The 136,424-nt window shown below is 49.8% G+C and overlaps 9 protein-coding genes and 1 long non-coding RNA gene across 29 annotated transcripts; 5 read left to right on the forward strand and 5 right to left on the reverse strand.

Moving 5' to 3' along the window:
* Positions 1-12,586: 12,586 nt before the first annotated feature.
* ZNF3 (zinc finger protein 3) lies at positions 12,587-23,349 on the reverse strand. 3 transcript variants are annotated; one of them, XM_047779608.1, is made up of 7 exons: positions 23,234-23,349; positions 21,888-22,015; positions 21,062-21,276; positions 18,823-18,938; positions 17,639-17,730; positions 17,239-17,365; positions 12,587-14,803 (listed from the first exon to the last, which is right to left on the reverse strand). In XM_047779608.1, exons 4-7 carry the CDS (start codon positions 18,875-18,877, stop codon positions 13,734-13,736), a joined length of 1,344 nt encoding a protein of 447 aa, XP_047635564.1. In that variant the 5' UTR covers positions 18,878-18,938; positions 21,062-21,276; positions 21,888-22,015; positions 23,234-23,349; the 3' UTR covers positions 12,587-13,733. The 3 variants fall into 3 exon arrangements, with proteins under 3 accessions (XP_047635564.1, XP_047635563.1, XP_047635562.1); XM_047779607.1 differs by lacking the exon at positions 21,062-21,276; XM_047779606.1 differs by lacking the exons at positions 18,823-18,938; positions 21,062-21,276; positions 21,888-22,015; positions 23,234-23,349 and adding an exon at positions 17,872-18,815.
* A 136-nt stretch (positions 23,350-23,485) lies between these two features.
* LOC125127090 (uncharacterized) lies at positions 23,486-40,483 on the forward strand. The gene is made up of 3 exons (XR_007134859.1): positions 23,486-24,012; positions 29,827-30,010; positions 40,032-40,483. It is a non-coding gene; the product is annotated as an uncharacterized LOC125127090 (long non-coding RNA).
* Positions 40,484-43,266: 2,783 nt separating this feature from the next.
* Positions 43,267-46,214, forward strand: COPS6 (COP9 signalosome subunit 6). Its single transcript, XM_047779649.1, has 10 exons — positions 43,267-43,380; positions 43,593-43,718; positions 43,931-44,062; positions 44,675-44,763; positions 44,861-44,923; positions 45,233-45,280; positions 45,355-45,469; positions 45,558-45,650; positions 45,748-45,848; positions 45,956-46,214. The coding sequence occupies exons 1-10, from the start codon at positions 43,317-43,319 to the stop codon at positions 46,094-46,096; spliced, it is 972 nt and encodes a 323-aa protein (XP_047635605.1). The 5' UTR covers positions 43,267-43,316; the 3' UTR covers positions 46,097-46,214.
* Positions 46,215-46,450: 236 nt separating this feature from the next.
* Positions 46,451-54,050, reverse strand: MCM7 (minichromosome maintenance complex component 7). Of its 5 annotated transcripts, none has more exons than XM_047779639.1 (15): positions 53,899-54,050; positions 52,654-52,733; positions 52,186-52,350; positions 51,774-51,898; positions 51,519-51,699; positions 51,119-51,256; positions 50,676-50,825; positions 50,360-50,474; positions 50,140-50,271; positions 49,877-49,960; positions 49,220-49,613; positions 48,848-48,931; positions 47,884-48,052; positions 47,017-47,126; positions 46,451-46,826 (listed from the first exon to the last, which is right to left on the reverse strand). In XM_047779639.1, exons 1-15 carry the CDS (start codon positions 53,927-53,929, stop codon positions 46,625-46,627), a joined length of 2,160 nt encoding a protein of 719 aa, XP_047635595.1. In that variant the 5' UTR covers positions 53,930-54,050; the 3' UTR covers positions 46,451-46,624. The 5 variants fall into 5 exon arrangements, with proteins under 5 accessions (XP_047635595.1, XP_047635599.1, XP_047635597.1 ...); XM_047779643.1 differs by lacking the exon at positions 53,899-54,050 and adding an exon at positions 53,349-53,367; XM_047779641.1 differs by lacking the exon at positions 53,899-54,050 and adding an exon at positions 53,188-53,317.
* Positions 54,051-54,181: 131 nt separating this feature from the next.
* On the forward strand, positions 54,182-58,207 carry AP4M1 (adaptor related protein complex 4 subunit mu 1). Its single transcript, XM_047779648.1, has 15 exons — positions 54,182-54,404; positions 54,504-54,592; positions 54,998-55,104; positions 55,184-55,280; positions 55,413-55,523; positions 55,612-55,692; positions 55,899-55,961; positions 56,061-56,127; positions 56,232-56,285; positions 56,411-56,517; positions 56,619-56,713; positions 57,017-57,061; positions 57,282-57,332; positions 57,488-57,599; positions 57,770-58,207. Exons 1-15 carry the CDS (start codon positions 54,347-54,349, stop codon positions 57,989-57,991), a joined length of 1,359 nt encoding a protein of 452 aa, XP_047635604.1. The 5' UTR covers positions 54,182-54,346; the 3' UTR covers positions 57,992-58,207.
* Positions 58,181-67,808, reverse strand: TAF6 (TATA-box binding protein associated factor 6). Of its 4 annotated transcripts, none has more exons than XM_047779644.1 (15): positions 67,738-67,808; positions 62,829-63,048; positions 62,640-62,726; positions 62,362-62,515; positions 62,137-62,193; positions 61,932-62,051; positions 61,553-61,698; positions 61,386-61,463; positions 61,181-61,282; positions 60,892-61,074; positions 60,555-60,629; positions 60,303-60,428; positions 59,513-59,686; positions 58,853-59,050; positions 58,181-58,719 (listed from the first exon to the last, which is right to left on the reverse strand). In XM_047779644.1, the coding sequence occupies exons 1-15, from the start codon at positions 67,752-67,754 to the stop codon at positions 58,339-58,341; spliced, it is 2,118 nt and encodes a 705-aa protein (XP_047635600.1). In that variant the 5' UTR covers positions 67,755-67,808; the 3' UTR covers positions 58,181-58,338. The 4 variants fall into 4 exon arrangements, with proteins under 4 accessions (XP_047635600.1, XP_047635602.1, XP_047635603.1 ...); XM_047779646.1 differs by having other exon boundaries at positions 67,717-67,798; XM_047779647.1 differs by lacking the exon at positions 67,738-67,808 and adding an exon at positions 67,612-67,697.
* A 208-nt stretch (positions 67,809-68,016) lies between these two features.
* CNPY4 (canopy FGF signaling regulator 4) lies at positions 68,017-72,350 on the forward strand. 2 transcript variants are annotated; one of them, XM_047779651.1, is made up of 6 exons: positions 68,017-68,271; positions 70,241-70,367; positions 70,466-70,562; positions 70,803-70,925; positions 71,401-71,518; positions 71,611-72,350. In XM_047779651.1, the coding sequence occupies exons 1-6, from the start codon at positions 68,157-68,159 to the stop codon at positions 71,754-71,756; spliced, it is 726 nt and encodes a 241-aa protein (XP_047635607.1). In that variant the 5' UTR covers positions 68,017-68,156; the 3' UTR covers positions 71,757-72,350. The 2 variants fall into 2 exon arrangements, with proteins under 2 accessions (XP_047635607.1, XP_047635606.1); XM_047779650.1 differs by lacking the exon at positions 68,017-68,271 and having other exon boundaries at positions 68,839-70,367.
* An 82-nt stretch (positions 72,351-72,432) lies between these two features.
* Positions 72,433-74,500, forward strand: MBLAC1 (metallo-beta-lactamase domain containing 1). The gene is made up of 2 exons (XM_047779664.1): positions 72,433-73,044; positions 73,362-74,500. The coding sequence occupies exon 2, from the start codon at positions 73,379-73,381 to the stop codon at positions 74,192-74,194; it is 816 nt and encodes a 271-aa protein (XP_047635620.1). The 5' UTR covers positions 72,433-73,044; positions 73,362-73,378; the 3' UTR covers positions 74,195-74,500.
* Positions 74,501-86,917: 12,417 nt separating this feature from the next.
* On the reverse strand, positions 86,918-97,017 carry LOC125127097 (paired immunoglobulin-like type 2 receptor alpha). Of its 7 annotated transcripts, none has more exons than XM_047779657.1 (7): positions 96,785-97,008; positions 96,087-96,470; positions 93,154-93,360; positions 88,521-88,551; positions 87,645-87,694; positions 87,359-87,439; positions 86,918-87,237 (listed from the first exon to the last, which is right to left on the reverse strand). In XM_047779657.1, the coding sequence occupies exons 1-6, from the start codon at positions 96,852-96,854 to the stop codon at positions 87,384-87,386; spliced, it is 798 nt and encodes a 265-aa protein (XP_047635613.1). In that variant the 5' UTR covers positions 96,855-97,008; the 3' UTR covers positions 86,918-87,237; positions 87,359-87,383. The 7 variants fall into 7 exon arrangements, with proteins under 7 accessions (XP_047635613.1, XP_047635615.1, XP_047635610.1 ...); XM_047779658.1 differs by having other exon boundaries at positions 87,114-87,237; positions 87,374-87,439; XM_047779659.1 differs by lacking the exon at positions 87,359-87,439 and having other exon boundaries at positions 96,785-97,017.
* A 27,641-nt stretch (positions 97,018-124,658) lies between these two features.
* Positions 124,659-134,857, reverse strand: LOC125127098 (paired immunoglobulin-like type 2 receptor alpha). Of its 4 annotated transcripts, XM_047779661.1 has the most exons (7): positions 134,632-134,849; positions 133,934-134,317; positions 130,999-131,205; positions 126,365-126,395; positions 125,451-125,500; positions 125,165-125,245; positions 124,922-125,043 (listed from the first exon to the last, which is right to left on the reverse strand). In XM_047779661.1, the coding sequence occupies exons 1-6, from the start codon at positions 134,693-134,695 to the stop codon at positions 125,190-125,192; spliced, it is 792 nt and encodes a 263-aa protein (XP_047635617.1). In that variant the 5' UTR covers positions 134,696-134,849; the 3' UTR covers positions 124,922-125,043; positions 125,165-125,189. The 4 variants fall into 4 exon arrangements, with proteins under 4 accessions (XP_047635619.1, XP_047635616.1, XP_047635618.1 ...); XM_047779663.1 differs by lacking the exon at positions 126,365-126,395 and having other exon boundaries at positions 124,659-125,043; positions 134,632-134,857; XM_047779660.1 differs by having other exon boundaries at positions 124,917-125,245.
* Positions 134,858-136,424: the final 1,567 nt, after the last annotated feature.

The raw sequence follows: 136,424 nt of genomic DNA on the forward strand, positions 1-136,424 counted from the left end.
AACACAGTTTTGTCATCGTTGGGAACATTCTGTCAGCCTCATGTGCTTTTTGGTTGTGTGTACTCTGTCTCCACCCAAGTCTGTGAAAATCGGACTCTCCTGAGAAGCTTCCTTCTAAATTCTGGAAGCCATTACACACAATACAGTTACCTTCAATCCATCCTGTCTTTTCCCTCTCACTGCACACTCTGATTTAAGATACTTCTGTCTTACAGTGGTGTTTGGCCAGTTGGTCCTGTGTTACCTGGAAATGAAAAAACTTGGTTGTTTTCTCCCATCATCTGCTTACCTCTTTTTTTTTTTCTGTCTTTTTGCAATTTCTTGGGCCGCTCCCGCAGCACATGGAGGTTCCCAGGCTAGGGGTCAAATCGGAGCTGTAGCGGCCGGCCTACACCAGAGCCACAGCAATGTGGGATCTGAGCCGCATGTGCGAACTACACCACAGCTTACAGCAACGCCGGGTCCCTAACCCTCTGAGCAAGGCCAGGGATCGAACCCGCAACCTCAGGGTTCCTAGTCGAATTCATTAACCACTGAGCCATGACAGGAACTCCGCTTATCTCTTATTGTGAGTTTTCTGCCTCTTACTAGTCGTCACCAAAATATCTCTTTGTCTGCTGCTGCAGCGGTGGTGATCAGGCAAACTGTGCTGATGTGCCAGGATTGGGGACAGCAAGGAAATGTCATGTCTAGTGCCAGTTCTGATTGCTAGAAACTGCCTTGTATGCTGTCTTGTGATCATATTAAACTACAGATAATGAGTCTGCACTGGCCAAATAGACTTGGTCAGGGGAGGTGGGGGTGGTCATTACTGAAAAGCAATCAACAGTGCTTAGAACCTAAAATGTTCTTTTTTTTTTGTCTTTTTTTGAGCCGCTCCCACGGCACATGGAGGTTCCCAGGCTAGGGGTCTAATCGGAGCCGTAGCCTCCAGCCTACGCCAGAGCCTCAGCAACGTGGGATCCAACCCAAGTCTGCGACTCACACCACAGCTCACGGCAACACCAGATCCTTAACCCACTGAGCAAGGCCAGGGATCAAACCCACAACCTCATGGTTCCTCGTCAGATTCGTTAACCACTGCGCCACGACGGGAACTCCAGAACCCAAAACATTCTTTCTGTTCAGGTAGCTGCTGACAACCTGGCGGTCTTCTCCGGCACCTGAGACTGCATTTCATGTGAGCTGTCGTCTTTGTATGTTAACCGTTAGGATTTAGTGATCAGGCCACAGCTGGTCGTCTGTAGGACCTGCTGGAGCTGCGCCTAATGAGGGTAGGAGCCTGCTAAGCCCTTGGGCCTGCCCCGTCCCCCTCCTCTGGTGAGAAGGGAGTGGGGCCCGGGTCTGCACTTCCCCTAACACATGGAGCTGCTTCTGATGGGCGATGGGCGTTTCCCTGAGACACAGATCCACGCGCTTCATTTCAGCTCCCAGCAGACCTTCCTGAGCTCAAGTCCCTCACATCTTCCTGTCTCCAGACTTTCAGCCTTATTTGTGCAGACCCCTTGTCTGGACAAGTTGTTTGCCACAGCCCCGGAGGCCACTTCTCCCACAGGCATGAACAGAGGAAGAGGCATCGGTTCAGCAAAGGTAGGAGACAAGGGGGTCTGAGCCTCCTGTTTACACACCCTGTGACCTCTGGATGGCTCCGGTTGCTTGAATGACCAAATTCGTATTTGATACAAATCACAGTGGTGCAGTGTATGTATCGGGGAAGGTGGGGACAGATTTTGAGCATGAGCGTTATCTTGAGAGGCACCTGCCTCGGGTGAGATCTTGGCATGGTCTCCAGGCAAAAAGAGGCTCCTGCATCAACCAGGAGGGAGATACTTTTGTGAGGCCAGAGGGCTCTGGAGAATTGAGGGTTCCAGGCACACCCACACAAATGTCACATATCAGGATCTCAGTCATTCCCAATCAGGGCCCCAAATTTTGGCCTAAATGACAAGGCTTTTCATTCAGCCACGTGTACGGTCCCGCCACCTTTACGATGAAATCCTGCTCCTGATCCTCAGGCCAGTCACCTCGCACAGAAGGTGAGGTTCTGTTGAGACACTGCCCTGGAGGACTTCCGGCTTTCAGAGCGTGCCCTGAATTGATAGTTAGCTGACTTGGGCCTATCATTTTCTTTCTTCTGACCTTGAGAGAGAGAAACTCTGCAGCCCTTAGAATTGCCACCATCCCAGCAGCGTTCAGGTTATAAACCTGCTGCATAAGCTACTGCTTCCCCTACGCCTGCACATCACGTCTTGCCATGGGGTGGATGCCGGGGCTCATCACCACCCTGCCCTTATCACCAGGCACCTGGGTTTTGGGTTGTTGTTTGTTTTTTTGTTTGTTTGTTTGTAACCGCCTGTTCCAGAATCCCAACCTGAGGGCTTGATTTCTAGAGCCACTTCCAGTACCGACTGTCATTGTGTGTATTTTCCCTGAAGCAGAGCCTGGGACAAGGTCGTGGAGGCAGATCGTTTATTTGGGGGGGGGGGGCGTGTCTAAAGGGAGCAGGGGTGAGGAAGCAGGGAGAGGAGAGAGGAGGAAAAGCCGTAACAGATGCATTATTGAGCAGGTTCCTTAGGCAACTAGTGCTCAGTTCTGCTGGGAACCCTCAGACATCAGGGACAACTAGGGAAGCTGGTACACCTGAGCTCTGCTCTGCCCACCTTATGTGGTTAGGAGGCCAGTGCCTCCAAGAGAGTGGTTGAGGACCCCTGATGACTGGGAAGGACACTGTCCCCAAAGGGCTTTGAGGCTGGCTTGATCTGAAGACACTTGCGTCACTTTATGTATAACACACACACTTATACACACATACTACATACACATGTACACTGGACCCCTGGCTAGGGCTGCCAGATTTAGCAAATAAAAGCACATTTGGGGAGTTCCCATTGTGGGGCAGGGGAAATGAATCTGACTATTACCCATGAGGATGCAGGTTCGATCCCTGGCCTCACTCAATGGGTCGCGGATCCAGCGTTGCTGTGAGCTGTGGTGTAGGTCACAGATGCAGCTTGGATCCCACGTTGCTGTGGCTGTGGTGTAGGCTGGCAGCTACAACTCCAATTTGTTTTTTTGTTTTTTGTTTTTTTTTTTTGTCTTTTGTCTTTTGTCTGTTGTTGTTGCTATTTCTTGGGCCGCTCCCACGGCATATGGAGATTCCCAGGCTAGGGGTCAAATCGGAGCTGTAGCCACCGGCCTACGCCAGAGCCACAGCAACGCTGGATCCGAGCCGCGTCTGCAACCTACACCACAGCTCACGGCAACGCCGGATCGTTAACCCACTGAACAAGGGCAGGGACCGAACCCGCAACCTCATGGTTCCTAGTCAGATTTGTTAACCACTGCGCCACGATGGGAAGTCCTACAACTCCAATTTGAACCCTAGCCTGGGAACTTACATGCCTCAGGTCCAGCCCTAAAAAGCAAATAAATAAATAAATAAATAAATAAATAAATAAATAAATAAAATTTGAAAAGCACATTTGGATTCCAAGTATACTATATATTTGGAACACATTTCTTATACTTAAAAAATTACTCAATGTTTATCTGAAGTTCAGCTGTAACTGGGCGTCTTATCTGGCAATCCTACCCCCAGTGTGTGTGAGGAAGCCGTGCCTCCACCTCTCTGTCTAACCGAATACAGGTGCCAAAAGTATAAAGAACTAAAGGAAAACTAGATAAATGACATCATCAGAGTGCTGCAAAGGACGCCATCAAGAAAGTGAAAAGACAACCCACAGAATGGTAGAAAATTTTTGCAAATCATGTATATAGGAAACGGCAATTTTATACTGAATATATTTTACAACTGAGTAATAAAAAGAAAACCAATTAAAAGATAGCCAAAGGATCTGAATAGACATTTCTCCAAAAAAAGATATACAAATGGGAGTTCCCTTCATGGCGCAGCAGAAATGGATCCGACTAGGAACCATGAGGTTTCGGGTTTGATCCCTGGCCTTGCACAGTGGGTTAAGGATCTGGCGTTGCCGTGAGCTGTGGTGTAGGTCGCAAGCTCAGCTTGGATCCCGCGTTGCTGTGGCTGTGGTGTAGGCTGGCAACTACAGCTCCCATTTGAACCTCCATATGCCGAGGATGTGGTCCTAAAAAGACAAAAGACAAAAAGAGAGAGAATAGTGTTCAGCCATAAAAGAGGAGGGATATAGTACAGATTTATATTACAACATACATAGATGAGACGTGACATCATTGCACTAAGTGGAAGAAGGCAGACACAAGAGGCCACATATTGTATGATTATGGTTCCAGTTATGTGAAATGTCTGGAATAGGCAAATCTATGGAGACAGAAAGCAGACTTGTCGTTGTCTAGGGCTGGGGCGTGGGCGCAGCACGGGCAGGATGGGGAGTGACTGCCCAAGGCTATGGGGGTACTTTTTAAGGTGATGAAATGTTCTCTAGTTGTGATGGTTGTTTACACAACTGTGGATGCTGAAATCCACTGGATCACCCCCTAAGTAAGTGAATCGCATGGTGTATGAATTAAATCTTAGTAAAGTTGTTTTTAAAAAAACACACCCACACTGAAGCAAACAAATACTTGGGGAGCACAAGGCACTCAGAGCCTCTGCCAAGGAGGGGGTTCATGCTGAGGACACCCCATGGGTGCCCACAGGCCACTCCTTAGTAGGAGAAGCTGCAATGGGAGTCCGATGTGGCCCAACGTAAGAACATTCATACTAGCGGTGACCCTTGCATGTAGCAAGTGTAGGGAAACTTCCCATCAGAGTTTCAACAGGATTGACAGTGGAGGATTCTGGGTGAGAAAAGCCCTCCCATCTGATGCGCTGACTACGAACGCAGCCCTCCCTAGACGGCGGTGCCTCGTTCTTCCCAGAATGTGGCAAACACAGCCCTCTCCAGAGCCCTGTGCAGCTGCTCTTCCTTCTGCTTGGAATGCTCTTTCCCTGATGGGGACAGACTAGGGTTTTAGCAACCAGAGGAAGGAGGGGAGGGCACTGCAAACAGAGGGAACAGCATGAGCGTAGGCAGGGCGTTGAGAGTAAGTGGCAGCTCATGAGAGATGCTGGTGGGTGCTCGGAAGGCTGGTGAGCCGAGGGGCTTTTAATGGCAGGTCGTGGAGGAGGGGATGGACATCTGTGACAGGGCCATGTGACAGTTCCTGAACAGTGTGTGACATGGAAAAAATGGGGCAGGGGGCTAGCTGGGGGGAACCATGTGCAGCTGCTGGGATGTGGGGTTTCTATGATGTAACCAGAGCAGATAAGTTTTACTAAGAAATTATATGTTTAATTCAGCATACAAGACAGGTAATGCAAACAGCTTTAAAAGCAAATGTTTTGTCATTTGCTACTCTTTATGATTCTAATGGTGCCTCAGCTCCTTCCTAGAGAAGAGACGATGTAAACTTTGTTTTCGTGGGAACTTCTCATCTGGTGTCTGCAGTGTGCTGGAGCAGACAGGGAGGGAGGGGCGATAGCCTTAGTGTTTCATGTCACAGGACAGCTTTGTCTTGACGAGGCCGGCCTGCCCCCTCCTCAAGTATCATACCACACAGAATGACACGCAGCCCACAAGATCCTGTGTGGGGGTGGAGGTGGCACTGGCTGTAATGTCGAGATCATCTGGGGCAGGATCAAGGGAATGTGTTGGAGTCTTGAGGGGAAGAGAAGTCACACACATGTGATTAAAAGGAATGGCTGGGAGTTCCCTGGTGGCACAGTGGGTTAAGGGTCCAGCGTTGTCACTACTGTGGCTCAGGGTTCGATCCCTGGCCCGGGAACTTCCACATGCTGTGGGCGAGGCCAAAGAATAAATAAAGAGGAATGGTTGGTTGTATTTTACGATCTGTGTTCTCAATTCAGCCTTAATGCCATTTCCTCACTGAAGCCTTTTGTGACCACCACGCCCAGGCAGAACACAAGCTAGCTTTCTTTTTTTTCTTGGCAAGAAAACTTTTATTTTTTTAAATGATTTTTATTTTTTCCATTATACGTGGTTTACAGTGTTCTGTCGATTTTCTACTGTACAGCATGGTGACCCAGTCACACATACGTGTACAGATTCTTTTTCTCACCTTCTCATGGTCCATCATAAGTGACTAGGTATAGTTCCCAGTGCTGGATCTACAAGCCAGCTTTCTGCGACTTCTCCTATTTCATTTGTAGAGAGATGGTGCAGGGGTGTGATGATGAGCCCAAGCTCTCGAGCCAGACCACTTGGGTTTGAGCCACTGCTGTAACTCTGTGTCACGGTTTTCTCGTCTCTACAAAGAGGGATGTGAATAGGCCTAAGAGCCCACATGACTGTGTGAAGACAAGCTAATCTGTGTTGTGAAGGTAACACTGACTGTACGGAAGCCTGACCCTGCTGGTGTGAGCAGTCAGTAAAGGCCAACCACGGGGAGTTCCCTGGTGGTCTAGTGGTTAGGACTCAGTACTTTCACGGCTGCAGGCCCGGTTCAGTCCCTGGGCTGGGAAATGAGACCCTGCATCAAGCCGCTGCATGCTGCAGCCAAAAAATTAAAAGTAATAAAGGCCAGCTAGCCTTATGGTTATGTGCATGCCCCACAGCACCCACTGAGCTGCTGGCCAAGAGCTTAAGAGGATCAGGGAGAGGAAGAGGCTGGACGAGGGGCTGGGGTCCCCCTGGTGCGTGGGGAGAGCGTGATGCGGGAGGTCACCCCAGCCCCGGCTCTGCGCTCCGCTGCCTGAGTCTCACGGCACCACTTATGGCGCCTGGAGATTTCCCCTCATCCTCCCTTTCCTCACTTCTTTCCGAAGAAAAGGGAAGAAAAGTGGGGACGATGACAGTACCTACCTCCCAGAATGGTTCCGAGGATTACAAGAGTTAACAGATAAAGCGATCGTGACAGTGCCTGACACATGGGAAGTGCTCCAGGGGTGTTATTTCTACTACGCTTCTCTTTGTCTTGATATATTTTTTTCTGGTTATGAATGCAAGACTTATTTGTGGTTGAAAATGCAGGAAAATGCCCCACCACCGTGAGGGAGTCAGAGGTGTGAATAAATAAAAGATGGAGGTGGGAGGAGATAAGCACAGGAAAGGAAGTGTGTCCAAGATCAGAAGCGGTTCAAGGAAATGAACGTGCTGGGGTGGAAGGTGGCATCCACCCCGCCCTGGGAAGGCTCCACAGAAAAGGAGAGGCTTGTGTGCAAAGAGGTTTTCAAGGATGAACAGGAGTTTGTTAGGTGGATGCAGAGGGGAGGCAATGAGCAGCATTTGCGCTGCTGGGACCGTGGTTCAGCGTCGGCCGGTGTGATGGACGTGGGAGGGGAGGAGGAGAGGCGTTGGGGTGAGAGGGGTGCTAGAAGGTGGGACAGAGCGGGCGGGGCAGGAAGTAAAAAGCCCTGTGTCATGAGGAAGAATCTGGACTCTGACCTAGGGGATAAGAGGCCACTGGGAGCCTTGCAGGTGCTCCCACCTAGTTAGCATTTAGGAGCGAGTGCTCAGGTGTCAGCGTGATGAAAGGAGCGGAGGAGACCTGGAGCGAAGAGGCCTTCTGGAAGGCTGGTGCTGGAGCTGGGGAGCGAGTAGGCCAGTGCGGGAGTCCCAGGAATGGGCCAGGTAGGATGGGCTAGGAGACGGAGCGGAACAGTGCAGCTAGAACAACGCTCAGGTTTCAGGCTTGGCTGCCTGGGAAGCTGATGATGTCAGCAACCAAACTGGGAGATACACAAGGGACACCCTGCCTGCAGGGGAGGTTGGCAAGGATCCTGGGTCGTTCTCAGAGGAACCACTCTGGAGACCATATTTATCTGTGTGGATAATAGTCCATGGGAATTTTGATTCATTTAAAAAAATCTGTTCTTCATTGTTGGTTTGTTTGTTTGTTTATTTATTTATTTATTGTCTTTTTGTCTTTTCTAGGGCCGCTCCTGCGGCATATGGAGGTTCCCAGGCTAGGGGTCAAATCAGAGCTGTAGCCGCCGGCCTACACCACAGCCACAGCAACGCAGGATCCGAGCCGCATCTATGATCTACACCACAGCTCACTGCAAGGCCAGATCCTTAACCAACTGAGCAAGGCCAGGGATCGAACCCTGGACCTCATGGTTCCTAGTCAGATTCGTTAACCACTGAGCCACAACGGGAGCTCCCATTGTTGTTATTTTAAAATAATGCGCTTGACTAGGCTTTATTTTTTGAAGTGGAAAAAACCTTCCACTCTACAACTTATGAAAAAGAAAAAAGAAACTATCTTTGGGAGCTTTTAAAAATAATCTTTTAATTAAAAAGAAACTACTTAAGATGCTCTTCCACGGAGGGGGCTCACATTTCTGTCAGCTGAAATGTTCCAGTAAAACCAGGCTTTTCCTTTACTTGGAAACATATCCCATGATATGTGAATTAGGTGAGTTGGAGCTCAAAGAACAGGCATGGCTTGATGGGCAGGAGGCATCAGGGATTAAGCTGCTTTTGCTAGAACTGAGGGTGTCCTTGGAAACGGTTGTACCGGTGAGAAGGCAGAAGCTCACAAGGAGGCCGAATTCATCTCAACCTCATTTCCAGGAATCAGGATGCTCAGCACTGGAATCACCTGCTTTTGCCCAGGGCAACACGGCCCCTGGCGCCTGAAGATACCGCCACGGGAACTGCTGAGGTGCTTGCGCTGAGCAGGAGGTTGAAGATGGACCTTCTGGGACTGATTTTCCTTGGCTGGAGGTAAGGAGCTGGAGCAGGATGTGGGAACACTGTGCGAACACTGGCCGGCAAGAGGCAGGGTATCTGGGGCCTCGTTATCATCTTGCTATTTGATGTCACAAAGATTCTTCTCTCAAGCAAACCTTATGCAGGCTCCCAAACCTTTTCTTAGGCCCATCTCTGCGCTTCTTTGTAAAACCTAGTTTTATTTATTTTTTTGGCCAGACCTGTGGCATGCTGAAGTTTGAGGGCCGGGGACTGAACCACAGCCGTGACAATGCCAGATCCTTAACTCACTTTGCCACCAGGGAACGCCTGTAAAATCTAGTTTCAGAAAGTGTCCCCCATCCTTCCTATCCAGTCCCCCTCAATATCTCATCAGAAACTTCACCCTGAAGCTCCCATTGTGGTGCAACGGGACCATCAGCATCTTCGAGTGCTGGCACACGGGTTCGATCCCCAGCCCGGCACAGTGGGTTAAGGATCCGGGGTTGCCGCTGCGACTCAGATCCGATCCCTGGAGCTCCATGTGCCAAAGGGCAGCCACACACACACAAAAAATACTCATCCTGCACTGTCTCCCCATGATGACCTCTGATCACCTGAAGCCGTGGCTTCAGCAAGAATCCTGCCAAGTCAGCTTAGCCAAAACCCCTTACCCCTGATGCTTCCCCTTGGGAAATTTCTATCCACTGACCCCCATCCTGCTCCCTAGCAATAAGTTCCCATGAGACTGTGCTTGTATTCAAAACTGAACCCAGTTCTCTACTAGGGTCTCTCTTTCCCTATCACAGTAGTTCTGAATAAAACGTTTTTACCCCTCTATCAGCCCTCGCTGGTTTTTCAAACATTTGGTTTTCAAATGTGAAGAGCAGTAAGGGAAAAGGCAATACAGATTTTACGTAGAGACCAGCTCAAGAACAGCCCTGACTGTAATAGCAAAGGAGTTTGAATTTTATCCTTTAAGAAAGGAGAAGCCACTGAAAACTTTTTGATAAAGCAGTGACAAAGATGGGTGTATTGCAGAGTTCCCACTGTGGCTCAGCAAGTTACAAATCCAACTAGTAACCATGAGGTTGTGGGTTTGATCCCTGGCCTTGCTCAGTGGGCTAAGGATCTGGTGTTCCTGTGAGCTGTGGTGTAGGTCACAGACATGGCTCAGATCCTGAGTTGCTGTGGCTGTGGTGTAGGCCAGCAGCTGCAGCTCTGATTCAACCCCAAGCCTGGGAACTTCCATATGCCATGGGTGTGGCCCTAAAAAGCAAAAAAAAAAGTAAATAAATAAAGTAAAAATATAAGATGGGTGTATTGCTTTGGAGAGATTGAGAGAAAATAAAGACACTCATTCATCAGTAGAATACATAAGCCGGGGAGAAGTGGAAGGACCTGAACTCTGGGCTTTGCAGCAACGGAAACGAAGAGGAGGAACTAGGAAGGATGGTAGACTCGTAATTGGCAGGACAATTGCCTGGATGAGGTTTACTCTTCACACCTGCCTCCTCACCTCCCGTCCAAGACATCTAGTGGTCCTGCCTCCCAGCAGCCCAGGGGTCTTCCATGCTCTGACGGCAGCGTCATAGCTCACTGGGCAAGAGCAATTGTTTCTCACCTTAAGATGGGCTTATACTGACACCTGCCTCACACACAGGCTGCTGTGAGGAGTGAATGATTTCATGTATGAAACCACTTGGGAAAGAGCCACGAAGAGGATGTGCCATGTGCCAAGTGCTGCCGTCACCCTCACTTGAAAATCCCACCTCCTCCATGACCTCAGCTCTGAAACCTTCTCTTCTGACGAAAGTCTCTCTACCCCACGCTTACTGAACCTGCCCAGGACCTGACCCTGCTTAGATGCAGAATTAAAGATAATTGAGGGAGTTTCCTGGTTGCCCAGTGGTTAGAATTTGGTGCTTTCACTGCCGTGATCCGGGTTCAACCCCTGGTCTTGGAACTGAGATCTCAGAACTGAGAAACCCATATCAAGTTACTGCATGCCCTGTGGCCAAAAAGAAAAAAAAGAAAAAGAAAACTTAGAAGTTCCCATCGTGGCTCAGTGGCAATGAAGCGGACTAGTACCCATGAGGATGAGGGTTTGCTCCTTGCCCCCGCTCAGTGTGTTAAGGATCTGGCATTGCTGTGAGTTGTGTGTAGGATACAGGTGCGCTTGGATCCCGCGTTGCTATGGCTGTGGTGTAGGCCAGCAGCTATAGCTCTGATTGGACCCCTAGTCTGGGAAGCTCCATATGCGGCAGGTGCAGCCCTAAGGAAAAAAAAAAAAAAAAGTATTTGGTTTGAGAGAAACCATTTGAAACTTCCACAGGGTCAAGTGTAAATGCCCCACAGTCGGCCAGAGGCCAGAGACTGGAGCTTGGGAGAGATCAGTACACATGCAAGGTTTGAAACTTCCTTGAACAGAGGTAAACAGTTGAGGCCATGGAGTAAACGGGGTCCGGGGATAATGGCATAGAGACGCACTGATACCATGACCGAACATTTAGCCTCAGGTAGGAACTGAGAAGAATCACTGAGAAAAAGGAACAGATAATCGGGAGAATTGAATGTTACGAAATGTATTTTTTATGCAATAGCCTCACTCCATCTCAGGTCCCCCTGAGATCCTCTGAGGAGTTAACAGTCATGGTCCAACCTGTTTCTGGGGTCAGGGGTCTTTCCCAGAGCTTCACAACTGAACCTGCACACCTGAGTAGCCAGGCTCAGGCCTGCCCCAAACTGCCCTGCCTGGAACCCCCTCAACTTCAGCACATAGAATCTGTCTTCAAGTTTATCTCCTCCTAGTATTGTCTCTATTTCATTACTGTCCTTTCTTCTCAGGGTCAGTGTTTAGGCCCTACCCTCAGAAAATACTTTATAGGTCTGACTTGGGGCTCAGACACCTGCATTACTAACCAGCTGCTTAGCAGCCCTGCTATGGATAGTTCATGGGCTACCCTGGAAGAAACAAAGTCAATCTGCAAGCCTGTGGTGGGCCTCAAAGAGCCAAAATGAGCTTCATTATAGTTTTAAAAAATTAAAAACATACTAGGGAGGAGTTCCGGTCGTGGCTCAGTGGTTAACGAACCCAACTAGATTCCATGACGAATTGGGTTTGATCCCTGACCTCGCTCAGGGGGTTAAAGATCTGGCATTTCTGTGAGGTGTGGTGTAGGTCGAAGACGAGGCTCAGATCCCGCATTGCTGTGGTTGTGATGTAGGCCAGTGTCTACAGCTCCAATTTGGCCCCAAGCCTGGGAACCTCTGTATGCTGCCGGTGTGGCCCCAAAAAAAAAAAAAATACTAGGGAGTTCCCTGGCAGACTAGCAGTTAAGGAACTGGTGGTGTCACTGCCATGGCTTGGGTCACTCCTGGGCGCAGGTTCAATCCTTGGCCCCAGAACTTCTGCATGCTCTAAGGTGCAGCCAAAAACCAAAACAGTAACATATCAGGGTGGTCATCACAATATATGATCCAAAATTTCTGAGAGGCCAGATTACAGATGTTTTCTCATCTCCTCCATCAGGCTTTCATCTCAACCTCCTCCATGAGAATAACCTCGAACACCAAAGCAAGAAAACTCTAAATGTGCCTGTTGGGTCTCAACATACACGTCTGCTCTGGTCATGGACCCCATACTCAGAGAGCACCTGTGAGCTGCTGGTATCAAGTCTGGCGCCAGAGAGAAAGACGTGCAGCACATGAGATCCTGAAGGTGGGTACGAACTTGGGAGCAACTGTGTGACTGAGACAGTCAGTGGCTGTGTGCAGAGGAAATGATGGAGTTGAGGGACAGAGGTTCCCTGTTGGAAAGAGAATCTTCAAACAGGGCCGGCTATAGAAAGTTTTAAAGATTAATTTTTAAAGATTCTGTTCACAGCCACTGATGTTGTTTGTTTGAACTAAAATAAATTTGGCCCCTGCACAAAAACACACTCAATCTGTCCTTCTGGAAAACTATTCTGTTTAATAGTGTACTTCATGGATGCTACAGGATGAGCACGGTTGGGAATATGTCGTGAGAGGTCATCTCTTCAGATGGGAAAACTCGGGGTGCTCCATCTCAGCCCAGCAAGGAGCCCTGAGCTTCCTCCTCTGGGCTCTGCTCTCTGCATTCATACTTGGCTGCCGAAGTCAGAGGTGGGGTCAAGAGAGGCCTGGCTGCGGGGCAGATGCCATAGGTTACAGTATCAGAGGGCAGGGCAAGCTGGCTGTGCGAGCTCTGTAACAGCATCCTTAGTAACTAGGGCTTTAGAAGAAATCACCTTCCATCACAGGAGTCAGAGGAGGGAGAAGGAAAGAGGACAAAGGAACCAGAGGCCAGTGCTGAAAGCTTTTGATCTTTTCCCCCATGTCGGACTCACTGATCAGCTGGATTTCCCAATTAGTCCTATCAAATCAGGAAAGAGTGAGTTCACCCAACTCGTCGGACTGCTCTTGGAAACTTGGTCTCGCTGCTCCAAGAGCCCTGAAGGGTACAGTCACCAAGAAAACCTCTCTTAGGGTCTTTCCCCACGCCCAACAAAATAACAAATGCCTCGGCAGCCAATATCCGTAATTAATGGAGTCATGAAACAAAATAGCACATTCCTTATCAAACTTTATAGCTGGATTGGAAGCAGTGGCTTTGAAATGCAGCTTCCATTTCCCCTTCCTAGCAAAAACATGACCCAGAACATTCTTTCCACTTTCTTCTGTGCTGACTATACTGACTCCAACTAGAGGAATCCTTGGAATTTTATTCCTACTGTGCTTCCATCTCCACCTTGGAAAGAAAGGCTCCTCTGGTGTGAGAAAAAATGGTCTAGTGCAAACTGCCTTCCAAAGCGGAAGGAGACTGGTCCCCGAGCTCCCCACTACTCCCGGCAGTTAATCCGCCGCCTGCATCCTAATCTCTCAAGGCTGGTGTCATTGCTGGGGAAACTGACTAGGTTACTAATCACTGCACCAAGATGATCTGCCCAATCTGCCCCATTCTCTAAGGTCAAAGGTCTGAGTCGGAAGGGACACGCCTGAAGTTGTCCGTCCTATTATGGTAAGGCAGGAGCTCTTGAGACTCAGAGGAAGTGAGGAAGACAGATGTGTGGCTCTCTTTCAGGTAGACTCGCCGACATTTAATTCAGCAGTAACTCTGAGCGAACTTTTGCTCACTCCCATTACATTCAAAGGCTTCTCTCCAGTGTGAATTCGCTGGTGGCGAACAAGAGCTGAGCTGTACCTAAAGGCTTTCCCACACTCGCTACATTCATAGGGGTTCTCCCCTGTGTGGATTCTTTGATGCTGAATAAGGCCTGAACTATAGGTAAACTTCCCTCCGCATTCCATACATTCATAGGGCTTCTCTCCAGTGTGGATCCTCTGGTGCTGATAGAGGTGTGAGCTCTGGCTGAAGGCCTTCCCACACTCGTTACATTCATAGGGCTTCTCTCCAGTGTGGATCCTCTGGTGATGAATGAGGGTGGAGCTCCTGCTGAAGGCCTTCCCACATTCATTACAAGCATACGGTTTCTCTCCAGTGTGGATTCTCTGGTGATGAGTAAGGGTGGAGCTCCAGCTGAAGGTTTTCCCACACTCGTTACATTCATAGGGTTTCTCCCCGGTGTGGATCCTCCGATGGAGGATGAGAGCAGAGCTGCAGCTGAAGGTCTTCCCACAGTCATTACACTCGTAGGGCTTCTCTCCAGTGTGGATTCTCTGATGCTGAATAAGATGCGAGCTCTGGCTGAAGGCCTTCCCACACTCACTGCATTCGTAGGGCTTCTCCCCGGTGTGGATTCTCTGATGCTGAATTAAGTCTGAAGTTCGATTAAAGCTCTTGCTACATTCATCACACTTATGGGGTCTGTCTCCCCCAGGAAGTCTCTGATGGGAAACAAGAGTGGGACTCACAGTGAAGCTGCTCCCCAAGTCACTGCATTTCTCACTTCTCCCTCCCATGGGAGTCCGCTTTTCCTCAACGGTCACTTGACCAAAATCCTGTATCTTCCTATTCAGTCTCTCTCCAGAGGAGCTCCCTAGCTGCCTCTTCAGACGGACTTCTTGTTCATAGGCTTCTTCAAACTTAAGACCCTGAGAAATATCCTTTTGGAATCTTCCCAATAGCACCCCATGTGGTCCTGAATCTTCAGAGATTTCTGGATCATGCTCAGTTCTGGTTTCACCATCTGGCACAATACAAGACACAAATGTCACCTGCTCCTTGTGGGAGAACGAATCAAAACCAGAGGCAAGATAACCACATAATGTTTACAGGCTGAGCACAGGCCTCTTGTCCATGTGCAAAGAGGGCTGCCCAGGCTGCATGTAGCTAAGGCAGAAGAAGAGAACCAGGCCAAGGAAACAGGGAAGGAGGAAGGCAGGCAGGAAAATCGAGAAAAGAGCTGGAAGTGTGGGAAGGTTGGATTTGTTAAGGAGAGGACGGAGCAGGCAGAGGCAGGGAACCAAAAACTAAAGAGGCAGGACGTGCTGTTGAATGAAGTGACAAAGGTCCTACAAGTTGGACTGAAGATGAAATCGGGGATGGCAAGAGAATGAGGGGAGAGCAGGTACAAGAGACTAAACAGATGGGTGTGGGGAGAAGCGGGAAGGGGATGAGACGCGGTAGCAGAGCAGGAAGGAGCGACAAGGGTAAGAGAACCATCATGCCTGTGGTCGTGTCACGTGTGCCACGTCCATGAACAGGGAGAAAGAGGTCAGTGCCCCTAGGCCTGGGCAGCTACACTAATACACAGGATACGTCAGCAATTCCTGTGTCTGACTTTGCTATTTCCGCCGCTCTGGGGTTTCTAAAGGGAACTTCAGGCACAGAGGACAAGTGGAGAGGGTCTAGACTGTGGGCATTTCTAGTCTGTTAATGTTTGAAGGAGTAAAGGGGAGTGAGCGGTAGGGACAGAAAGAGCTGCTGCTCCCTCATCTGAACAGGTACCTCTCAAGACCTCTCTCTTCTCAGTTCCCTTCAAACCCAGAACCCTTAGCTCTTCCTCTCACTCCGGCCCAGAGATTATGTCATAATTCAGAAATGGGAGACCTGGAGTTCCCACTGTCCCGCAGTGGAAACAAATCCTACTAGTGGAGTTCCCGTTGTGGTGCAGTGGTTAATGAATCCGACTAGGAACCACGAGGTTGCGGGTTTGGTCCCTGGCCTTGCTCAGTGGGTTAAGGATCCAGCATTGCTGTGAGCTGTGGTGTAGGCTGCAGACGCAATTCGGATCCCGAGTTGCTGTGGCTCTGGTGTAGGCAGGTGGCTACAGCTCTAATTCGACCCCTAGCCTGGGAAACTCCATATGGTGCAGGAGTGACCCAAGAAATGGCAAAAAGAGAAAAAGAAAAATCCTACTAGTATCCATGAGGTTGCGGTTCCATCCCTGGCCTTGTTCAATGGGTTAAGGAACCCACGTTGCCGTAAGCTGCGGTGTAGGTCACAGACGAGGCTCGGATTTGGTGTGGCCGTGGCTGTGGCATAGGCTGGCAGCTGTAGCTCCAATTCAACCCCTAGGCCTGGGAACCTCCATATACCATGAGTGTGACCCTAAAAAAGCAAAGCAAAACAAAACAAAACCTATGAATCCTGCTGATGAAAAGACGGGGGATGAGGTTTATCCTATTCATACCCAACAGTCCCGGAGCTCAATCCCTAACCCGGATCTGCAGAGCACAGAGCGGGGAGGAGGTACGGGGAGGCCTCAAATGGGAGTCAGGAAGACACCCTGGCCTTGCTCAGAAAAAGTCCTCACTGAAAGTGGGTGAGGGTAGAGGGATGACTGGTCCGCTAACCGCTGCTTAACACAAGCTGAAATTTCCACAAGAACAGCAGTTATACTTGGTTTTCCACAAAGCAACAGGTCTCTAGAGAAAGTGCAACAGAGAAGGGGAGGAGACAGAGTTCCAGAATGTTCACATGGGCACAGAGCAGAACCTCACATGTTTAAGGATCCCAATATGCTAACCTTTTGGGAAAGTCTCTGGATTTTTTTTTTTTTGTCTTTTTGCCTTTTCTAGGGCTGTACCCGCGGCATATGGATGTTCCCAGGCTAGGGGTCTAATCGGAGCCATAGCCACCGGCCACAGCCACAGCAACGCGGGATCCGAGCCACGTCTGTGACCTACACCACAGCTCATGGCAACGCCAGATCGTTAACCCAATGAGCGAGGCCAGGGATCGAACCCGCAACCTCATGGTTCCTAGTCGGATTCGCTAACCACTGAGCCATGATGGGAACTCCAGGCAAGTCTCTGGATTATAATAAATGCTTAGTCCTAAGAAAAACACAGGGAAAGTATCAGATTTAGAGCTAAAAGGCCAGGGCTCGAGTCCTGCCAGTCACTAGCATTTGCAAAGCATTTAAGACCCCTGACCTTGCTTTCCTCACCTATAAAAGGAGGATAATTCCAGCTGCCTCAATTGCTGCACAAATGTGAGGATTAACTGAGAGAATCTATGTCTACAAAATTCCTGTGTGAATGGGAGTTACTATCATTGTTGTGATAATTTGCTGACACTAAGACCTCAGCTGATGACTGTCAGTGACTCAAGTGTCTTAGCAAACAAGGAAGCGAGGAAATGCCAAGGGAGCTTTCCTGAGGAAGGCCTGCTCCTTACCCAGCGAGAACACGTTCCCGTAATTCTCCAGCATCACATCCCTGTAGAGGTCCCTCTGAGCTGGCTCCAGACGCTTCCACTCCTTCCGGATGAAGTACACAGCCACATCCTCAAAGGTCACCAACTCCTGAAATGACACATTCTCGCATGCAGTTGCAGGGGGAGGGATGAGAGGGGCAGAGCCAAAAGCTAGTGCAAGGTGGGGGCGAATAACACATGTTGGGGAGGCGGGAGAGGCAGTCAGGGGAGGAAGAGAGGTCCGAGACAGGAGGTGAAGGTCCGCTGTGCAGCAGGAGGATGGAGGCCATCGGGGTTTAGGCACTCAACGGGATGTCGCTGCAGGAAGCATTTCTGAAAAATGGGCAGGGAAAGAAGAGGGATATGGAAATGCCCGGCTCACCTGGGCCTTGGCCTTAAGGAGCGCGGCTGCCAACATCTCATCCCCCAGGCTGTCCTTGTCAGAAAACGCGGGAACTTTTGAGGAAGGAAGAGCTGAGGACAACAAGAGGGTCTATGAGCGCATCCATCTGCTCTCTGGCCTCTCAACCTACAGACAATCACGGATCCCGGGACAAGCAAGCATCCCGCCCTCTTAGATTTCTAAGTCCCCCTGCAGCTTTGAAAAATGCTTACCGCAGGCTGTCCGGCGTGGGCCTTCCCGCCAAGGAGAGGACCAGAGCCTGAGACTCGGCTCTCCTGTCTGCCCCCGGCCCCCTCCTTTCTCTCCACTCCCCCTACTCTCAAGGACACTTGTCCAGAACGACTGTGAGTGATTATGATTCTCGTCCATCCTCCCACGCTCGGCCAGCACGCAAGCTGTTCTGTCCACGTCCCCTCCATCATTCTCCACAGGCCAACTCCGATCTCTCGGACAGACTTCCTGACCAGAGGAAAACTAGCTTCACCCCAGTCCCAAATGAAGACACAATGCCCAAACTCTTTCTTCTTCTCTAGCCCCAGATTAAATCTGCACCCTACCAATGGTTCCTGCTTCCATGCTTGATCATGTAGCTTTTCCTGTAATTCTTAAGTTAACATATTTATCCCTTAGAGACGTGGAACACCCAGAGATACTTGATTCGGGAGAATCACGCGGACCAAAATGTCTTTAAGTGCTTTTTCCTGATGCTCATGGGCACACTCCTTAGGACCAAAAACCAGCTCCAAGTCAATAGCTCAGTCTATGAAAGAAAAACACAACCACCTCCTGTACCTTCCTATCCCTTCTTCTACTCTTTTTCCTGGAACCTACAAAATAATTCCCAAGAGCTCCCTGAGGCACAGGCTCCTAAAGGGCACATCCCAGGGCTCTGAAGTTGGCTGTTACAAAGTGCCTGGAGAATGGAACTTGGTGATGGTCACAGCTTTCTTAATGCTGCATGTGCAGTCCACGGGCCTCGAACACGTCTCAACTGTAAAACCTATCAAGCTGTACTTAACTAATGGCTGCAGTCCGCCTTCCCCACTAGGCTGGGAGCTACCGAAAGGCAAGGACTACGTCCTACCCACATCTGGATCCCAGCAGTTGCTGGGCACCTGATAGGTGAGTGCTGAATCCGAGGATGAGCGAACCCTCTTCCTTACCACTCTCCAGCAGGGCCTGAGGTTCCTGAGATACACGATCCGCCTGAGTTTCCATGGGTAGGGCTAGAAGCTCGGATTTCTGGTCTCCTATGTGCAGAGTCAGCAGGAAGCAGGTTCTGAAGGAGAATGAGGAAGCAAAAGTTCAGGGTTCAAAGATAATTTTGAAAAACCCTCCTGAATATAGAAAGAGGGGAACTGAGATTTCAGTCCAGACCAGAACAGCCAGAAGAAATGCAGCCACCGTGATTAGTCTTTTAGATCCTGGTGAATAGAGACACTCACTCCCTGTGAGGGCCACACAGAAGGGCCCAAGTTCCTGACAGCATCTTACCTTAGGTGCCCTCCCTACACTAAGTGATGTGTTTTTCTCTTTTCCTCTTTTTTTTTTTTTTTTTTTTGTGCTTTTTAGGGCCATGCCTGAGGCATATGGACGTCCCCAGGCTAGTGGTTGAATCTGAGCTGCAGCTGCTGGCAATGCCAGACCCGAGCTGCATCTGCAACCTGTACCGTCGCTTGTGGCAATGCTGGATCCTAAGGGATCAAACCTGCATCCTCATAGAAACTAGATGGGTTCGTTACCTCTGAGCCGCAATAGGAACTGTACTCAGTGATACTTCTAACAAGCAAAAACTGGGGAACAAGGGTCCCAAATGATGCCATTAATGGAACAAAATACTGAGCAATACTGCAATAAAAAATGTCAGAGTAAAGTAAAAAAGAATGTTACACATAGACTGTAAAATGTGTAAGTATCAATATCAACTTTCAAGAATACTTGAAATAGGAGTTCCCTAGTGGCCTAATCTGTCATTGCCACTGCTGTGGTGTGGGTTTGACCCCTGGCCTGGGAACTTCCACATGCGACAGTCATGACCAAAAAATAAACAAACAAACAAAAAAAGAATACCTGTAATAATGGATAAAGCTAATGTACACAGATTTTTCTTAAAAAACAAAACAAAACAAAAACCCTCGTAAACATTAGAACTAGTAGAAGGGAAAAAAATCTTAACTTTGGTAGGTTTTTAGCTATTATATAAAATGTAGGTAGCAGAGTTCCTGTCGTGGCTCAGTGGAAATGAATCTGACTAGTATCCATGAGGATGCAGGTTCAATCCCTGGCCTCGCTCAGCGGGTTAAGGCCATGAGCTGTGGTGTAGGTCACAGGTGCGGCTTGGATCTGGTGTTGCTGTGCCTGAGGCGCAGGCTGGCAGCTGTAGCTCCGATTCAACCCCTAGCCTGGGAACATCCACATGCCGCAGGTGCAGCCCTAAAAAAGAAAAAAAAAATAAAAAATGAAACGTAGGGGCAATCTTAGAGAAAAAGAAGCCATGAAATAGCACCCACATAACAGATATCAGAGAAGGTTTCCATAAGTTCTCTGTCTCATTTTATTTATTTATTTGTTCATTCATTCATTTATCTTGGCCTCCCCAGTAACTCCCAGTCTAGGGGTCCAACCTGCACCACAGTAGGACCCAAGCCATAACTGTGACAATGTTGGATCCTTAACCCACTGAGCCACCAGAAAGCTGCTGTCTGTCTCATTTCAAAAAACTTGGGAGGAGTTCCAGTAGTGGGGCGGCAGAAATGAATCTGACCAAGATACATGAGGACTCAGGTTCGATCCCTGGTCTTGCTCAGTGGGTTAAGGATCCAGCGTTGCCATGGGCTGTGGTGTAGGTCACAGACGAGGCTCAGATCTGGTGTTGCTGTGGCTCCGATTAGACCCCTAGCCTGGGAACCTCCATATGCTGCAGGCACAGCCTTAAAAAAGATTAAAAAAAAAAAAAAAACCAACTTGGGAAAACCATACCTATCTCACAGAACTAGAGCAAACAGCTCAGATCTATTGAATTAAAATAAATTCTTCCTAAGATAGTTTTCTGCTTCTAGTCTCCATCAAAGGTGGGATATTACTGAGGAATCTGGGCCCTTTTTGTGGTCCTGTGTAGTCTCACTACAGGGTGTGAGTGTGTATGTTTATCAGGCTCTAAGAGACTAGTCCCAGTTGCTGTGTTTCCTCTCTGCAGCCTTCTCGTTATCTCCCTTCTCTCAGAACAGACTTCCCTGGATCAGAATGAAGGCACTGAAGCAAGAGCAAATGCTTTTTTAAAAACATGAGATTATTTATTTCTCTGTTTTTATCCCTATTAAGGTTCTCCACTCCCCAGTTGCTATGACCATCAAAGGGGGTCTATTTTCTGTGGCCCTGGTGAGTAAGACATAACGTTAGTACCTAGAATAACGTTGCGCTCTCAAGCACCAGGTTGTGTTTCACAGCTTAATTCTGTGGCAAGAATCAGCAGATAGAGAACAGGTGCAGCAGCCATCAGAGCATCCTCCCACTTCGGCAAGAACACAAAGGCAACCCCTGGATTTTGTCTACCCCCTTCTCTTTATTCATCTGCTCATGTAACATTTATTGAATGCCAATTACACTGCAAGGCACTACTGGAAGAAGTAAAAAAAATCAGCAGTGCAAAAGCCATTTGCTCCACCACTAAAGACGCTTGCATTCACATAAGGCATAAGAAGGGGAGGGGCCCCAAGAGTCACTCAGAGCTCAGAGAACTCAGAAAAGCAATGAATCAGGCAAGAGCCAGGCCACCGACAATCACAGTGACACCTTCTTGCCTCCATCACTCTCTTGGCTGGGGGCCTTCAGCGCTTTCTCAGAGCCAGCCGTCTTTTCCTTCCTATCAACCAAGTTTACCATCTTCAGGGCTGTTTATAAGCAGAAACCCCCAACAAATCAGCTCTCCGTCCAACCTCTCCATAGAAAGCAAAGTCAGAGGCTTTGACTTCAGAGAAAAAAAGCAGTGCTCCCTCCTCCCAGCTGGGTAAGCCGAAGCTGGAACGCAAAGGCATATTGTTGAGAACAAGTCCCCAGTGCCTGGATCAGTAAACAATGTTTCTCCCAGAAAGAAAAACCTCCACTGTGCCCCCACAGCATCAAGTCCAAGCAGGGCCCTTCCCCTGTGCCACTGCCAGCCCCACTCCTGGGAGACTTCCTGAGGACTAGAAAAGGTGACCTGGCAGTGACAAATCATGGAAAGCTTTACCTGCTGGATCTGTTCCTTCCTTCTTTGGAATTAGTCTCTGGAAGGCCAGAGTGGCAATTACTGGGAACTTGGCAGCCTCTGTTCAAGTCCCTGGGAACTGTGACTTAATTGATGCCAGTGCTGTATGACTAAGGGGAAAAAAAGAAAAAGGAATTTTAAATGTTTATGTCAGAGTTCCCTCAGGGTGCAGTGGGTTAAGGATCTGGTGGTGTCACTGCTGTGGCTCTGGTTACATCTGTGGCAGGGGATTTGATCCCTGGCCTGCGAACCTTTGTATACAGCGAGTACAGTCAAAGAAAAAAAGAAAAAGACCACGACTGGCATTTGTGTTGTGCCCTTAGAGCTGAAACAGAAGTCAGGGTTCTCTAGGTCAACCTCCCACCCAGTGCAAGAAACATCTTCCGAAGTTCCTAACGTTCTGTCAGCTAACTTGCTGGACACACATGGCTACTTCAGCGGGGAGTCTGTTCCACTGCTGCACAGGTTCGCCACTGGAGAGGTCTTGAGATGTCAAGCTAAAAATCTGTCCCCTGGACCTTCAACTCTTCAGAGGCCTCATGCCCTACGAAGCTTTAGTGATAGAATCTTCTCCTTCCATACCACTCTCCACCAAACACTTGAAATCAAGTGATGCCTGCACCCCACGAATTTCTCTTCTCCGAGAAAAGCACCTTTAGTGCCAATAATTATCCCACAGATTGCAGGCTCATCATCGTGCTTTATCCACTCCTGGAGTTTACACATACCCTTCAGAACTTAAACAACGGGCTGTGTTCGATCCAACTTTGAAAAGCGAATCAAATCGGGGATCTAATACAACTGAAAAATGGGACACAGTGGTACCACTCCCGGAAAGAGACTCGATTGACTGTGCGCCTGGGAGATTATTCCGGAATCTGAGCAGTTCTAACTGCGCACTCTTCGTAGAACTCCTCGTTCTTTGATCTTCAGATCCAGCCGGGGTAAAAACAGACCCTCCCTCCTGCCGCGGGCGCGGAGAACTGTTAACATCAAATAAAAACGTCTCGGAGAACTACCAAGTTAGGGTCGCTGTCACGAGCTGTTTGAAGGAGCGGGACGCCTCTCCAGCCATACTGGAACTTTTTAAGGGCTCGAGCTGGGCGCTGTGCAACTCACAGCACCACAACAGCTGCTCCTTTCCTCCCCTATGCAGGGCGCGCTGGGGGGGCGGGGTCCCTGGGGAAGCGAGTCCTGACTGGCGCCTCCCCGCACCCTGCTCCGGGCGGGCCTGGGGACCCCGCGGGCCGCAGCGGCACAGACACCACCCCTTTCCCGGCGACCACTGCTTCCGTCCCACCGCGAGCCCCAGGGGCGGCCGGACTCACCCTGGGGGCAGGGACGGGAGATTTGGGGGGCTGGACACCGACCAGGCCCCGCTGGACCCTGTCACAGAGCCACACACCGGGGACAGAACAAAGAACGGAAGTTCCCTGCGTTTCGCTTCCGGGTCAGTCCGAGTCACACCCCCCCCCCCCAACACACACACATACACACAACGCTCCGGGTCCCCCACGTCCACTTGTTCTCTCTAGGAAAATGGGAGGTCTGCGTCTCTCTGTGGTTTGCTGACTGGGCTCCGGCCCCAGCGCGGATGCCACACTCCGCGCCTGCTGCCCCCGCCCGCAGCGCCCCCTGCTGGCCGGGCGGGGCGGGGCGCCGTGCACCTGGTCCTCACGGCGCATGCTCGGGCGCGGCAGGCGGGGGAGCAGAAGGCGCGGTGTCTGGGCTAGAGGGTCGCTGCTGCGCTTCCACGAGGTGGAGTTTTAAGCCTTAAGGTCGCCTACAGACGGATGCTTGAAGGATTCAATGGGGAAAATGTATCTTCATCTGAAGTTTCCAAACAAATCAGGTTTTGTGTTTGTTTCATGTAAAATGCCTCCTTTAAATTACCAAAATCTTTTTTTTTTTTTTTGCTATGTTTTGCTGGGCCCGCTGCACCCGAGCCTCAGCAATGACAATGCCAGATCCTTAAACTCCAAGTTACCAAAATGTGAAGAAAACGTTCTGGCGCAACAGAGAATGCATGTGAGGACAAAACCTGCTGGGAGCAGAAAAGATGTGGGGAAGTTATCCATCTAGATCCATCCGGATCCGAAGAAAACAGGTGAGGCCCCATCAATGTAGAGAAAGTATGAAATAGGTGAGATGCTTGAGGAAATGAAAAGCAAGCTTCTTGGTTCACTCACTTTTATGCCCTCACAAGAGGAATCCTTGAAGTGTCAGAAACATCCTTCAGATTATGTACAAAAAGAAGTTTTGTGATCTGATTCCCCTTATGGCCCTGCCTCGCATTTGATCGCAGTTTTCTGCTTCCAGTATTTATAGTGCATCCATTCAGTTCTGCAGTGCAACAGGCCTTACTCTCCAGTGACTTCAGTCTAAGGACAGGAAATATGTGTTGGGGAAAAGGTGACAAAGAGCAGGGCCCTGTCAGGAGGTGACAAGACTTTCCAGTAGCGATGCAGGCCAGTCAGGGGAAGATGGAGTGTTCTCTGCAGAGTCAGCAACCAGTGCAAAGGCCCTGAGGCATGAGAGAACAATTAACAGGTAACAAAACTGGAGGGTGGCCCAAGAGGTGTGGGTGTGTGACCCATTTCCAGTCCTTCTGGACCCCAGCGAGAATTTGAGCAAATGCTTGGAATGGCCAAGCCGCTCAGCAAACTCCACTCCCCCCCAGGAAGGCATTGTTCTTTTTTCTCTTCTCACTTCCTTATAATTCCACTTGTCCCTCCAGGACAAGAACAGAGATGAAGGAGGAGGCAGTGGCAGGAGAGGAGGGAAGAGTGGAAGCAGAGTGAGGATCCTCAGAGTGGGTTTGTGTGTTTGGTAAATGTTCACCTAATGACAGTCCTCAGAAAACAGGCCGTCAATGCAATCAGCTCTAATACCCTGGGGCTGAGAAGTCAGTTTGCAGTTTACCATTGGTGTTTGCCCCAGAACCCAGCTGCCTGGTTAATTCCCAGCCAGTTCTCAAAAGCTGTGCCGTTAATGATTATTCATCTGAGTCCATGGCCTCCTCGTGCCATGAGTCACCCAGGGGCTGTCCAAGACAGCGCACTACCATGGGGAAGAAAACATTTGAACTTCCATATAGCTTTTATCTAAAAGAAAGGACAAAATAAAGTTTAAAAAAACAAAAAGTAAGCCTTCGTAGGCACAGCCACTCAGATTCCATTGGCTCTGAGTAGAAGGCTCCTAACCCAGCTGGAACCTGGGGGTCACCACTAGCCCCGCCTTTGTCGCGTCCCATGGCCAGGATCAATGAAATGACCATTAAGAAGTGGATGCCCAGATGCAAAACTGATGAGTCAGTTTGTCCTAAAGTGACATGCACCTGTGGCTTTTCAACTAGATTAGAAAAAAGTTGTATCTATTTTTCCAGAGAATTCCACAAGAATTCATCTCTGAAGCTATTTGAGCCTAGAATTTCTTTTGTTTTTGTTTTGTTTTGCTTTTTGTCTTTTTAGGGCCACACCTGCAGCATATGGAGGTTCCCAGGCTGGTACAGCACAGCCACAGCAACGTCATATCTGAGCTGTGTCTGCAGCCTACACCACAGCTCACGGCAACGCCGGATCTTTAACCCACTGAGCAAGGCCAGGGATCAAACCTGAAACCTCATGGTTCCTAGTCGGATTCGTTCACCACTGAGCCACGACAGGAACTCCTAGAATTTCTTTATAGGAGGATTTTTTTGATTCCTGAAGACTTTGTATTTTTATTTCTTTTTGCTTCAGATTTGGGTTTCTTTTGTTTTGTTTTAGGGCCACATCTGAGGCATATAGAAGTTCCCAGGCTAGGGGTCGAATCGGAGCTTCAGCTGCTGGCCCACACCACAGCTCACAGCAACACCAGATCCTCGACCCACTGATCAAGGCCAGGAATTGAACCTCTAACCTCATGGTTCCTAGTTGGATTTGCTTCCACTCTGACTCCACCCCTAGCCTGGGAACCTCCATATGCTGTGGGTGTGGCCCTAAAAAAAAAAAAATACAAGAATGTTCTTGGAATTCCCATGTGGCTCAGCGGGTTAAGTATCTGGCCTTGTCACTGCAGTGGCTTGGGTCACTGTTGTGGCGTAGGTTTGATCCCTAGCCGGGGAACTTCCATGTGCCACAAACACAGCCAAAAACAAACAAAAACAATGTCCTGGATGAAGCAGTAGAAATATTAATTTTATTTCTAAAATGGTAAGCCTTATCAAAGATCGGTAGAAGGGAGGTGGCTTTAGGTGGGTCTTCTTTCAGACTGCAGCCTGCAGACAAGGATGTGAGGAGCCCAGGGCAAGGGAGGGTTGAGGTTTGGGGTGTTGTAAGGGGGAGAACACACAAATCTTCCCAAAGAGTGTGTGGAGACAGCCAGTTCTGGGCGATTCAGTCCCAGATCCTTATTTTCTATCTGTTCACCTTTAAAACTGCTCTCCTTGGCAATGTCCCTGTGGCCAGCGCGCCCTCTGTCTCTGTCGCCTTCCCCACCTGGAGAAGATAGGCTTCTCACAAATCTTACAGTTTGGGGTGTCAGAACTTCTGGGGTACCAAACAAAAGGATTCATTGGAAATCTTGCTGCCAGTATTGAGTAGGTGAATAAATCCTTTTTGACTCAGGGGCTCCCCTTGTGGCTCAGGAGTAATGAACCTGACTAGCATCCGTGAGGACACAAGTTCAATCCCTGGCCTTGCTCAGTGGGTCGGGGATCCGGCATTGCCCTGAGCTGTGGTGTCTGTCGCAGACATGGCTCAGATCTGGCGTTGCTGTGGCTGTGGTGTAGGCTGGTGGCTAAAGCTCCGATTCAACCCCTAGCCTGGGGACCTCCATATGCAGCGGGTGGGGTGTGGCCCTAAAAAGACACACACAAAAAAATCCTTTGTGATTCAAGTGATTTCTTATTTCTCTTCCCCCAAAATGAGGAGGACAAGTCCATTTCCAGTGACAGATCACAGTGTGATTTTGGCAGGTGAAATTTACATTGCTATAACGGTATTCCTTTCACCTCACTATCCAATCAAAATCTCTCGAGTTCCCGTCATGGTTCAGCAGAAACGAATCTGAGACTCTGACTAGTATCCATGAGGACGCAGGTTTGAGCCCTGGTCTTGCTCAGTGCGTTAAGGATCCAGCTGTGGTGTAGGTCGCAGACCAGGCTTGGATCTGGTGGTGGTGTGGATGCGGCATAGCCCAGCAGCTGCAGCTCCAATTCGACCCCTAGCCTGGGAATTTCCATATGCTGCATGTGTGGCCCTAAAAAAACAAGAAAGAAAAAGATTTCTCAACATTTACATTTAAGAAAACACATGTGGGAATAGATGTAATACTTCATTCCAGTAACAAGTAATGCCCATCGATTGAGAAAAACAAAGCAGTCTCCCCTATCTCACTGAGATAAATTCTAAAAAATAACTTTTTTCTTTTTCTTTTTTTTTTTTTTTTATGGTCACACCTGCAGCCTATGGAAGTTCCTGGGCCAAGGACTGAATCCAAGCTGCAGCTGTGACCCACGCTGCAGTCAATGCTGGATCCTTAACCCACTGTGCTGGGCTGGCAATCAGACCTACACCTCTGCAGCAACCCACGCCACTGCAATCAGATTCTTTTTTTTTTTTCTTTGCTTTTTAGGGCACATCTGTGGCATATGGAGGTTCCCAGGCTAGGGGTCGAATTGGAGCTACAGCTGCCAGCCTACACCACAGCCACAGCAATGCCAGATCCAAGCCGAGTCTGCCACCTACACCACAGCTCATGGCAACTCCACATCCTTAACCCACTGTACAGGGCCAGGGATGAAGCTGCATCCTCATGGATCGTAGCTGAGTTCATAACCTGCTGAGCCACAACAGGGACTTCCATGCAGTCAGCTTCTTAATGGCACTTCGCCACAGTGGGAACTCCAAAAATAACATTTTATGTTTGTTAATCATAGGTGAGATTTGTTATATACATTTCTGTTTTGATCCACTGTGAAGTACTACTTATTAGGATAACCCAATCCAGGAGAAATTTTTTGCATACTTAAAGCCTTATGTTCATAGAAAACAAAGTTAATTAAATTTCAGTTTATATACAGTTGTTTCTGCAGAGAATGCTAAGTCAATCAGTTATCCATAAAGTCCCAGTTTTGTTTCATCTACAGCCCTGCTTATCCTCCTCCTGGTTAATTTGAAGCAAATCCCAGACATAACATCATTTTTGTGTGTAAATATTTCTTTTTTTCCCACACTTTAAAAAAATTGAATAGTTGAGTTACAATATATTAGTTTTGGATGTGCAATATAGTAATTCAGTATTATTTAAATATTTCTTTTACAGAAAAATTACAGTATAAATAAATGTCTGTGTGATAAGGACTCACGAAAAATGGAACTATGAAACCAAATCTCTGAAGGGCAAAATCGCCCCCCAGTTGAGAACCACCGGGTTAGGGTGAGAAGGTCTCTCCCTGAAATTGGTTAGGACAGCTACCCTCCCTCAGAAAACTGGTGAGGATGGGGAAGGGCCACTGGGCTCTGGAAGTAGCAGCTGGAGCCGACTACCAGCAACTACGCCCACCCTCCAAGCATGGCTTTGGGGCTAGCGCTGTGGCTGGTGGAGGTGGTGTGTCTCCTTGGGAGAGATTCATCCAGGTTCCTTGGCTGCCTGACCTCAGGCTGCAGGCCCACCCCTAAGGGGACAACCCACAAGGAACCTGCCCCATCTTTGCTGCTCCAGGGCAGCCTGGCTCCCAGAATGTAGAAAAAAAAAATGTAGCCTATTTGTCTGAGAGCTGCCCTCACCAAGTGACACACTGCACAGAGAGAGCTGGCCTGCAAGAGCTGCTGGCCTGAGGGCAGGACCCTCACCAGCTCCAAGGCCAGACTGGGAGCAAGGTCCTGCACGCCACTCTTGTGCCTGAGAACCACTGCCACCAGGCCAGTTTCTTCCCATCACCTGGCCCCTCCTGTCCAGCATCCCAATGGGGGACCCCAGAGGGCTCAAGACAGGCATCTGAGTACACGGAATCCTGGACAGGAGGAGGGAGTGGGCTTGAAGCAATGGAGAGGGACAGACAGGATGTCCAGATGTCCTTCTGTTCCAGCTCTGTGGGTGTGAGCATGCTTCAGGGATCCACCAGGACCCCAAATTGAGTTAGAACGGACACCCCAGTTCGTTTTTTAGTGGCCATTGTTAACGGATGCACGATTCCATAATTCTCTTTCACCAAGTGTCCCAAGATTCTGTATGAGGATGGCATCCTCTGCACCCCTGGCATAAGAGGCCTCTTAATCCCAGTCTTCTGGTCAGAACTGCAGTCCTAGTGCCTGCGGATCAGCCTTGACACCGCGCAGCCCGTGGCAGCAGCACCTCCGGGGGGCTTCCCACCTGTAAGTGCTTCCCGCTCAGTATTTGGAGGTTCTTGGCGTCGGAGAGGTGTTAGCGCTTCAGTCCGGTGCTTCATCGCGTTTAAATCTAACCTCCGCAGACTAACTCCTGAGACGTGGGGGAAGAAGGGTGATGAAGGGCCACAGGCAGCTCGCAGAACCCAAAGGCAGGCGCCCCCTCAGACCTGGGGCTCTGCGAAGTTTGGGGGAAACAGCCGCTCCCTGAGGGGATGGGCCAGCCCCCTCCGCTTACTGATGCGCATGCGCACGGGCCCCCAGGCGCCCTTTGGAGGCACAATTAGGGGCTCAGCCACACCTTCTCGTCTGTAATGAAGGCTTCGCTGGGGCCGGAGGAAGGGAAGAAATGCATTGTTTTATAGCCAGGAGTGGGTCCCCTTGGTGGCCACAGGGAAGGAAGGCCTCACCTGGTGGGTGCAAAGCTCTGGCCGGGCTGGCCGGGGGAGTCAATGCGTTTGTCAGATGGTTATTTTCAGCTGTGGCCAAAAAAAAAAAAAAAAAAATCATAAGGGTTTTATGCAAATGAAGTTTTCTATTTTGGTAAATAGCCAAACTCCTGCCTGGCACATCCTGTGAACGGCTAATCTGTGCAGCAGTGGCTGAGCTGGAGCCCAGAGTCTGCTTCCTGTGGGTGGAGGGCATTGCCCACCTGCGCCCTCAGTCATCGCCTGCTCCTTCGAGCAGGTGTTCCTGTAGTCCTCGCTTCTGCAAGCTGTTGCGATGAAACTCCAGGTAAGATTCATCCTCAAACCACTGGAGTTCCCTGGTGGCTCTGCGGGTTAAGGATTTGACACGGTCACTGCAGCAGCTCGAGTTGTGTTGTGAGTTCCATCCCTGTCCGGGAACGTCCATGTGCTGTGGGCTCCGCAGAAACAAGCAAAACACTACAGGTGAGGAGATGGAGAGAGCTGTCTATACCCCGTGGGATTGGTAGAGATCAGGCAGTTGAAGTACAGCACACCATTTCGTGGGAAGCAAGAGGGCAGGGTGAGAGCAGAGGGGTCAGGGTTGTGGAGACCGCAGCTTCTGACCAGGTGCCCCAGCCTCGGTGCCTGGGATGAGTTGCAGGTGAGCAGAGACATCCTCTGCCCTTGAGGTGGCCAGCAAGCTGCATGGTTTTGGGGGGTAGCATCTCCAGCAACAGGGAGAAGGAGGATGGTGTGGGAGATGTCACAGAGGTAAAAAGAAGAGCACCTGGCAACTGATGAAGGACACAGAGGACCGGAAGAGAGAGGTTTGTGTTTGGTTTTTTGTTTGTTTGTTTTTTGTTTTTTCACCGTCCCTGGAATCAGCGCAGAGTCTAGCAGTTCCTGGGACATCTGAATATACTCACTCTCCTTTTCCAGAATATATAACTCCAGGGGGGAGACATGCAGCAGGTTTATTTTTGTACCCCCACCAGAGCCTTAATCAATTAGAAAATCAGTGATGGTTTATTTCTAGATTAAATACTTCTGGTCATCTCCAGGCCTGGAGAGTGGGTGAAGGCCTTACCCCCTCTTGGCTTATCTTCCTGGATAAAGAGCTGAGGTGTGGGTGTGGGTTTGCTGTTTGCCGCTGGAAAGTCGATAAAGAGACAAGTAGGAACAGAAAAGTTGCTTTAATCAGAGCACTGGCTGTCGAAAGAGAAGGCAGACTCTTGTCCCCAAACCAACTCCAAAGATTCTTTTCAGCCATGAACCGTCTTTAAAGGGAAAAGGGGGAAGTAATCTCAGTTCATCATTGAGATAAGGGGTCAGATTCTGCTGGGTGCAGGCGTGTCAAATCCTCTTGTGATCTTTCTGTAGATCCCATCTTGATCCCATCTTGTGTGTTTGCCAGATTACTGAAGGGGAAGTTGGGGAAAAGATGTGGTCATCTGTTTATTACTTATTCTTCATTTTTTCTTTTTAGGGCCGCACCTGCGGCATATAGAAGTTCCCAGGCTAGGGGTTGAATCAGAGCTGCAGCTGCTGGCCTAGGCCACAACCATAGCAATGCCAGATCCAAGCCATATCTGTGACCCACACCACAGCTCATCACAATGCCAGATCCTTAACCTGTTGAGCGAGGCCAGGGATCGAACCTGCATCCTCATAGATTCTAGTTGGGTTCTCAACCCACTGAGCCACAATGGAAACTCCTAGTCTTCATTTGTATTTCTTTGATGTAAGGAAAGAACCAATGGATTAGGTGAAGCATTTTGTGGTCAAAAGATTTGAAAGATGTGCTTGAGCTGGAGATTAGTTAAAATGCAGCTTTGCTAGAGTTCTCTGGTAGGGCACAGGTTAAAGATCCAGTGCTGTCACTTCACCAGCTTGGGTCATTGCTGTGGCATAGGTTGGATCCCTGGCCCAGGAACTTCCACATGCCACAGATGTGGCCAAATATATATGTATACACACACGTATATAATATGTGTGCACACACATATACACATATATGTATAGCTATATATATATATAGAGAGAGAGAGATATTATACTATGTATGATATATATACACACTTTTGCTAAAGTGACAAAAGGGGCCCTCCTGCAAAGAGTTCTTACATCCTTCCTCAGCTGGAGGATTAGCATGCTGCTAATCCTGCTGCTGGTGGTTGTAGCCCCTAGCAAACATGTTAGATTTCTTAGTCTTTGTTCCCATAAGGGAAGAGGTGTCTGAATTCAACTGATGCTTCTACACCTCTGTATGTAGCAGGAATCCATTGCTTATATGCTTGCACTTTTCCAGTCCCTTCAGTATTAGGAGGATTTTCCCATTCAGGGACTGGTGTATATAGAGGGTAACAGTGGGACACAGAGATCACCCCTCAAATTGCCTGCCTTTTGCCTCCTGGATGTTCAGTCAAAAACCATCAAGACTGCTAAGTGAGGAGTTCCCCATCGTGGCTCAGTGGTTAATGAATCCTATTAGGGACCATAAGGTTGCGGGTTCGATCCCTGGCTTCACTCAGTGGGTTATGGATCTGGCATTGCTGTGAGCTGTGGTGTAGATCGAAGATGGGGCTCAGATCTGGTGTTGCTGTGCCTGTGGCATAGGCTGGCAGCCACAGCTCTGATTGGACCCCTATCTTGGGAACGAGCTCCATATGCCGCGGGTGCCAGCCCTAAAAAAATAAAAAAAAGGACTGCTAAGTGAGAAAAGGAAATCACAGCTTTACTTAAAAACCAAGCTGCTTCACACACCATGCATGAAAATAAACTCAAAATGGCTTAAAGACTTAAACATAAGACACCATTAAACTCCTGGAAAAGAACAGAGGCAAAACATTCTCTGACATCAACCTTACACATGTTTTCTCACGTCAGTCTCCCAAAGCAACCGAAATAAAAGCAAAAATAAACCAATGGAACCTAATCAAACTGATAAACTTTTGCACAACAAAGGAAACCAAAAAGAAAACAAAAAGACAGCTTATAGAATGGGAGAAAATAGTTTCAAATGGTGTAACTGACAAGGGCTTAATCTCTAAAATATGCAAACAACTTATACAACTCATCAGAAAAAAAGCCAACAACCCAATGGAAAAAATGGGCAAAAGACCTAAATAGGAAGATATATATAGGAAGATATCCAAGGAAGATACACAGATGGCCATCAAGCACATGAAAAAATGCTCAACATCACTGATTATTAGAGAAATGCAAATCAAAACTACCATGAGATACCACCTCACACCAATCAGAATGGCCATCATTAATAAGTCTACAATTAACAAATGCTAGAGGGGTGTGGAGAAAAAGGAACCCTCCTTCACTGTTGGTGGGAATGTAAACTGGTACAACCACTGTGGAGAAGAGTGTGAAGATAACTTAGAAAACTATACATAGAACCACCATATGACCCAGAAATCCCACTCCTGGGTGTATATACAGACAAAACTTTCCTTGAAAAAAACACATGCACCTGCATGTTCATTACAGCTCTATTCACAATAGCCGAGACATGGAAACAACCCAAATGTCCATCGACAGATGATTGAATTAGGAAGATGTGGTATATATACACAATGGAATACTATTCAACCGTAAAAAGAACAAAATAATGCCATTTATAGCAACATGGATGGAACTAGAGACTCTCATACTGAGTGAAGTAAGTCAGAAAGAGAAAGACAAACACCATATGATATCACTTATATCTGGAATCTAATATAAGGCACAACAGAATCTTTCCACAGAAAAGAAAATCATGGACTTGGAGGATAGATTTGTAGTTGCCAAGGAGAAGGGGGAGGGAGTGGGATGGATTGGGAGCTTGGGATTAGTAGATGCAAACTATTGCCTTTGGAATGGACTAGCAACAAATCCTGCTGTGTAGCACTGAGAACTATGTCTAGTCACTTATGATGGAGCATGATAATGTGAGAAAAAAGAATGTATACATGTATGTGTAACTGCGTCACCATGCTGTACAGTAGAAAAAAAAATGTATTGAGGAAATAAAAAAAAAATTAACAACAACAAACCAAGCTGCTGCCTATGCTATCAGAGGCCACCTCTCAATGCAACAGCGCCATCTGCTGACACAGCCAGTAGGTGCATCTCCCACTGAGGAACTCCAGACACTGGAGGCTTTGTAACTCTCTAACCCAACACGCCCATTTTAGGGTGACTTTTTTTTATTTCTTGCTTTTTTAGGGCCACACCTGCAGCATATGGACATTCCCAGGCTAGGGGTTGAATCGGAGCTACAGCTGCCGGCCTACACCACAGCCACAGCAACGCCAGATCCTTAACCCAATGAGGGATGCCAGGAATTGAACTCATATCCTCATGGATCTTAGTTGGGTTCATTACCACTGATCCAAGACAGGAACTCCCATTTTGGGGTCACTTAAGTCAAACCTGACAATTAACAAGATGGAAAGAGCTTAAAATGCCTCGCTAATCAAATAGAAATTGTAGGAAGTGCTTCTTTGCCTGCCTGCTTGTAGCCTGTCTTAAAAAAATCTATTTCTTGCCTAAAAAACCAAGTTGTGTGTGTGTGTGTGTTTGTATTTATAATTTTATTGAAGTAGAGTTGGTTTACAATGTTATGTTAATTTCTACTGTACAGCAGTGATTCAGTTATACATTGTGTGTGTGTATATATATATATTCATTTCATACTCTTTTATCACAGGATATATAGTTCCCTGTGCTATAAGTATAATCTTATTGTTTATCCATCCTATATATAATAGTTTGCATTTGCTAATCCCAAACCTCTACTCCATCCCTTTCCCACCCCTCTCCCCCTTGGCAACCATAAGTCTGTTCTCTATTTCTGTGAGTCTGTTTCTGTTGCATAGATATAGTCATTTGTGTTGTATTTTAGATTCCACATATAAATGATATCATATGGTATTTGTGTTTCTCTTTCTGACTTAGTATGATCATCTCTAGGTCCATCCATGTTGCTGCCAATGACATTATTTCATCCTTTTTATGGCTGAGTAATATTCCATTGTGTGTGTGTGTGTGTGTGTGTGTGTACACCACATCTTCTTTATTTATCTGTCAATGGACTTTTTTTTTTTTTTTTTTAGGGCTACAACAGCAGCATATGGAAGTTCCAAGGCTAGGGGTCGAATCACAGCTGCAGCTGCTGGCCTACACCACAGCCACAACTATACCAGATCCAAGCCATGTCTGCAACCTACACCACAGCTCATGGCAATGCTGGATCCCCAATCCACTGAGCAAGGCCAGGGATTGAGCCTGCATCCTCATGGATGCTAGTCAGATTCGTTTCCGATGTGCCACAACAGGAACTCCTGTCAATGGACATTTAAGTTATTTCCTTATCTTCACTATTATAAATAGTGCTTCTATGAATGTAGGGGTGCATATATTTCTTGGAAGTATAGTTTTGTCTGGGTATATGCCCAGAAATAGTATTGCTGGGTCATATGGCAACTCTATTTAATTTTTTGAGGACTCTCCATACTGTTTTCAGTAGTGGCTGGACCAGTTTACATTTGTACAAACAGTGTTGAGGAGTCCCTTTTCACTACACCCTCTCCAGCATTTATTATTTGTAGATTTTTTTAATGGTGGCCATCCTGACCAGTGTGAGGTGGTACCTCATTGTCGTTCTGATTTGCATTTCTCTAGTAACTAGCAATGAGGAGCATCTTTCCATGTGCCTGGTGGCCGTCTATTTTGTCTTCTTTGGAGAAATGTCTATTTAGGTCTTTTTGCCCGTTTTTAGTTTTGTGTGTGTGTGTGTGTGTGTGTGTGTGTGTGTGTGTGTGTGGTTATTGAGTTGTATGCGCTGTTTATGTATTTTGGAAATTAAGCCTTTGTTGGTTGCATGATTTGCAAATATTTTCTCCCAGCCCATAGGCTAGGCTATCTTTTCATTTTGTTTATGGTTTCCTTTGCTGTACCCAAGCTTTTAACTTTGATTAGGTCCAATTTGTATGTTTTCTATTGCCTTGGGAGACTGACCCAAGAAAACATTGATATGGTTTATGTCAAAGACTGTTTTGCCTATATTCTCTTCTAGGAGTTTTATGGTGTCATGTCTTATATTTAAGTCAATCCATTTTGAGTGTGCTTTTGTGTATGGTTTGTGGCAGTGTTCTAACTTCATTGATTTACATGCAGCTGTCCAACTTTCCCACCACCACTTGCTGAAGAGACTGTCTTTTCCCTGTTGTATATTCTTGCCTCCTTTGTTGAAGTTTAATTGACCATAGGTATTAGGTTTATTTCTGGGCTCTCTACTCTGTTCCATTGATCCATATTCTGTTTCTGTGCCAATACCATGCTGTTTTTTTTGTTTTGTTTTGTTTTGTTTTTGTCTTTTTGCCTTTTCTAGGGCCACTCCCGCATATGGAGGTTCCCAGGCTAGGGGTCGAATTGGAGCTGTAGCCACTGGCCTATGTCAGAGCCACAGCAACTCGGGATCCGGAGCTGCGCCTGCAACCTACACCACAGCTCAGGGCAACGCCGGATTGTTAAGCCACTGAGCAAGGCCAGGGATCAAACCTGCAACTTCATGGTTCCTAGCCGGATTCATTAACCACTGCGCCACGACAGGAACTCCTACCATGCTGTTTTGATCGCTGTAGCTTTGTAGTATTGACTGAGGTCTTGGAGGGTTATGTGTCCTGCTTTCTTCTTTTTCCTCAGGACTGCTTTGGTAATTCTGGGTCTTTTATGGTTCCATATCAATTTTAGGATTATTTGTTCTAGTTCTATGAAAAATGTCCTGGGTAATTTGATAGGGATCACATTAAATCTGTATATTGCTTTGGTACTATGGCTGTTTTAACGATATTAATTGTTCCAATCCAAGAGCATGAAATATCTTTCCAAGAAATTGTATACTTAAAAGCACAGTCAGTAGTTCCCACTGTGGTGCAGTGGGTTGAGAATCCAACTGCAGTAGCTCAGGTTGCTGCAGAGATGCAGGTTTTATCCTGGCACAGTGCAGTGGGTTAAGGAAGCCAATGTTGCCACAGCTATGGTAGAGGTCACAGCTGTGGCTTGGATTTAGTCCCTGTTCTGGGCACTTCCATATGCCGTGGGTGAAGCCATTTAAAAAAAAAAAAAAAAAAAAGCACCGTCAGGAGTTTCCATTGTGGCTCAGTGGCTTAAGAACCTGACTAGTATTCCTGAGGATGCAGGTTTGTCCCTGGCCTCGCTCAGTGGGCTAAGGATCTGGCATTGCTGTGAGCTGTGGCATAGATTGTGGATGTGGCTCAGATATGGTGTTGCTGTGGCTGTGGTGTAGGCTTGTGGCTATGCCTCCAGTTTGACTCCTAGCTTGGGAACCTCCATATGCTGCTGGTTGGGCCCTAAACAGAGACAAAAAACAAACAAACACCCCCCCCCCCCATCAGCTTGGCCATAGAAGTGTTTTATATGAAAAAGTGGCAGCTACCACCTGAAGCAGTCATGGACTGGTGAGGCCCTCAAGTCTCAGAGGTTCCCCTAAATGCTTGGTTCACAGATAGCTTAGCCATGTGAACCCCGATGGCCTGATGGGACCACCGTGTGACTGCTGCTGTCCAGGGTCAGCTGTGTAAAACCGAAAGTGAACATCAGTGCTCTGCTTAGTGGGCAGAAGTTAAGGCTGTTCTTGTCTTGAGTCTGGCCAGCACTCTACCCCCATTTGTTTTTTCATTTTTTTAAAGTTTTATTGAAGTATAGTGAATTTACAATGGTGTGATCATCTCTGCTGTGCAGGGCCAGCACTCCCCTTTTTAGAGTTCACTGACTATAATCCTTGGCATAGTTCACTGACGTGGGCTGCTGGCCAATGGCCTGGCACCTTGGCTCCCTTGGAAGATGACGGACGGATGGGGAAAATTAAAGACACACCCTTTGGGGCAGTGAACTGTAGAATCACTCCTTGGTTTTATCTGACCCTGGGTCATTCACATGGATGTCCACGGCGGGGACCTGGTCTCTAAGACTCCCTGGCACCAAGCTGTTGATCAAGCCTGCACCACCCAGAAGCTCCCTCCTGTTCCTGGTAAAGTGACTCCGTCCACTCTTCAACGCCCCCTAGGGGCTCTGTTGGTGCTGGTCCAGTCCCGTCGGCTGACTCGGGCACATCATTATGGCCCTTGAAAGAAAGCTGTGTCATGTGTTAGGCTTTGCAGACCTTCTACAGTCTGACCTTGGTGAACCTTTTGTTACAAAGGCCACTCAACACAGGCCAACAGTCAAGGTGTCAGATGGACATTCCACGCTCCCTTCCACCCACAGCGTCTGGGTACCAAGCCCTGGAACAGCCTCCTCCAAATCAGCTCTGCTGCCCTCACCTCCTCCTGTCCACATGCCTTAGTAAGGCAGCCTGGGCCCTGCATGCGGCTGCAGCTCTTGGGTAATGATCAGGATGAAAGTGATGGGGAGCTCTCTAGACTTATCTCAAAAATTAAGAATTCTGCCCTATTTGTTGGTGTGACACTTTTTTTTTGGGGGGGAGCATTTTTTAGGGCTGCACCTGAAGCATATGAAGTTTCTAGGCTAGGGGTATAATCAGAGCTACAGCTGCCAGCCTAGACCAAGCCACTTCTGTGACCTACACCACAACTCACAGCAACACAAGATCCAAGCCACTTCTGTGACCTACACCACAACTCACAGCAACACCAGATCCTTAACCCACTGAGCAAGGCCAGGGATGGAACCCACATCCTCATGGATACTAGTCGGGTTCTTTACTGCTGAGCCATGGTGGGAACTCTTGGTATAACACTTCTTTTCTTTCCCAGCACAGTGGGTTGTTGCCACAGCTGCAACCTGTGCCTGACATTGGGTCATTCATGTGGATCGGCATAGGTCGCAGCTGCCACTTGGATTCCGTCTCTGGCCTAGGAAGTTCTTTATGCTGGGGCTGTGGCCATTAAAAAAAAAAAAAAAAAAAGGAGGTAGAGAGTTTACTGCAGAGGACAGTATGCCAGTGGGAACAGACGGACAGAGGGGTTTGAAGACACTGCTAAAATACTGGATTTGAAGATGAGGAAGAGGTCAGCAACCAAGAAATGCAAAGAATGCCATTCTAGAAGCCGGAAAAGACATCAGAAGGGATTCTCCCCTGGAAGGAATGTGGCCCTACAGACACCTTGGTTTCAGACCAGTGGGAATGATTTCAGGCTGCAGAACCGTAAGCCAATAAGCGTGGGATATTTTCAGCCATGAATTTATTACAGCAACAGTAGGAAACGAAGACATGCACCCACGTGGAGGGTGTGTGGGGTCGTCGTAAGGTCTGTAAAAATGCCTCGTCACTCACACCGGACCCTTCTGAACAAAAGTTTTGGCAATAGGCGATCACTGGAGAAGAGGAGAGGTCACGGTGAGTGCCATGTGACATACCCATTTTTGCGGCCACAGACAGAGAACAACTCAGCACCTGGAAAGGGGACATCCCAGACCCAGGGAGGCTCAGGGAGGAGCGCGGCCCTTGGTGCTTGCTTTGTCATCTGGGTGCAGCACCGCAGCCTGGGGGGCCCTCCTCAAGGTCTCCACGAGGTAAGCCGCAGTGTGGGCGGGCGACCCGGCCCCCGCAGGGCCTGCCCATCCTGAGCTGTTCGGCTGTGCCCGGGGCTGGCACCAGGATGGAAACGCAACATGCCCGCCCGCCTCCTGTCCTGTGTGTGCAGACACTTGGGCTTGCACTACCTTGGTTCATGCAAGTACCTTGTAGACGCTCATGTGCTTCTCCTGAGGCCCAAATGCCCTGGAGTCAGCAACTTCTGTTAAGTCTACCTTCAGAATGTACCCTGGTCGTGCCCCATCCAGGGCAGCTGGGTGAGGGGACCAGTGGGGACTAAAACCCAGCATGAGCTCAAAAATGGACATCTTCTTCCTTTGTCTTTTTTTTTTTTTTTTGAAAACTGTTAAGATTTGTTCTCTTGACAACTTTCAAATATGCAGTGCAGTTTTATTAACTATAGTCCTTCCTTCTTTTCTTTCTTTTTTTCCTTCCTCCTTCCTTTCTTTCGCTTTCTTTTCTTCCTTCCTTCCTTTCTTTCTCTGTCTTTCCCTTTCTCTCTCTCTCTCTGTCTTTTTTGGCTGCCCGTGGCACATGGAGATCCCAGGCCAGAGATCAAATCTAAGCAGCTAGTGACCTAAGTTGCAGCTGCAGCAACTCAGGATCCTTAACCCTCTGTGCTGAGCCAGGGGTTGAACCTTGAGTCCAATCGTCTCCTGCCCCTGTTCAGGCTCCACTCAGACTGATAGCCTTTGTCCTAGTAATGGCCAAGGAGGCTTTCGGTGGTCCGAGCCTGTTTCCTCTCTGATCTCATTTCCTGTTCCTCCCTCAGCTCTAGCTATTGACTTTCTTCCTGGAACACACCCTGCAGTCTCCTGCTGGACGCGCTCTGCACCATTCCCTGGGCTTGGAATCCTCTTCCCCAGTAACCTCATGCCATGCACCTTCACTGCCTCTGAGTCTTCCCCGCCTCTGATCCTTCTTCATACCTGACTGTATGCTGTTGTCTGCTTCCTACAGCGGAAGTGTGAACTCCATGAGGTCAGAACTATGTCTTGTTCAGTGATGTCTCCCCAGCACCTGGCATTGTACCTGCTGCATCATAGGCAATTGTAAATATCTGAAGTGAATGAATGATGGATGCATGGATAACCACTGACCTCAAAGAGGTACAATTCCTTGATGCCACAGACTCAAGGCAATCAGTGAGCCAGGCTAGGCTCTCTCCTGGCAGCCCATATTTCAGTCTTCAGTATCTTTTCTTTGTTTCTTTTTTCTTTTCTTTCTTTTTTTTTTTTTGCCTTTTCTTGAGCCGCTCCCACGGCATATGGAGGTTCCCAGGCTAGGGGTCGAATTGGAGCTATAGCCGCCAGCCTACGCCAGAGCCACAGCAACGTGGGATCCGAGCCGTGTCTGCGACCTACACCACAGCTCACGGCAATGCCAGATCCTTAACCCACTGAGCAAGGGCAGGGACCGAACCCGCAACCTCATGGTTCCTAGTCGGATTCGTTAACCACTGCCCCACACGGGAACTCCTTTTTTCTTTTTTTATGGCCACACCTGCAGCACATGGAAGTTCTCAGGCCAGGGTCTGAATCTGAGCCACAGCTGTGACCTGCACTGCAGCTGCAGCAATGGCATATCCTTTAACCCACCGCTCCAGGCCAGGATCGAACTCATGCCCCCGCATTGACCAGAGCCACTGCGGTCAGATTCTTAACCCACATTGGGAACTCCCTTTTCTTTCTTTTTAAATTGAGGTATGAGTGACCTATAGTATTATATTAGTTTCAGTTATCTGACATAATGATTCAATATTCGTATATATTGCAAAACTGGTCCCCAGCATCAGTCTAGCTAACATCCACCCCATCCATAGTTACTTTTTCTTTTTTTTGTGATGAGAACTTTTAAGATGTACTCTTTCAGCAGCTCTCGTATGTGCAGTACAGTCCCCATGCAGTATCTTCTTTGCAGGTTCTCTGAGCAGACCCTCTGCTCTATGCCCCATCAGCCCAGTCACCTCCACCCTCTGGAAGGAAAATTGAACAAAACAACAGAGTGATGTATTGTGTTTAGTTTTGTTGGAAGGAAGAAAAAGAACGGTGGGATAGCTGCTTTAATTCCATCATTTCAACCGGAAGGTTTTGTTTTGTTGTTTTAGCCACGCCCATGGCATGCAGAGGTTCCTGGGCCAGGGATGGCCACAGCAGTGACAACCCTGGATCATCAGCTGCTAGGCCATCAGGGAACTCCCAACCTGAGGTTTTGGTGGTAGTTTTCATGCATGTATAAACCACTGATTCAATTTCAGCGTTATCTTTAAATTTCACAGTAACCACTGTTTTATGGGTTGTTATCTGAAAAATGTTTCAAAAGCGAAGGAATTCTTTAACAATTGAAACAGCAACACAGACGATCAACTTTAACACCAGAGTAATTCTTTTTTTAGCCTTCAAATCTGGCTGAGAAGCATTACACTCCTTAGCAGCTGCCTATTACTTAAAAGAGACACATATTTCTGACCTTATTTTTCCTAAGAGAAGTGAGCCGTATATAGAGAAGTGAGGTTCTTCCATAACCCTCTCAGTTGCCTGGGAGTTTTTTCACTCATTGGGGATTAGAATGAGAGCTCCTCTTTCTTTATTCTTTCCTTTGTTTTTTGTGTTTGCTTGTTGCTTTGGAGAGAAACGCTTTCTTAACTTCCCTTTGGCCAGGAGATCTCCCTCCCTGCAGGATTTCTCAGGCCTTTACTTTGAGAGTTGCTGGTCGTTTAATTTCCCTTTATCCAGGCTCTTAAATGGAGAGATAGCTTAATTCACACAAGTCACTATTATCACCAGAAAACATCTCTGGGCAGCAGAGTAGGCTCCGCAGGTAAAGGTACAGGTCTCTACCTGCTTTTTAGGAGCTAACACTTGGGTGTGGTACAGACACACCTAAAGAACCAGCCAAATTGTAGGGGCGACAAGACAGGGTAAAGGCAGTGTACACAACTTGCTCAGGTGTAGGGGTGGGGAGAGGGCTGGAGTGGGCTAGGTTTGCCGGAGGTGTTTTTTGTTTTTTCTTTTTAGGGCCGCACCCTTGGCATATGGAAGTTCCCAAGCAAGGGGTCGAATCCGAGCTGCAGCTGCTGGCCTATGCCACAGCCAATGTCAGATCTGAGCCCAATCCGTGACCTCTGTTGCAGCTTGTGGCAACGTTGGATCCTTAACCCACTGAGCAAGTCCAGGTATCGAACCCACATCCTCATTGATACTAGTTGGGTTCTTAACCTGCTGACCCACAACGGGAACTTCCAGAAGTGAGTTTTGAAAGACTAACGGAGACGGAGGGTAGAGGGAAGTTGGGAGGGGTTAGAAAATGCCAGGGATGTTCTCAGTGCTGTAGGTAATGAGGTGGAAGGAGGAAAGAAAGGATGTGTAGACCAAGGCACTCAGGACCAGGCTCCACTGGCAAACCATTCATTCACTCAAAAATCATTTATGGAGTTCCCCTGTGGCTCAGCGGGATTTGAACTTTTGTGGCTCAGATTACAGCTGTGGCGTGAGTTCCGTCCCTGGTGCGGGTACTCCTGCATGCTGTGAATGCGGCCCGAAAAAGAAATCATTTAGGTGCCCATGTGTCAGGTACAGTTTTGATCACGTGTTACAGTGATAAAGGCGACAGAACGCCCTTCGGTGGGGATGAGTGAGGCGTGTGCAAGGAACAGACACGAGAGCCAATGTGGCTGAAGCACGGCGATCAAAGGGCAGAAAAGCAGAGGCCAGGGCTGGCTGGCGGGCAGGGGTCTGATCTTACAGGGTCTTGCAGGTGGTTCGGAGTGTGGCTTTTACTCTGAGGGCAACAACATGAAGTTTCATTCATGCTGCAGCAGCCTTACAAAGTAGGCAGTCTAATCCCAGTATACTTTAGGACGATCAGGGTGCGGTTAAGTAAACTGTCCAAGGTCAGAGGCAGGCGAGAGGGGTACTAAGACCTGCCGGCTCTCCCCGCCCCAGGGCTGCCTGCGCGGGTCTGGGCAGGCGCGCGCCACGGTCGCACTGAGCATGCGCTGCTGCCTACGGAAGCCGGCAGGGAGGGGGCGGGGCCGACACTGGCGGGCGCGGGGGAAATGGCGGCGGCGGCTGCGGCGAACGGGACCGGAGGGAGCAGCGGGATGGAGGTGGATGCAGCAGGTAACCGACCGGGAGGGAGCGGCTTCTGGAGACGCCTTTGGGGCGCGTCAAGGCCTTCCTGGACTCCCGGGGAAGTCGGGAGGGCGGGTCAGCGGCGCGTTCCCTGGGATAACTTGCGGGAGGGATGTATGGCCCGACTCTGCTGGCTTCCCCTCCCATCTCCCGGGGGGAACGTGGGACCCGGACTCTCACCCTCTCTTCCAACTGCTTAGTCGTCCCCAGCGTGATGGCCTCCGGAGTGACTGGCAGTGTTTCAGTCGCCCTTCACCCCCTCGTCATTCTCAACATCTCAGACCATTGGATTCGCATGCGCTCCCAGGAGGGGCGGCCTATGCAGGGTGAGTGTTCGGCGTAATTCTCTGGCCTTCTTTTCCTGGTCACCTCCCCCAAACGGTGGTCCTTCCCTTTCCTTTGCTGAAGCCAATTCTTCCGCCGCAAACCACCGTTTCCCTAGTACTGGGTTCACTTGATCTCAGACCCTCAGGCTATACGGATTTATTAACTAAGTTTCAGGATTCCTTACCCTCACCTCTTGTGTCCTCTCCTCCAGTGATTGGGGCTCTGATCGGGAAGCAGGAGGGCCGAAATATCGAGGTGATGAACTCCTTTGAGCTGCTGTCCCACACCGTGGAAGAGAAGATTATCATTGACAAGGAATATTATTACACCAAGGAGGAGCAGTGTGAGAGGGGAATAGAGGTGGGGGAGAGGAGTGGGAGTTAAAAAAAAAAGAAAATCAGAATAGGGAAGGTGGAGAGGGTCGGGGGAAAAAAAATAAACAGGAGATGAGCAGAATGGAGGCCAAGTGAAGAGAAGGTAGCTGTAGAGATCTTTAAAAAAGAACGTATTTGGGAGTTCCCGTCGTGGCTCAGTGGTTAATGAATCCGACTAGGAGCCATGAGGGTTCGGGTTCGATCCCTGGCCTTGCTCAGTGGGTTAAGGATCCGGCGTTGCTGTGAGCTGTGGTGTAGGTCGCAGGTGCAGCTCGGATCCTGCATTGCTGTGGTTGTGGTGTAGGCCGGCGGCTACAGCTCCAATTGGACCCCTAGCCTGGGAACCTCCATGTGCTGCGGGAGCGGCCCTAGAAATGGAAAAAAAGACCAAAAAAAAAAAAAAGAACATATTTGGTTACTTCCCACAAAGTAAGGAGAAGATAGAAGAGATGACTTACTCTAAACTGAGCCGGGATGGGATGGGGAGAAGCTGGTTAAAATACACCAGGAGCTTCAAATTAAAGAAGCGATGTTTTAAAAAAAAAAAAAAATACTCTGTACTCTGGCCCTTTCCTCTTCAGTTAAACAGGTGTTCAAGGAGCTGGAGTTTCTGGGTTGGTATACCACAGGGGGACCGCCTGACCCCTCTGATATCCACGTCCATAAGCAGGTATACACACTTCCGTTTGCACGTTGGGGCGGGGGACAGAGGATGAGCGGGAGAAAAATGGGCCTTGGCACTCAGGTTCATATGCCCCCTCTTCCAGGTGTGCGAGATAATTGAGAGCCCTTTGTTTCTTAAGTTGAACCCTATGACCAAGCACACAGATGTGAGTAATACTGAGCCCGTGGCTACTTTGTCCTGCTTGTCCATTGCTATGCCTACCCAGATTTTAATTCTCATCCTGTTTTTTACTGTATTGTCTCTGTTGAATTGACTCTCCCTTCTCTTTACCAGCTGAGACTTTGGGTGTCATTTAACCTCTAAACTGCATTTCCCCCATGTACTAAAATGGGATAATTCCTACTTGTAACTTGGGGAGATAGAAAAACGGAATGTGAAAGGGCCAAGCCTGGTTTGGGGCCCTTCAGGTACGTGTGCTGTTACTAAGAGCTCTTCGCCCATCTCCTCTTTACAGCTTCCGGTCAGCGTTTTTGAGTCTGTTATAGATATCATCAATGGAGAGGTAATGCCATACCCTTCAACTCTCAGATCCTGCTCCTGGTGTTTCCTGCTTTTGACTCTCTCTGTGCCCTGTAGGCCACGATGCTTTTTGCTGAGCTGACCTATACCCTGGCCACAGAGGAGGCTGAACGCATTGGTGTAGATCATGTGGCCCGAATGACAGCAACAGGCAGCGGAGAGAACTCCACTGGTAATGCAGGCTGGAGGGGTTTCCTTCGCAGCGGGGGGTGGGACGTGTTGGCCCCATGCCTTCTCAGCCTTGGCCTGACCCTGTGTAGTGGCGGAACACCTGATCGCGCAGCACAGCGCCATCAAGATGCTGCACAGCCGCGTCAAGCTCATCTTGGAGTATGTCAAGGCCTCTGAAGCAGGTAGGACAGGTGTCCCCCTGACACTTGAACCACTTTTTCTCTCCTTCCTGGGGAAGCAACAGTATCACATTAATGCAGCCCTTTGCTGTGCCTTTAGGAGAGGTCCCCTTTAACCATGAGATCCTGCGGGAGGCCTATGCTCTGTGTCACTGCCTCCCAGTGCTCAGCACTGATAAGTTCAAGACAGACTTTTATGATGTGAGTATAAAACCCAGGATCAGGAGGGTGGGGCTCATGCCACCATTTCTGCATGCAGGACATTGGAGCCAGAGCCCCTGGGAAACTGGTTGTTTGTTTCCTTGCAGCAATGCAATGACGTGGGACTCATGGCCTACCTAGGCACCATCACCAAAACGTGCAATACCATGAACCAGTTCGTGAACAAGTTCAATGTCCTCTATGACCGACAAGGCATCGGCAGGCGGATGCGGGGGCTCTTCTTCTGACAAGAGGGTACTTGAAGGGGTGATGCACCAGGGTCGGACAACTGTTAAGGGGAGGGGTGCTCTACTCCCTTTAGAGAAACCGGTCACTAATAAAGGGGAGCAGCCCCTCAGCACCTCTTCTGGTGGCTCTGTCCTCTCTGTTAGGTACCACGCAGGTCTCTCATCTTGGATCTTGAGACCTTGACCCTGCGGGCACCATGTTGCCAAGGGGTGGCTTCTCTCTTACTGCAGCCTTGTGTGCTCCCTACAGTGTGAACCCTAGGAGGCAGAGGTACTAGTGGCCATACCTTTTTTTGAGACTAAGTGGCTGGGTAAGACAAATATGAGTGAAGTGAATCTTGAAAACTCACAAAATTCTGTTTTAACAGAAGGCAGCAAATCTACACACTTTATTAGCAAAAGGAATGAATACAGCAAGTGCAGCTGGGCCTCTCCCCCACCCCCCAGGGCATCATTAGGCCTTTAAAGGAAGGGGGGTTAGCACGGTAAGCCCAGTAGACAAGACCCCAGTGTCTCAAGAGGTCGGAATCAGACAAAAGTGATCCGGGTCCGGGCAGTATTGACCTGCCAGACATTTAGCTCCTCATACTCATCTAGGGCTGCCTGGAACTGAGCAGGTGTGAAGCCCCGAGATATGCAGCGCTGCTCTGCCTCAGAAAATCGGACACTTCGGCCCTCTGAGACCAACTCACGGACAGTGGCAAATATCACATCTGCCGGTCTCTGAGTCCTGGAGGAAACAAGCATGGGTGTGTAAGGCCAGGGTGTAACCAGAACAGCCAGTATCTGAACAGCGGTGGTCAGTGTTAGGGGTCTAAAGACCTGAGACCAGCATCACAGACATGGGATGCAGGAGTCACAGGATAACTGTTCTACTCAAGGTCAAGGCAACTCCGGACATCCTGCACTAAGCCACTCACCTAGCTGTCTGGCCCTTGTCACCCAGAAGCGAGTCCTTGGACATCTCCATCAGCCTTATGGCTTCGTTCACGTCTTCCTTCTCCACAGTGTCCACCATCCGCAGACGCGCCTAAGGGGAAGGTAGGGAGAGATGGGAACGGAGGAGGTGATGGAACAAAGTCAGGGACACCCCCCCCCCACTCCAGTTTTAAGATTGGCAACCCACATGTTCCCGCTCATAAATGCGTAGAGGCTCTGCCCCTCCCGCCAAACATCCGCAGTGTGGGGCCGGCACTGTCAGACCGAGACAAGTGCAATGCCCAGGGCAGCGTCCAGCAATTGCCCAAGTCTCCGCCTCTCAACACTGGCCAGTCCCGGTGTTCAGCTGTCCTGTGAGGGAGACCAGACCCTTCGGAACTCCACTGGGCTCCCCACCATGACAGATGGAGCTTGGGAGCTCAGCCAAGAAGGCGATGGGCAGAGGTTGCGCCCCTGGGGCTCGGGAAGTGCTAGCTCAGCAGTAGGTTAGGTTATCACACTACCTGCACGAACAGCACTTTGGAGCCCCCAGGACTAAGGTCCAAGGTGAGGGTGGGTTTCTAGCACAGGATCTAGGACACAGGGAGTGAAGTGAACCCCACCCGCCGCCTCGGTGAGGTCTGAGAAGCAGGGAGAAGGCCTTTCCCTCCAGGACGCTGTGCGTGCCCTGCTGGAGCAGCAAGTACCCACAGTGCGGTAGCACGGAGAGGACCACTATCTGCACTGTCAGCACTTTAGCCCCGGCAGGGCCTGGGAGGGAGGGAGGAGGCAGCGAGGGTGCGTTAAGGCAGGCTGCCCAGTAAGAGCCCAAACAGACCATCCTCCAGTGCAAGAGAGACGGCACTCACCAGCGCCGTGGACAGTCGCAGGATAGCCAGCAGGGTCCGGGCGGAAGTATACGTGGCATCCTTACTAGCCCAGGCCTCTCGCCGCATCTCCACGTATGCGGCGGTGATGTAGTCGGCCAGGGACTCGGGCACGGTGGGCTGCTTCTCCCGGCACATGGCTATGTAACGCCTGTGGGAAAGGAGATGGCAGGGTGTGTTTCTTCCGTATTAAGTTTTACCTTTGAGAAAACTCTTGGGGGTACATGTACTTATAAGTAGGAAAAACAAATTAATGTTGCTTGCTTAAAAATCACTCGTTTCTCCAAATGTCACATTTCAAATCACTCCCAACTTAAAATTAGGTCCTGCCCCTCCCGCCGAACATCCGCAGTGTGGGGCTGGCACTGTCAGCCAGAGACAAAAGTCAGGAAGGGCCCAAAGGAAAATGGTTTTTGCGTAAGACAAATCCACCTGTCTTAAGAGATGGTGAAGTCCTCTCCTTTAGCCATGTCACAAGTTAACTTCAGAAAAATAGACTGAAAATAGATAAAATACCTAGAGCTCTTGGGCAGACTCTGTGGAGAAAACAGTGCTATCAAGTATCCCAAGTTCCCACAGTGGTGCAGCAGGTGAATGATCTCTTGTGTCTGTGGAGACACAGGTTTGATTCCCAGCCCCTCGCGGTGTGTTGCTACAGCTGTGATGTAGGCCACAGCGGAGGCTTGGATTCGGTCTCAGGCACTTCCATATGCTATGGGTGTGGCTCCCAAAAGAAAAGTATCCATGCAGCAGGATCCAGCTTTGCCTAAAATCTGAACCCCTCTCAGCCCTGAGACAGGCAGGTGATGCAGGTGGTAGGAAAGGCAAGCTCTATGCGATGGTCTCCTGTGGCCAAGCAGGGGAACCCCAGGACAGAGAGAGATGCGCACACTGCCACACACACAGCGACTGGGGAACGACACCAGTCCTCACCCAGCTCTCCTACCTCATAAGCTTCATATCCAAAGGTTCAAACTGGGCGGGGGGCTGCCGGCTGTGCTGGTGCACGTAGGTGATGTGCTGGGCCAACCTGGAAGAGGGGAGGCAAGCATGAACACTTTTTTCGGTGATCCGCACTGTACCCCAAGTCTACATCTCGCTCCCTCAGCTCCGTGTGTCACAGCCCAGCAGAGACAAACTTCCTCGGAAAATGATCATCTGCATTTCAACCCTGACCCACCCTGAGAACTGGACCAGCCCCTTTTGCAAGAGGGAAATGCTCCAGTTTCCATGGGCTGACGAGGAGGTTTCCAATCCCCCGCCCCCAGAGGGTGTAACTGAGGGGTGGCTCCTTGGCTGTTGTGCTGCGAATATTCACCTCAAGTCATTGTCTCGGTCAGGCCGGTCCTGGATCAGCCAGAGGAGGTCAAATCGGGAGAGCAGAGCCGCAGGAAGCTGTATGTTCTGCTCCAGGCTCCGGCGAGGGTTGTAGCGTCCATAGGCAGGGTTGGCAGCAGCCAGGATAGAGCAGCGGGCATTAAGTGTTGTGAGAATGCCCGCCTTGGCAATGGAGATGGTTTGCTGCTCCATGACCTCATGGATGGCTGTGCGGTCAGCTTCCGCCATCTTGTCAAACTCATCAATGCAGCACACGCCCTGGTCGGCCAGCACGAGGGCTCCTCCCTCCAAGGTCAGCTCTCCACTCACGGAGTCTCTCAGCACGGCGGCCGTGAGCCCCACTCCCGAGGAACCTCGGCCTGTCGTGTACTGGCCTGAACAAGAGGGGACGGAAGAGAGGAAGTTAGCGGCTGTGTTTAGGAAGAAGGCAAAGGAAAGAAGAAAGGGGGCCAGTGAGGCGAGGCCTGTCCTGACCGCTCCGCTGACCCAGCCAGGCCGGCCCGAGGCGGCTGCAGATCCGTGAGGTGGTGGCGCTGATCACATCTCCATCCCCCACCCCGCCCAGAAGAGCACAAACGCGGAACGAGGTGGTCCTACTCCTGTCCTCGGGCTTGCCTCCCAGGGTCTGAGAACTCACTGCGGGGGGCCAGGCGATCGATGTAAGACAGGAGCTGAGACTTGGCCACTCCAGGATCCCCCATCAGACAGATGTTGATGTTGCCTGGAGGAAGGAGGCCCCCGAGTGACTTTTCTTTCAATCCAAGTTGTCTGAAAGCAACACTTTCAAGGTCTGCCCCCACCCCCCCCTCCCCGTGCCCGTGAAGCCGAGGCAGGCTTATTCTATGGCCTGTGGACACTGGAAGGTCCTTCCCCTTCTTCCTCCCAAATGCCTCCACTCACCCCTGATCTTCATGCCTCGAGGAGACTGGTCCACCCCTCCCACCAGCAGGAGCAGCAGTGCCTTCTTCACGTCTTCATGGCCGTATATTTCCGGGGCAATGGAGGCTGCCAGCTTTTCATAGAAATCCTCCTCTGTGGGAAAAAGAAGACTAAGTATTTTCCGGGAGAAAAAAACTGCTAGGGAGAAATTTGGATCCCAGTCTTTCCCCTGACCCCTCACCTGCGATTTGTCTCAGTTCTTCCCTGCTCAACTCTCCAGCCCCAGACTCGTCATCCTCACTCTTACTCATCTTCACAATCCGATGGGCTTCCAGGTAAGTTTCTGAGAGTAAACCCTTGAGCAGGACAACACCAGGGTATGAATGAAGTGCCTTTAACTTGCCCTTCCATGTGAGTCCCTGAGGAGTTCCTGACAGAACCCTCTGTTCTGCTTTGTTTGGTATTCTGTTGCTTGCTGACACTTTTCTCTGTGGGGCTGTTAAAGAGTGAGGAGATGAGAAAAAAGGGAACCACCGCCTCATTTTCAACTTTCTCACCTGGACCACCTGTCGGAACCCGGTGCGCAGGATCGGCAAGAAGATACCGGTGACACTGACATGATCCCCAGGCTGGGCGATCCTCGTGTTCTCTCCTTCCACCAGCACCGTGATGCTGCGAGGGATGTTTCCCACGGGCACTTGGTCACTCTGGGGAAGAAGGGTCCATGAGGCCTGCCCTTCTCTCCTTACACACACTACGGCCACTTCTTGGTCTGCTTAGCCTCAAGCAAGCTGACAAGAGGAAAACTAGGCTTTTTTTTTAAAACCCTTCCCAACTCAGAAAGTTCCAGTTAAACCCCGTCCTGCTCTCACTGACTTCTCTGCCTCGACTCCTCCCTTTTGTTCTACTTTCTTTCTTATGCTTCTGAATGACTACAGGAATCAAACGGACTCCCAAGCTCCCCCTTCCCTGAGCCCCAGACCACATTCCCCAAACTCACATGTTCTTGCATCTTCATCTCCTGGAATTTGATGAATTTGGAGCCACGTGTCTGAAGATACAGTCGCCCTCCTGAGCGGTTGGTCTGGCACTCCTGGCTCGGGCACATGATCAGAGGCATGAAAGTGGGAGACTGGATCTAGGATACAAAAAACAAAGCACCAGAGGAAATGAGAAAAAAAGGGGCTCCTTAGAGTTAGTCACCTGAATGACGTTTCTTCTCCGTGATAGAAAACATGGGATTGCTGAGTACACCAAGAACACAGAACGGATGGAAAGGCTATCCCATGCTGGAAAAAGAATGAAAACACACAGGTGTGTTTTACAATTAACAGATCAGTAATGACAACAGATAATCATCACAAAAGTAAACACATTCCCATTCTTTGCTCTATACATACCGGCTGGTAGGTCTCTGCCCCACACTGGTCACAAGTGTAAGTGGCCACCACCATTCTGGGTTTGACTTCAGAAACGCGAGTGACAATTCCACGCACAGTTACCAATTTCCCCACAGAGTCAGCCCGTACTTCACGGATCACACGAGGTTTGTTACTGCTCGGGCCTTGAAAATACAGCTCGCTAAGGGGGGAAGATAGTGATGAGCAAGGTGCTGGGGATCAAACCCCCACACACTTCCCCCTGAGCCCACTCACAATCTGCGCATCAGCTCAGGAGGGTACTGGTTTTGGGGGCTCCGGGCTGCCCCTGGGTCCCGGCTGCGCTGCTCCATCATCAGCCGGTGCTCAATGTAAACATCCAGGACATCTTTATTTACCACCTGAAAGAATAGGAAAATAAGAAAACTAAGTGGCAAGATAGGGAAAGGAGAGAGTATAAAAGGCTCGAGGCAGCAATCACCGCCCTTTTTGCCAGCTCAGAAAATACCTGAGTTCTCTTGTGGCACAATGGGTTAAGGATTCAGCATCGTTGCTGCTGTGGCTCAGGTTGGATGCCCGGCAAGGGAACTTCCATATGCTGTGTCAGGGCCTAACAACAGCAATAGAAGAAAATACCCGAGTAGCTTCTCAACAGAAACCTAAGTTTCTTGCCCTGCATTTTCCTCACCTCCCTCTCCTTGTACTGAGGCAGCAGCTCTTGCACAGCATCAGCGAAGAGCCTGGCATAGCGCTTGGTGTTCTCACAAATGGAGTCCACCAACTCAGGATCCTCCTCAGCGACGTCGTCTAGGTCTATGTACATTGCCACTTGCTCCCGATGAGCCAATCGAACCTGGGGGGGGGGGGAGGGGGAGGCAACAGAGCCAAGTTCACAGGCAAGAACCCATCACTGTGGCTCAACACACAAGTTACCACGCCTCCAAAGGACAGAAGGAGCACTGTGAGACAGAAAAAATACTCACCTCTCAGTTAACTCCTAAAAATACCTTTATTATTGTGAATATAGTACTGTTAACTGGTATGATGCTAAACTTGTCACTTAAAGAGAAAAACAGCCTTGCTAAAACAAGTCAGGCCACTTCTTAGTAGCTCCTTAAGCCACCACCCCATTTCCTCTACCTAACCTTAGACTTACCAACTGGTTCCCATACTTGAACTGCTTCTTGCCAAGTTCGTCATCTTGGTAGAACTCCTGTAGAAACTTCCTCACTTTTTCTACAAGGAAAGTGTAAAATCGTGACGATCAATCTTTCTTCAGATACCTTACTCCAAACTCCTCTGATTCACTTTCACTTAAAATGAGGTCTCTGAACTAATTAGATAAATGAAGATTTATTTAAACAAACCTACAAACTCCTTTTCCAAGTCCGTTTTTATCTAAGGGAGCAGAGGGACCCCTGGCAGTTGCGAATATTAGCCAACACCCACCCCCCAGGGGAATTCCACTCTCAGCCTTAGTTAGAAATCTCGGAACCCTTTTCCAAGGGCCTCCCACACCTGGCAACACACCCAGATCTCAAGACTCTCAGCTTTTCTTCCGCGCGAACGCTTCCCCTTTTCTTTCTGTCCCCTAAATCGCCGCTCTCACCGGGACCTCCGCCACCAGGCCCGTCCTCCGCCCCACCCCCTCTCCCGCCACTGCTTCCGCTCTTAGTAAACAAAGAAGCACATGGGCCCAGATGATGCCGCCGCCTCACAGCCCGGGATTCCTCCGCTCAGGGCGGGAGACCGTCCAGCGATTGGCCAGCTCCTCGAGGGCCACTCCGTCCCACCCCACCACTTCTTTCCTCGGTCTTCCTCTAAACTCCCCCATCCCAGGCACGCCCCCACCCTCAGTAGTTCTCTCCGCGGCCACCGCGCGGAAGGACACTGTTTACACACGACACACTCCAGCGGTGTCGCGCAACTTCCGCTCGCCTCCACTTCCGCTTGGAGGTTAGCCTGACGCGACCAATCCCGGCGCGCAGCGGCTCAGGCCTGCCCGCCCCCGGGGCTTCGGCGCGTCGCGGGAGGACGCGGCTACTCTTGAGTGCCTAAGACCGTGGAAGGAAGCGGGCCCGCGGGTGCCAGACCCTGAACCTTACGGCCCCTGGAAGCCTTGGTCTAAGGCGCGACCGTTCCTTCTGGAGCCTCCAGCCGGGGTGTCCGCCCCCCACCCCACGATACCCACTCCTTTCCCGGACCCGGTTACCAGCTCTTCCCCGACCCTGGCGCCTCGTACGCCTCCCAGTTACCGTAGGCCTCAGCCCCGACGCTTCCCGACCCTACCGTTGACCTTGCGCTCCGGGCCAGGCCCCTCAGGAACCCAACCCACCACCAACAGGTGTTGGTCAGGAACCTTTCCGCGCAGGACGCCCCTCCCAAGCTTGCAGACCCTCACCTTTCTCGAGAGCGTAGTCCTTAAGTGCCATTGCTGCCCAGGGCTGCGCGGCAGCAGCTGGCGGGCTCAGACCTCTCACTGCCTGGGCAGCAAAAACCGTCTGCGCCGCGGTCCGCAGCCGACCAACCGAAATTGGCGCGAAACGTCGCCCCCCATGTGACCAGCGCCGCTCTGTGCGGGCCAATCAGAGAGGAGGCCCTCCGCCCCGCCCACTCGCCACAGGCCCCAGCGTCAACCAATCACCGGGAGAACCTGGGGTGACTGACGGGGAAATGGCGCGGGTACTGAGAGGGAAAGGCTGAGCGAGGCGGGGCAGGCGCCAGGTTTCCCGCGGTCGGAGGAGAAGCCCTCTTAAAGGGCCAGCCCATTCCCGTCCTTTTGTTCCGGGGCCGCAGGGCGGGGCAGGCCCAACTTTTCGCTGTCTCCTGGTCTACCCTCCAGAACGACCATGATTTCCCAGTTCTTCATTCTGTCCTCCAAGGGGGACCCGCTCATCTACAAGGACTGTATCCTTGGCTTGCGGGGCGGGGTTGGGGCTGGGTGGGACTGGTGCCTCCGAGCTAGCCAGTGTCGCTGGCTCCTTAGCTGTTCTTCTATCCCGTCAGTCCGCGGAGACAGCGGCGGCCGGGATGTGGCAGAGCTCTTCTACCGGAAGCTGACGGGACTGCCCGGAGGCGAGTCTCCTGTTGTCATGGTAACCACTGGTGTGGGTGGGGGGTGGTGGTGGAAGGGATGCGCTCAGCGCTCCGAGGCGTCGGGGGCTGGGGTGGGGAGGGCAGTGCGGGGATCCTCCCAGGGCTCTTTCCCTGAGAGCTTCTACTTGGGAAGTGCAGTACTCCAAATGTTAATGGCAGTTTATTGAGCAGCAACCGTGTTCCAGGCACAGTTTCTTACACATCTCTGTCTTCAGCTACTCAATTAGTTGGTACTGTTATTAATATCATTTACACATTAGGAAGCTGGGCTCTAGGGAGGTTTCATATGTGGCCCCAAATCACGCTGCTAGTAAGTAGGGGAATCCGGATACTAGCCTCTCTCACAGGCCAGGAATCATTACAACTCTCGTTTCCTAATGCTTTTCCCCCTGCCTCTACCTCAGCACCACGATGACCGTCATTTTATTCACATCAGACACAACGGCCTCTATTTGGTGGCCACGACTTCAGAGAACATTTCTCCCTTCAGCCTCCTAGAGCTGCTCTCCCGGTGAGGAGGACAGGGCTGGGCATGAAGGCGTGGGGGTGGGAGAGGAGGCCGATATGCACACTCCATTGTGTTTCTGCAGGCTAGCCACTCTCCTGGGAGATTACTGTGGCTCCCTGGGCGAGGGGACCATCTCCCGCAACGTGGCTCTGGCCTACGAACTCCTGGATGAAGTGCTGGTGAGGTCTGAGAACGTCCTTCCCTGTCCCCTATTCTCTGAAGATACATCCCGTGGTTGGGAGACCAAGTCCACTCATTTTCACCCCTTTGCCCCACTGACCACCCAAAAAATGTCCTTCCTCTGCCCGCAGGACTATGGCTACGTACAGACCACATCCACGGAGATGCTGAGAAACTTTATCCAGACGGAGGCCGTGGTCAGCAAGCCCTTCAGCCTCTTTGACCTCAGCAGTGTTGGCTTGGTCAGTCAAGGGACAGAGGAGGCCAGCATGGACGAGGGTTGGTGGGGAGTGTCGGACCTGAGGATTGATTGCTTTGGGTGCTTTCCAGTTTGGGGCTGAGACACAACAGAGCAAAGTGGCCCCCAGCAGTGCAGCCAGCCGCCCTGTCCTGTCCAGCCGCTCTGACCAGGTAAGGGAGGGGTTGACAGGTGCAGATCAGAGTCCCGGAGCCCAGCTTGTCTTTCCATCTCCTCTAGACATAGGTGATCTCGTCCCTTCCCTTTCCTGTGTCCCCATCCCAGAGCTCCAGCCTCTAGTGACCTGTCCTTTTTGCCTGTCTGTGTTAGAATACTAGCCAGTCAGTCGCCACCCACCAAATCCCCCCCTCTTCCTCAGAGCCAAAAGAACGAAGTGTTCTTGGACGTGGTCGAGAGACTGTCTGTACTGATAGCCTCTAACGTAAGTGTGGGCCCCCAGCCCTGCTGCTGAGGACAGGTGGCGTTTGGGAGACATGTCGGGGAGGTCCCCTCTGCGCATGAACCTTCCTGGCGCTTTCAGGGCTCGCTGCTGAAGGTGGACGTGCAGGGAGAGATCCGACTCAAGAGCTTTCTGCCCAGCGGCTCCGGTGAGCAGCCTGCAGGCTGGACCAGGGTGGCGTTTGGGACTGGCTCCTTGGTGATGTGCGTGGTGGTCTTTGGTGGCTTTTCCTGATGTTCTTTTCTCTGACAGAGATGCGTATTGGCTTGACGGAAGAGTTTTGTGTGGGGAAGTCAGAACTGAGAGGTGAGGGTCTTTCCAAGGCAGCAGTCACTGCCACAGGTTTCATGGAGGCAAGTTAGAGTCCGATCCCCTCCCTGCCCTTTTCCCTCAAAATATGCGTTAGGAGAGGAGTCTTTCTCTCTTTCCAGGTTATGGGCCAGGAATTCGGGTGGATGAGGTCTCATTTCACAGCTCAGTGCATCTGGATGAGTTTGAAGCTCATCGAATCCTCCGCCTGCAGCCACCTCAGGGTGAGGTCAGGATCGGGCCAGCCTAGCATGTTCCATCTCCCGAGGGGAAGGGAGGCAGTTCGAATGGGAGGAGACCAAACTCATCACCGTTCCTCTCTGCTCTCAGCTGACGGTGATGCGCTACCAGCTCTCAGATGACCTCCCCTCCCCGCTCCCATTCCGGCTCTTTCCCTCTGTGCAGTGGGACCGAGGCTCAGGCAGGTGAGACCATTTCCCTTTCTTAGAACTTCCCTGGGGCCCCAGTTAATGTAATTGCACACACGTGTTTTATACACACATCTCAAGACTGATTACATAGGAGGGTGGTAGTCACAGGCTCCAAGTTGCAGAAGGCACACCCCCCCCCCAAGTGGCATGTCGTAGCTCACAGAGTTGGGTGGATTTCAGCCCTTCTCTCCTTCTTGGGGCACAGCAGACACAGCCACACCCGGCGGCCCTGCATGGGGGATGGTGCGATGCCAGCAGGCTAGGGCCTGAGTAACAGTATTGTTCCCTCTTACCCAGGCTCCAGGTTTATCTGAAGTTACGTTGTGACCTGCCCCCAAAGAGGTACGAGTCGGGGTAACCAAGCCTAGTTTATCTCCATAAGCCAAGATACCTGCCATTTCCACCTTCAGGTGCAGGCACCAGCCTCAGAATCTAGTCTGACGGCTCTAGAGTTTGGCAGGGGGTTGGGGTGGCACTTGTGCAGAACTCCAGTTGTGACATTAACGAAGACAGACAAGTCACTGCCTTCCCTGGGCTGACTCTGCCCCTTTCTCCCTTGCAGCCAGGCTCTCAACGTCAGGCTGCACCTTCCCCTGCCGCGAGGGGTGGTCAGGTGAGCGTGTGGGCACCATGAGCCCTCACAGAGTGGCTTTACCTGCTTCGCTGGACAACAGGATGGCACTGGGGGAGGAGAGTGGGCTGGCACTGGCCTGCCCCACCCCCGGAGACCAGGGGCTGGTCTTAGCGCCTTTCCTCTCCCGCCTCCAGCCTCTCTCAGGAGCTGAGCAGCCCAGAGCAGAAGGCAGAACTGAGGGAGGGAGCCCTTCGCTGGGACCTGCCCCGGGTGCAGGGAGGCTCGCAGCTCTCAGGCCTCTTCCAGGTATCAGCCGCTGGTTTTCGGAGGCCCTCTCCTTCCACTTCCATTTCCAGCCCCTGGCGCTTGCCCCTGAGTGCGGTGGGTCAGCGTGATTGGCTTCCTGGCCCCTCGGCTCCCCCGCCCTCCTTCCTCTCTGGGCCTTCAGCACCCTCCCCTACCTCTGCCCCTCACAGATGGATGTCCCGGGCATTCCTGGGCCTCCCGGCCCAGGGCCCTCCGGCGCGGCTCCTCTGGGGCTGGGCCCTGCCAGCCTCTCCTTCGAACTTCCCCGGCACACGTGCTCCGGCCTCCAGGTTCGCTTCCTCAGGCTGCCGTTCAGACCCTGCGGCAACGCCAACCCCCACAAGTGGGTGCGACACCTAAGCCACAGTGATGCCTACGTCATTCGGATCTGAGGCTCCCGAATAAGGACTCAGGCGGCAAGAGCGGGTCTGTGTCGCAGAAGGACGATCTTTTCTCCTCCAGTGTCCTGGCCTCTTGCTGTGGGTGTGGCTCGAAGAGTCCTGTGTCCTAGAGACTAAGGGAGCTCGGTGGGTTCAACCCTCCTGTGGGATCTGCCCTGGGAAGGACTGGGGGACCACAACTTAAAAATGAAACTTTTATTCTGAGGAGCTGGCTGTACAGTATCTAAAGAGAAGGTCACGTGGAGGAAGCTACGCCTTCCTTCCCTCTAGCGTGCGCGAGCCTGTGTGTGTATGAGTGTGAGTCCGGGGCAGAGAAGGTGGGCAGGCCTATGACAGCATCAAGGCGCAGGCTGAGGGGAGCCAGATCCGGGGGGCTGGGAGCCATTAGCCTTTGGAGTCCCCGGGGCGGGAGGGGGGCTCTCCCCCGCTTCGGGCTTCCCCCCACAGAGGGCGCTGCCCCCAAGCGGGGAGGGGGCGGAGGGCAGGGCAGGGGCTGGAGAAGGATGGGAGGTGGCGCCTCCCTTGCCCTCCCCTGTGGGGGGAAGAGAGACCACGATGTACTTCTGGACACTGCCGGGACCGGAGGGGGCAGTGCTGGGGGGCGCGGCCGTGGCGGTGGAAACCAGCTTGACGATGGGCTGCACGCTCGGGACGGTGGTGGTGACGGGCGAGGTTGTGGTAGAGCCTGAGCCGGGGGCCGAGGTGCTGAGGGACAGGACCTGGGCGGGAAGACAGGCAGTGCGTGTTCCCTCCCCACACCCCGGGCCTGGGAGATAGTCCCCTCGCTCCAACCAAACAATCAGCGACACGGCGACACCGCCCACGGTCTCTGCTTCCCCATGTTCTACTTACCTGCTGGGTGGATGAGGCGCTGGAGGACGATGACATTACAATAAACTTGGTTGGGGGAGGGGAAGGCTGAGGTGGGGCAGCAGCTCGTGCAGACACCAGTGTCTGGACAGGCAGTGCGATGGAGCCAGGGACCTTCAGCAAGCCAGGGGTCCGAGGGCCAGGCTGGGGGGCCTGTGAGAGGGTCAGCGTGGGCCGGGGCTATAACAAGAAGCAGCAGGAAGAGAATGTTGCCAAGAGTTCCCACTGTGGTGCCATACATTAAGACTCCAACTGCATTGGCTCAGGTCCCCAGTTTGGTCCCTGGCCCAGCACAATGGCTTAAGGATCGGGCGTTGCTGCAGCTGTTGGCGTAGGTCACAGCTGCCACTGAGATTCCAGCCCTGCCTGGGAACTTCCATAAGAAGCTGTCTCCATCTATGAAAAATATTCACCAGCTACAGAAAGAAGGGCTCTTCTTGCTCCTCAGTGGGTCTCACTGGGGTTCGGCCATTGTCACTAAGGGGGCCTAGACTCCCCCAAGACTGCTGGCTCGGGGGCCCTGTGTCTTGTGCTAGTGAGCGTGTGCCTGTGTGTCTGTGCCAGGACGGGAACCACCCCGGGTTCTCCACTTCGCCTCCCCCTCGTCTCCCCCTGCTCACCCCCGCCCCACACTGCACCGACCTGAGTGATGGTCAGAGTGGTCCTGTTGACCTGCTGAGCCTGCAGAGCAGCCTGGGCCCGGGCCTTGACCACATGGGAGCAGAGGAGGGGCCCGAGGGACCCAAATTCTGCCCGATAGGCATCTTGGTTGTCAGGTGGCGGGCGCAGCTTTGCCAGAACCGGGGCACAGTGTTTCTGCAGAGAGAAGGCAGAAGAGAGCCAGGTAGAGGGAGGGCTGGGACTCAGAACCTTGGCGGGGAAGGGGCGGCAAAGGAGGCCACCCATTGTTTCAGTGCGTTCCTGCTGGAGGCCAGCTGGCACTGGGGTATCAGTGTGTGTAGAGAACATGGGCGCCAGCTGGTGTGAGAGAAGAACATGCTGACTACACTGGTATCGTCTAGGGCCCAGCTGGTCCACTGGGTGTAGGCCTTGTGCAGAATAGGCTAGGGCGACACAGAAGCATCAGGGGCCATGCAGTTTCCAAGTCACAGGCTGAGTCTTAAGACCTTATTTCTCTGCCTTTTTTTTTTTTTTCTTTTCACAGCTGCACCTGCGGCATAAGGAAGTTCCTGGGCCAGGGGCTGAATCGGAGGAGATCTCGTATTTCTTTCTTGACTCCTCAGTGCCTCAGTCTCTCCATGTGTAAATCGATATGGGACTCGGAGGTGTGCTCTGAATGTATGAGGGAAGACTGGCAAAGGGAAGGGAAGGTGCTATATATACCCTTGCTAAACCCTGTTGTGTGTGTGGCGGGGGCGGAGGGGAGATTTGTGGGAAGAAGTGGGGGAGGGCAGGGGCGGGGCTTTGTCACCAGGAGGAGGCTCTGCACGTGGTCAGCCCCGATGCGGTCAATATTGCTCAGCACCGGGCCATCCAGGACCCCGCGGATCCGCTCCCCCTCCTGCTGTAGCCTTGGCAGAATTAGAGTCTTAATCACCTGTTGGAAAGAAAGGGGAGAAGCCAGGGCCCTGGGGTCACCACAGGGTTTCCTGGGTCCGAGGGTGGTGGCCCGCTATGACCTCCCAATCCCTCCCCTCCCCTAGTGCTCCCCCCAGCGTCTAACATCGTGTCCCAGCTCTGCCAGGCCTGCGATGGAGCCGTAGCGCGTTGTCCACGGGGTCTTCTCATCCACCCAGCTCTGTAAGGGGCCAGAAAATAAACCCAAATAAAGGGGCATGAAAAGCTAACTGGTAAGGACCCCAGTCTGTCATAAACACGCTTTCTCTGTAAATCATTAAGACACGACAGATGTGGCTCAAGTCCCAGTTCCTATCCCCCTGCCCGCTGCCCCTGGTTTTCCGTGTCGTTTACCGCAGCCGCACGGGTTTGGGTGAAGCTCTCGTCGTTCTGGTGACGACCCCCGGCAGGGACGTGAGAGGGCCCCCGCGCCTCCAGCTCACCTTGGTGAAGGTCTTGGTGATTCGAGACTGGATGTTGTTCGTGGTTGTGCTGAAGTGCTTGCAGATCTGGGCCACCAGGCGGGCGGCAAAGTCCCGGAGCGCCCAGTGATTGTCCACGTCGGGCCGCAGGCACAGCTGTCTGCTCACGATGCAGGTCATCACAGCTGGGATCAACTCGTGCACCTAGGGGAGAAGCCTGGAGTCAGCCGGTGCTGACAGGTGGTCCCCTGTTAGTGGCGGCAGGGTCCCCAAGGACGGGGATGGCGGCGGGGCAGGCAGGTCCACTCACGTATTTCTCTAGATACAGAGTGGGGTTGTCCATCAGCGCCTTCACCATGCGCATCAGGTAAATGAGCAGGGCCAGGTTGTTCTGCACGACATTCACGCGCACCTGGGGGACAGGACCCCTCACACGAGCTGCCTCTTCCACCGCCTCCCCCCTGAACCCCGGCCTAGGTCCTGCGTGCCCCTCCCCCTCCCCCGCGTCCTCTCACCCCCTCCGAGATGAAGGTGCTGAAGCGCGGGAGCATCTGGTAGAGCCCGGGGTCCGTGGCGATGCTCTGCAGAGCCTCCTGGGGTGGGGGGGGCAAGTGAGGAGGCGCCTGTCTCGGGGCCTCCAGTGGGGTGGGGGGGAGCCCCGCCCAGGGCTGTGGGGCCTCACCGCTCTCTTGGCCTCACACGACCCCACACAGGCTTCTGTGATCTCTTTGTAGTACAGCTGCTGCTCCACAGACAGCTCGTGGATGCTTCGAGGCTTCAGGCGCAGAGGGGCCCCCTCCAGCAGGGGCGGCGCCTTCTTCTCTTTCCCTGTGTGAATCAGGTTTGGAAAAGAAAGCTCTAGAGGAGGCCGCAGCACCGCACCGCACAAACCCTGACCCAACCCTCCCTGCCCCGGGGAGACCCGGTTTCCTTTAGGCTTCCTGATCCTTGTTGGGGCTCCTGGCCTGAGGTCCTGCCCCTTGCCCTGACCTCACCCGCTTCACAAATGAGCATCTGGCTTTGGGGCAAGAGCAGGAGAGGCCTGGCCCAGCAGGACTGACCTTTGCCGTCAGCTGGAGTGGCCCCCTGACCTTTGCCTTTCAAGGGGCCGTCTTCCTCCTGGCCCGGCTTGGCTGACTTCAGGGGCTCTGTGGCCTCAGCCTTCTGCTGCTCTTTGGGAGCTGGCGGGAAAGCAATCAGGGCAGGAGACGTGAAGGGAGGAGGAGGGGGAATGGGGGCAGGGTGGGCACTGGGCATGGAGGTTACCTGGAGGGGGGTTCTCTGGTATAGCCGGCTGGCAGCCTTCAATGCTCAACCAATGAGCTGCAAGGAGGGAAGGCGTCGAGGTGACCGGGTGTGGACGTCAGGAAGTGACTCCACCCTGACTCTCTCACAGTGAGGGCTCCTTCACTCCTGCGGTTCCTTGAACCCAGAAGCATCGCTCCTCCTTTCCCTCCTGCTAGGCCCCGGCCTCCCCTCCCCAGCTCCAACCTTTGAGGCAGACGTCCAGGGGCACCCTGGGCAGAGGCGTGTTGATGATGTCACTCAGATCAACCTCTTTCTCCTCGTAGAAGTAAAGCTCCCGGCCGCCGCCAGAGGCAAAGCGGAAAGGGATGAACTCCTGAGCGTGGAAGCCATACAGTGGCTACAACAGGAGGGAGAGAAACACTGGGATGAGAAAGGAGCCTGTGCAGGCGTGGCGGAAGCAGGTACAGTGTCCAGGAGGCCTCGGCACCCTGCCCCCTCTTAGTCCTGTGCGTCCCCGTCACCTCCACGTTCTTTAGCTTCAGTGCATAGTCAATGTCACTGGTGGTGAGCTTCTGCCGCTTCCCCATGTGCATGAACTTCAAGGCATCCTGGGAATGGGAGGACAGACGTCACCCCGAGACCCTGGGGAAGAAGGCGGCCTGGGCAGCACCCTCCCTACAACGCGGGGCTGGGCAGCGGGGCCAGGGTACCTGTGCAATCTCCTTGATGCGGTAGCTGACCTCATCTGTCAGCAGCTGGCAGGTCTCCTCCTGAATCTGAGCGATGCCCATGGACTCGGCCACCACCTTCATGGACTCCGAGGGCAGCACGGTGTTGCTCAGCTTCAGCTTCTTCTCCTCGGCCATTCTGGAGCCCCTCTTCCCCTCCCCTGAAGGATGAAGCTCCAGGGAGGAGAGATGGAGACCCTGGCTGGGGGGGTGGGGTGAGGAGGAAGCGTGAGCATGACACCCAAAGAAGAGGAGCTGTGTGGTCAGGAGAGGCCACAACAAAGGGAGGACAGTGGAGATGTTGGGAGGAAGAGGCTGGGGGGTGTCATGTCCATCCCTATGGGAGTCAGTCGCGGCTGAACAGGAGGAGGGAGCACTCGGATGCAATCCGACAGTTTCCTGAGCTCTGATTCTAAGCCAGGTACCATACAAGTGAGATCTAGTAGGAGGAGGATCTCAGCTCTCAGTTTCCTTTTTTTTTTTTTTTTTTTTTTGGCTGCACCTGATGCATATGGAAGTTCCTGGGCCAGGGATCGAACCCGAGCCACAGCAGCAACCTGAGCAGCTGCGGTGGGATTCTTAACCTACTGTGCCATGGCAGGAACTCCAGCTCTCAGTTTAAACCCCAGCCCTAGCGCTTCCTAGCTATGTTACCTGGGCAAGTACTTAAACTTTCCCCGCTTTGGGTTCCTTCTCTGTAAAATGTGGAAAGTGTCTTTTTTCCCCTAAGGTTGTTAATGTGCCTGCCTTCATCTTTCTTGCCCTTTCTTGCATCATTATTCATGCTTGACAAAGATACCGTATTGGTTCAGTACAACCCTCCCTCTGAGCCTATATGCCTATACAATTGAATGGGATGAGAAAATGCAGTCATTTCTCCCACCTTAAAAAAACCAAAACGGGAGTTCCCGTCGTGGCGCAGTGGTTAACGAATCCGACTAGGAACCATGAGGTTGTGGGTTCAGTCCCTGCCCTTGCTCAGTGGGTTAACGATCCGGCGTTGCTGTGAGCTGTGGTGTAGGTTGCAGACGCAGCTCGGATCCCGTGTTGCTGTGGCTCTGGCATAGGCCGGTGGCTACAGCTCCGATTAGACCCCTAGCCTGGGAACCTCCATATGCCGCGGGAGCGGCCCTAGAAAAGACAAAAAAAAACCAAAACAAACAAACGAAAAAAAACAAAAAAACCAAAACGGTGGTCCTTCCATATGGTGGAATATTATCCCTTTTTAAAAAGGAAGGAGGGAGTTCCCCTCATGGTTCAGCGATAGCGAACCTGACTAGTATCCATGAGGACATGGGTTTGATCCCTGGCCCCACCCAGCGGGTTAAGGATCTGGCATTGCTGTGGCCGTGATATAGGCTGGCAGCTACAGCTGCAAAGTGAACCCCTAGCCTGGGAACTTCCATATGCTGCAGGTAAGGACCTAAAAGTAAATAAATAAATAAAAAGGAAGGAAATTCCTACACACACTGCAACACGAATAAAACTTGAGAACATCATGCTCAGTGAGATAAGCCAGTCACAGCAGGATAACTACTATGTGATTCCAATTACATGAGGCTCTTGAGGAGTCGTCAAATTCATAGAGATAGAAAGCAGAGGGGTGGCTGTCAGAAGCTGGGGAGGGGAGTAGGGGCAGTTACTGTTTAACAGGAACAGAGTTTCTCTTTTACAACATGAAAGGAGTCCTGGAGATGGATGGTGGGGAGGGTTGCACAACGATGTGAATGTACTTAATGCCACAGAACTTAAAAGTGATTCAGGAGTTCCTGTCGTGGCGCAGTGGTTAACGAATCCGACTAGGAACCATGAGGTTGCGGGTTCGGTCCCTGCCCCTGCTCAGTGGGTTAACGATCCGGCGTTGCAGTGAGCTGTGGTGTAGGTTGCAGACGCGGCTTGGATCCCACGTTGCTGTGGCTCTGGCGTAGGCCAGTGGCTACAGCTCCGATTTGACCCCTAGCCTGGGAACCTCCATGTGCCGCGGGAGCGGCCCAAGAAATAGCAAAAAGACAAAAAAAAAAGTGATTCACTCAAAAATGGTTAAGAGGGGAGTTCCCGATGTGGAGCAGTGGGCTAAGGAGACTGCAGCTGCTTGGGTCGCTGCAGAGGCATGGATTCGATCCCTGGCCTGGCACAGTGGGTTAAAGGGTCCGGTGTTGCTGCAGCTGTGGCATAGGTCACAGCTGTGGCTCAGATTCAATCCCTGCCCGGAGAACTTCCATGTACCGTGGGCGTGGCCATAAAAAAAAAAAGTTAAGATGGTAAGTTTTATATGTATTTCACAATTAAAAATTAAGGAAAAAGCTTTTTATTCCACTTTTCTGCTAGTGATACTCTGGTTTTCTTTGGCTCCTTGCAACAAAACTCCCTGAAAGACTGTTTTATCTCTCTTTCTAATTCCTCTCCTTTTCTCTTGAACCTACTCCAAGCAGGCTTTTGACTCCTCTAGGTCCTTGAAAGCACTCATCAGGTCACTGTGGGAGTTCCCTGGTGGCTTAGTGGTTAAGGATATAGTATTGTCACTAGAACTTTCACATGCTGAGGCCACAGCCAAAAGAAAAGTCGCAGAGACTCCACATTGTCAAATCCAAAGTCCTCTCAAATTTCCCCATTTTATTCTACCTCTTAGTGGCACAGAGCATAGTTGCCTGCTCCCTTCTGAAAACACTGTCTTTACACCACTGCCACCCCACCTTCTCTTGGTTTTTCCTCCTACCTCATGGGCCACTCTCTCTCCCTTTCCTTTACTGGTTCTTCCTCTTCTTATCTGCTTGACGTCGGAGTCTGCTGGGCTCAGTCCTTGTATAGCTATGAGCTATACTTATTACCTTGGTGACCTCAACCACTCATAGCTTTCACTATCACAGGCTGAGGATAGTAAAAAAAATTTTTTTGGCCTCACCCGCAACATGTGGGAGTTCCCAGGGCAGGGACTGAACCCACACCACAGTAGTGACCCCAGCCACAGCAGTGACAATGTGGGACCCTTAACCTGCTAAGCCATAAGAGAACTCAAAGAAGACAGCATATTTATATTCCCAGCCCAGAGTTTTCTTCCTAACTCCGGACTTCTATATCAAACTGTCTACTTAAGGAGTTCCTGTTGTGGCTCAGCAGGTTAGGAAGCCAACTAGTATCCATGAGGGTGTGGGTTTGATCCCTGGCCCTGCTTAGGGGTTAAGGATCTGGCATTGCCGTGAGCTGTGGTGTAGGTCACAGATGCGGCTTGGATCCCAAGCTGCTGTGGCACAGGCCGGCACCTGTGGCTCTGAATGGACCTCTAGCCTGAGAACTTCCACATGCCGCAAGTGCAGCCCTACAAACAAAACAAAACAATCACACACAAAAAAACCTCTTCTAAAAATGAACTCCTGATCTCCCCATCTCCATCTCTTCCAGCCTCAGCTTTCCTCATCTTCACAGCAATGCCATTGGTCCAGGTGCTCATTCTTTATGTGAGTCCTCACATCAAATCCATCAGGTGATCCAGCCTGATCCATTCCCACTGCATGGCCAGGTCACCCTCATCTGTTTCCCAGGGAACTTCACTAGCCTCCTGACAAGGTCTTACTTCTTCCATTCTTACTCCCTATATCTATGCCCAACATAGCAGCCAGAGTGATTCTATAAAAATATAAGTCAGATTGGGTCATTTCTCTGCTCAAAACCCTATAATGGCTCCCAATGTGCCAGAGTAAATCCCAAATCCTTGTTACCATCTACAAGGTCCTTGGTGATCTGCTCTCCCCCATCACATCTCTGACCTCCTTTCCTTCCTTCTTTCACACTGATCCAGCCCCACTGTCCTCCTTGCTGTGATGGCCTTTGCTCTGTTCCCTCTGCCTGGAATGCTCTTCCCCAGATGTCCCTGGCTGCTGATTTCTATCACCCTATTCACTACTGCACCCCACCTCCACTCTGCTTTAAAAAAATTCCCACGGAATTTAATATCTGCTAGTACACATTGTATTACTTCTTATGACTACATCTCCCTTTTCCTCACCGTGTCCACAGAGATGTTCGGTGTTATGTTCACTGATGTATTCTGAGACCCTAGAATGGTGCCTGAGACACACTAGATACTCAGTAATAAACATTTGTTGAATAAATGAATGAGTTGTAATACTTAAACATGTACGTGCTCAATAAATACTCGGTACCACTATTATCAAATCAACAAGACATAGGTCCAAGCTCGGAATCTACTTTTGTGGCCGAAAGGAAAGTGGCTCGCTTGAAGTTGGCATTAGGAAAGCTAATGTCAAAAGTGTTTAGGACTCACTGTTGGGTGTAGGTGGGGGGCAGGTGTGGGCCTACTGGAGGGGGCGGGAAGATGAAGGTGAAAGAATTTAGTTCTCAAACTATCCCAAGTCTCCTCCCCCCTTTTATAAGCCTTATCTGCAGGGAACACACTTATTCAACACATACTCTGTGTCTGGAGCCGGGTATATAGGAGGCGATGGTGTCCCAGTTCCCTGGCGAACTCCCATTAATCCTGCAATACCCTGCGGTACCCTCTGCCAGTAAAGGCTCACAAAACACGCTACGGCCTTAAGAAACCTCAGGCCAGTGTAGTCAGCAGGAAGGCTTCACTGAGGGTTAACTTGACCTAGATCCATGTGGCAGTCTCCCCAACAGGGAAGCGGTTCGAAGGTCCCCGGGCAACGGGGACGGCGCGAAAGAAGGCGTAGAGAGCCCCCCTCATCCCCCCAACATCCCTCCAGTGCACACACAGAGTCCCAAAGCGCAAGGACACACAACCAACCGTCCTCCTGCAGTCCCCACTCGGGCCCTTCAAAGGGCCTAATCCCGGGTACCACTCAGACCCGCCCCCGCCAGCCGAGCTCCCCGCGCAGGAAAAGCCTCTCACCGCCGCCAAAGCGCCGCTCACCCGGCGCTCGGCGCCATGTTGGCCCCGCCCCCTCCGGGCGCAGGTCCTGGCAGCGACCGAGAGCAGCTCACGGCCCCTTCCCCAAGCCAGAATAAGCCCCCTAGGCTCACGGCCTGAAACAATATAAAAATGGTGTCTCTGTGCCTACGTGTAAGGAGCACACCCTCTTGATGTAATTACTTCAGTTTATTCCTTCACTATCCGGCGGCCAGGACCTTTGGGAGGTGCCACAAAACCTAGGCGGGGAAGCTCGGAGCGCAGCGAGGCTCCGCCCGCTATGGGGTCGGCACTGCGCGTGCGCCTCCTGCCCTGGGTTGGATTAATGTTGCAGCAGACACCTTCGGGATTTAAAGGGCCCGCTGCCTGTCCGGAGTTGCTTTGAAGGCAAGGGGGTGGTTGGTTGTGGACAACCCTTGATCATGGGACCTGTGCCGTTGGGAATGTTGCTTTTCATTTTGACTATGTACGGTGCTTGCGCTGGGACAATGAAGGAGGAAGACGATGACACAGAACGCTTGCCCAGCAAATGCGAAGGTATCTAAAGGGAGTAGCCCCTATTCGCATCTCTCTGCCCCACTTCCTTCGTCTGGGCCAGATCAAATGGACTGTGATGGGTGGGTCACTCGACCTCCTTAAGGACCCGAGGGAGGTGCTTGTGGAGCCTGATGGAATTCGAATGGGGTCAAGGGAAAGAATGCATAGCGCTACTCCCAAACTATGGTACTACAATTCCCATGAGAAATTCAGAGGGAGCCTGCTTCTTCTTGCTGGTTTGGGTCCCAATGGTTTGTGGGAATTGTAGTTCAGAGACTATCGGTCCAGGCCCGCCCACTCTACTGCGCATCTTCAATGTGTGTCTGTATGAGTGTGTGCGTATGTGTTTTCCGTATGCCACCAGACCTAAATCTGGGGAGCCTGCAGGAATGGGGTGTCAGGCTCAATACCTTGTGGACATCCTCTGCTCCACCCTGGCAGAGACTGTCCCAAATTACAGGTCTCATGCTCTCCTGAGAGGATATAGGAGTGAGTAAATCAGCCCTTGAAGCTCATAAAAGAAAGAAGAGGCCACACAGCTGGGAGAGGTTCCCCATAATTGTAAGGCTTTGAAGAGGGTGTGTGCTGAATGGATTTTACAGTGAGCAACATCTTCTGTGGCTGCATAACTTTTGGGGCCCAGCTGGGAGAAGACATTTCAGATCTGGACCATCGAGTGCCCCGGTTTCTTAGTTTGTTGCCTTCCTGGCTTTAATTTCTTCCTGAATTCTTTTCCCCTTTGCCTCACTGCACATTGCACTTCAATATCAGTGTTCCTCACTACTTAGTCCTAATCTCTCCTCTCCTTTCATTTGTGTCTCCATTCATACCCTCTTACACCTGTCAGTTTTTCTAAACACAGTCTTAATTGTGGTCTTTGCTTTAACACCTCTTCAGGCCTCCTGCTGTGATTAGATTACAGCCAAAGTCTTGGCCATAACATCCAAGTCTCTTTGTTGTCTGGCCTCCATCTCTCTTACATTTCCACACCCCACCTCCCATCCCCAAAGTGCCCATGTTTCAGCCATCTTAAACTTCTCAGTGCAACTGAGACTGCCTCATCCTCTTGCACGTCTGTGCTTTGCACATTTTTCTTTTCTTTTTTTTCCTTAGCCTGGAATGATCCTCTTCCTTCTGAATTTCGTTCTTTAAGACCCAGTTTAAATGTCACCTCCTTTGGAAGCCTCCTTCCTTATTTGTCACCTCCCACTGAATTGGAGAGAAGGAGAATACCTGTGTTTCCCTGGTCCTAGGATAGTGCCATAGACATGCTTTAGATACCTGTGTCACCTGTCCATTTTTAGCTCGCTTGGCACATAGTGGGCCCCTCCCTTTCTTGGGGCCCACTATGGGCCAGGTCACATGCTGGAAAGACTGGTGGAGGAGACACAATGCTCACCCTTAAGGAAACTGTGAGCTAGAAGGAAGTCATTGAATGAAGTTTGCATTTCCCAGTGAAATTAAGCCTCTTGGTCTTAACCCCCATTGTAGGGTCCATCATTACACAATATTATCATCTTTTTAATCTGTCCCCAGTGACAATGGCAATATTCAGTGGATAGGGATTATGGATCTTACTGCTCTCTGTATTGCTGTTGTTCATCTAGGAGCTCAATAAACAACTGCAAAAAATAGCCAACATTTGTGGCTCAGTGGGTTAAGAATCCGGTGTTGTCAACTGCTGTGGCTTGGGTCACTGCTGTGGCACGGGTTCGATCCCTGGCTTCGGAACTTTTGCCGGGCACTATTCCAGGGACTTTACGTAAACGGATTTAATCCTCACCAATTTAGAGGTAAAGAAGCTAAGGTACAGCAGGACTGTCACACAGCCAAATGGCTGAGTCAGGATTCCAACCTTGTCAGGCCGGCTCCAGGGTCTACACCTATAACCATCATGCTCTGCTGCCTTTGCTCATCTGCAAAATGAGTTGCTGGTATGTTTGTCTTTCACGTCCCCTTGGACATCTAGTGTGTAAACTGCTGAGCCTGGAGCTACAGGAAGAGCTGAGTCGCACTGGCCGATCTCGAGAGGTATTAGAGCTGGGGCAGGTGCTGGACACGGGCAAGAGGAAGAGACACATCCCTTATAGCGTTTCGTGAGTCCTTCTCGGTGTTCCTCCACCTTCCAATCCCCAAAGAAGCCCTGGGAACACTCGCAGCATCCAGGGAGTCTTTGTTTCCCCTCTTCCTACAGAGAGACAAGGCTGGAAGAGGCCTTGGAGAATTTATGTGAGCGGATCCTGGATTACAGTGTGCATGCTGAGCGCAAGGGCTCACTGAGATATGCCAAGGTCAGACTCTTCCCCTGGGCAGGAGCCCACTTTTCAGAAACTACAACCTGTATCCACTGTGGTCCTTGCGATGTCTGCCCATCTCCTCCTGGCTCTGGAATATCCCCTCCCCATCGTAGACTCCCTCATCTCATCCCTGTGGAACTCGCCTGAGTCTCCACAAGTTGATAAAGCTGATATGGCAAAAAGGGGAGGAGGCAGGGTAGGGGCTGAGGACTGACCTCAGTTCCCATCTTTCAGGGGCAGAGTCAGACCATGGCGACGCTGAAAGGCCTGGTGCAGAAGGGGGTGAAGGTGGATCTGGGCATCCCTCTGGAGCTGTGGGACGAGCCCAGCGTGGAGGTCACATTCCTCAAGAAGCAGGTAGGATAGCATACTGCACTGCTCAGGAAGGTGAGAAGGGAACCTGGGAGGGGGGCTAGATCCTAGGGAGGTCCATCATTAAGCAGAGTGAGGACTCTGTCATCTATTGAAGTGGGCTGGGACTATATCAAGGAGTAATAATGGAGGCTAATAATATATACTACCACTTGGTAAACACTAGCTGTGTGCCAGATTTGAGGTCATGTACTTTGCAGCTGCTGCCTCATTTTACCCTTAGAACAACCCATTTTACAGGAAAGGAACTGAGACTCAGAGTTTAATAACTTACTTGGCAGAGTAGATGCTAGTAAGTATCCATTGGATGAATGAGGATCACACATCTGATAAGCCAAGTTTAACCTCGTGGCTCCCTGCCTCTCCAAAGCGGGGTGGGGAGTCAGGGAGTGAGGAGCAGAGAGGAGGGTCTGCAAAGCCCAGCAAAATAGACACCCTTCTGACCCTTCCACCTGACCAGTGTGAGACGATGCTGGAGGAGTTTGAAGATGTCGTGGGAGACTGGTATTTTCACCATCAGGAGCAGCCCCTACAGCGTTTTCTCTGTGAAGCTCATGTGCTCCCAGCTGCTGAAACTGGTAAGTGTGTGGGCTGGCCCCTTTCTTGCCAGGCCATAACCTCCCCTCTCGCCAGGTCCAATATCTAAATAGTTTTCTATTCTGCAATGTAGCATGTCTACAGGAAACTTGGACTGGAAACGAGAAGATCGCAGATGGGCAAGAGAAGACAGCAGGAGAGGAGGAGCAAGATCAGGAGGAGGAGGAGGAGATGACTGACTCACCAGGCCACCCCAAGCATGACCCAGAGGATCTTTGAACCTTGCTTTTGAGCCCCAAGGAGGGACAGGGGTCATGGAGAGGAACCCTCTGAAGGCTGAGCTCTCCCTGCTCCACAGCTTTAAGAGTGTGTGTGTCCCCACCCTAGAGCTTATAGCTGTTCTCTCCCATCTGATCTCAGGCAGGATCCTGGTGGTGCAATATGGCATGGTTTTGGGGAGAAAGATGGCAGCAGCAGATGGAAACGAAGTCCCAAAAGATGAGTCTGCTACCTGCCATTTAGCCCCTTAATTGTCAGGTGTGTGTGGTAACAGAAGTGAGATATTTAAAATAGCTCTACTTTTCCCCAGCTTTCCTCTGGACCCAGAGGTTAGCAGGTCATAGGAGCTTTGAACCTTGGGAAACTCGCTTTTCCCCTTGAGGGCGTTTTTAGACTTTGAACGTCGTGGACATTTTTTTTTCCTCCTTGCTTTTTTTAGGGCGTCGCGTGGGGCATATGGAAGTCCCCACTCCAATCCGAGCTGCAGCTGCGGGCCTATGCCACAGCCACAGCAACCCTGGAACAGAGCATTGTCTGCGAAGTATATCACAGCTCAAGGCAACGCCCCCCCCCCCTCATTCTTAACCCACTGTGTGAGGCTAGGGATCGGACCTCCGCATCCTCATGGATACTAGTGGGATCTGTTACTGCTGAGCCACAATGGCAATGCTTTTGTTTTTGTTTTTGTTTTTTTTTTTAAGAGCCACCAGGCCAGGGGTCCAATTGAATGTCCTGGACATTGTCTACGATCTACATATACTGCTGGCGTCAAGGAGGCTACTGAATGAAAAGAGGACACTGGAAGGGGGTGGTGCAATTAGGTGAGGTGGACACTTGGTCTACACCGAGGGCCCACCATGTAATTTCAAAGGTGCCAAATTTTCTATACGGCTAGTAAACTTTTAAAAAAAATGTATCACCCGGGCCCCAAATTTCAAACTGCCGTGCACATATCATAGCTGGACGATATGGCAGCGCCCAGGGCCGTTGGCCGCCGTCCTCTTAGAAGCAAACGGTGCTTTGTAATTTTACAGCGGGAGGGAGCTGGCAGGCGGTCCACCGCCCGAAACGACTTTCAGGTTGGGGGTTGGGGTGGAGGTGGGGGGGTGGCGGTGTTAATCCGTGTCGCCCGCTTCTGCGCATGCCTGAAAACGCGCCGGAATTAAATTCAGTGCGCGCCGCCGCCTGGGCCGCCATACTTCCGTTACGGGAGCTCGCAGAGGACAAGCTTCCACACACTTTTCCGGTGTCTCTTCTTCCCTCGGTCTGAGGCAAGAGGAATAAAGAGGTGATAAAATTAGGTCCAAGATAGAGAGCAGCTCTGGTTAGAGTGAGAGAAATAACAAGGATATCCCCGGAGGGTGGTGGGTGAGAACCTAGCACGCGAGCCGGGAAGAGGCCTCAAACGCTGAGAGACCGGCAGATTCCTGCCGAGGTGAAGGTTGGGTGATATTTTCGCAAAGCGTTGAGGAGTATTCGATCTTAAGGGTGCGAAGAGGGCAGCAAGGAACTGAGACTTGGAAGGTACCACTTGACGGAGTCTGGGCGAGTGTGGGAATCGGAAGGGAGCACACAGTCGCTTACAACCCCGCTTCCTTTCCCCAGCCCGGCCCTCTCTGTCCATGAGCGGTCTAGTGCGCACCGAGCCGCTGCGCGGAGACCCCCCTCTGCTGGTGCCCGGTGACCCCTACTCCGTGGTGGTTCTGCTACAGGGCTACGCGGAGCCCAAGGGGGTTGGCGAGGCCGTACGCGCCGATGGCTCCGTGACCCTTGTCTTGCCTCAGGCCTGGGGTCCGGCCTCCAGCCACCAAGAGCCCTCGCCCGAGAGCCACGAGGTGAAGACCGCCCTGGAGGAGGCGGCCCGTGGCCCCATCCTCGTGGACACTGCGGGCCCGTGGGCTCGGGAGGCACTCTTGGGGGCTCTGGCGGGGCAGGGCCTAGCCCCGGGTGATGTGACTCTTGTGGTGGGGACCCACGGGCATTCGGACCACATCGGGAATCTGGGGCTCTTTCCCCGGGCAGCTCTGCTGGTCTCGCACGACTTCTGCCTTCCCGGAGGCCTCTATCTCCCTCACGGGCTGGCTGAGGAGCGGCCTCTGCGGTTGGGGCCTGGACTCGAGGTGTGGGCTACGCCGGGCCATGGTGGCCAGCGGGACGTGAGCGTGGTGGTGGCTGGCACGACCCTGGGCACTGTAATGGTAGTGGGCGATGTGTTTGAACGTGATGGGGACGAGGACTCGTGGCAGGCGCTGAGTGAAGACCCCGTAGCCCAGAAGCGCAGCCGGAAGAGGGTCTTAGGCACTGCCGATGTGATTGTGCCTGGTCATGGCGCTCCCTTTAGGGTGATCAGGGAAGCCTCGCCTTCAGAGACAGAGGGTCAGAGGAACAGCCAGCCAGAACTCGTGATTGGAGACAAGGAGCCCACGGTTCACCGATAAACTCGTCTCGACTCCTGTTCAGGACACCATACCCCCACCCCAAGCCAAGAAACTGACATCCAGGACACAAGAGGACATGACAGGAGTCACCAGTAGTCCCTTCTAGCCCTTCCAGGAGGCCAGTTTTCCCAAGGACAATGGCTTTGGCCATTGCTGTCATGAATACCTGTTTCTGTGATCAAACTAGGACCAAAGACTGACTCCACTGTGTGCCACCTGTCACCTCTCAGGCTTCATTAGTAAAATGGGAGAATGTTCTTGGGAGAGTCTTCTGAAATAAAAGTAGGAAGATGCATTGAAAAATCATATTGCCCGAATGTAAATGTGAAGCATTCCTGGTGATAATCATGCGAATGTAATCCAGCAGCTGCAGCAGGGGGACACTTTGGTGATAGATCACCTGTTTCTCAGAGAATGCAGGTTGCTGAGAGAAGGTGCAGGCAAAGCGGTAACATCTTAGTCATCTGACTTTAAGTTATTCATTCACTCATTCAGTGAATATTTGTTAACACACCCGCAGTGTCTCAAGCATGGCTGGAGGTCACAAGGATACAGCAGTGAGCAAGCTAGACACACTTCCTGTCCCTCTTGGAGATGACAGTCTATTGAGACAGGTAAATAACCACAATAGTAGTAGTAGACCAAATAATTACCAGTTCTGGTTAGTGAAATGAAAAAAGCAGAGAGAGGAGTTCCTGTTGTGGTTCAATGGGTTAAGGACTCGATGTCTCTGTGAGGATGTGGCCTTGCTCAGTGGATTTTGGTTTGGTGTTGCCGTGACTGTGTCATGGTCCCCAGCTGCAGCTCCAATTCAACCCCTGGGCCAGGAACTTCCGTATGCCAGAAGCATGGCTATAAAAAGAAAAAAAAAAAAAAAAAACTAGGGTGAAAAGGGGATAGAATGCTGGCTTGGGAGAGTGATCAGGAAAAGCCTCTAAGGCGGTGATGTTTAATCGGAGAACTGAATGAGAAAAAGCTAGTCACTTGAGAATTGGGAGAAAGGCATTCCAGATGCAGAAACAGCAGGTATAAAGCCCCTAAAGGCAGGACAGCTTGACCTGCTTGAGCAGCAAGAAGACCATGGGGTTGGACTGCAGAGCGCCAGGGAAGAACAGCAATAAATGAGGCTGCAGAGTCATGCAGGGCATGGTGGGGAGTTTGGGTTTGTACTGAGATGGGAGGCTTTGGCTTTGGTTATACCGATTACATAAGATCAGGCTGATGACCTGGTCTCGTTTATGTTTTAAAATAATCACTCTTGTTCTGAGTAGAGAAAGGGCTGGAGTGGGGCAACAGTAGAATGGGCTGGACTAGATGGGAAGCCATCGTAGTCTTCTAGAAGGTGATGGCACTTGCCCTTATCCCAGAAGCCCTCCTATGGCTGTGCTCCTCTTTACAACTGTGTCCCAGTGCCCAGACCTTCCATCCACATGGCCCTGGGGGGGGGCAGAAGCGCTCAGGTGGGGCAGAGGAGGCAAAGGAGGAAGTCTACCTTATTGCAGATGATGAACTTCCCTGGGTGGATGCTGTCAGGCGGGGTCAGACTGAGGGTCATTTCCTGGGTGTGCACAAAGGCCACACAGAGGTCAGCAAAGGCAGTTCAGTCGCTGCCGTACATGGACTTGTACCCGGTGTTGTCCAGTTTGATGACCACAAGAACGTGGTGCTCCCAAGTCAGCAGCATAGCCATGGCTGCCCGGATCCCCACCGGTCCTTGCACAATGATGAACAGGGGGAAAGTGGTGAGGCGGGCACCCAGGCCCAGCACCACCATTGTGTGGGGGCCCCCAGCCAGGCCTCCCAGTTCTTGGGCCACCAAGTATAAAGAAGCCACTGATGAGTGGAGGGAGCTGGAACCAGCTGTGTGCGTGCCAGTGCAGCAATATGCCCCGAGTCATGCCATCAGAGCCCCATCTGACATGTGGCCTGTAGATCCATAGGTTTCAGGGCTGTGCGGAGCATGAGAGAGGAGAGGATGGGTTATTTAGAGCTATGCATTCTCGAGTTGTACAGACAAAATTTCTAGTCTCAGCTGACTTTCCAGAACATAGGTTTTCTGCCCATGACTTAGGGCTGGTTACCCAGAGCAATACATTGCTTTGGCCACACTGATTGTCTCCAGAATGGACAGGTCACCTAAGCTAGTACAGTCTTGGTAATATTAGTTTTGTTTGTTTGTTTGTTTTCCTGGCGTAGGGGAAAAAAAGTCTTGTTCATTCCTGCAGGACTGACCTGGGAGGTTGGGTCACCTTGCCCCTTTGTTGGAAGAGCCCACTGCTGCTGGGGCCACCAAATGGGGACTGAGAATGAACCTGAGCAGCAGGGGTCAGAAATGGGCAGTGAAGAGAAACAGACCATGTGTCAGGTATGTGAGCAGTAGAAGCCAGATCCACTGCCTAACTCATCAGTCACCTGTGCTACTCAGCTCCTTTCCTGCCCAAGCTGCTTTGACTGTGTTTTGAGTCATTTACAAGCTAAATCCCTAGTGGATACAAACACTGGTAGAAATGATCCCTTAGGGACAGGCAGTGAGGACGGCATGGGGAGAGGGCTAATAACAGAGGGAAAACAGTGCTTAAAATATTAGGCATTTGGGCCCAGAGTGATTGTACTCTTAGAAGTTTCTTTCCAACTTTTTTTTTTTGGGGGGGGTGTACTTACAAGGGGATCAGCATTTTCTCAGTTTTTTAAAAAATAAGTTTTATTAGAGTATAGCTGACTTAGAAAGTTAGGTTAGTTTCAAACTTCTTTTTTTGTGAAAACTTGACTTATATGATTAGCTTCCTCTATTCACGAATCGCTGACAGACACTGGCTGCAGGATAACCCGAACTATCTTGCCCAGTTCTCTCCAAGAATAGCTCTCTGCTGCGGTTTGGCTGACTGCCTGCTGCCTTCCAGACACCCGCATCCTCCTTTCCTGCCCCGCCCCCCGCCCCCCCGCAGCCAGCCTCTCTTCCCCACCTCTCAAGTCACCCAGGCTCAGCTCTCTCATCTCCTGCAGAAAACCTCCCCTGAATTTGCTAACCTTAATTTAGGCTCTAGTAATGCATTCTCTGTATTGTTCACCCAGCATTAGGTAACGTGTGTTGGTAATTATTTCCAGAAAGTCCTCTCCTCTCTGTGCCCCTTGAGAGCAGACGCTACAAGGCCACTTGAGGTCTAGGCTCAGAAATTGCACAGTATCATTTAGCATTTAGCTCACATCTGTTGGACATAGGGCCAGCCCAGTTTCAAGCATGTGGAAATAGCCTCTCCATCTTTTTTTTTTTTTTTGACTGCCCTGTGGTATATGGCGTTCCTAGGCCAGGGATTAGATTGGAGCCACAGTTGTAACCTAGCTGTAGCTGCGGCAACGCTTGATCTGTATACTTGTGATCTAGTACTTTTTTAGGTTTTTTTTGTTTGTTTTTTAGGCCTGCGCCCAAGACATATGGAGGTTCCCAGGCTAGGGGTCTAATTGGAGCTGTAGCCACCGGCCTACACCACAGCCACAGCAATGCAGGATCCTTAACCCACTGAGCGAGGCCAGGGATCAAACCCGCAAGCTCATGGTTCCTAGTCTGATTCATTAACCACTGAGCCACCATGGGAACTCCTAAAATTTTTAAATTTTAATCTGTACCCATGGCATGTGGAGGTTTCTGGGCCAGGCATTGAACCCACGACAAAGCAGTGACCCAAGCCATTGCAGTGACATGGCCAGATTCTTAATCCCCTGTGCTACAAGAGAACTCCAATCTATGCTTTTCTAAGTGCAGTCCTTTGTGCTGACTCCCATTCCCCAAAGCTGCTGTCAATCACATCACATCGTTCCCTCCTCATTTCCAGAAGGGGGCAGCACTTCACAGGGAAAGCAAGGACTGTTGTCCCTGCTATTTCTGCTTCAAGCCAGAAGCAGAATCTCATCAGCATCTTCACCCAAGCTCACCTCCAGAAGAGGGGTGGTTCCTCCCCACCCCCACCAGACATTTTCTTTATATCCTTGCTGATTCTTCATCAGTTTCTATTCCGTACCCTGCTCAGACCAGCTCCCACCCTGACCACTCCACTGGATAGCATAGCTCATGAACGTCACAACTGCCAAATCCAGGGGACACTTAGTGCTTGTATTACTTGACCACCAGCAGCACTTGACATTCCTACTTGAAACTTGTATGCCCTCTTGGCTTTCTGGACTGCGCAGTGCTCTGTTCTCCACTTATCTCACCACATACTTTTTCTCAGTCTCCTTTGTGGGCTCCTGTTTCTCTTCATGCACCTTAAAAAGTCTAAAAGTGATTTTAATTGGTTAAAAATTAAGTAATTACAAGAACACCTCAAATGTACAGGAATGGCACAGCAGGTAAAGGATCTAGCATTGCTGCAGCACAGGTTGCAACTGCAGTCCAGGTTCAATCCCTGATCTGGGAACTTCCACAGGCCTCAGGTGCAGCCAAAACAAAACAAAACAAAACCCAAATAAAATAAAAGTTACAAAGAACAATAATGCAACAAATACCTATATACTCAGCACCCAGTTTAAGACAAATACATTGTCATTACTTGGAATTCTCCTTTATATTTTTCTCTAATCCCATCCCTTTCCTGACCCCCTTTCCTGTCTTGAAAGGAGTGTTTGTCATTTTGTTGATTTTCTTTTTGGTAGTCTTACTATATATAGATTAACATTTACACAAGGGATGTTTTTAAACATTTTATAAATGAGATCGTATTGTAAGTATTATATATTTGCTTTTTTCACTCAATATCATTACCCTGAGAATTATTCATTTATAGCGAGTAGTTATGTTCATTCGTTTTCACATATGTAGTATTTAATTTTATGAATGATGACATAGTGTTGGGAAAACTGGGTAAAAGAATTTCATTCATGCAAAAGAATGAAATCAGACCCTTATACTATACACAAAAATTAACTTGGAGCAGATTAAAGACTTAAATGTAAGAACTGCGACAACAGACTCCTAGAAGATGGGGAGCTTCTGTCGTGGCTCAGTGGTTAACAAACCCAAATAGTATCCATGAGGACGCGTGTTCGATCCCTGGCCTTGCTCAGTGGGTTAAGGATCCGGCATTGCTGTGAGCTGTGTAGGTTGCAGATGCACCTTGGATCCCGTGTTGCTGTGGCTGTGGTGTAGGCTGGCAGCTGTGGCTCTGATTTGACCCCTAGCCTGGGAACCTCCATGTGCTTCAGGTGCAGCCCCGGAGAAAAAAAGACATCTAGAAGAAAACACAGGGAAAAAGCTCCTTGATATTGGTCTTGGTTGTGACTTTTTTTTGTGGCAACAAGAGCAAAAACAAGTGGGACTGGGGAGTTCCTGTCGTGACTCAGTGGCAACAAATCTGACCAGTATCCATGAGGTTGCAGGTTCAATCCCTGGCCTTGCTCAGTGTGTTAGAGATCTGGCGTCGTGAGCTGTGGTGTAGGTCGAAGACGCATCTTGGACATGGTGTTTCTGTGGCTGTTGCGCAGGCCTGCGGCTACAGCTCCGATTTGACCCCTAGCATGGAAACCTCCATATGCCTCAGGGGCAGCCGTAAACAAACAAACAAACAAACAAACAACTTAAGTGGGACTACCTCAAACTAAAAATCTTCACAACAAAGGAAACAACAAAATGAAAAGATTACCTGCAGAATGGGAGAAAATATTTGCAAACTATGTCTGATCATTGGTTAATTTCTAAAATATATAAGAAATTCATACAACTCAATAGCACAGAAGCAACCCAATTTAAATATTGGCAAAAGACATGAATAGACATTTTTCCAAAGGAGACAAACACATGGCCAACAGGTTTAAGAAAATGTGCTTGGCATCACTAATTGTTATGGAAATGCAAATCAAAACCACAGTGAGATACCACTTCACACCTGTTAGGATGGCTACAACTGAAAAGGTAACAGGTGTTGGTGAGATTATGGTAAAAAGGGAACTCTTGTGTACTGACTGTTAATGGGAAAGTAAATTGATACAGCCATTGTGGAAAACAGTATGGAATTTACTCAAAAAATAAAAATAGAATCACTGTATGATCCTGATCCCATTTCGGGGTATCCAACTGAAATGAATTCAATATGTCAAAGAGATACTGGCATTCCCATGTTCATTGTAGCATAATCCACGATAGCCAAGATATGGGAGCAACCTAAGAGCTCAATTATGGATGGATGGATGAAGAAAATGTGAGTTAAACATATGTATCTACATACAGAGAGGAGTATTATTCAGCCTTAAAGAAAAGGGCCATTTTTGACAACATGGTTGAAACTGAAGGACATTTTCTTTTCTTTTTTTGGTGTTTTTGTCTTTCCTAAGGCCACACCCATGGCCTATGGAGGTTCCCAGTCTAGGGAAACACAGCCACAGCAACGCGGGATCTGAGCCATATCTGTGACCTACACCACAGCTCACAGCAACGCCGGATCCTTAACCCACTGAGCAAGGCCAGGGATCAAACCCGCAACCTCATGGTTCCTAGTTGGATTCGTTAACCACTGAACCACGACGGGAACTCCAGTAAAATGTATTCTTGTAAGCATCATAACCATACATTTTGATAGGTGATCACAAATGCAATCAAACATTTTCATGACCCTAAAAACTTCCCTGTGATCCTTCGTAGTCACCTCCCTATGACACCCGTTGATCTGTTTCCTTTTAAAATACCCTTTTTCCCCCTAGAATGTCATAAAAAAATAGATCATAGAGTATATAGCCTTCTGAATTTGCTTTCTTAGTATAATGTATTTAAGATCACTTAGCATAATGTATCTAAGACGTATCCATATTGTTAAACATGAAAGTAGTTTGTTCCTTGTTATTCCAGAGTAGTAGTACGTTGCAAGGATGTACCAGTTTGATTATACTGAGGTTGTTGTATTTGAAGGCTATTTGGGTTATTTCCGGTTTGGGGTAATTAAGAAAAATCTACCTTAAACATTCATGCATAGGTTTCTGTGTGTGAATGTAAGGTTTCATTTGTTTGGTATAAGTATCTAGGAGTGTGATTTCTGGGATGTATAGTATAAAATATTAGTTTTGTAAGAAACTGTCAAACTGCAGAATGCTGTACCATTTTGCATTCCCATCAGCAATATTTGAGAATTCCAGTTACTTCACATCCTCACCAGCACCGGTTTGTCAGAGAAAGTCATTTTGTCACAATTCCCTGGTGGCTCAGCAGGTTAAGGATCCAGCATTGTCACTGCTGTGGTACAGGTTCAATCCCTTGACAAAAAAAAAAAAAAAAGTCATTTTCCACCATTTTTGAAAGTTATTTTTGCTGGGTATAGAATTCTGGATTGGGTCGTCCCCCCCCCCCAGTACTTCAAAGATGCCATTTTATTTTCCTCTAGCTTATAACATGATGAAGCTGGGTATAATTCTTATTTTTTTCTCTTTGTGTAAGATGCCATATTTTTCTCTGGTTGCCTTGTATTTTTCTCTTTGTCTTTGGTTTTCATTGGTTTAAATATGACCTGTTTAGCTGTGTGTGTTTCCTTTTTAGAGTTTTCTGAGCTTCTTGGATCTGTGGGTTAATGTGTTTTTTAGTTGTTTTTGAAAAAAATTAGGCATTGTCTCTTGAGGTATTTCTTCTGCACTATTCTTCTCCCTCTTGCCGTTCTGATATGCCAAATACCAGTATGTTAAGCCTTGGGATGTTAACCAACAGCTCTTGCATTCTCTGTTCTTTCTTTTTGTCCTCTTGTGTTTCACTTTTGGTGTTTTCTAATTAACTTGTTTTCAAATTCCATGGAAATACCTGGTGAAATCCACTGTGGTCCCTTGCTTCCTTCAGATTTTTCTCCCAAGACCCAACTACTTTGTTGGAGTAGATCAGCTACACTTACACCTGGGTGTTCCCAGCCCAGAGCAGGGGGAAGGGCGGCAGGTATGTGCCATTTACAGATCCTGTACACCCCAAGGGACCCTTGCCTTTCAGTCAGGACCCCAAATAGATCCCCAGTGTGGGCCATGGACCTGCTCTATTGGTGGTCTCCAGTCACAAGGATGGCCAGAGAGCCTCCCAGGGCAGAGCTGTCCTGGGCAGGACCCCTCAAGTAGTAGATAGAGGTTTAGAGGCTCATTGAGGCCAAAAATTCCCTCCTCATCTCCCAAGGCTGGAGGCTAGTACAGAAAATGGGTCAGGTCCAAGAGCTCCTGGGGGAGAAAGCGCAAGAAGGAGGGAGATTCTGAGGACTTGAAGGCAGATTTAGAGGCAGCACAGGGTCCAGGGGGCTGAGGATGGTGCTGTCAGGCCAGGACATCTTGAAATAGAGGATGTGTGGGTAGTGAAAAAGGAATCTGTCAGTGGTTTGTGTTTCCCTCATTTTCTCATGGGAAGTTTTCCAGTCACCAAGTAGGACCCAGGAGTCCTGTCCCACCTGTGCCAGTGTATCTCTCAATAGACCACCACATTTACTTGAAGGTAGCAGCTGTTCTTTATGGAGGATAAATTTATGTCCATTGTTTTTTTTCCAAATAAAAGAAAAAAAAAATAGCAATGGTATCACCTCTGCTTCCTTGCAAAAATGGCCTCCTGGCTTTCAAATACCTCCATCTCCCCTGCAGAAAACATTAACAGAAAGATAATGAGAAAAAGTTGTTTAGGGAAGTCAGGAAATACAGTTCTAAAAGTGTATAGATCAAAGAAGAAGTAAAAATGGATACAAGATATCATTTCTGACCACACTGTTACTTGCGGAATACAATTAAAACAGGACATAGAGGGAATTTTTTATCCTTAATACTTTTTGAAGAAAAAAATTGCGGAAATGGATGGAGCTATAGATTTGTTCAAAAAGTTAGAAAAAGAAGAAAAATCATCCAAAAAAATGAAAGGATATCAGTAATAAATATATGGAGGTTCCCAGGCTAGGAATCAAATCACAGTTGTAGCTGCTGGCCTACATCACAGCCATAGCAATGCTGGATCCAAGCCAAGTCTGTGACCTACACCACAGCTCATGGCAACGCCAGATCCTTAACCCACTGACGAGGCCAGGGATTGAACTGTGCCGTCCTCATGGATGCTAGTCAGATTCGTTTCCGCTGAGCCATGATGGGAACGCCCTGTGCTCTAAATCTTATTCTTTTATTCCGTTTACTTCAAATTAAATTGTTATTTTTTTTCTCATTTCCTGAGATCGAATCTTAGATTATTGATTTTACGTCTTTCTTCTTTTCTAATAAACAAATTCAATGCCATAGATCTCCTTCTAAGCACTGCTTTTGCTCCATCCCACACTTTTGATAAGTTGTATTTTCATGTTCATTTAATTCAAAATATTTAAAAATTTCGGAGTTCCCATTGTGGCTCAGTGGTCAGTGAGCCTGACTAGCATCCACAAGGAGGCAGATTTGATCCCTGGCCTTGCTCAGTGGGTTAAGGATCTGGTGCTGCCATGAGCTGTGGTATAGGTTGCAGATGTGGCTTGGATCCAGCATTGTTGTGGCTGTGGTGTAGGCCAGCAGCTTCAGCTCTGATTGGACCCGTAGCCTGGAACCTCCATATGCCGCAGGTGCAGCCCTAAGAAAAAAAAAAGACCAAAAAACCCCCAACAAGAACAAAATATTTAAAAATTTCTCTGGAGATTTCTTCTTTGATCCATGTGTATTTAGAAGTGTGTTGTTCCATCGGCATGTATTTTGGGATTTTCTTGTTATCTTTCTGCTACGAACTTCTAGTTTAATTCCAGTGCGATTTGAGAGCAGAAATTGTATGATTTCTAGTCTTTAACATTTGTTTGGGTGTGTTTTGTGGCCCAGAATGTCTGTCTTGGTGAATGTTCCATGTAGCTTGGGAAAAATGTGTATTCTACATTTGTTGCATGAAGTGGTCTCTCGATGTGAATTATACTCATTTGTTGAGTTCAAGTATGTCCTTACCGACTTTCTGCTGTTTCTGAAAGTGGGGGGTATTGGCATCTCCAGCTATGACAGTGGATTGTCTATTTCTCCTTAGAGGTCCATCACTTTTTACCTTGTGTAGTTTGACGCTCTGTTATTAGGGGCATATATGTTGGACATTTTTATTTCTTCTTAGAGAATTGCTCCCTCTGTCATTATGTAGTGGCCTTCTTTATCTCTGATTACTTTCCTAACTTTGCGGTCTTCTTTGTCTGAAATTAATGTAGCTGTTTTGCTTTCTTTTCATTAGTGTCAGCATAGTCTATTTTTCTGCATCCATTTGCTTTCAATTTGTATGTCTTTATCTTTAAAGTGAGTTTCTTGTAGACAACCTATGGGTATAGGTAGGCAGTGTTTGTTTGTTTGTTTGTTTTTGTTTTTTGGCCATGCCCGTGACACGAGGAGGTTCCTGGGCTAGGGGCTGAACCTGTGCCACAGCAGTGACCTCAGCCACAACAGTTATAATGCTGCATCCTCACCCCAATGAAGCACCATGGGTAATTTTTTTTGATCCACTTTGACAATCTTAGTCCTTCATTATGTTATTAGTAGCAGTATTTTCTTTTTACGGCTGCACCTGAGGCCTACGGCAGTTCCCAGGAGCTGTACCTGAGGCCTACACCATGCTCTCGGCCACAGGAGATGTGACCTGCATCTGTGACCTCCGCTGCAGCTTGTGGCAACACTGGGTCCTTAACCCACTGAGCAAGGCCGAGGATCGAACCCACTTCCTTACAGAGACAACAGTGTGTCCTTAACCGGCTGAGCCGAGATGGGAGTCCCTATTTTTATTTAATTTTATTAGTATTGTTTTGGCCGGACCCTCAGCATGTGGAAGATCCCAGGCCAGGGATCCAACAACAGTTGCAGCCTGCCCCACAGCTATAGCAACGCTGTGTCCTTAACCTTGAGCCGCAAGGGAACTGCCAATCTTTGTCTTTTAATTGGTGCACTTAGACCACTGGCATTCAGTGTGGTTATCAATACAGTTAGAGTGATGTGTATAGTATTCTCTGCTGTTTTTGTGTCCCTTGTTCTTTGTTCCTATTTTTGCCTTGCACTTTTTCTGCCTTTTGTGATCCTAAGGAAGCATTTTGTATGAATGCAACACATGTTCTAGAAACATAATGGTTATTGACTTTATTTGTTCTAGGGACAGGCGAGGTGGGAACGAACGTTTATTAGCAGTTCTGTGGGCTGGCTAGCTAGATACATCTATGCTTATTCCCTTTATTTGTTTGATTCATTCGATGAATGGCTATTTGGCATTTTAGAGAAAGAGACTGAGCTCAAAGGGTTTAAAATGTGTTGCTTCAGACCATATGGCTTTTCCATGGCTTAAATCTAGGTCTTTCTGACTCCAAAGCCACCTAGTTTCTTTCAACTGAAAACGTCATTTTTTTTTGTTTGTTTGTTTGTTTTTTTGCCTTTTAGGGCCACACCTGTGGCATATGGCAGTTCCCTCTAGGGGTTGAGTTGGAGTGTAGCCTCCGGCCTACAGCACAGCCACAGCAATATGGGATCCAAGCAATGCCTGCAACCTGCCCCACAGGTCCCGGCAATGCTAGATTCTTAACCCACTGAGCAAGGCCAGAGATTGAATCCACATCCTCATGGCTACTAGCTGGGTTTGCTACTGCTGAGCCACAATGGGAACTCCCCATGAAAAATGTCATCTTTTTCAGAGATTGTTTTGGAATGAGAAAATCAGGAGTTTGACTTGTAGAACGTAAAAACTCTTAGTTTGGTCACGTTTTCAGTTAGGCCCTAAGAAAAACTTCAAAGCTCCCCAAAGCAAGGTCTCACTCAGCAGCTCGTCTGAGGAAAAAGAGGGTAGAATAGCGCCTGAGGGGCTGACTCCACCAGCTCCTTGTGGGGCCTGTCCCGTGGTGGGGAAAGAGGGGCCTGAACCCCAGGAGGCACGGCCTCTGGGGGCTGGAAGTGTCCCCTCTGACGATGAAGCCTCCAGGGACCTGGACCTGGAGCAGCTCATGGAGGATGTTGGAAAAGAGCCGGAGCCGAGGGAGGAGCCACAGCGCAGGGACGCCGCAGGGGAGCTCGCCATGGCCTTCTTTGAGGAATAGCCGTGTGCTCGCACCTCCTCCCTGTGCTCTCACCCCTTCCCTGGGAGCAGGAGGGCCGGCTCTCCGAGGGTCCCCGAGAACCTGAGAAGTGTTGGGGTTGTTCGTTCACAATGAGGTTAAATGGCGAAAGGCAGAGTTGTCCAGTTGATGTGTTAATAAACCAGGTTACCGATTTAGTGGGTTTGGGTCACCTCTAACGACATGCTTTCTCTTGGCTTCTTCCCGTCCTCCTCCGTGTCACTGTAGCCCACTGCTCTTTCTGGTGGGAGGCCTGTCAGTATGGGGACCTGGGAAGGTGATGACACCCGAGTCCCGGGAGAAGGACATTGAGAGGGCGGCTCTGGGGCCCCATCCTGGCTCAGCCACTTACTAGCTGCGTGGCCTTGGGAAAGGCCCTGTACCTGTTCAGGTCCTTGTTATCCTGCCTCCAAGGGCACATCCAGTGCCATATGGGGCTGTCGATGATGCTTACGTGGGGCGGTGCTTGTAAAACACAATACTTGCTGGTTGTTATCATAAGGGAAGTAGAATGGTCAGATCAGGAGGGCAGACGTGGGTTCCAGATGGGCTACTAGTACTGGGGATGTACTGGTCCCTGGCCTGAGCAGTCACTGAGCAAAAGTACAAGGGCAGGGGTCTGGGTGTGAGCTGTATATTATGGTTCCTTTTTGGACAGAGGGACAGAAGTTATGAGTGACACCACTTTCTCCTTAGATGCAATTGGTCAAATCATACAGGTACTTTTATTTGTGTGGTCAAGGGCTGGGAAGTCGAAGAGGAATTGGAGCAGGTAGGTGCTCAGGTCCTCGGTGGCCTTCGGCACCTGCTGGCTTCTGAGCGGTCTGTGTGTGGCTGTGATTATGGGGAAGTGAGATCCCCGTGCACGGCTGACCCTAAGGAGGTCATCACTCGTCCCAGTCCTTAGGTCTTCAGGGCAGAGTACAGGGTCTCTTGCTGGGGGCCCCCGTGGGCGGGAGGGCACGGAGGTGCGGCCGGTGAGGGCACGTTGTGGAGGGTGAGGGAGGCATAGAGGATGCCATCATCCTGGGTGAGAATGGAGAGGGAAGGGGGTTAGACAGGGGGTGGGGGCTGTCCCCTCTCAGAGCAGGGATCCTATGCCGAGTGCCCTGCCCACACCACAGTCCCTCTGTTCCTTCCACCCCACCTTCTCCAGACTTCCCTGTAACATTTCAGGCCAGGTCTGAGCTGCTTCTCTTATGACACTCCTCGGGGTCTGTCTGTTGCTCTAAAACCAGTCAAGAAGCTCCAGGTCAGGGGGGCTGGCAGGCAGGGTAGAGAAATGGGCAGGGGGCTCCAGGGGTGAGGTCGTCTGGGGGAAGGTGGGTGAGGCAGGGGAGAGAGGAGGATGCTGAGGGCAGGTGTGTGGGGAGGGGGTGTGGGGAGGAAGGAAGGCCCAGGTGGAGAGCAGGAAGCATGGTGGCGGGACTTACCTTTGTTCCCAATGTTCTGGTATTTCTCCTCCAGGTTCTGGAAGGATCCTCTGCATGGGAACAGGAGGGTGTGTGAGGGGTTAGAGGCTGGGCAGGACAGAGTTCACACCCGCCTGGGGCTGGTTCTCTTTGTGGGGGGCTCTGTGACCTCCTGGACTGACTGAGAAGATGAGGGCAGAGGTTTGAGGCCGGGGTTGAGGGGCCATTTGCGGTGTAGCCCCGTCCCTGTGAGCTGAGGGGCACAGGGAGGAGAAATGGGGTGGGGGGGCTGCTGTCCTCTCTGCTGCAGCGCCTCGGTTCCAAGTGGAGGATGAAACCCAGGAAGCTAATCCGGGTCTGTGGGCGGTGCTCAGGCCAGGGTCCCTGGAGGAGGCAGCATCCTGGGAGGAGGGCAGCTGGCAAGAGTCAGGAGGGAGAGGAGGAGGGAGGGGCTGTGAGAAGGAAGAGTGTGGAGGTGGAGGGAGGGGGCGGAGAGGAGAAGGGCGGGTGGGCGAGGAGGGCGCGTGCTCGGGAAAGCAAGAGGCCCTTTGCCACGACACAGGGGGAAAGGACAGGTTAGAAGAGGTGCAGGAGGGAGGAACCAGAGTGGGAGGAGTGGAAGGGGTGTGTCCAGGCGGGGTGACGTTCAAGGCTGAGAGAACCAGGATGGAAAGGGAGGAAAGCTTAGAAACGGGGACCAGAGGAGGACAAGGGGAGCCATTCCGGGACAGCACCAGTGACAGTGCTGGTGCACTGCTCCTGATTTCTTAAGGAGGTGGCAGCTCAGGAAGGGGAGGGCCTGGCCGGTCAGGGGATGGAGCGGCCAGGAGGGCAGCGGCTGCGAGAGGCTCCCGAAACCAGACCCCCCGCCCCACCCCTTGGAGGACAAGTGCTCACCTGGCGGGGGTTCTGGCTTTAGTCTGCAGACCTGCAGGGGGACGGACAGCCTGTCAGGGTGCCATCCACGGAGGCCTGTGCCCTCCCTGCCTGCCCTGCCCCGTCCCACTCTGAGTCCATCCTTGGAGGGACCAGAGCTGCTGAAACCCACCTGGGAAGGACCTGGGACTCAGAGCCGGACCCAGCTGGCACCCTAAGGCCACCCATACCTGTCCTGCCTTGTCCTCGGCAGCAATCAGGAAAGCATCACCCTCTGCCCCTTCACTGTCTGACACATTGGGCTCGGTGCCCCCTCCCCAATCCCCCCAGCTCCAGTGACCTGTGCCCTTCTCAACCACACCCTGGATTTTTAAAGTTTTAATCACTGGGACTGAGATCTCTGACATAGTAAGTGCTAGGTTTTTGGGTTTTGGTTTTTTTGGTTTAACGACACCTGTCTTTCCTTCCATCTTTTTTTTTGTGTGTGTCATCCTCTCTCTAGACCTGTGCTGGACTTCACTGAACTCTTGTCCCTAATGATCTACTTTCTTCCAGGTTATCCAGGTCGCCCACTGAGCCCTCTAGTCTCCATTTATGTCCTCTCCCTGGCTCCCTAACCTCCTCTGTTCCTCTGTCCTTCTGCCACACTTAGCTAACACGTCTCCAGTCCTGGATGTGTCCTAAAGTAGGGAATGCTCTTTGCTGACCCAGTATCCGCTCATGTTTTAAATGACAAAACCTTGATTTTATTTGGACTGACCGTGTGCCCCTCTACAGATAGATGTGGGACCTATGACTAAATCTAGCCAATAAGATAAGGGGAGGTTGGGGGTAGGACTTTTAGGAAGGCTCTTTAAAAGGAGGACAGACAGCTGGGACATAGTCTTTTTGTCCTTTCCTCCTTCCTCTTGTTTCCAGTTTGGACTCAGAAATAATGGCCGGAGTCCCAGCAGCCATCTTGGACCATGAGGCAGCCTTCAGAATAGATGCCAGTAGCCAGGACAGTGAGCAGAAAGGTGGGAGCCTGAGTGCATATGGACAGTGGCCTCTGCTGTCTGCCTCCAGATTCTTTTAGATGAAAGGACAGAAAATAAAACCCTCTATGTTATTTAACCCATGGTTACTTCTGTTTTCTGGTGGTAGCAGCTGAACACAACTTTTTCTTGCGGGGGGGGGGGGGGGAGCGGCACCTGTAGCATATGGAAGTTCCCAGGCTAGGGGTCAAATCGGAGCTGCAGCTGCCAGCCTACACCACAGCCGCAGCAATGCCAGAACTGAGCCACATCCTCAATCTACACTGCAGCTTGCAGCAATGATGGATCCTTAACCCACTGAGTGAGGCCAGGGATCAAACCTACTTTCTCATGGATAGTAGTCAGGTTCTTAACCTGCTGAGCCACAAAGGGAACCCCTGGACACAACTTCTAAATAATAATTCCTCAGGGTTTCTAAACTTGCTTGGTCAAATACCGCTGGGAAGGTGGAACCGTGTGCCGTGATAGATAACTTTTACACATGTGGCTTCTTATGTGAGTTGAATCCACAAATACCATCTTGCATTTCCTCAGTGCCTATGTCACGTTTTCTCTGTATCTTCAGCCCTCATCCTCACTCTCAGGACACAACCGTGGTGGCTGTGTAGATTTAAGAGAACAATTTTTCTTTCTTTCTTTCCTTTTTTTTTCTTTTTGCCTTTTCTAGGGCCGCACCTGCAGCATATGGAGGTTCTCATGCTGGGGTTGAATTGGAGTTGTAGCCGCCAGCTTACCCCACAGCCACAGCCACACCAGATCCGAGCCACTTCTGCGACCTACTGGATCCTTAACCCACTGAGCCAGTCCAGGGATTGAACCCTCAACCTCATGGTTCCTAGTCAGATTCCTTTCCACTGTGCCCTGGTGGGAACTCCAGAAAACAGTTTTGCTGTATCAGTATTTTTATTCATGAGTTTTGGGATTTATGTCTTGCTTAGGGTCATCCTCCCACTCCATGGTTATAAAGTAGTCTCGCATGCTTTCTTGTGGTACCCAAATTCTTTCTTTCCTCATCTGAATGTTTGATGTCCGTGGAATTAATTTTGTTGCTTTACGAGGTAGGGAGATAACACTGTTTTTCTCAGAGGCTGCTCCTTTGTTCCAGCACCATGTCTTGACTTACTCCTCCTTCCCCATGGATTGGAAATGCTACCTCTTACTCGACTAAATTCTCACATGTATTTGGATCTGTTTTCGTCCTGCTGATAGCTGAGGTTTTCTTGTTTCTTGCATTGCTTTACATGTTACGTGTGCCATGTTTATCATATGCCAGTACTGCATCGCTTAAATTTTTGTAGCTTAATAGGTCATCGAGTTCCTACTCTGTGCCAGGATCTATTCTAAATGCCTTGTGTTTCATTGTTATGCAAACTCCCGGGGAAGTGCTATTATTAATCAGAGGAAGTGGAGGCTTGGGCTAGTAGGATCACTGTTTTGGAGCTCATTTGCCTGGCTAGGGTGTGAAGCACATTTCACTGCAGGCAGTTCAGATTCTCTGTTCTTCACTCCTGTGCTGTAATGAATCTGAGAGTCCTAATTATCTCTTGTTGGGCATTTCCTTTTTTTTTTTTTTTTGTCCTTTTGTCTTTTCTGGGGCCGCTCCCATAGTTTATGGAGGTTCCCAGGCTAGGGGTCAAATCGGAGCTGTAGCCGCTGGCCTACACCACAGCCACAGCAACACGGGATCCCATCCGTGTCTGCGAACAAGGCCACAGCTCACAGCAATGCTGGGTCCTTAACCCACTGAGCAAGGCCAGGGATGGAACCCACAACTTCATGGTTCCTAGTCGGATTCCTTAACCACTGCGCCACCACGGGAACTCCTGGGCATTTCCTTTAAAGTCATTTGAAATCGCCTTGGGAGGGTGGTGTAGCAAAAACAGTTAGTGCCTCTAGTGATGCCCTCTCTTTCAGCTGGAAATGTACACCTCCCCATCTCTGGTGGACACCTCGACTCAGATGCTGCACTAATAGAAAATGTCCCAAACTCAGGAGTCACCCTCCTCTCCTGGTCGTGGTCTGTGACCTCCTAGGCCCCTGAATGTACTTGGTCTCACTGTGGCCTCCTTCACCCAACATGGGTGAAAGCATGGGGCTTAGTCCTGCTCCTGAATCACCCATGTATCCGTCCAACCACCAAGTCCTGCGGGTTTTCCCTCTTAAACGCTCCAGGATCTGGCCCTCTGCTTCCACCCACGCAGCCCCAGTGTTAGACTGACCCCGGCCTGGCCCACTTCCAGCCCCTCACTGCAGACTGTGTATCTGCAGGCCAAGCTGAGGTTGCCATGTGCCTGCTTCGTGTCGCCTCTGGGACGTGATTTGCAGTGTCTTCTCCTCTCATCTCCTGCCTCCTCCGCAGCTCTGAGCTACTTGCACTTGCCCGTGTGGTTTCCCTTCAGGGCAAGGAAAGTGGCTCCTACTCCATGCTCAGCACTTGACTGGCTTTCTTTTTCATTCTTTGAGACACTTGCAGCTGTCACTTCCTCTGGGAAGTCCTCCTTGATTACCCACCCTTCCCCTCGGCCTTTGATAGCTCTTCCGAAATGAGTCAAGCAGTCATTTGTTCCTCGCAGTTCCCCATCCCCGTCCCTTGATTCCTTGAAGGCAGGACCTGGGCTTTGTTTCCTTTTGCATCTTCAGGTGCAAGTCCAGCCCTGGAGAGTGAGTGCCCACCCAAGCTGGCCGAGTGGAGCCAACTTCCAGTCCCTTCTGCTCTCCCCTTCCTTTTCCCAGGGCAGACCCTCCCTCCCCATAAAACAAAAGGAGAGGACTGATGAGAAATTCAATCGAGAGAAAAGAACTGGACACTGATGAGATTTGGAGAGAGGGATTGGTGTAGAGCAGTGGTTCCCAGACTTGGTGACGCACAGATACCACTAGAGGAGACCATGAAAAAAATGCCGATTCCCAAGCCCAGATCTCAAGCCCAACAAGGACCTGCATTTTTATTTTTTAATTTTTTATCTTTTTTTTTTTGGTCTTTTTAGGGCCACACCGCAGCATATGGTCATTCCCAGGCTAGGGGTGGGGTCAGAGCTGTAGCCCTGGCCGATGCCACAGCCACAGCAACTTGGGACCTGAGCCGCATATGTGACCTACACCACAGGTCAGGACAATGCTGGATCCTTAACCCACTGAGCGAGGCCAGGGATAGAACATGCATCCTCATGGATGCTAGTCAGATTCATTTCCGCTGAGCCACAATGGGAACGCTGGCATTTTTAATAGGTCCCTGAGTCATTCTGATGCAGGTAGCTTCTGAGAAATACCCAGTTAGGGGAGTTCCTGTCATGGCGCAATGGAAACGAATCCAACTAGGAACCATGAGGTTGTGGGTTTGATCCCTGGCCTTGCTCAGTGGGTTAAGGATCCGGCATTGCCGTGAGCTGCGGTGTAGGTCGCAGATGTGGCTCGGATCTGGTGTTGCTGTGGCTGTGGTGTAGGCTGGCAGCTATAGTTCTGATTAGACATCCCCCCCCCCCCCGCCCCCGGGAACCTCCATATGCCACAGGTGTGGCCCTAAAGAGCAAAAAAAAAAAAGAAAGAAAAGAAAGGAACAAGCAAAAAGAAATACCCAGTTAGGAATCTTGGGGAGAGACTGGGGATCCCGGACAACCTACCTTTGCTTCTCTTCCACCTGAGGAAGACCATCAGTCCCAAAATCGCGATCTTGAGCACAGCGCTGGGCAGGGCCAACCTGACCACTGCTTCCTTATTCAGGAGCCAACACCCTGAACTCCTTTTCCCCTCCAGGTCCCAGAGGTCAGCTGCAGTGGTGGCCGTGGTGCTGGCAGAAGTGGTGGGGCCTGGGGTGGCCGTCTTGGCAGCTGGGAAGACATGAGAAATAGGCAGATTCTCTGGGTGAAACTGTCACATCTTGGTCCCTCGTTGGGGGGTGTGGGGTGGGGTGGGGAGCAAGTGTCTGAAGGTCTCCCACCGGGAGGGAGGGGCGGGACAAGGGGAGATGTTGGAAGCTTAGCATCCACCTCGCTGTTTACATCCTGGCTCTGCCACTGATCAGTGCTCTGAACTCAGAACTTCATTTCATCACCTACAAGTAGAAATAACAGAATCACAGGATTTAAATTTTTTTTTTACGTAGTGAACACACATAGCATAAAATTTGCCTTTTGACAGCATGGAAGTGTAGAGTTCAGTGGCGTCAAAGACAGTCCTCTTGTGCAAATCCCACCGGCATCCGTCTCCAGAACTTTTCACCCTCATCAGCTGAAACTCTGTCCCCATCCAGCACTAATTCCCCCCTCCCGCTCCCCCGGGCCCTGGCGCCCAGCCGTCTGCTCTCTGTCCCCACGAATGTGACTGCTCTGGAGACCCGTATAGGTGGAGCTGAGCAATATTCGTCCTTATACACAATGGTTTTGATAAAGGAGAAATTATCCGTAAAGCACCCAATGTATATTGGAGGGTTTTTTTTTTTAAGATTAAAAACATTTTTAATTCTTCAAGCAGCATGTGCTTTCCTTTAGTGGACCCTTAAAAACTGAGCAAATACTCAGCTAAGGAGAAAAAAATTCTGATTCCAATAAAATCTTCATGTAACTGTGGACCAAATTTATTGTCCACTTTTAGTAGAAATTAGTCATGAAAGTGTAAAGACCATCCCTTAACTGAGAATTGAAAAATTAAAAAACCGGAGTCCTGGGAGTTCCCTTTGTGGCTCAGCAGGTAACAAACCCGACTTGGATCCATGAGGATGCGGGTTTGATCCCTGGCCCCGCTCAGTGGGTTAAGGTCTGGCATTGCCTTGAGCTGTTGCTGTGAGGTGTGGTGTAAGTCACAGACGTGGCTCAGATCCTGCATTGCTGTGGCTGTGGCGTAGACCTGCAGCTGCAGCTCCGATTTGACCCCTAGCCTGCTGCCCTAAAGTTTCATTTTCTTTTCTTTCTTTCTTTTTTTTTTAAAAAAACAGAGACATTCATGACTTTCTTGAGAACAATATTTTTTAGTTTGTTTTGCTTTTTAGAGTGGCACCTGCGGCATATGGAGGTTCCCAGGCTAGGGAGGGAGCAGGTATTTAAGCCCAAAGGTTGTCCTAGAGACAAAGGTACTGACAGATCAGATGAAAGTCAAAAAGAATTTTTATCCATTTCCTCACCCCACCCCACCTCCCTATCTTCTCAACCAGCCGTGATCTTAGAGACTCAGTGGAGTCTTAACCTTTAGGACCAAACACCAGAGCAGAGCAGAGTTCCCCAGACAGAGCTGTGGCATCAGAACCATGCCTGGGCCACAGGAGGGCCAGGACACTCATCCTTTCCTCTGGCCCCAGGCAGCCTCTGCTTTCACAGTGCCATTAAAGAATCACCCTTTTTCTTTAGGAAACAGGTTGGGCCTGACAATGTATAGAACTGCCAGCACAGGTGATTATAAAAAGCACACCCATTTAGGCAGTTCTTAGTTTTTCTAAAAAATCCACAGATGACTCACCCCCTTATTGCCTGCCCCTGGGGAAGACCCCTCCCTTCCCTGCCCTGGAGAATGATGAACTGAGGTTCAAGTTCTGATAGCCCACTGAGTAAGGGAGGCAGGTCTGTGAATGCTGCGTATCCATTAATAGGTTAAAATAGGTCAAGATAGATGATCAGGTCAGTAGGTGAGGCTGAGCAGCCAGTGGTTAAGAGAGGAGGCTCTGGGGTTAAAGGGGGTGGTGGTGGTGGGTGTCAGTAGTGACCAGGAGTGACCTTGGGCAGGTGTTTGCTCTGCGAGCATCACTTTCCCTTCCCGTAACAGGAGGGTGGCAGCAGTGCCGACTGTCACTGGGGGTCGTGGGGAAGGCTAGCTGGGGCGATGCCCCCTGTTGTCCAGCCAGGACGCAGAGCGCAGTCGGCGGGAGCTGTCGTTACTGCTGCTGCTGCCGCTTCATGACCAGGGCAGAGGAGCAAGGCCAGGCTGGACGAGGGGGACAGTGTGACTAGAACAACCCAGGGAAGGTGGGGGGAGTGAGAGGCAAGGAGGGTAGAGAGGACGGAGTCGGGGGAGAGGAGATGGGGAGGAGAGGGGGGCTGGGGGCGGAGCGCTGAGGGCCGTGTTCTGGGGGGCAGAGCGGGGGGAGGTTGGGAAGGCAGGTGATGGGGAGTGGCCAGGAGATGGGGCTCCTCAGGCCACCGGTGGGTACCTACTCTGTGTGCCAGGCTGAGCTCAGGGCTGTGGGGGAGACACAGACATGGGGTAACTGGGCCTCCACATAGGAACTCATGACGGGGGAGGCAGCCGCATCCTGAAGGTGTCCCGTCCACTCGGAGGACTGGGGCGAGGACAGGGGCAGCAGGAGGGAGGAGAGCTGGGGGCCTGGAAGGTGCTGGGGACGGGGCGGGGGAGGGGCTGGATCTGGAGGGACTGGGGGAGGGATGGGCAAGGAAGGCAGCCCTGCTTGGGGGAAGATGCAGGGGAAAAGGGGAAGGTTGGCGGAGGCCTAGAGAGGAGCTGGAGGGGCAGGGAGAGGAGTTTGCGAGAAGAGCCAGGAAGAGGGGCCAGGCCTGGGGTTGAGGCACCCGTGGCCTCCAGGAGCCTCAGGCAGGACAGCTGGACTCACCGTGTGTGATCGTGAGCTCGGTCCCCTGGATGGACTGCCACTGCCATGCACCGTATTTCTCTGTGATCATCTCCACCCGGCAGAAGTACAAACCCTTGTCCTCCCTCCGCAGGTTCGAGATCTGGAGGGAGCCGTTCTTCATACCCTCTTCCCAGTTCAGGAGGAGCCGGTTCTCGAAGTTCTTATGGATGAGTCGGGGGGTCGTTTTGTAGATGAAATCCCCATGGAAGTGTTTCCATCTCCAGGATATATTCACATTGGAAACCTTGCCTGAGTCCAGGGAGTAGTTGAAGGAGAAGGGGATGTGGATGGAGCCACCCTCAGGGGCTGAGAGTTGTGTTGGCTGGTTCATCTCAAACTGAAAGTATGGTTGTGCCCAGTGATCTAGAGGAGGGAGAGGGAGAGACTCTGAAGCCACCAGGAGAGACAGTGAAGGTGACCCCAGACCATCTGGCACCTGCACCAGGGGCATTAGTGTGACAGATGGTAGGACTGGCCCTCCGGCCTGGATGCGCCCCTCTCCAGGCTTGGGGCAGGGAGGCAGGTGAGGGGTTGGGGGCCCCAGCACTGTGGGACCAGCCCTTTGTTTGCTGGGGGTGGGAGGCCTGGCCGGCTTCCCCAGGGGACCCCTTCCACAGCCAGCTGGCCACGGCCCCTCCCCAGGTCCTGGGCAGAGCCAGGCAGTTCTGGCCACTTACCACCCTGCAGAGATGCCGGTGGCAGCAGCAGCAGGGGCAGCAGCAGGGGCAGCAGCAGGGGCAGCCCCATGGCCTCACTCTCCTCCCGGGGATGAGAAGACAAGCAGAGCCCGCGAGGCCGGAGGAGAGGCCTCTGGGGTGGCTGCTGGGGAGAGTGTGGGCCCCAGGAGAGGGAGGACCAGGCTCCTTCAGAGGACCGAGGGAGGTGGCAGCCTTCCCCAAACTTGCCCACCCCCATGGCGACCGTCACTTCCTTTATCAGTCTTGCTTCTTCTTTTCTTGTATTTCAAAAGGTCCTCCCTGTGGTCAGTGCAAAGGGAGCCATGACCCAGGGCTCTCAGCCCCCATCTTCCCACTGAGGGGCGTGCCCTCTGTCCCCTCAGCCCCCTGCTTCTGTCACCCCTCGGCGTCACCTTAGGAGTCAGTCTCTGTGTCTCTCTCCTCCCAGGGGAAGGACTGGCAGCAGGACCAGCTCAGGCTCTTTGAGGGAGGGGTTGGCAGCCATGAGTCTCTGCCCAGCTCCTGCCCCTCAGAGAGGAGGAGGAGGGGGCCGCTGGTGGGCAGAGCCCCAGCCTCCAGCCCAGGCCCCGGGGGCACCCAGTCTGCTCCCGGTCCCTCTCCCTTCAGGCAGGGGCTCCCCTGAAGTCCCTCTAGGGCAGTCCCCCCATTGCAGTCCCCAGGCAGAACCGAGGACTGCCAGCCCCCCTCCCGCCCTGGTCTGCTCCCTGTGTGCAGTCTCACTCCCTCCCTGAGGTTAGGAGCGGGGGCTGTGCCGGAGGCCAGCTCCGGCAGCCAGGAGTGTACACTCTTTCCCAATTGGAGATGGATGGCGTTGGCGAAAATGTACATATTGAGACATCCTCTCTGTCCCTTCTTTCAGGGCACTGGACTGCTCAAATTTTATTGGCGTAAGTGGTTGATTATATAGACAGCTTTTTGCTACAGATTACATCACAGTGTTAAAAGTACATTGGTTTACTATTGCATGGTATAGCAGCTATACATCATGTTTTAAGATCTTTATCTTAACTAAACTTAGTGGGTACAATTTTGGGGCAATTAGGTACAATATATCATGTTTTAAGATCTCTACCTTAACTAAACTTAGTGAGTACAATTTAAGGGCAGTTAGGTACAATACATCATGTGGAAAGGAGGAGACTCAGTACAAATCATCCCATGGCCAGCCAGTCTTTACAGTTTGAAGAGTGCACAGACACAAGAATTTGGCATTCACAAATCTTGTTTTTAGACTGGTGTTTATCTTTAAAGTGTTATGGCAGGGAGACAGTGTAAGTAAATATAAACTAGCTATCACTTAAGAGCTTTTAAAATCAAGGACAAAACTCACAGCTAGATTTCTTGGATAATATATGTCTAACTTTTATGAACCTCATTAAAATCCTAACTCTAAAGTTTACTATATAACTAGTTAATAGGTAAACACTATGTTTTAACTAAGTTGGATTTAAATAGGGGAAAGTCCTTCAGGATGAAATTCTTATTATATTATTGTTGTAACTTTGTTAAATCACAAATCACCACAGGAAAATAAGAATGGAAAATAAGAATAATAAGCAAATAATCAGGAAAGACTGAGGAAAACTGAATAACAAATAAAACAACAGGAAAGATTAGGTCACCCGAGAAATAATCCATGTTCTCCAGTGCAAACATGGAAATTGTTTTCCCAGGAAAGCCCCAATTCTTCCCCATCAACATCAAAATGAGAGCCGTGTAACCTGAGGCCTGCCCTTGGCTTGTACTGTGAAAGTAGGCTTTCATCCTGACCAGAAGCCCACCTTTGCCTTGTACCGTTTAGGTGAGCTCCCTTCCTTGGTTAGGAACCTGCCTTCAGGCTCCCTTTTTTTTTTTGCCATCAGGCAAGATCCTTGTTTTGAGTCCATGCATTTTCTTGGCTCCCTGCAGGGCTGGGCTCCCATGCCCACCTCCGCAGCCAGTGGGCCTTCTGGAGGCCACGCCTCCACCCCCAGATGCAAGACTGCATCTGCAGGGCCCTCTGTCCACAGTGGTCACCACATCTTGGGCTCTGAAGTGGTAGGTCCAGGACTCGAACTCCAGGCTGCTGAGCCCACAGAGCCTTCTGGTTCTTCTGGATGCCTCCTCCTGGTTGCACCCCAGAATCTCTAAGTGCAGGGCTCTGGGGAGTGAGCCCCATGAGGCTGTATTTATTAATGCTCCTCAGGGAATTTCATCCACAGCTGAGACCCTGGCTCGTCCAGAGCCTTCTTTGGACAGAGGGGATGAAGGCTCAGAGCAGTTGTGTGTCGTCCTGGTGACGGTCCCTGGGACCGGCTGTGATGGAGGCACTGCCAGCCTGTGACTGGTGGTAGATGGGGTGAAAGTTGGGGGACTGGGACCTGTGGTGCCCCACAGAGCTGGCTGCGAGCCGGGGTTGGCCTTGGCTTCTTGAGTGGACCATGCAGTGGAGGTGGTGGTGGTGGTGGAGAGGCCATAATTGCATCAGAAGAAGTGGCCTCATTTCTAGAGGCGGAAGCAAGTCCACTGACAACTTCCTTTGGCCTTTTCTCAGTTTTTTCCCGCAATTCTAATAGTTTTTTCCCCGTGATTTTCCCATGGCCAGCCAGGCATCCTCCCCCTGCCTCCCACCCACCGCCCACCGCCCTGCCCTCTCAGCCTCACCTTTTCTCACCTGTCCTCCCAGGCCCAAGAAGGGAGTTTCCATATTTTCGTGGAATGTTTTTATCTGAGTCAGGTTTCAAACATCCATTTTCTCATTGTCAGCCTTCCAGCTTTCTGTGGTGGATGTATCTTTATCTCCATTTTCTCATGAGGAAACTGAAGCCCAGATCCTTAATATCGTGGAGTCCTTTGGGCTGTGCAAAAATGCTTGGGTCGAATGGGTAAGAGCTGGCAAGTCGGGCAGCCAAGTGGGCAAGGGACCTGCCTGTTTCTTGGCAGGGCCTCCGGGGGCCCCTGCCCTGCGTGTGTGGTGACATCGGTGTTCCTCTCCTGCCTCTCTCCACTAGCTCGGGACCTGGAACGTCTCCTTGCCTGGCCTCCAGAGGAGGGGGCTGGACCCCACCTGGGGCAACATCGCCCGTTTTCTTGGGCAGCATGGCACTTTTACGAAACAAGCTCTGGGTAACCTTCTCAGAGCACCTGCTGTCCAAGTGCCCGTAGCCCCCGCTGCTTCCACAGAAGGCCTCCCTAAACACAAGGGGCACGTTTCATGTCATATTCAGGGCCCTGGACCCGACCAGCTCCCCCTGAGGCTAGGAACTGTGAAGTGTAGTTTCTGCTCAGGGGTGGCATGTGGTCTCCTGGTTTGTTCATTCTTCCTTCCCCTGGAAAGAATGAGAAGGCTTGGAAATCTGCCTGGTGCTATGGCTCTACTCACAGAGGAGGCTTCTTGGAGGACGATGGCCTGGATTTCAGTGATTTAAATGCCAGCAGAGGGGGTTCCTGTTGTGGCAAGGTGGAAACAAATCCGACTGGAAACCGTGAGGTTGTGGGTTCCATCCCTGCCCTTGCTCAATGGGTTAAGGACCCAGCATTGCCGTGAGCTGTGGTGTAGGTTGCAGACGTGGCTCAGATCCCATGTTGCTGTGGCTCTGGCATAGGCTGGCAGCTACAGCTCTGATTCGACCCCTAGCCTGGGAACCTCCATATGCCGTGGGAGCGGCCCAAGAAATGGCAAAAAAACTAACTAACTAACTAAATAAATAAATAAACAAAAACCATGAGCAGAGGGGGTTCCCGTCGTGACGAGGTGGAAACAAATCCGACTAGGAACCGTGAGGTTGTGGGTTCAATCCCTGGCCTTGCTCAGTGCGTTAAGGACCCAGCATTGCCATGAGCTGTGGTGTAGGTCGTAGACAAGTGGCTCGGATCTGGCGTTGCTGTGGCTGTGGTGTAGGCCCGCAGCTACAGCTCCAATTGGACCCCTGGCTTGGGAACCTCCATGTGCTACGGGTGCGCCCCTAAAAAGAGAAAAAAATAAAATAAAATAAGCCTGAGCAGAGTGGAACTGCTGCTCTCTAGCCCAGCAGGTGGCTGTGGTGGAAGGGTGGTGATGTGATCAGGAGCTTGGACAGAGTGAGAGCTATGAGCCATGCACCACACTGTGAGAACCAGTTCCCTAGATCTTCTCCACCTTCTCCCAAGCTTCCATTCTCCCTTCCTCATGGACCACATCCATCACTGCCTCAGCCCCTTGCCCCTCCGTGGCACCTTCTGTCCCCACAATCCCCCCCACCCCCAGCTGAGAGATAAGGCCAGGACCTCCATTCATTATGCTGGAAGGTTCTGGCTCATACGATAAGGCAAGAAAAAGAAATGAAAGCATTCTAAGGGTACTTTCTTAGATTCTGCATGTATCTGTTTGGCACCCATTCATCCCAGGGCCAATTGTACTCCCCCTGTTTTATTTTCTGAGTTCTTGGTGCTCTGGCCTGATGGGAGAGACTGCCCCACCCAGGACTCACCAGTTCTCAGAGGTAACAAAGGGCTCTCCTGGGAGCATGCCTTTCATATGCAAAGCAACAAATCTAGGGCCCATACTCTAACCACCTCCTCTCTCTAACTCCCAACCCTATATTTCCCTACCCGAAATGAACCCCGGGTCAAGTACCAGGCCCTGAGGGCAGCATCTATAGCCCAAAGTCCATGAGCACTTTTCCAATTAAGCAATCCTGAGCTGTTTCCCCTGCCCTGCCTTGATCTTCCTGAGGAAAACACAGGCGGCCTCTACTTTGCCCTTGTCCTTCCTGACTCCTTAGTGACCCTGGTGCTTCCCCATGTAGCCCCATAAGCGGTAGTGTGCCCCATCCCCTTGGGATATGTAAGTAGTAAAAACTTCTTTACTGGAATCGGCCTCTCTGAGTCATCACTGTCGCCTCTATAAATTGAAATCCTGTGAGTACAACAATTGAGACCAAAGCCATCCAGATTGTAAAGGAAGAAGGAGAAACCATCTTTGTTCACGGATGACTTGATTGTTCTTGGAGAAGGTACAAGAGAATCTACCAAGCAGGGAGTTTCCCGTCGTGGCTCAGTGGTTAATGAATCCGACTAGGAACCATGAGGTTGCGGGTTTGATCCCTGGCCTCGCTCAGTGGGTTAAGGCTCTGGCATTGCCATGAGCTGTGGTGTAGGTCGCAGACGCGGCTCAGATCCCGAGTTGCTGTGGCTCTGGCGTAGGCTGGCGGCTACAGCTCCGATTGGACCCCTAGCCTGGGAACCTCCATGTGGCACAGGTATGGCCCTAGCAAAAGACAAAAAAAAAAAAAAAAATCTACCAAGCAGGTACTAGACCCTTAAGTGAGTTACGTGGGGGTTGCACAATACCAGGTCAGTATACAAAAATCAATTGTATTTCTATGTACAGATGACCCTTGAGTGACGTGGGTTTGAACTCCTTGGGTCCACTCTAAGAGGATTTTTTACACTCTATGGATAGAACTCTAGTGCATAAGCCATAGTTGGTTGTCCCTGCAAAGGCAGACCTGTGGGTATGGAGGGCCAACTGTGAACTCCATCCAGGTTTTAGACTTTGCATGAGGTTGGCCTCCTCATACCCCTATGTTGTTCAAGGATCGACTGCACTAACAGAAGAAACTGTAAATCGAAATGAAACCAATAGCATCAAAAACGGAATACTTAGGAGGAACTATGGCATGAGTTGTACACCGAAAAACTACAAAACAGTACTGACAGAAATTTTAAAAGGATATGCATTGTTACATGAGAGGACTCAATACTGTGAAGATGTCACATTTTCCCTAATTAATCCGTAGATTTAATACAATCTCACCCAAAAATCCCAGTACTCTTTTTTTTTTTTTTTACAAAATTGTCAGGCCAATTCTAAAATTCCTATGGAAATTCAAAAGAGCAACTAAAACACCTTTGAACATGAACAAAATGGAAGGATTTATACCACCCAAGAACAAGATTTTATGTAAAGCTATTGCAGTAAAGGTGTAGATTCTGCCTTGCTTTTCTCATCGACCCTACAGCAAAGGCTCCTGCCCACATTCCCCCCTCCCTCCTTTTGTCTCCTGACTGATCCTGGTGCCTCCACACATGGCCCTGCCTGGAGTGTCTGGCCTCTGGTTTTATGGATTTGTAAATATAAACTGCCACCTTTGTAATAGTCAATTTCATGTCTGTGCATCTTACTATTACTCATATATATGTATCTTTGTTGCGTGTCTATTTTTACCTAGTGGTTCCTAATTTTTAATCCTTTAATTGTGTTTTGTTATATACATTTGTGTTATTTTTTAGATTCCATGTGTAAGTGATAGCAGAGTATTTATCTTTCTCTCTCTGACATTTCACTGTGTAACACTCTCTAGGTCCATCCACATTGTTGCAAATGGCAGAATTTCATTCTTTTTTATGCTGAGGCTGAGTAATATTCCACTGTATGTATGTATATATGGCACATCTTTATCCATTCATCTGTTGATGAACACTTGGGTTGCTTCCATGTCTTGGCTACTGTGAGTTGTGCTCCTGTGAATATTGGGGTGCATGAATCTTTTCAAGTTAGTGTTTTCATTTTTTTTTGGATATGTGCCTAGGGTAGACTTGCTGCATCACATGGTAGTTATTTTTAGTTTTTTTGAGGAACCTACATACTGTTTTCCATAGTGGTTGCACTGATTTACCAAATCCAGGTTATGTATGAAAATATTACCTCACCCAACAACCCCAGGAGGTAAGCAGGGTTCTGGATCCTCATTTGATGCAGGAAGAGACTCAGATCCCAAGTGAGATTATGAGTTTCAGCTGAGGTCACATCACATGCAAATGTTTGCTGTGGTGTTGGGTCTCAGCTCAGACCCCATGGTCGCAGCCACTTCCACGTGCAGCGACAAGAGTCCACAGCCTCTGACCACACTAACACCAAGGCTTCCCTTTCCTGTGTTTTCATCCTAATACACAGGGAGATTTTTTTATTGTTCATCTTTTTGGGGCTGTACCCGCAGCATATGGACGTTCCCAGGCCAGGGGCTGAATTGGAACTGCAGTTGCCAGCCTATGCCAGAGCCACAGCAACACCAGTTCTGAGCCTCGTCTGGGACCTACACCACAGTTCACAGCAGTGCCGGATCTTCAACCCACTGAGCAAGGCCAGGGATCGAACATGAGTCCTCATGGATACTAGTCAGGTTCCCTACCATGAGCCACATTGGGAACTCCAGACAGGGAGATGTTTGAGGCCTGACTGGAGCACTGGCTAATGGAACTTTGGGTCCTTGTCACACAACATAGTGTGTGGGGCTGTCAGTGCTAACAGAAAAGTTTATGGAAAGAAGGAGAGATCTTTAAAGGAGGAGCATGAGGAGTTCCCATTGTGGCTCAGCAGTTTATGAACCCGACTAATATCCATGAGGAAGCAAGTTCAATCCCAGGCCTTGCTCAGTGGGTTAAAGATCTGGTGTTGCCGTGAAGCTATGGTCTAGGTCACAGACTCGTCTCGGATCCCATGTTGCCTCAGCTATGGTGTAGGCCAGCAGGCGTATCTCCGATTGGACCCCTAGCCTGGCACTGTCCCTAGGCCGTGGGTGTGGCCCTTAAAAAAAGCCAAAACAAATAGATTAAAATAAAGGGTGCGTATCAGTGTGATGATCCAGGTAGTCTTCCAGGCTGGGTTCAGGGTCCTGTATGTTTCCTTCTTCTGTCCTCACTCAGACCCTCCAAGGGAGGTCCTGTTCTTATCTCCACTTTGCCGATGAGAAACCTGAGGCTCAGGGAAGGGAGTCCATGTCCATGTCTGTAGTGCCTTCCTCTGTCATATTCCCAAGTTTCATCTCTTGTGTGACGGAGACTTTCTGACATGCCAGCCTCCTTTTCGTGCCGCCGGGATCCATTTCAGCTCCTGCTCAATCTGACACATGCTGATTGAGCTTTGAGGAAGTGAGAGCAGAGGGCAGAGAACTGGGGAGCAAAGACCGAACCCTGACCTTGATGAGATCCCAGGCTGGGAGAGTAAAGGATGCTCATGCAGAATCATTGTCTGCCCATCCCCTCAGAGCAGCAGTGTGCTGCTAAGCGTTCACCAAACAGTCTGCAGAAAAGAAGCCCTGATGTGTGGCATTTGCCAGGTTCCATGGGTAAATATGCCCACAGGTCAATTGAAGAATTGTATGAATTGACTGTGTTCCTCCCTTGCCCCAAGGTCATGTGATGAGGACCTAACCCCTAGTGGCTGTATTTGGTGAAGGGCCCTAAGGAAGTAGTTAAGGTTAAATGAGGTCATGAGGAGGCGGGGCTGGCTCAGGAGGATTAGTGTCCTCACCGGAAGTGCCCCGGGAATTTCCCACTGTGGCTCAGCAGTAACGAGCCCGGCTAGTATCCACGAGGATGCGGGTTCCATTCCTGGCCTCGCTCAGTGGGTTAAGGATCTGGCATTGCCATGAGCTGTGGTGTAGGTCACAGACATGGCTCGGATCCTGCATTGCTGTGGCCGTGGTGTAGGCTGGCAGCTATAGCTCTGATGTGACCCCTAAACTGGGAACCTCCACACGTCACAGGTGCAGCCCTAAAAAGCAAAACGAAACAGAACGAACAAACAAAAAGTGACCCCAGAGCTCTGTCCTTGTCTGTTCCATATGCCTGCAGTCAGAGGCCATGTAAACACACAGCAAGAAGGCAGCCAAAGGACAAGGCCTCAGAGTGAAACCCATCTTGTCATCAGCACCAGGACCTTGGACTTCACACCCTCCAGAACTGTGGGAAGTACATTTCCGCTTTTTTAGCCACCTTGTCTGTGCTACTTTGCTCTGGCAGCCTGAGCAGACAATACAACTACCACCATGAGGCCACTGAATGTAAGTCAGGAGTAAATGTGCAGCACGTGTCATTATACAGTCTTCCCACCATGCAGCTACAATAGCACAACCACCTCAAGAGCATAGGTTGCAGTGAAATCTACGCTCAGAGAGACAGACTTTCTCTCTCCTAGTTGCTCCATCAGGGTGGGCTTGGCTGCTGCCGTGAAAGTGGGTCTGGCCTCAGGCAGGATTGGGTGGGATTACAGTGAAAACTGGGCTTCTCCTCGTACTCTCTTCATCGTGGGCTTCTGATCAGAAAAAGAGGGTTTCTGTTGGAGCTTTTTCTTCTTGGGCCTGCTGTGCAGCTCTGGGATTCAGGATGCTCCGAGTCTGAGCCGAGAGATGTGTGAGGATACAAAACCAAACCAGACCATCAACTCGCTGCCATGCCTTTCGTTGAGCTTTGAGTTCTCTCTCCAACCTCTCTGCTCTTCCTGATTTTCAGAGTCTTGCAATAGTCGCTTCATGTGTTCTGTCCAGGGTTTTGGTTGTAATCAGTGGGGGAAGGATAGGGTGGAGTGTGTGTACTCATATTAACCAGACCAGGGACCGCCTACCTTGGATTTTCAGTCCCACAAATGAGGCATTATGATGGCTGTTTCATAAGCTCAGTATTAGTTTTGATTTACCTACATGCTTATTTCTTTTGCCTCACCATTTCCTTTTGCACCTCAGACTGTAATTCCTTCTCTTGCTTTTATTTTGTCTGGAAATAGCTATATTTTGCTAGTGTTCTTTTTTTTTTCTTTTTACCTTTTCTAGGGCTGCTCCCATGGCATGTGGAGGTTCCCAGGCTAGGGGTCCAATCGGAGCTGTAGCCGCCGGCCTACGCCAGAGCCACAGCAACTCAGGATCCAAGCCGCATCTGCAACCCACACCACAGCTCATGGCAACGCCAGGTCCTTTACCCACTGAGCAAGGCCAGGGATGGAACCTGCAACCTCATGGTTCCTAGTCAGATTTGTTAACCACTGCACCAAGACAGGAACTCCTAGTATTCTTGAAAATAATTTATCTGGGTATATAATTCTAGATTGACTTTTTTTTAATACTTCGAAAATGACATTGCATTGTCTTTTGTTTATTGGGTTCCATCAAAGAGTTAGCTGGCTCTTCTGTAGATACTGATTTTTCATTTTGCTTTCTGGTTTTTTTCCCCCAAACCTGGAGCAGGCAGGGATTGAACCCATGCCACCATTGTAACCAGAGCCATAGCAGTGACAATGCTGGATCCTTAACACACTGAGCCACCAGGGAACTCCCTTATTTTACCTGCTATTACCTCTTCCTCGTCTTTGGAAATTTATAGTTAGCATAGAGTGTTTCTGGTTGTGGACTTCCTTCTATTTATTATGCCTGGAATTTATTGGTCTTTCTGAATCAATGCTGGAACGTTCTTAGCCATTGTCTCATCAAATACTGCTTATTTTCCAGTTTCTCTGGCCTCTCATTCTGAGATCATATTATGAGGCATGTCAGATCTGACACTGTATTTTATGTTTGACTTGTTTCTTTACATATTTTCTCTCTGTGCATTCGTGCTGCATTCTGACAGCGTCTGACCTGTCTTAAGCCAACCCACTAATTTTATCTCCAGCTGTATTTAATTTGCTGTCAATTTATCCATTAACTTTTTTAATTTCAGTTTTTATGTTTTACATGTATAGAGTTTCTGTTTGTTTTTTTCCCCCAAATCCACCCTGTCAGTTGTACATTCTCTTATTTCATCATACTTCCAATATTTTATTTCTTTCCATATATTGATTTATGAGCTGTGTCTGATAATAGTAATATCAGTAGGCTTTAAAGGCCTAACTCTGACGTTTATTGTTTCTGTGGTTATTTTGTTCATGATCACTTGTTTCGCTTCGTTTAATGATTTTTTAACTGAGATCATCTTACTTAGAACTAATCTATGGGAATTCTTTGAGGCCTCGGTGTAAGTGCCTTCCTCCAGAGGGGATCTGTGTTCCCATATGCTGGGTGCAGGGATTCTCCCCATCGAGGGTCACTTTGTTGTTGTTTTTCTTTTTGTTTTTTAGGGCCAAAGACATGACCTATGGAAGTTCCCAGGCTAGGGGTTGAGTTAGAGCTGCAGCTGCAAGCCTACAGCATAGCCAAGGTAAAGCTAGATCCTTGACCCACTGAGCAAGGCCAGGGATCGAACATGCATCTTCATGGTTACTAGTCGGGTTTGTAACCTGCTGAGTCACCACAGGAACTTCATGAGTTACTTTTTTTTTTTTTTTTTGTCTTTTGGCTGCACCTGTGGCATCCTGGGCCAGGGATTGAACCTGTGTCACAGCAGCAACCCAAGCCGCTGCAGAGACAACGCCAGTTCCTTAACCCACTGCTCCACAAGAGAACTCCAAGGATCACTTTAAATGAAAATTTTGGCTTTGTCTTTTTCAAGCCTCATAAGTAATGTGGATTCTGGCCTAAACCCGCGAGAGTGTGTGTGAGGGTGAGGGATGCTCTGGAAGCTATTTTTCCTTCTTTTCTCTGCAGCTGTGGCTGAAGAATCAGTGTCCCTCCCTCCCCCTTCATGGTGGCTCTTTCCCTTCGAACTCAGTATATGAGGGTCAGTGTTTTAGGGGCCTGGCTTTCTGCAGAGGTCTCATCCGATTTCTCTCTCCTGCTCTGGACCAGACTTTGTCTCTTGTCACCAGGGATGTGGACCTGGTTGTAGCCCAGGCTTTACCTTTGGGTCCCTGGATGTTGGATGATGGATGCAAGCTGTCTTCCAGGATAGAATCTTTTTTTTTTTTTTTGTCTTTTTGCCATTTCCAGGGCTGCTCCCATGGCATGTGGAGATTCCCAGGCTAGGGGTCAAATCGGAGCTGTAGCCACCAGCCTGCCTACACCAGAGCCACAGCAACGCGGGTTCCAAGCCAATCTGCGACCTACACCACAGCTCACAGCAATGCCAGATCCTTAACCCGCTGAGCAAGGCCAGGGATCGAACCCACAACCTCATGGTTCCTAGTCGGATTTGTTAACCACTGAGCCACGATGGGAACTCCAGGATACATTCATTTGCGGCTTGCAATATTGTGCTTGGCAAGAAAGATATATTTGGCCATTTGAATGACCAAATATATCTTTCTTATGCATATCTGGTCTTTGTCCACAGTTTCTGATTCACAGCTCCCAAAACCCTTGGAATTTCCTGAGCCCTAAGAGCAATAGGAACATCTTTGCTTGTAATATTTGGTCTCTTGATTTCAGTTCTTGACATTGGTTCAGAGCCATAAAGGTGAAATGGGCATCTTGTGTTCTTAACAAGCGCCTTTTCACCACAACTGGGGCTTTGTTAATAAGGTGACTTCTTAAAGGTACTGAAACTTAGTTTCCCCTGCAGCAGTAGGACAAGTGCCTCACCTTTTCCTTGTCTCCAGTCACCTTTCCCCAAGCTCCCCATGCCCCGGTTCATCCTATTACTATTCGGAGCCCCCCCCCCCCTTCCCGGCAGCGAGCCTGAGGTCCCTTTTCCCCACTCCTCACTCGGCTGCCTGGCGAAGAAACTTTTTTTTGTGGGCAAACTTTGGGACCTCAGGGTTTGGCTTGCTGCAAGTGGTACAAAGAAACCAGGTTTGGACATGTATTTTTCTATTTTCAAATTGCTTTGCAGTTCATTAGATACTTTGAATTCTAATTCTTTGTCAGTTGTATATGTTGTAAACTTCCTTCTGTTGGTGACTTGTTATGTCACTTGATTGTCCTTTTGAACTATGGCAGTTTAATCGCAGGTTTATTGAACCGCGTCTTTTTGAGAAATCCTGTGTCATGAGGGCAGCCTCCTGTGTTTTACGTTAAAGACTAAACGTTTGCTTTTTACCCAGTTAGAATTGTTTTTTGAGGCGTTCCCTTCGTGGCGCAGCAGAACCTAGTCCGACTAGAATCGAAGAGGATGCAGTTTCGATCCCTGGCCTAGCTCATTGAGTTGGGGATCTGGCATTGTGGTGAGCTGTGGTGCAGGTCGCAGATGTGGCTCAGATCCGGCCTTTGCCGTGGCTGTCAGCCGTAGCTCCGCTTTGACCCCTAGCCTGGGAACTTCCATATGCTGTGGGTGTGGCCCTAAAAAGCAAAAAAAAAAAAAAAAAAAAGAAAAAGAATTGGTTGCTGGGGAAGCTGTGAAGTCGGAATGTGGTATTTTCTGGATAGATAGCTCGTTGTCCTGGCCATCCTTCCCCATGGAATTGTAGTGCCATCTCGCCGATGTATAAATGTTCACACGTGCGAGGTATCTGTTTCCAGGCTCTCTCTTCCTGTTTGTTGCTGTGTGTGTCAAAGCCACATTTTCTTTCTTTTTAAAAATTTACTTTATTGAAATATGGTTGGTTTACCATGGTGTGTTAATTGCTGCTGCATAGCACAGGGAGTTATACACACACATATATGTACACAGTCTTTTTCGTATTCTTTCCATTAGAGTTTCTCAGAGCATGTTGAATATCGTTGCCTGTGCTCTAAGTGGGCCCTTGATGTTTATCCGTTCCATAGATCGTAGTTTGTGTCTCCTGATCCCAAACTCCCAGTCCATCCTTCCCTCCCTCCCTCTCCCCCTTGCCAACCACAAATCTGTTCTCTATGTCTGTTTACATGTCTCTTTGGGTGTATAGAAGAATTTCTCTAGTGTATATACCTAACTGTGGAATATCTGGACCACAGAGTATGTGCAGGTGGACGTTTTGAAATTATGTTTAATTGTTCTCCAGGCAGTACCAAGACACGCTCCCACCACTGTTCACGTTGCCTCCAACACCTGCTCAGCCAGACACTTAAATTTTTACCAATCCGATGTGTGTTAAAATGGCTGTTTTTGGCGGCGTGTCCTTGGTGGTGAGGGAGAAGAGCCTTTCTCAGGTTTTCACCCATTTTGGTTTCCTCCTCTGTGAATTGCCTCTTTGTATTTATCTTTTGTGGATTTGAAGCTGATTATAATTCGATCCATTACGCCTGTAACCTGCCTTCACTGCTCACGCTCCCTTCAATTGTTGCTCCTTTAAAAGGGTTGCATGTCCTCCAAGCCTCAAGCCGCCTCGACAACAGAGATATTTGCCCACGTCGTTTTAAAGGAACCCGGGGGTTGGCTGTGTCCAGTTTGAGCTTGAGCCAGTTAAGACGGCTAAGAGCACTGACCCTCCAGTGGGCATGCGTGAGTGTCCACTCCGGGGCCTTCAGACCCCCGAGGGCCCAGAACTGCCCCCTCAGGGCATGGTAACACCCATAGCCCCACCATTTTCTGAGCACCTGTCGGGTGAAGAAGCTTAGGAGCTTATCGCACCTGTGGCAGGAAGCCAATCGCCTCACCTTTTCCTTCTTCCCAATCGCCTTTCCGAGCTCCACGTGCCTCAGCTTCATCCCATCCCTCTCCTGAGCCCCTCCCCTTCCGGGAGGCAGCCTTGAGGGCCCTTCTCCCCTCTCTCCTTGCTGCTGGGCTGCCTGGGGAAGAAGCGTCTTCTGGGCTGCAGATCTCGGCGCCTCCATGTTTGGCCTGCTGCCTTCCAGCAAACGAACCAGGTTTGGAAACATCTTTTTCTATCTTTCAGTTGGTTTGCTGTCCATTCGCTATTTTGAATTCTACTTCTTTGTCAATGACATACGTTGCAAATATTGTTGGTGTGTTGTTATTTCACTTTATGGTATTTTGAATTATTGAAGTTTAAATCGAATCTCAGGTTGATCTATCTCGTCGTGTATCTTTTTAAGAAATCCTGTCCTACTCTTAAGGTCATAAAAACAGCCACCTGTGTTTTCTGTTAAACACTAAAAGTTTGCTTTTCCTGTTAAAGTTTTACATCCAGTTGGAATTGGTTTTTGTGGAAGGTATGACGCTGGAATTTTTTTTTCCCCCCTTTGGTCTTTTTAGGGCCTCACCCGAAGCATGGGAGGTTTCCACCAGGGTAGGGGTTGAATCGGAGCTGTAGCCGCCAGCCACAGCCGCATCCACAGCCACCACCAGACATGAGCCGAGTCTACGATCTACACCACAGCTCACGGCAATGCCGGATCCTTAACTCACTGCGTGGGGCCAGGGATCAAACCTGGGTCCTCATGGATACTAGTCAGATTTGTTTCCAGGGAGCCACAACGGGAACTCCTGAAGCTAGACTTTAACTTTTCCCAGAGATATAGCCAATTGTCCTGGGCATCCTTAGTCCATAGAGTTGCAATGCCATCTGTCTAATATGTAAAGTTTCCACGGTGCAAGGATCTGTTTCTAGGCTCTCTATTCTCCTCACTCTATCTATGTGCCAAAGCCACATTTTCTTAATTTCAATAATTCTATAATTAGTCCCAATATCTGGTATGCGAGACCCTCATTGAATTTTCGCTCTTCAAAAATCTCATTTAGTCTAGGTGTGTTGCTCTTCCATGGGTGTTGAAGAATCTGCCGACTTGCATGACACAAACCTTTGGGCTGCTCATTGGGATGGTGTGTGTTTGTGGGCTGATTTGGAGAGCAGAGAATTGATAAGCTTCTGGTACTTTATGCTTTACAACCTGACCATGACATGGTGTGAAACTAAGTAGATTTCAGTAATTTCAATAATTTTATGTGTTTTCCAAAAGATCTTCTATTTCTTTTACTAGATGTATCCATTTTATTCTATTAGCATATTGTTTGTTACTTCAGATAATTCTGTCTTTTGCATATTGTTTGTTATTTTAGATACTTCTATCTTTTTCATTAATTCATGCCTATTGCGTAATTTACATACAGTGAAATTCGTCCGATTTAGATACTACAGCTCAGTGAGTGTTAAAAGGATGGGGCTGTGTGGTCACCATCACAGTCAAGACGGAACATCCCACTACCAGAGTCCCTTCATGCCCCTTTTGTAGGCAGGCCTCTTCTCCCGTTTCCACTTTCTGGCAATCGCTGCTCCAAATCCTGTCTCTATAATTTTGCCTTTTCCAGGATGTCATATAAATGGAATCAAACAGTGTGTAGCCTTTTGAGTTTGACGTTGTTCACTTGGTAAAATACTTTTGAGATTTGTAATTGCGGAATACAATTCAAACAGGACACAGAGGGAATTTTTTATCCTTAATACTTCTTTTTGAAGCGAAAAATAGCTGAAATGGATGGAGCTATAGATATATTCAAAAAGTTAGACAAAGAAGCGCAAAATCATCCCCAAAATGAAAGGATATCAATAATAAATATAAACCAATCAATGTCACAGAAAACAAACAGAGAGAGGAGAGAGAAAGCCACAATTTGACTCTTTGAAAAGACTCATACAGTTAATGAACAACAAATGGATCTGACAATACGAGGGGTTCAGATCTGTGAAAGCCACCAAACTGTCTTCCCAAGTGGCTGTACCATTTTGCATTCTTACCAGCAATGTGTGAAAGTTCCTATTGCTTCACATCCTTGCCAGCATTCCATGTGATCAGTGTTCAGAATTTTGGCCATTCCAATAGATGTGTGGTGGTATCTTGTGTATATATATATATATATATATATATATATATATATATATTTTTAACCTTTTGTCTTTTGAGGGCCATACCCAAGGTGTAGGTCCCAGGCTAGGGGTCTAATGGAAGCTAAGGCTGCCGGCCTACACCACAGCCACAGCAATGCAGGATCCGAGCTGCATCTGCGACCTACAACACCAGATCCTTAACCCACTGAGCAAGGCCAGGGATCAAACCTGTGTCCTCCTGGTTGCCAGTCAGATTCGTTAACCGCTGAGCCATGATGAGAACTCCGGAGAGCAACTGACTTTTATATTAAACATGTATCCTGTAACCTTGCGACAATCATTTATTAGTTCCAGGAGTTTTTGTTTGTTTGTTTCGCCAAATCTTTCAGATTTTCTACGTGGATAGTCATGTCATCTGTGAAAAACGACAGTTTTATGTCATCCTTCCAAATCAGTATACCTTTGATTTCCTTTTATTGCCAGATGGCATTATCTCAGGCATTCAGTATGATGTTGAAACACAGTGGTGAGAGGGGATATCCTTGCTTTGTACCTGATCTTAGTGGGAATGATTCAGGTTTTTCTCCATTAAGTATAATATTAGCTTTTGGCTTTTTGTAGATGTTCTTTATCAAGTTGAGAAAGTTCCACTCTGTTCCTAGTTTAGTGAGAGTTTTTAAAAAATTGTAAATGGGGAGTTCTCGCCGTCGTGGCTCAGCAGTTAACAAATCTGACTGGCATCCATGAGGACGCAGGTTCGATCCCTGGCCTTTCTCAGTGGGTTAAGGATCTGGTGTTGCTGTGAGCTGTGTTGTAGGTCGCAGATGAAGCTCCAATTTGACCCCTAGCCTGGGAACCTCCATGTGCTGAGGGTGCAGCCCTGAAAAGCAAAAAAAAAAAAAAAAAAAAAAAAAAAAAGAAAAAGAAATCATGAATGAGTGTGGGATTTGGTTGAATGCTTTTTCTGCATCTATTATGCTCCTGTACTTTGGCTTCATAGCCTGTTAATGTGGTGGACTACATTCATTGATTTCCAAGTGTTGAGCCAACCTTGCATGACTTGGGTAACTTCCACTCGTTCATGGTATATAATTTTTAAAATATGTGTTGGATTTAATTTGCTAATATTTTGTTGAGGAATTTTACACCTCTGTTCATGAGAGAGAGTGGTTTGTAGTTTTTTTCCCTTGCAGTGTGTCTTTGTCTATTTTGGTATAAAGGCAATGCTGGCTTCATGTAATGAGTTAGGAATCATTCTCTCTGCTTCTATCCTCTGAGGAAGACTGTGGAAAATTGGCGTAATTTCTTCATTTAAGTGTTTGGTGGAATTCACCAGTGAACCCATCTGGGCTTGGAGTTTTCTTTTTTTGCTGGGGGAGTGGGGAGGCATGGGGCTGCCCCCATGGCGTATGGAAGTTCCCAGGCTAGGAGTCGAATTGGAAGTGTAGCTGCTGGCCTATGCCACAGGCACAGCGATGCGGGATCCTTAACTCACTGAGTGAGGCCGGGGATCGAACCCTCGTCCTCATGGTACTAGTGAGGTTCCTTCCTGCTGAGCCGCACTGGGAGCTTCTTGGTATTTTCTGCTTTGAGAGGTTACAAATGGTTTTCAATTGCTTTAATACATATAGGCCAATTTATTTGTTGGCGATTTTAATATTTTTATTAAGGGCTATAAAATATCCAGAAAGATAAATAAATGTGATACAGTGCTATACGTCCTAATATAAAGAACTTTCTTTCACTGCATTGTTTTCTTTCAAATGGCCTTCACATCACAGGAGGCAGTGACTCTGTGCCATTTCTACTTTCATTACATGCTGCAGAATTTTTTTTTAATTATTTATTATTATTTTTTTTCCCACTGTACAGCAAGGGGGTCAGGTTATCCTTACATGTATACATTACAATTACATTTTCCCCCCAGCCTTTCTTCTGTTGCAACATGAGTATCTAGACAAAGTTCTCAATGCTATTCAGCAGGATCTCCTTGTAAATCTATTCTAAGTTGTGTCTGATAAGCCCAAGCTCCCAATCCCTCCCACTCCCTCCCCCTCCCATCAGGCAGCCACAAGTCTCTTCTCCAAGTCCATGGTTTTCTTTTCTGAGGAGATGTTCATTTGTGCTGGATATTAGATTCCAGTTATAAGTGATATCATATGGTATTTGTCTTTGTCTTTCTGGCTCATTTCACTCAGTGTGAGATTCTCTAGCTCCATCCATGTTGCTGCAAATGGCATTATGTCATTCTTTTTTATGGCTGAGTAGTATTCCATTGTGTATATGTACCACCTCTTCCGAATCCAATCACCTGTCGATGGACATTTAGGTTGTTTCCATGTCTTGGCTATTGTGAATAGTGCTGCAATAAACATGCGGGTGCATGTGTCTCTTTTAAGTAGAGTTTTGTCCGGATAGATGCCCAAGAGTGGGATTGTGGGGTCATATGGAAGTTCTATGTATAGATTTCTAAGGTATCTCCAGACTGTTCTGCATAGTGGCTGTACCAGTTGACATTCCCTCCAACAGTGTAGGAGGATTCCCTTTTCTCCACACCCCCTCCAGCACTTGTTATTTGTGGATTTATGAATGATGGCCATTCTGACTGGTGTGAGGTGATATCTCATGGTAGTTTTGATTTGCATTTCTCTTATAATCAGCGATGTTGAGCATTTTTTCATGTGTTTCTTGGCCATCTGTATATCTTCTTTGGAGAACAGTCTATTCAGGTCTTTTGCCCATTTTTCCATTGATTGATTGGCTTTTTTGCTGCTGGGTTGTATAAGTTGCTTATATATTCTAGAGATTAGGCCCTTGTCCGTTGCATCATTTGAAACTATTTTCTCCCATTCTGTAAGTTGTCTTTTTGTTTTCTTTTGGGTTTCCTTTGCTGTGCAAAAGCTTTTCAGTTTGATGAGGTCCCATGGGTTTATTTTTGCTCTAATTTCTATTGCTTTGGGAGACTGACCTGAGAAAATATTCATGATGTTGCTGTCAGAGAGTGTTTTGCCTATGTTTTCTTCTAGGAGTTTGATGGTGTCCTGTCGTATATTTAAGTCTTTCAGCCATTTTGAGTGTATTTTTGTGCATGGTGTGAGGGTGTGTTCTAGTTTCATTGCTTTGCATGCAGCTGTCCAGGTTTCCCAGCAATGCTTGCAGAATCGACTTTCTTTTTCCCATTTGATGTTCTTGCCTCCCTTGTCAAAGATTAATTGACCATAGGTGTCAGGGTTTATTTCCAGATTCTCTATTCTGTTCCATTGGTCGGTCTGTCTGTTTTGATACCAGTACCACACTGTTTTGATGACTGTGGCTTTGTAGTATTTCTTGAAGTCTGGGAGAGTTATGCCTCCTGCTTGGTTTTTGTTTCTCAGGATTGCTTTGGCAATTCTGGGTCTTTTCTTGTTCCATGTAAATGTTTGGATTGTTTGTTGTAGTTCTGTGAAAAATGTCCTGGGTCATTTGATAGGGATTGCATTGAATCTGTAGATTGCTTTGGGTAGTATGGCCATTTTTACAATATTGATTTTCCCAATCCAGGAACATGGAATATCTTTCCATTTCTTTACATCTTCTTTGATTTCTTTGATGAAAGTTTTATAGTTCTCGCCATATAGGTCCTTTACCTCCTTGGGCAGGTGTATTCCGAGGTATTTGATTTTGTGAGGTGCAATTTTAAAAGGTATCGTATTTTTGTATTCCTTTTCTAATGTTTCATTGCTGGTATACAGAAATGTGACTGACTTCTGAATGTTAATCTTATATCCTGCTACTTTGCTGAATTTGTTTATCAGTTCAAGCAGTTTTGGGGTTGAGTCCTTAGGGTTTTCTATGTATAGTATCATGTCATCTGCATACAGTGACAGTTTTCTCTCTTCTCTTCCTATTTGGATGCCTTTAATTTCTTTTGTTTGTCTAATTGCTGTGGCTAGGACTTCCAAAACTATGTTGAAGAGCAGTGGTGAGAGTGGGCATCCCTGTCTTGTTCCAGATTTGAGTGAGAAGGCTTTCAGTTTTTCCCCATTGAGGATTATATTTGCTGTGGGTTTGTCATAAACGGCTTTGATTATATTCAGAAATGTTCCCTCTATACCCACTTTGGCGAGGGTCTTGAACACGAATGGATGTTGGACTTTGTCAAATGCTTTTTCTGCGTCTATTGAGATGATCATATGATTTTTGACTTTTTTTTTGTTAATGTGGTGTATGATGCTGATTGATTTGCATATGTTGAACCATCCTTGTGAACCTGGGATGAACCCAACCTGGTCATGGTGTATAATTTTTTTGGTATGTTTTTGGATTCGGTTGGCTAAGATTTTGTTGAGAATTTTTGCATCTATCTTCATCAATGATATTGGGCGATAGTTTTCTTTTTTGGTGGTATCTCTGTCTGGTTTTGGAATGAGGGTGATGGTGGCATCATAGAATGTCTTTGGGAGTATTCCTTCTTCTTCAACCTTTGGAAAGAGTTTAAGGAGGATGGGCACCAATTCCTCTTTATATGTTTGATAAAATTCACCTGTGAAGCCATCTGGTCCTGGACTTTTATTCGTAGGGAGTGATTTTATGACCTCTTCAATTTCATTTCTAGTGATCGGTCTGTTCAGTTGGTCTGTTTCTACTTGATTCAGTTTTGGCAGGCTGTAAGATTCTAGAAAATTGTCCATTTCTTCCAGATTATCAAACTTGTTGCCGTATAGTTGTTCATAGTATTTGCTTATGGTTTTTAGTATTTCTGCTGTATCCGTTGTGATTTCTCCTTTTTCATTTCTAATTTTGGTTATTTGGGTTCTTTCTCTCCTCTTTTTAGTGAGTCTGGCCAGGGGTTTGTCAATTTTGTTCACCTTTTCAAAGAACCAGCTCTTGGTTTTATTAATTATCTCTATTGTTTTTTGAGTCTCTATTTTATTGATTTCTTCTTTGATCTTTATAATTTCCTTCCTTCTGCTGACTTTAGGCCTTTTTTGTTCTTCTTTTTCTAATTCCTTTAGGTGGAGGGTTAAGTTGTCCATTTGGGATCTTTCTTCTTTTTTGAGAAAGGCCTGTATTGCTATAAATTTCCCTCTGAGCACTGCTTTCACAGCATCCCATAGATTTTGAGCGGTTGTGTCTTCATTATCATTTGTTTCAAGGTAGTTTTTAATTTCCTTCTTGATTTCCTCATTGACCCATTGGTTTTTTAGTAGCATGTTGTTTAGTCTCCATGTAGTAGGTTTTTTCTCTTTCCTTTTCCCATGGTTGATTTCTAATTTCATGGCATTGTGGTCAGAGAAGATACTTGAGATAATTTCTATGCTCCTAAATTTATTGAGATTGGCTTTGTGTCCCAATATGTGGTCGATTCTTGAGAATGTTCCATGAGCATTTGAGAAGAATGTGTATTCTGCTTTTTTTGGATGTAGTGTCCTGAAGATCTCAATGAAGTCTAACTTTTCTATTGTTTCCTTTAGGATCTCTGTTGCTTTATTGGTTTTCTGTCTAGAGGATCTGTCCATTGATGTGAGGGGGGTATTAAGGTCTCCTACTATGATTGTATTCTCATCAATATCTCCCTTTATGTCTGTTAATATTTGTTGTATGTATCCGGGTGCTCCTGTATTTGGGGCATATATGTTTACGATAGTAATATCCTCTCCTTGGATGGATCCCTTAAGCATTAAATAGTGTCCTTCTTTGTCTTTCTTTATGTCTTTTGTTTTAAAGTCTATTTTGTCTGATATGAGCGTTGTGACTCCTGCTTTTCTGTCACGTCTATTGGCGTGAAATATTTTTCCCCACCCTTCCACTTTCAATCTATATGTATCTTTTGTCCTAAGGTGAGTTTCTTGTAGGCAGCATATTGAAGGTTTTTGCCTTTTTATCCACTCAGCCACTCTGTGCCTTTTGATTGGGGCGTTCAGTCCATTGACATTTAAGGTGATACTTGATAGATGATTATTTATTGCCATTTGAACCTCGTGTTCCAGTTGATTCTATGGTTCTCCATTCTTCCTTTCTTTTTTTTTTTTTTTTTGGTTGGATGGTCTCCTGTTATTATCTGCTTGAGTGTATTTTTTTTTTCATTTTTTGCAAATGCAATATTTGGTTTTGGCTTGTGGTTGCCCTGTTTTTTAAGTATGCTAACTCCTTCCCATAATTGTGTGTTTTAGCCTGAGGAAAAAAAAAAGTCCTCTTTGCGGAAGAGGACCTGTAAGTTCAAACACTTCATTACTATATTAAAATTAAGAAGAGAAACATACAAACAAACAAAAAGGGTTATTTACTTCCTAACATCCCTTGCCCACATTTTATGGTTTTGATGACTCTTTTTTATTTTTTTCTTTTTAATTTTATTTTGTTTGAGGCCTGTTCATGATTAAATCTGTATGCTGGCTTATTTGAGTGACTGCTCTCTGATTGCGGTTTCCTCAGTCCTAGTTCTTCCTCTTCTTCTTTTTTTTTCTTTTCTTTTTTCTTCCCTTTCCTTCCTTTCTTTTTGGTTTAGAGAAGCCCTTTCAATATTTCCTTTAACCTGGGTTTTGTGTTACATGCTGCAGAATTTCTGAATCAGTATCATGCCCTCAGTCTTTTCATTTATCCATCAGATTGATTTTCAATCCATTGTTTAGAGGGATCGTATTTTTTTCTCTTCCACAAAGAGGACTTTTTTTTTTCCTTACAACTGGGTCATAATGCAGTAGAGTCATTTTCTCCCGTCGTCGGCTTCTCTTAATGTGGAAGGAATAGCCTGTTGCACCTTTGCTCATCATTTTCACCAGAGTTTTTTTTTTTTTTCTGTCTTTTTGCTATTTCTTTGGGCCGCTCCCGCAGCATATGGAGGTTCCCAGGCTAGGGGTCGAATCGGAGCTGTAGCCGCCAGCCTACGCCAGAGCTACAGCAGTGCGGGATCCGAGCCGCGTCTGCAACCTACACCACAGCTCACGGCAACGCCGGATCGTTAACCCACTGAGCAAGGGCAGGGACCCAACCCGCAACCTCATGGTTCCTAGTCGGATTCGTTAACCACTGCACCACGACGGGAACTCCAACCACCAGAGTTGTTTTTGACGAGCTCTTGGCAAAGGTGACTGTGGACAGCAACATGGTGAGAGCACCCTGCAGGGGTGCCCAGAGTCCCACAAAGGCCTATTTGGATTGTCTGGTTTTTTTTTTTTTTTTCCCCTTGTTGGAGTTTTGGCAGATGGTGTATTTCAAGAAATTGGTTGATTTCTTCTAGGTTAACAAATTTGTAGCAATAAAATTGTTCAATTTTTTTTTTTTTTTTTTTTTGTGGCTGAGGCTGTGGCATGAGGGAGCTCCTGGACCAGGGATTGAATCCATGCCACAGCAGTGACCCGAGCCACAGCAGTGACAACACCAGAGTCGTTAACTGCTAGGCCACCAAGGAGCTTCCCTTTATTATCTTTTTAATGTCCATGAGATCTGTAGTGATATCCCCATTTTGATGTCTGATATTAGTAATTTTTAGAAATTTGTGTTCTTTTTCTTTAAGTTCTTTCTTACTAGCCTAGCCAGAGGCTTGTCAACTTTATTGATCTTTTTATTTTATTTTCTCTACTGATATTTCTTTGTAAAACTTTTTTTTTTTTTAAATTAAAGTATGGGGAGCTCCCATTGTGGCTCAGTGGTCAGTGAACCTGACTAGCACCCACGAGGAGGCAGGTTTGATCCCTGACCTTGCTCAGTGGGTTAAGGATCCAGTGCTGCCGTGAGCTGTGGTGTAGGTTGCAGATGTGGCTTGGATCCAGCATTGTTGTGGCTGTGGTGTAGGCTTCAGCTCTGATTGGATCCCTCGCCTGGGAACCTCCGTATGCCGCAGGTGCAGCCCTAAGAAAAATAAAAAAGACCAAAAACCCCTAACAAGAACAAAATATTTAAAAATTTCTCTGGAGATTTCTTCTTTGATCCATGTGTATTTAGAAGTGTGCTGTTCCATCGGCATGTATTTTGGGATTTTCTTGTTATCTTTCTGCTACGAACTTCTAGTTTAATTCCAGTGTGATTTGAGAGCAGAAATTGTATGATTTCTAGTCTTTTTTTTTTTTTTTGGTCTTTTTGTCTTTTTGTTGTTGTTGTTGTTGCTATTTCTTGGGCCGCTCCCGCGGCATATGGAGGTTCCCAGGCTAGGGGTCCAATCAGAGCTGTAGCCACCGGCCTACGCCAGAGCCACAGCAACACGGGATCCGAGCCGCGTCTGCAACCTACACCACAGCTCACGGCAACGCCGGATCCTTAACCCACTGAGCGAGGGCAGGGACCGAACCCGCAACCTCATGGTTCCTAGTCAGATTCGTTAACCACTGCGCCACGACGGGAACTCCTGATTTCTAGTCTTTAACATTTGTTTGGGTGTGTTTTGTGGCCCAGAATGTCTGTCTTGGTGAATGTTCCACGTAGCTTGGGAAAAATGTGTATTCTACATTTGTTGCATGAAGTGGTCTCTTGATGTGAATTATACTCATTTGTTGAGTTCAAGTATGTCCTTACCGACTTTCTGCTGTTTCTGAAAGTGGGGGGTATTGGCGTCTCCAGCTATGACAGTGGATTGTCTATTTCTCCTTAGAGGTCCATCACTTTTTACCTTGTGTAGTTTGACGCTCTGTTATTAGGGGCATATATGTTGGACATTTTTATTTCTTCTTAGAGAATTGCTCCCTTTGTCATTATGTAGTGGCCTTCTTTATCTCTGATTACTTTCCTAACTTTGCAGTCTTCTTTGTCTGAAATTAATGTAGCTGTATTGCTTTCTTTTCATTAGTGTCAGCATAGTCTATTTTTCTCCATCCATTTGCTTTCAATTTGTATATGTCTTTATCTTTAAAGTGAGTTTCTTGTAGACAACCTATGGGTATAGGTAGGCAGTGTTTGTTTGTTTGTTTGTTTTTGTTTTTTGGCCATGCCCGTGACACGAGGTGGTTCCTGGGCTAGGGGCTGAACCTGTGCCACAGCAGTGACCTCAGCCACAACAGTTATAATGCTGCATCCTCACCCCAATGAAGCACCATGGGTAATTTTTTTTGATCCACTTTGACAATCTTAGTCCTTCACTATGTTATTAGTAGTAGTATTTTCTTTTTACGGCTGCACCTGAGGCCTACGGCAGTTCCCAGGAGCTGCACCTGAGGCCTACACCATGCTCTCGGCCACAGGAGATGTGACCTGCATCTGTGACCTCCGCTGCAGCTTGTGGCAACACTGGGTCCTTAACCCACTGAGCAAGGCCGAGGATCGAACCCACTTCCTTACAGAGACAACAGTGTGTCCTTAACCGGCTGAGCCGAGATGGGAGTCCCTCTTTTTATTTAATTTTATTAGTATTGTTTTGGCCGGACCCTCAGCATGTGGAAGATCCCAGGCCAGGGATCCAACAACAGTTGCAGCCTGCCCCACAGCTATAGCAACGCTGTGTCCTTAACCTTGAGCCGCAAGGGAACTGCCAATCTTTGTCTTTTAATTGGTGCACTTAGACCACTGGCATTCAGTGTGGTTATCAATACAGTTAGAGTGATGTGTATAGTATTCTCTGCTGTTTTTGTGTCCCTTGTTCTTTGTTCCTATTTTTGCCTTGCACTTTTTCTGCCTTTTGTGATCCTAAGGAAGCATTTTGTATGAATGCAACACATGTTCTAGAAACATAATGGTTATTGACTTTATTTGTTCTAGGGACAGGCGAGGTGGGAACGAACGTTTATTAGCAGTTCTGTGGGCTGGCTAGCTAGATACATCTATGCTCATTCCCTTTATTTGTCTGATTCATTCGATGAATGGATATTTGGCATTTTAGAGAGAAAGAGACTGAGCTCAAAGGGTTTAAAATGTGTTGCTTCAGACCAGGGTAGCATATGGCTTTTCCATGGCTTAAATCTAGGTCTTTCTGACTCCAAAGCCACCTAGTTTCTTTCAACTGAAAACATCATTTTTTTTTTTTTTGCCTTTTAGGGCCACACCTGTGGCATATGGCAGTTCCCTCTAGGGGTTGAGTTGGAGTGTAGCCTCCGGCCTACGGCACAGCCACAGCAATATGGGATCCAAGCAATGCCTGCAACCTGCCCCACAGGTCCCGGCAATGCTAGATTCTTAACCCACTGAGCAAGGCCAGAGATTGAATCCACATCCTCATGGCTACTAGCTGGGTTTGCTACTGCTGAGCCACAATGGGAACTCCCCGTGAAAAATGTCATCTTTTTCAGAGATTGTTTTGGAATGAGAAAATCAGGAGTTTGACTTGTAGAACGTAAAAACTCTTAGTTTGGTCACGTTTTCAGTTAGGCCCTAAGAAAAACTTCAAAGCTCCCCAAAGCAAGGTCTCACTCAGCAGCTCGTCTGAGGAAAAAGAGGGTAGAATAGCGCCTGAGGGGCTGACTCCACCAGCTCCTTGTGGGGCCTGTCCCGTGGTGGGGAAAGAGGGGCCTGAACCCCAGGAGGCACGGCCTCTGGGGGCTGGAAGTGTCCCCTCTGACGATGAAGCCTCCAGGGACCTGGACCTGGAGCAGCTCATGGAGGATGTTGGAAAAGAGCCGGAGCCGAGGGAGGAGCCGCAGCGCAGGGACGCCGCAGGGGAGCTCGCCATGGCCTTCTTTGAGGAATAGCCGTGTGCTTGCACCTCCTCCCTGTGCTCTCACCCCTTCCCCGGGAGCAGGAGGGCCGGCTCTCCCAGGGTCCCCGAGAACCTGAGAAGTGTTGGGGTTGTTCGTTCACAATGAGGTTAAATGGCGAAAGGCAGAGTTGTCCAGTTGATGTGTTAATAAACCAGGTGCCTGGAGTTCCCGTCGTGGCTCAGTGGTTAACGAATCCGACTAGGAACCATGAGGTTGCGGGTTCGATCCCTGGCCTCGCTCAGTGGGTTAAGGCTGTGGCATTGCCGTGAGCTGTGGTGTAAGTCACAGATGTGGCTTGGATCCCGCATTGCTGTGGCTCTGGTGTAGGCTGGCGGCTATAGCTCCAATTCAACCCCTAGCCTGGGAACCTCCATATGCCATGGGAGCAGCCCTAGAGATGGCAAAAAGACCAATAAAATAAAATAAAATAAACCAGATTGCTAGTTTATGTACATAATGTATACATTTATTATACATATATATATATGCAATGTATGATATATACATGATAGATACAATTATATACATAATAAGCCTGGATTAGTGGGTTTGGGTCACCTCTAACGACATGCTTTCTCTTGGCTTCTTCCCGTCCTCCTCCGTGTCACTGTAGCCCACTGCTCTTTCTCGTGGGAGGCCTGTCAGTATGGGGACCTGGGAAGGTGATGACACCCGAGTCCCGGGAGAAGGACATTGAGAGGGCGGCTCTGGGGTCCCATCCTGGCTCAGCCACTTACTAGTTGTGTGGCCTTGGGAAAGGCCCTGTACCTGTTCAGGTCCTTGTTATCCTGCCTCCAAGGGCACATCCAGTGCCATATGGGGCTGTCGATGATGCTTACGTGGGGCGGTGCTTGTAAAACACAATACTTGCTGGTTGTTATCATAAGGGAAGTAGAATGGTCAGATCAGGAGGGCAGACGTGGGTTCCAGATGGGCTACTAGTACTGGGGATGTACTGGTCCCTGGCCTGAGCAGTCACTGAGCAAAAGTACAAGGGCAGGGGTCTGGGTGTGAGCTGTATATTATGGTTCCTTTTTGGACAGCGGGACAGAAGTTACGGGTGACACCACTTTCTCCTTAGATGCAATCGGTCAAATCATACAGGTACTTTTATTCGTGTGGTCAAGGGCTGGGAAGTCAAAGAGGAATTGGAGCAGGTAGGTGCTCAGGTCCTCGGTGGCCTTCGGCACCTGCTGGCTTCTGAGCGGTCTGTGTGTGGCTGTGATTATGGGGAAGTGAGATTCCCGTGCACGGCTGACCCTAAGGAGGTCATCACTCGTCCCAGTCCTTAGGTCTTCAGGGCAGAGCACAGGGTCTCTTGCTGGGGGCCCCCGTGGGCGGGAGGGCACGTTGTGGAGGGTGAGGGAGGCATAGAGGATGCCATCATCCTGGGTGAGAATGGAGAGGGAAGGGGGTTAGACAGGGGGTGGGGGCTGTCCCCTCTCAGAGCAGGGATCCTATGCCGAGTGCCCTGCCCACACCACAGTCCCTCTGTTCCTTCCACCCCACCTTCTCCAGACTTCCCTGTAACATTTCAGGCCAGGTCTGAGCTGCTTCTCTTATGACACTCCTCGGGGTCTGTCTGTTGCTCTAAAACCAGTCAAGAAGCTCCAGGTCAGGGGGGCTGGCAGGCAGGGTAGAGAAATGGGCAGGGGGCTCCAGGGGTGAGGTCGTCTGGGGGAAGGTGGGTGAGGCAGGGGAGAGAGGAGGATGCTGAGGGCAGGTGTGTGGGGAGGGGGTGTGGGGAGGAAGGAAGGCCCAGGTGGAGAGCAGGAAGCATGGTGGCGGGACTTACCTTTGTTCCCAATGTTCTGGTATTTCTCCTCCAGGTTCTGGAAGGATCCTCTGCATGGGAACAGGAGGGTGTGTGAGGGGTTAGAGGCTGGGCAGGACAGAGTTCACACCCGCCTGGGGCTGGTTCTCTCTGTGGGGGGCTCTGTGACCTCCTGGACTGACTGAGAAGATGAGGGCAGAGGTTTGAGGCCGGGGTTGAGGGGCCATTTGCGGTGTAGCCCCGTCCCTGTGAGCTGACTGAAGGTGGATTGTTCTAGGGAAATGGCTTTATCTGAGGGGCACAGGGAGGAGAAATGGGGTGGGGGGGCTGCTGTCCTCTCTGCTGCAGCGCCTCGGTTCCAAGTGGAGGATGAAACCCAGGAAGCTAATCCGGGTCTGTGGGCGGCGCTCAGGCCAGGGTCCCTGGAGGAGGCAGCATCCTGGGAGGAGGGCAGCTGGCAAGAGTCAGGAGGGAGAGGAGGAGGGAGGGGCTGTGAGGAGGAAGAGTGTGGAGGTGGAGGGAGGGGGCGGAGAGGAGAAGGGCGGGTGGGCGAGGAGGGCGCGTGCTCGGGAAAGCAAGAGGCCCTTTGCCACGACACAGGGGGAAGGGACAGGTTAGAAGAGGTGCAGGAGGGAGGAACCAGAGTGGGAGGAGTGGAAGGGGTGTGTCCAGGCGGGGTGACGTTCGAGGCTGAGAGAACCAGGATGGAAAGGGAGGAAAGCTTAGAAACGGGGACCAGAGGAGGACAAGGGGAGCCATTCCGGGACAGCACCAGTGACAGTGCTGGTGCACTGCTCCTGATTTCTTAAGGAGGTGGCAGCTCAGGAAGGGGAGGGCCTGGCCGGTCAGGGGATGGAGCGGCCAGGAGGGCAGTGGCTGCGAGAGGCTCCCGAAACCAGACCCCCCGCCCCACCCCTTGGAGGACAAGTGCTCACCTGGCGGGGGTTCTGGCTTTAGTCTGCAGACCTGCAGGGGGACGGACAGCCTGTCAGGGTGCCATCCACGGAGGCCTGTGCCCTCCCTGCCTGCCCTGCCCCGTCCCACTCTGAGTCCATCCTTGGAGGGACCAGAGCTGCTGAAACCCACCTGGGAAGGACCTGGGACTCAGAGCCGGACCCAGCTGGCACCCTAAGGCCACCCATACCTGTCCTGCCTTGTCCTCGGCAGCAATCAGGAAAGCATCACCCTCTGCCCCTTCACTGTCTGACACATTGGGCTCGGTGCCCCCTCCCCAATCCCCCCAGCTCCAGTGACCTGTGCCCTACTCAACCACACCCTGGATTTTTAAAGTTGTAATCACTGGGACTGAGATCTCTGACATAGTAAGGCTAGGTTTTTGGGTTTTGGTTTTTTTTGTTTAACGACACCTGTCTTTCCTTCCATCTTTTTTTGTGTGTCATCATCCCTCTAGACCTGTGCTGGACCTCACTGAACTCTTGTCCCTAATGATCTACTTTCTTCCAGGTTATCCAGGTTGCCTACTGAGCCCTCTAGTCTCCATTTATGTCCTCTCCCTGGCTCCCTAACCTCCTCTGTTCCTCTGTCCTTCTGCCACACTTAGCTAACACGTCTCCAGTCCTGGATGTGTCCTAAAGTAGGGAACGCTCTTTGCTGACCCAGTATCCGCTCATGTTTTAAATGACAAAACCTTGATTTTATTTGGACTGACCGTGTGCCCCTCTACAGATAGATGTGGGACCTATGACTAAATCTAGCCAATAAGATAAGGGGAGGTTGGGGGTAGGACTTTTAGGAAGGCTCTTTAAAAGGAGGACAGACAGCTGGGACATAGTCTTTTTGTCCTTTCCTCCTTCCTCTTGTTTCCAGTTTGGACTCAGAAATAATGGCCTGAGTCCCAGCAGCCATCTTGGACCATGAGGCAGCCTTCAGAATAGATGCCAGTAGCCAGGACAGTGAGCAGAAAGGTGGGAGCCTGAGTGCATATGGACAGTGGCCTCTGCTGTCTGCCTCCAGATTCTTTTAGATGAAAGGACAGAAAATAAAACCCTCTATGTTATTTAACCCATGGTTACTTCTGTTTTCTGGTGGTAGCAGCTGAACACAACTTTTTCTTGGGGGCGAGGAGGGGGGAGCGGCACCTGCAGCATACGGAAGTTCCCAGGCTAGGGGTCAAATCGGAGCTGCAGCTGCCAGCCTACACCACAGCCACAGCAATGCCAGAACTGAGCCACATCCTCAATCTACACTGCAGCTTGCAGCAATGATGGATCCTTAACCCACTGAGTGAGGCCAGGGATCAAACCTACTTTCTCATGGATAGTAGTCAGGTTCTTAACCTGCTGAGCCACAAAGGGAACCCCTGGACACAACTTCTAAATAATAATTCCTCAGGGTTTCTAAACTTGCTTGGTCAAATACCGCTGGGAAGGTGGAACCGTGTGCAGTGATAGATAACTTTTACACATGTGGCTTCTTATGTGAGTTGAATCCACAAATACCATCTTGCATTTCCTCAGTGCCTATGTCACGTTTTCTCTGTATCTTCAGCCCTCATCCTCACTCTCAGGACACAACCCTGGTGGCTGTGTAGATTTAAGAGAACAATTTTTCTTTCTTTCTTTCCTTTTTTTTTTCTTTTTGCCTTTTCTAGGGCCGCACCTGCAGCATATGGAGGTTCTCATGCTGGGGTTGAATTGGAGTTGTAGCCGCCAGCTTACCCCACAGCCACAGCCACGCCAGATCCGAGCCACTTCTGCGACCTACCGGATCCTTAACCCACTGAGCCAGTCCAGGGATTGAACCCTCAACCTCATGGTTCCTAGTCAGATTCCTTTCCGCTGTGCCCTGGTGGGAACTCCAGAAAACAGTTTTTCTGTATCAGTATTTTTATTCATGAGTTTTGGGATTTATGTCTTGCTTAGGGTCATCCTCCCACTCCATGGTTATAAAGTAGTCTCGCATGCTTTCTTGTGGTACCCAAATTCTTTCTTTCCTCATCTGAATGTTTGATGTCCGTGGAATTAATTTTGTTGCTTTACGAGGTAGGGAGATAACACTGTTTTTCTCAGAGGCTGCTCCTTTGTTCCAGCACCATGTCTTGACTTACTCCTCCTTCCCCATGGATTGGAAATGCTACCTCTTACTCGACTAAATTCTCACATGTATTTGGATCTGTTTTCGTCCTGCTGATAGCTGAGGTTTTCTTGTTTCTTGCATTGCTTTACATGTTACGTGTGCCATGTTTATCATATGCCAGTACTGCATCGCTTAAATTTTTGTAGCTTAATAGGTCATCGAGTTCCTACTCTGTGCCAGGATCTATTCTAAATGCCTTGTGTTTCATTGTTATGCAAACTCCCGGGGAAGTGCTATTATTAATCGGAGGAAGTGGAGGCTTGGACTAGTAGGATCACTGTCTCGGAGCTCATTTGCCTGGCTAGGGTGTGAAGCACATTTCACTGCAGGCAGTTCAGATTCTCTGTTCTTCACTCCTGTGCTTTAATGAATCTGAGAGTCGTAATTATCTCTTGTTGGGCATTTCCTTTTTTTTTTTTGTCTTTTTGTCTTTTCTGGGGCCGCTCCCATAGTTTATGGAGGTTCCCAGGCTAGGGGTCAAATCGGAGCTGTAGCCGCTGGCCTACACCACAGCCACAGCAACACGGGATCCCATCCGTGTCTGCGAACAAGGCCACAGCTCACAGCAATGCTGGGTCCTTAACCCACTGAGCAAGGCCAGGGATGGAACCTACAACCTCATGGTTCCTAGTCGGATTCCTTAACCACTGCGCCACCACGGGAACTCCTGGGCATTTCCTTTAAAGTCATTTGAAATCGCCTTGGGAGGGTGGTGTAGCAAAAACAGTTAGTGCCTCTAGCGATGCCCTCTCTTTCAGCTGGAAATGTACACCTCCCCATCTCTGGTGGACACCTCGACTCAGATGCTGCACTAATAGAAAATGTCCCAAACTCAGGAGTCACCCTCCTCTCCTGGTCGTGGTCTGTGACCTCCTAGGCCCCTGAATGTACTTGGTCTCACTGTGGCCTCCTTCACCCAACATGGGTGAAAGCATGGGGCTTAGTTCTGCTCCTGAATCACCCATGTATCCGTCCAACCACCAAGTCCTGCGGGTTTTCCCTCTTAAACGCTCCAGGATCTGGCCCTCTGCTTCCACCCACGCAGCCCCAGTGTTAGACTGACCCCGGCCTGGTCCACTTCCAGCCCCTCACTGCAGACTGTGTATCTGCAGGCCAAGCTGAGGTTGCCATGTGCCTGCTTCGTGTCGCCTCTGGGACGTGATTTGCAGTGTCTTCTCCTGTCATCTCCTGCCTCCTCCGCAGCTCTGAGCTACTTGCACTTGCCCGTGTGGTTTCCCTTCAGGGCAAGGAAAGTGGCTCCTACTCCATGCTCAGCACTTGACTGGCTTTCTTTTTCATTCTTTGAGACACTTGCAGGTGTCACTTCCTCTGGGAAGTCCTCCTTGATTACCCACCCTTCCCCTCGGCCTTTGATAGCTCTTCCGAAATGAGTCAAGCAGTCATTTGTTCCTCGCAGTTCCCCATCCCCGTCCCTTGATTCCTTGAAGGCAGGACCTGGGCTTTGTTTCCTTTTGCATCTTCAGGTGCAAGTCCAGCCCTGGAGAGTGAGTGCCCACCCAAGCTGGCCGAGTGGAGCCAACTTCCAGTCCCTTCTGCTCTCCCCTTCCTTTTCCCAGGGCAGACCCTCCCTCCCCATAAAACAAAAGGAGAGGACTGATGAGAAATTCAATCGAGAGAAAAGAACTGGACACTGATGAGATTTGGAGAGAGGGATTGGTGTAGAGCAGTGGTTCCCAGACTTGGTGACGCACAGATACCACTAGAGGAGACCATGAAAAAAATGCCGATTCCCAAGCCCAGATCTCAAGCCCAACAAGGACCTGCATTTTTATTTTTTAATTTTTTATCTTTTTTTTTTGGTCTTTTTAGGGCCACACCGCAGCATATGGTCATTCCCAGGCTAGGGGTGGAGTCAGAGCTGTAGCCCTGGCCGATGCCACAGCCACAGCAACTTGGGACCTGAGCCGCATATGTGACCTACACCACAGGTCAGGACAATGCTGGATCCTTAACCCACTGAGCGAGGCCAGGGATAGAACATGCATCCTCATGGATGCTAGTCAGATTCATTTCCGCTGAGCCACAATGGGAACGCTGGCATTTTTAATAGGTCCCTGAGTCATTCTGATGCAGGTAGCTTCTGAGAAATACCCAGTTAGGGGAGTTCCTGTCATGGCGCAATGGAAACGAATCCAACTAGGAACCATGAGGTTGTGGGTTTGATCCCTGGCCTTGCTCATTGGGTTAAGGATCCGGCATTGCCGTGAGCTGCGGTGTAGGTCGCAGATGTGGCTCGGATCTGGTGTTGCTGTGGCTGTGGTGTAGGCTGGCAGCTATAGTTCTGATTAGACATTCCCCCCCCCCCCGCCCCCGGGAACCTCCATATGCCACAGGTGTGGCCCTAAAGAGCAAAAAAAAAAAAAAAAAAGAAAGAAAGAAAAGAAAGGAACAAGCAAAAAGAAATACCCAGTTAGGAATCTTGGGGAGAGACTGGGGATCCCGGACAACCTACCTTTGCTTCTCTTCCACCTGAGGAAGACCATCAGTCCCAAAATCGCGATCTTGAGCACAGCGCTGGGCAGGGCCAACCTGACCACTGCTTCCTTATTCAGGAGCCAACACCCTGAACTCCTTTTCCCCTCCAGGTCCCAGAGGTCAGCTGCAGTGGTGGCCGTGGTGCTGGCAGAAGTGGTGGGGCCCGGGGTGGCCGTCTTGGCAGCTGGGAAGACATGAGAAATAGGCAGATTCTCTGGGTGAAACTGTCACATCTTGGTCCCTCGTTGGGGGGTGTGGGGTGGGGTGGGGAGCAAGTGTCTGAAGGTCTCCCACCGGGAGGGAGGGGCGGGACAAGGGGAGATGTTGGAAGCTTAGCATCCACCTCACTGTTTACATCCTGGCTCTGCCACTGATCAGTGCTCTGAACTCAGAACTTCATTTCATCACCTACAAGTAGAAATAACGGAATCACAGGATTTAAAATTTTTTTTACGTAGTGAACACACATAGCATAAAATTTGCCTTTTGACAGCATGGAAGTGTAGAGTTCAGTGGCGTCAAAGACAGTCCTCTTGTGCAAATCCCACCGGCATCCGTCTCCAGAACTTTTCACCCTCATCAGCTGAAACTCTGTCCCCATCCAGCACTAATTCCCCCCTCCCGCTCCCCCGGGCCCTGGTGCCCAGCCGTCTGCTCTCTGTCCCCACGAATGTGACTGCTCTGGAGACCCGTATAGGTGGAGCTGAGCAATATTCGTCCTTATACACAATGGTTTTGATAAAGGAGAAATTATCCGTAAAGCACCCAATGTATATTGGAGGGTTTTTTTTTTTAAGATTAAAAACATTTTTAATTCTTCAAGCAGCATGTGCTTTCCTTTAGTGGACCCTTAAAAACTGAGCAAATACTCAGCTAAGGAGAAAAAAATTCTAATTCCAATAAAATCTTCATGTAACTGTGGACCAAATTTATTGTCCACTTTTAGTAGAAATTAGTCATGAAAGTGTAAAGACCATCCCTTAATTGAGAATTGAAAAATTAAAAAACTGGAGTCCTGGGAGTTCCCTTTGTGGCTCAGCAGGTAACAAACCCGACTTGGATCCATGAGGATGCGGGTTTGATCCCTGGCCTCGCTCAGTGGGTTAAGGTCTGGCATTGCCTTGAGCTGTTGCTGTGAGGTGTGGTGTAAGTCACAGACGTGGCTCAGATCCTGCATTGCTGTGGCTGTGGCGTAGACCTGCAGCTGCAGCTCCGATTTGACCCCTAGCCTGCTGCCCTAAAGTTTCATTTTCTTTTCTTTTCTTTTCTTTTTTTTTTTTTAAACAGAGACATTCATGACTTTCTTGAGAACAATGTTTTTTAGTTTGTTTTGCTTTTTAGAGTGGCACCTGCAGCATATGGAGGTTCCCAGGCTAGGGAGGGAGCAGGTATTTAAGCCCAAAGGTTGTCCTAGAGACAAAGGTACTGACAGATCAGATGAAAGTCAAAAAGAATTTTTATCCATTTCCTCACCCCACCCCACCTCCCTATCTTCTCAACCAGCCGTGATCTTAGAGACTCAGTGGAGTCTTAACCTTTAGGACCAAACACCAGAGCAGAGCAGAGTTCCCCAGACAGAGCTGTGGCATCAGAACCATGCCTGGGCCACAGGAGGGCCAGGACACTCATCCTTTCCTCTGGCCCCAGGCAGCCTCTGCTTTCACAGTGCCATTAAAGAATCACCCTTTTTCTTTAGGAAACAGGTTGGGCCTGACAATGTATAGAACTGCCAGCACAGGTGATTATAAAAAGCACACCCATTTAGGCAGTTCTTAGTTTTTCTAAAAAATCCACAGATGACTCACCCCCTTATTGCCTGCCCCTGGGGAAGACCCCTCCCTTCCCTGCCCTGGAGAATGATGAACTGAGGTTCAAGTTCTGATAGCCCACTGAGTAAGGGAGGCAGGTCTGTGAATGCTGCGTGTCCATTAGTAGGTTAAAATAGGTCAAGATAGATGATCAGGTCAGTAGGTGAGGCTGAGCAGCCAGTGGTTAAGAGAGGAGGCTCTGGGGTTAAAGGGGGTGGTGGGGGGGGGTGTCAGTAGTGACCAGGAGTGACCTTGGGCAGGTGTTTGCTCTGCGAGCATCACTTTCCCTTCCCGTAACAGGAGGGTGGCAGCAGTGCCGACTGTCACTGGGGGTCGTGGGGAAGGCTAGCTGGGGCGATGCCCCCTGTTGTCCAGCCAGGACGCAGAGCGCAGTCGGCGGGAGCTGTCGTTACTGCTGCTGCCGCCGCTTCATGACCAGGGCAGAGGAGCAAGGCCAGGCTGGACGAGGGGGACAGTGTGACTAGAACAACCCAGGGAGAGGTGGGGGGAGTGAGAGGCAAGGAGGGTAGAGAGGACGGAGGCGGGGGAGAGGAGATGAGGGGGGAGAGGGGGGCTGGGGGCGGAGCGCTGAGGGCCGTGTTCTGGGGGGCAGAGCGGGGGGAGGTTGGGAAGGCAGGTGATGGGGAGTGGCCAGGAGATGGGGCTCCTCAGGCCACCGGTGGGCACCTACTCTGTGTGCCAGGCTGAGCTCAGGGCTGTGGGGGAGACACAGACATGGGGTAACTGGGCCTCCACATAGGAACTCGTGACAGGGGAGGCAGCCGCATCCTGAAGGTGTCCCGTCCACTCGGAGGACTGGGGCGAGGACAGGGGCAGCAGGAGGGAGGAGAGCTGGGGGCCTGGAAGGTGCCGGGGACGGGGCGGGGGAGGGGCTGGATCTGGAGGGGCTGGGGGAGGGATGGGCAAGGAAGGCAGCCCTGCTTGGGGGAAGATGCAGGGGAAAAGGGGAAGGTTGGCGGAGGCCTAGAGAGGAGCTGGAGGGGCAGGGAGAGGAGTTTGCGAGAAGAGCCAGGAAGAGGGGCCAGGCCTGGGGTTGAGGCACCCGTGGCCTCCAGGAGCCTCAGGCAGGACAGCTGGACTCACCGTGTGTGATCGTGAGCTCGGTCCCCTGGGTGGACTGCCACTCCTGTGCACCGTATTTCTCTGTGATCATCTCCACCCGGCAGAAGTATGAACCCTCGTCCTCCCTCCGCAGGTTCGAGATCTGGAGGGAGCCGTTCTTCATACCCTCTTCCCAGTTCAGGAGGAGCCGGTTCTCGAAGTTCTTATGGATGAGTCGGGGGGTCGTTTTGTAGATGAAATCCCCATGGAAGCGTTTCCATCTCCAGGATATTTTCACATTGGAAACCTTGCCTGAGTCCAGGGAGTAGTCGAAGGAGAAGGGGATGCGGATGGAGCCACCCTCAGGGGCTGAGAGTTGTGTTGGCTGGTTCATCTCAAACTGAAAGTATGGTTGTGCCCAGTGATCTAGAGGAGGGAGAGGGAGAGACTCTGAAGCCACCAGGAGAGACAGTGAAGGTGACCCCAGACCATCTGGCACCTGCACCAGGGGCATTAGTGTGACAGATGGTAGGACTGGCCCTCCGGCCTGGATGCGCCCCTCTCCAGGCTTGGGGCAGGGAGGCAGGTGAGGGGTTGGGGGCCCCAGCACTGTGGGACCAGCTCTTTGTTTGCTGGGGGTGGGAGGCCTGGCCGGCTTCCCCAGGGGACCCCTTCCACAGCCAGCTGGCCACGGCCCCTCCCCAGGTCCTGGGCAGAGCCGGGCAGTTCTGGCCACTCACCACCCTGCAGAGATGCCGGTGGCAGCAGGGGCAGCAGCAGAGGCAGCAGCAGGGGCAGCCCCATGGCCTCACTCTCCTCCCGGGGATGAGAAGACAAGCAGAGCCCTCGAGGCCAGAGGAGAGGCCTCTGGGGTGGCTGCTGGGGAGAGTGTGGGCCCCAGGAGAGGGAGGACCAGGCTCCTTCAGAGGACCGAGGCGGGTGGCAGCCTTCCCCAAACTTGCCCACCCCCATGGCGACCGTCACTTCCTTTATCAGTCTTGCTTCTTCTTTTCTTGTATTTCAAAAGGTCCTCCCTGTGGTCAGTGCAAAGGGAGCCATGACCCAGGGCTCTCAGCCCCCATCTTCCCACTGAGGGGCGTGTCCTCTGTCCCCTTAGCCACCTGCTTCTGCCACCCCTCGGCGTCACCTTAGGAGTCAGTCTCTGTGTCTCTCTCCTCCCAGGGGAAGGACTGGCAGCAGGACCAGCTCAGGCTCTTTGAGGGAGGGGTTGGCAGCCATGAGTCTCTGCCCAGCTCCTGCCCCTCAGAGAGGAGGAGGAGGGGGCTGCTGGTGGGCAGAGCCCCAGCCTCCAGCCCAGGCCCCGGGGGCACCCAGTCTGCTCCCGGTCCCTCTCCCTTCAGGCAGGGGCTCCTCTGAAGTCCCTCTAGGGCAGTCCCCCCATTGCAGTCCCCAGGCAGAACCGAGGACTGCCAGCCCCCCTCCCGCCCTGGTCTGCTCCCTGTGTGCAGTCTCACCCCCTCCCTGAGGTTAGGAGTGGGTGCTGGGCTCCCATGCCCACCTCCCCAGCCAGTGGGTCTTCTGGAGGCCACGCCTCCACCCCCAGATGCTGGACTGCATCTGCAGGGCCCTCTGTCCACAGTGGTCACCACATCTTGGGCTCTGAAGTGGTAGGTCCAGGACTCGAACTCCAGGCTGCTGAGCCCACAGAGCCTTCTGGTTCTTCTGGATGCCTCCTCCTGGTTGCACCCCAGAATCTCTAAGTGCAGAGCTCTGGGGAGTGAGCCCCATGAGGCTGTATTTATTAATGCTCCTCAGGGAATTTCATCCACAGCTGAGACCCTGGCTCGTCCAGAGCCTTCTTTGGACAGAGGGGATGAAGGCTCAGAGCAGTTGTGTGTCGTCCTGGTGACGGTCCCTGGGACCGGCTGTGATGGAGGCACTGCCAGCCTGTGACTGGTGGTAGATGGGGTGAAAGTTGGGGGACTGGGACCTGTGGTGCCCCACAGAGCTGGCTGCGAGCCGGGGTTGGCCTTGGCTTCTTGAGTGGACCATGCAGTGGAGGTGGTGGTGGTGGTGGAGAGGCCATAATTGCATCAGAAGAAGTGGCCTCATTTCTAGAGGCGGAAGCAAGTCCACTGACAACTTCCTTTGGCCTTTTCTCAGTTTTTTCCTGCAATTCTAATAGTTTTTTCCCCGTGATTTTCCCATGGCCAGCCAGGCATCCTCCCCCTGCCTCCCACCCACCGCCCACCGCCCTGCCCTCTCAGCCTCACCTTTTCTCACCTGTCCTCCCAGGCCCAAGAAGGGAGTTTCCATATTTTCGTGGAATGTTTTTATCTGAGTCAGGTTTCAAACATCCATTTTCTCATTGTCAGCTTTCCAGCTCTCTGCGGTGGATGTATCTTTATCTCCATTTTCTCATGAGGAAACTGAAGCCCAGATCCTTAATATCGTGGAGTCCTTTGGGCTGTGCAAAAATGCTTGGGTCGAATGGGTAAGGGCTGGCAAGTCGGGCAGCCAAGTGGGCAAGGGACCTGCCTGTTTCTTGGCAGGGCCTCCGGGGGCCCCTGCC

This window comes from Phacochoerus africanus, chromosome 5 (genome assembly GCF_016906955.1).
Source record: "Phacochoerus africanus isolate WHEZ1 chromosome 5, ROS_Pafr_v1, whole genome shotgun sequence".
Classification (NCBI taxonomy): domain Eukaryota; kingdom Metazoa; phylum Chordata; class Mammalia; order Artiodactyla; family Suidae; genus Phacochoerus; species Phacochoerus africanus.

Coding starts and splice junctions, on each gene's coding strand:
- MBLAC1 (XM_047779664.1), top strand. CDS start 73,379: ATGAGCGGTCTAGTGCGCACCGAGCCGCTGCGCGGAGACCCCCCTCTG.
- CNPY4 (XM_047779650.1), top strand. CDS start 70,105: ATGGCTGAGTCAGGATTCCAACCTTGTCAGGCCGGCTCCAGGGTCTAC. Junction 70,563..70,802: donor GCTCACTGAGATATGCCAAG/GTCAGACTCTTC, acceptor CCCATCTTTCAG/GGGCAGAGTCAGACCATGGC. Junction 71,519..71,610: donor GCTCCCAGCTGCTGAAACTG/GTAAGTGTGTGG, acceptor TCTGCAATGTAG/CATGTCTACAGGAAACTTGG.
- ZNF3 (XM_047779606.1), bottom strand. CDS start 18,028: ATGGACGAGAATCATAATCACTCACAGTCGTTCTGGACAAGTGTCCTT. Junction 17,731..17,871: donor CCCACGCCGGACAGCCTGCG/GTAAGCATTTTT, acceptor TGTTGTCCTCAG/CTCTTCCTTCCTCAAAAGTT. Junction 17,366..17,638: donor TCCTTAAGGCCAAGGCCCAG/GTGAGCCGGGCA, acceptor GTGTCATTTCAG/GAGTTGGTGACCTTTGAGGA.
- TAF6 (XM_047779644.1), bottom strand. Junction 61,075..61,180: donor CTCTGTATCTAGAGAAATAC/GTGAGTGGACCT, acceptor CTTCTCCCCTAG/GTGCACGAGTTGATCCCAGC. Junction 60,630..60,891: donor TCACCAAGACCTTCACCAAG/GTGAGCTGGAGG, acceptor GGCCCCTTACAG/AGCTGGGTGGATGAGAAGAC.
- LOC125127098 (XM_047779663.1), bottom strand. CDS start 134,695: ATGGGGCTGCCCCTGCTGCTGCCTCTGCTGCTGCCCCTGCTGCCACCG. Junction 131,206..133,933: donor CGAGCTCACGATCACACACG/GTGAGTCCAGCT, acceptor ATGTCTTCCCAG/CTGCCAAGACGGCCACCCCG. Junction 125,501..130,998: donor CAGGTGGAAGAGAAGCAAAG/GTAGGTTGTCCG, acceptor GTTCCCATGCAG/AGGATCCTTCCAGAACCTGG.
- AP4M1 (XM_047779648.1), top strand. CDS start 54,347: ATGATTTCCCAGTTCTTCATTCTGTCCTCCAAGGGGGACCCGCTCATC. Junction 55,962..56,060: donor CTGTACTGATAGCCTCTAAC/GTAAGTGTGGGC, acceptor TGGCGCTTTCAG/GGCTCGCTGCTGAAGGTGGA. Junction 57,062..57,281: donor TGTGACCTGCCCCCAAAGAG/GTACGAGTCGGG, acceptor TCTCCCTTGCAG/CCAGGCTCTCAACGTCAGGC.
- LOC125127097 (XM_047779653.1), bottom strand. CDS start 96,854: ATGGGGCTGCCCCTGCTGCTGCCCCTGCTGCTGCCCCTGCTGCTGCTG. Junction 93,361..96,086: donor CGAGCTCACGATCACACACG/GTGAGTCCAGCT, acceptor ATGTCTTCCCAG/CTGCCAAGACGGCCACCCCA. Junction 87,238..87,358: donor TACAGGGAAGTCTGGAGAAG/GTGGGGTGGAAG, acceptor ATTCTCACCCAG/GATGATGGCATCCTCTATGC.
- COPS6 (XM_047779649.1), top strand. CDS start 43,317: ATGGCGGCGGCGGCTGCGGCGAACGGGACCGGAGGGAGCAGCGGGATG. Junction 45,470..45,557: donor CAGCGGAGAGAACTCCACTG/GTAATGCAGGCT, acceptor GACCCTGTGTAG/TGGCGGAACACCTGATCGCG. Junction 45,651..45,747: donor TGTCAAGGCCTCTGAAGCAG/GTAGGACAGGTG, acceptor CTGTGCCTTTAG/GAGAGGTCCCCTTTAACCAT.
- MCM7 (XM_047779639.1), bottom strand. CDS start 53,929: ATGGCACTTAAGGACTACGCTCTCGAGAAAG. Junction 50,272..50,359: donor AGAACTGAGACAAATCGCAG/GTGAGGGGTCAG, acceptor TTTTTCCCACAG/AGGAGGATTTCTATGAAAAG. Junction 47,127..47,883: donor TGCGACTGTCCACGGCGCTG/GTGAGTGCCGTC, acceptor CCTTCCCCTTAG/GCGCGTCTGCGGATGGTGGA.